We start from the raw sequence: 121,896 nt of genomic DNA on the forward strand, positions 1-121,896 counted from the left end.
CATTGTTTAAAATGGTGCCTGTATTAAAATAGCATGATTTATTGGTAAAATAATACATTTTAACAGTAGCTCCTTTTACTAAGGTGCACTAGCGTTTTTAGCGCATGCAGGAAATTACCGCACACTAAGCTTCTAGAACTAATGCCAGCTCAATACTAGCATTAAGGTCGAGCGCGCACAGCAATGTAGCGTGCGCTATTCTGTGCGTTAAAGCCCTAGCGCACCTTAGTAAAAGGAGCCCTCAGTAACTTAATTAAATTACACAAATGAAAACCACCAGAAAAATCATCAAGCTGAACTGAAATGCAGCATAGTGGAAGTGCATACCTATAGTTTTCCATAGACATCCTTGCTTATGGTCTCTTGTGGTCGTGCCTCATGGATGCATATTCTTTATCCTATTCTCTAAGAATTCCCACAGACCATTCTCGTGGATGGATATTTTGTATCTGGTTCTTTTCAAAGGTCTCTTACAGTAACACCCAATGGAATTGTTAGGACTGAATTGGCCCCCCTATGACACCATCTCTCCCAAGGTGGTGGAGACTGGGGGAAGGGGAGGGAGGGGTGAGATGAGATCCCCTTTCAGAACTCCAGTAAACAAACCCTGCAAAAAGCAGACACATTCCAAGCCTACATACAAAGCTTGTCACAGTAATAGAAACTGAAACTAAAGTGCAAGATATTAAAGATAATGCACATTTCCCAAAACAAATACATTACAATTAATAATTTCAGAAATACAAAAGACATTTTTTCTACTTTTGTTGTCTGAGCATCTCCTTTCTGCATTTCTCTGTTTTCAAATTCTTATTCCAGGGTCTCCTGTCTTTTTGACATTTCTTTTCTCTCTATGTCCAATATTCTCTTTTCTTCTGCATCCCTGTCCATCATGTCCAGTGTCTCCCCTCTGTTCCCCTGTTCCTATCCTCCCCCTTATGTTCTCAGTGTCTCTCCATATTCAGCATCTGCCCTCTGTATCCTTATCGTACTCTGTCCAGCATCCTTTTATGTCTGTATTGGGTGTTTTTTTAATCTGATTATTCTACAATAAAGGCTTTACAAAAACCCTTCACTGTATCTGCTTCTTTGTCATCAATACTTTCCATATATATTCAGTTCTGCTATTTATCTGAAATTTAGGTATTTTTATGCCACAATTGGCATTTTAAAAGAATGCTTGCTGCCAGGTTTGAATATTGACCCATGAATTTCTAGCTCATACCTGTTGAGGATTTTTCAGTTCAAAAGCTTGTGAAAATACATTATAAAGAAGATGCTACTCTTCCTGCCAGGAGTGTGAACTCCTCCCCCTGCAGTCCATTGGAGAGATCAATCTGCCTGCTTTTAAATAGCAGCAGTGGAGATCAACTGCTTTTACACCTAAGCAGCAACGAGACCAGCCACAACCACCGAGAGCACACAGACCCGATCCTACCAAGAGTGTGAACTCTTCCCCCCATGCAATCCGCTAAGAAGATCGACTGTCGGATCCAGGCGGCTTTCCCGCAGAGGAGAGAATCGTGCATTCACCGTGGGCCTCATCTGGGGCAGCCTCCTTGGAGCGGCTGGGGCACGGGCAGTGTGTCTGGGAGGGAATGCATGGATGGGAGAACATCGCAGGGGAGGAGACATAGGCATCCTGGGACTGTCTGCCAAGTCTCTTCCCTGAAGAAGCCCTTTCTGGAAACGTCAATCGCTCCTCCTAAACTTACTTGCTCCACTTCATCACTGACGCTGAAACCGTGGATTGAAGACAAAGTTTTATTTTATTTTTCTTTCCAGCTTATGATTTATCTTTAATCTTATCTATTGTCTTGCCTTTTGTCTTTGTTTTGTTCTATTTCTATCATTTAAATTTCTCCAGAATTCTACTGTTCAACGGCTCCCCCTTCTGCTTCTATTCCTTTCTCTCCTCTCTTCTACCTTCCAAAGTATTTAGATCAATGCTGTCTTGTTAAAATGTTTATTTTATTTTTATTTTTCCTCTAACTCTACTTTTCACTTCTCTATTACCCTCCAGGTACTTTAGTTAGATTGTGAGCCTTCGGGACAGTAAGGGAATTTTTCAAGTACCTTTCTTATTTCTAATCTTAATGTATATTTTCTGTAAACCGCTTAGAACCTAACGGAAATAAATTACATTACATAAGTACAAAAAAAAAAAAAAAAAGAAGATGCTACTCAAAATGCATGAAATTAATTTTCTTTTTGTACTTATAAGTTTTATTTTCTCCATTAGTGCCCCAAATGCAAAAGCTTTGTGAAATGTACAGACATAATGAATCTGAGTGTGCTCTGCATCATCTGTACAGGACAAGAAGGGAAACCATTTGAGTTCTGTTGGCAGTGTCTGCATCCCTGAAAAGTCCGAAGTCATCTATGAAATGTGGGAACCCGGGCTATAAACATAAAAGACTCAACATTTTACAAAATTGCAAACTAATAGATCTCCCCACAAGTGAAATCCGAAGCTGCCCTTCTATCCAAGCTTGCACAACCTGTGAGGTCTTGATCGAGCATAAGGAAATGTGCAAGTACATTATCTGCCAGCAGTGCCAGACTGAATTCTGTTTTGCTTGCCTTGAAATTGCTCAAGTATGTAAAGCAAGCAAAGCGCTGTCCAGTTTCAAGACATGTGCTAAACCTGTAGCTCCCAGGCAAACTGCAATCCCTTAGCTAAGCTATACAAACCAGAGTATCCCAGTGGCACTTACAACTCAGCTAGAACATTGTCCTCTTCTGTTTGGCACTAAACCCAGCACTGGGCACCAGCCAGAATATCTAATACAATCTGAAGGTTCATTCTTCCAACTACATCAATCTGTTCCTCTGTCTCCATATTGACGAAGTGTTGTGAGTCTTTTAGGCATGATAAGCAGAAGATGGAAGTTGAAAGTTAAGCCTGAGTGATTGATTGAACTGAATGGTAAAAGATATGAACAAGGTAGATTTCCATAGTATTGTATGGGGCGGAATAGGGCAGCGGGAAAATAGGATGGTGTAGTGTAAGAATGAAACTAATCTACCTTCATGTCACATCTAGGCTCATGTTGTGGAGTCAAAGGCCAATTTGGCTGTAATTAATAATTAAAACTGGATATAATCTTGATGTTTGGAATAGAGAGTTGCGCAGGGACAGAAAACCCACCCATCCCTGCCAAAATCCCACCCGTCCCCACCTGTCCCTGTGAGGAATCCCACCCGTCTCCGCAAGGAATCCCACCCGTCCCCACCTGTCCCCGCGAAGAATCCCACCGTCCCCACCCGTCCCCACGAGGAATCCCCTCCATCCCCACCCGTCCCCGCGAGGAATCCCCTCCATCCCTGCCCGTCCCTATAAACTTCAGAAATAGTTATTTCATTTAATTATGCTACTGAATTAAAGGCTGTGGTAGAGACCCATTTACAAATAAGCAAAGAGACTTTATTAATTTGGAAATATTAATTGGGAAGAATATATACTTTGTAAACGGGTTTCTACCAGATCCTCTAATGTAAATATAAAATATAAATACTCAGCTGATGAGAACCCCCAAGCTGTCAGCTGAGGACTTCCTTTGCAGTTGGCCGGGGGTCCCTTTTGCCAAGCTTGGCAGGCAGCAGTAGTGTCCCTGAGTCACAGATGCTGGCACCTCAGTGGCTTATGGATGCTGCCAGTGACTGCTGTGCTTGGTGGAGGGGAGTTTTGGCCGTCTCTAGAGGAGGTCCTCTGCTGGCGGTGCTTGGGGATCCTCACCAGTCACAGCAAGGGTCATCAAGTACTTCAACACTGTAGAAATGAAACCAGAAATGCATTTCCTTTTCATTTGAACACAATACAAAGACATCTGCTATATACATTTCCCAAAGCTAACATATTTTAGTCAATAAATTCCATTTTTTACCTTTGTTGTCTGGAGACTTATTTTTCCATAAAGTTGGTCCCAGTTTCTTTTTTCCGCTTTCCCATCTTCTGTAAATTCTTCTGTTGCTGTCCATTGGTTCCTCCTACCATGGTCCAGCATTTATCCCTTTCTCATCTTTTGTGCCTGCCCACCAGCCCCATGCCCAACATTTCTCCTTCTATCACCCGTCTCCAGCACCATGCCACATCTCTCCCTCCATTCCCTTCACCACTATGTCCAACATTCCTCCCTCTTGAATCCATTTCAATCTGTCACACTGTTCCCTTTCCACCACAATATTTCTCCCTCTCATCTGTACCTCACTCCCTCCCTATGACCAAAAATTCTCATTTCTTCCATTCCCGTGTACACAACCATCTCTTTCCCTCCCTTCCTCTCTCCCAAGTTCATGCCTTTTGTGTCCAAAATGCATTCCCTCCCCCACCTTAGCATCTCTTTCCCTCCCTTCCTCTTTCCCAAGTTCATGTCTTGTGTTCAAAAATGCATTCCCTCCCCCACCTCAGCATCTCTTTCCCTCCCTTCCTCCATCCTCTTTCCCAAGTTCATGCCTTGTGTCCAAAAACGCACTCCTTCCCCCCTTTTGTATTTCGAGTCCCAGCCCTCTTCTGCAAGCAAATTACCAGCAAAATGGAGCTCGAGCCGTGAGGCTCGTCTTCTATTTCCTGCCTGCCCTGCCCCAGCACACATAGCCGACCGGAAGTCTTCCCCGATGTTAGCGCTGACGTCGGAGGGTCTGCATTGCTTAAACCCTCCCTCTGACATCAGCGCTGACATGGGGGAAGACTTCCGGTCAGCTATGTGAGCAGGTAGGAAAAAGAAGACGAGCCCGCGGCTTAAGTTGCATCGAACCACACAGGATCCACGCAACCCTAGGAGGCATCCCCACGCAGTGGCATACTAAGGGGTGGGCGGGAGGGGCGGTCCGCCCCAGGTGCCAGCCATGAGGGGGTGTTCCCGGCCTTGCCATTCATTCCCCCCACCACCACCCCGAAGGACCACTCGCCCCACTGACCTTCCTGCACCACCTGTGAAGCAGCCCGCAGCAGGATCGCGACTTCAGCGATACCTGAGCTGCTTGGGTGCTGCTTCCTGCACCGCGGTCCGGCCCCTCCTCTGATGTCAGAGGAGGGGCGGGAACGCGGCGCAGGAAGCAGCGCCTAAGCAGCGCAGAGATCGCTGACGTCGGGATCCTGCTGCGGCTGCTTCATAGGTGGTGCAGGAAGGACAGTGGGGCGAGCGGTCCTTCGGGGGTTGTGGGGGGGGACTGAATGGCAAGGCCGGGAGCATAGGTAGTGCTGCTTCATAGTGGTGCGGGGAGGCCAGGGGCGAGCGGTCCTTCGGGGTGGGGCGGGCGAGCAGGCAGGCAGGCTTTCAAGGAGGAGGGGGGTGACAGACAGGCAGGAAGGCCTTCAAGGGGGGACAGGCCTTCAAGGGGGGGGACAGGCAGGCCTTCAAGGGGGGAACAGGCCTTTGGGGGTGTGTACAGACCTTCAAGGGGGAGGGACAGGCCTTCAAGGGGAGGCAGGCAGGCCTTCAAGGGGGGACAGGTCTACAAGGGGGTGGGACAAGCCTACAAGGGGGTGGGACAGGCCTTCAAGGGGGTGCAGGCCTTTGGGGGGGTTCAGGCCTTTGGGGGGGTGCAGACCTTCAAGGGGGGACAGGCCTTCAGGGGGGTGCAGGCCTTCGGGGGGGTGTAGACCTTCAAGGGGGGGGACAGGCCTTCAAGGGGGGGACAGGCCTACAAGGGGGGGAGGACAGGCCTTCGGGGGGGTGCAGGCCTTCGGGGGGGTGCAGACCTTCAAGGGGGGGACAGGCCTTCAAGGGGGGGACAGGCAGGCAGGTCTTCAAGGGGGGGACAGGCCTACAAGGGGGGGGGACAGGCCTTCAAGGAGGTGGGACAGGCCTTCAAGGGGGGTGCAGGCCTTCAAGGGGGGACAGGCAGACCTTTAAGGGGGGACAGGCCTTTGGGGGGACCCTGGTTTAGAAGTACATGGAGGGAAGGGGGTGTTCAAAGAGACGTGCATATGCCAAACTTTGGGGGGGAGGAAGAAATAATGGGTCTGAAAATAGAGGAGAGGGAGAGAGATGATGGACCATGGGATTTAGGGAGGGAAGGAACAGAAAGGGAGAGAAATTGGACACAAGGGATGGTGTGGAGGAGGGATAGAGATACTGGATAGGAGGGTAATTGGGAAAAGAAAGGGAGAGATGGTGGACTCGGGTGGTGGGGAAGGAGGGAGAGATGCCGGATGAAAGGGTAGTTAAGAAAAGGTGGATCTGTGGAGGGAGATGAAAAAATGGAAAGATACCAGACTTCCTGGGGAGGGAAGGGAAATGGAAAGGGATGACAGAGTTGGCAGATGGATGGTTAGCATGCAGAAAGAAGAAAGAAGGAGACCCCAAGTTATCAGAAGAAAACCAGAGCCTTGGACCAACAAGATTTGAAATATAACCAGACAACAAAAGGTAGAAAAATTAATTTTATTTTCTGTTTTGTGATTATAATATGTCAGATTTGAAATGTGTATCCTGCCAGAGCTGGTGTTGGACTGCAAACGTGAGCTAGGATTTAACAGAGAGAGGAAAAGTCCTTTTTGTTTCTTTATTTTATTTACACCACAGCGCCAGTGTGATTAGGAGAAGCCAAAGGGGGTGAAAAAGCTATAAAACCCACCATGAGTTTTGAAAAAAATCACCCAACTGGGCAGGAAAATCGAATTGAAAAACCAATTCAATAGGCTGAATCGAATCAAAATTTTTTTTCCTGAATCTGGCAGCATTAGTTTGCGCTACTGTCTTAGACTTTAGGACCTGGGATTGGGGAGAGATGGCATTCCCAGTACTTTATAATGCAAGTGAAACGAGGATTTGGTCAGACTTTTGAAGGGTCTGCAGAAAAAAAATATTGTATAGGCCGGGGACATGAGACAGCAAGAAATGGGAACTTTTCTTCCTTCTATGTTTGTGAATGGAAAGTCTGAGGATGTCAGAGAGTTCAGTTAAAATATGTGCTTTATAAGAAAATATAATAATGTGTTTTATAAAGTTTATAGCATAGCTGGCCTACCCAGTGAGGTGTTCCTAGTGGTGGTGGTGGCAGCGTGTCAATGTGTTTAGAGGAAGAGGTGGTCTGGGAAATTCTGCTGAGCAAACTCCGGGCCCATTTCCACCCCCCAGTTAGTCCACTCCACTCAACTGGTTCACACACTGAGTGGGTCTTTGGGTGTTGTTTTGGGATCTCTTCCAGTGGTTTATCAGTATCTCCTTCTGGTCCAAGGAAGGAAACTTTGTTATCCTTAGCATTGACCTACAGAATATGTTTGTAACAGCGCTGCTTGTGTGGCATTAGGCTATGTAGTGATCGAAAGAAAAAAACAGACCTTTGCACATTTTTGCACTATATGGTGGGTGTATGAGGAGATTCACATTTCCTGCACAGCTAAGTCCATGTGAAGTTACCTTGTGCTGTATTTGACATCTAGCAAGGTCTCTGTTTGAAAGGAAAGATCTAAACTTAAAAATGAAGTGGCCAGAAGTTATGGTAAAAGCAGATAGTGTAGCTGGTTTTAAGAAAGATTTGGACAAATTCCTGGAGTAAAAGTCCATAATCTGTTATTAAGACATGGGGGAAGTGTCTGCTTGCCCTGGATCGGTAGCATGGAATGTTGCTACTCTTTGGGTTTTGACCAGGTATTAGTGTCCTGGATTGGCTACCATGAGAATGGGCTACTGGGCATGATGGACATTGGTCTGACCCAGTTAGGCTATTCTTATGTTATGTTCTCATCTGTAGGGGCCTTTGTTTTCACTTCTTATTTTAATGTATTTTTTTTCTGGGAACTTATCAGTGTTTTTTATAATGGGAACAAAAATGGAAGAGAATTAATGTGTGTGGGATGAGGGGGTAACTAATTTCTTCAGCTAAATAATTCAATCCACCTCAACCAGACATAGGAGAACTCACGCACCATTCACACACCCTCCAACCAAAAACGTCAAAAGAAAAAACTGTTCGACAACCTCCTAGCCATTCGAGCTGCAACACTCGACCCCCAACTCTACAACCAATTGACATCGACCACAGACTGCAAAACCTTCAAAAAGAAATAAAAACCTTTCTATTCAAAAAACACATAAAACCGAACTAACACAATCAGAACTGTCCCAAGCATCACCTGCAACTACTCCATATGTACAGATTCCTGAGGGAAAAGGGGATCGTGGGGTACTGAGGGAGGTGCTGGGGTGTTGCATAAATATAGACAGCTCACCAGGTCGTGCAGGTGCAAGGCCGGAGGGTTAGGACATTGATGGGAAGATAGGACTTCGATGAGAAACCTAGGGGGCAAGGGGGCCCCTTCTGGTGATTAAGGCAGGTCATGACCTGTTGGGCCGCCGCGGGGGCGGACTGCTGGGTGGGATGGACCTCTGGGCTGACCCGGCAGAGGCACTACTTATGTTCTTATGTTCTTATGTTACTTCTGATGTCATGACAATTCAGACATAATTTATGTTATGTTATGTTTGGAATATAAGAAAATTTTCACTGCCTGTTTCTATTCTGACCATTTATTCCGTTTCATGGTCATTACAAAAAAATATTTTTTTACATGGGGGGGTGTCAAAAAATGATGGGCCCCGGGTGCCACATACCCTAGGTACGCCACTGTCCCCACGGTATCCCTGCGACCCTAGGAGGCATCCCCACAGGATCCCCACAACCCTAGGGGGCGTCCCTACGGGATCCCCGTGACCCAAAGGGGGAACCTGCGGGATCCTCATGGGTCCCGTGGGATTCCCGTCGTCCCCATTCAGCTCTCTAGTATGGAATACAGAGTTGCGCAGGGACAGAAATCCCACCCATCCCCAACAGTATCTCATCTTTCCCCACCCGTCCCCGCCAGAATCCCCTCCATCCCCACGAGGAATCCCCTCTGTCCCTACCTGTCCCTGTGAAGAATCCCCTCCGTCCCCGCTCAACCATGCTAGGAATTTCCTGTCCCCGCCCATCCCCCCCTAAAAGTTACCTGTCCCCATAAAAAGCAGCAATTACTTCTGACAGTTTTGATTTTTTTTTAAGTCTTAGTTTATGTAAACCAACAATAAAATACAATATAAACAAATAACAGTGAACAGAAATGTGAGATGCATACCTCACCAGAAAGAATTAGAATAGACAGGTCATGTGACTGTAGGATCAACCATTTCTTGTTAAAAGAAATAAAAGAGTTGGATTTTTTGGCAATATAAAGCTCATATCTGTAGAGCAAACAAATCTGGTTCCACCATCTGGCATAGGTAGGTCCTTCCAATATCCACAAATGTTTTGGGGTTTTTTAAAATGTAAATCATATTTATTAAATTTTCAAATACAAACAAAATAGTAAAAAATCATTTCAAATACAAGAAGAAAAACAAAATGGTTTTTAATGCAACAATGAGTAAAGAATTAAACAATACAGCATCGAAATCATTTAAAGCAGAATTGAGAGAGGCACTTTTCAGGACAATGGTTGCATAAGAAAAATATGGCAAAACTGAACTGGAAACCCCAAAACAAACTCAGCAAGTACTTCATTTTATACTAAACGCAATTGGTGGCATAACCATTAGAGGGGGCTGGGCCTCCCACTTTGAGCTTTTCCCCCCTCAAAATGAACATCTCCCTTGCTGTAGCTGGTGGGACATTTTGTTTTTCCATCATCTTGGTTCCAGTTTCTGATTTTGTCTATCTTCTACTAATTCTACGGTTCCATCCCCACGGGAGTCCCGTAATCCCCGTTCCTGTGCAGATCTCTAGTTTGAAAGCAATAAAGATAGAAGTTAGGCAGAGAGATCACTTACACAAAATAGTCCCACAGTTGCAGGAAACCATGTGGATTGTCAGTTTCTGTAGTAGGAAAGAATGAGATGTAAACAAGCCCAATTTGGATTTGAAATGAATTTGGAGAACTAGAATTGGGTATTTGGAAGTGAAATGAACAGATCGTTGTAACTGATTTAAAAAAAAAAACAACAACATGTAATAACAGGCAGGTTGAAAGGTCAAATTAATGAGGAAAAGTGAATGCTGCCATCTATAGGGATTAATGTGTAAAGACAAGTGCAAAACTTTAGAACTATATAAGATTAACATAGTGCCTAAGTATGAAGTGCCTAAGTCATTAGTAAAGTAGATCTAGAAGTTTAATACTAAGGGTCTCATAATAATAAAAAAAAACAACCCGTCTAAAAAGTGGCCGTAATCAAAGCTGGTTTTAGACGTATCTAAAACCAGCTTAGGCCTTTCCCCTGCCTCTAAACGCATAGAGCGAAAAGAGGCGTTTTTATAGGAGGGAAAGGGAGGGCGGTGGGCGGGCCAACCTACACCTAGACGTACAGCAGGTATAACCAAAAGTTTAGGCAGATTGTCTAGTCGGCACTTATACATTTTGACTTAGACCAAGTCAAAATAGGTATAAGTGCAGAAAAAGCCCCAGCAACCTGCCTACCGCCTACTGCAACTATCGCTGCAGGAGAGATCGCTGCAGGAAATATCGCTGCAGGAGAGACCGCTGCAGAAAAGCATCACGGCGATCCTCACCCCAAAGTGCCGCAGTTTGGAGGGGGATGAGCGATCACTATCGCGGCAGGAAAGATGAGCCATCTCTCCTGCAGCAATCAGCCCTCCACCGTGACTCAATTTGGGCAAGAGGGAGCCCAAACCCTCCTGCCCCGCAGCACTCCCCCAGCTGATTATGATTGGGCAAGAGGGAGCCTAAGCCCTCCTGCCCACTACCCCCCACCCCAGGCCCTCCTGCCATTGATTCACCCCCTCCAATGAACGCCCCCCTGAACCTCCAATCGGCTCCCCGCCGACCCACGAGATCCTCCCACCGCCGACCCCCCACTCCAATCCCCCTCCCCATACCTTAAAATCGTTGGGCGGACGGACAGGTGCCAAGCCTGTCTGTCCAGCAGGCCAGCCATCCCAGGAATGGCTGGCCTTAGGCCCAGATTGGACCAGGTGGCTCAAACCCTGCCCACAGGTGGGGACTGAGGTGCCTGGGCCAACCAGAATCGGCCCAGTAGCCTTAGGCCCCTCCTGTGGGCTCAAACACCACTCACAGGAGGGGCCTAAGGCTACTGGGTCAATTCCAGTTGGCCCAGGTGCCTCACGCCCTACCTGTGGTTGGGGTTTGAGCCATCTGGGCCAATCAGGTCATAAGGCCAGCCATTCCTGGGATGGCTAGCCTGCCGGACAGACAGACTTGGCACCCATCCGTCCGGCCAATGATTTTAAGGTACAGGGAGGGGGATTGTGGGGGGGGTCACGGGGTCAGCGGGGGGATCTCGTGGGTCGGCGGGGGGGGACGATCAGGGGTTTAGGGAGCATTCGTGGGACGGGGTGCATCGAGACCAAGAGGGCCTGGGATCCCTCCTGCCCGTATCTTAGTGGGGGGTAGGGGGTTCGCCTGGGCAGGAGGGCTTGGGCTCCCTCCTGCCCAATCGTAATCAGTGGGGGGGGAGTGCCGCGGGGCAGGAGGAATTGGTCGGGGGTTTGGGGTGTCACTGGTTCGGGGTGTCGCTGGGGCAAGAGGGCTTGGGCTCCCTCTTGCCCCAATCATAGTCAAGGGTTTGGGGTGCCACGGGGCAGGAGTGTTTGGGCTCTCTCTTGCCCGGATCGTTGTAGGGGGGGTGGATTCTGTAACCAGTGTTGTTTTTGACAGACACCGGTTACACAATCCAGCTTTTAGGCGAAGGACTGGCTCTTCCTTCGCCTAAAAGTTCTTGCTTTGGGCGTATGGGAGTTAGGCTTTTTTTAGGTTGATTATATGTTGTTAGTGTAGACGTAGTGGTGGTCTGGGCGTTTAAACAGCTGAACATAGAGGCAGGCCATTATAAAAAAAAAACCTCCTTTTGGACTTTTTTTGATAGTGGACATTTTTCCTGTTTCTACTTTCAACGTTTAAGGCCTTAGGCCAAAAGGGGACTTAGACGTTTTTTTTTTTTTATTATGCCCCTCTAAATGGTTTAAGTACTATATAAGATCAATATCCTAATAAAGAGATGTATTAATATGTAGGCATTGCAGTGCTATGAAAGTGTTATGAAAAATAGAGATTGTTAAGCTAAGGTGAAATTCTGAATTGTTGAAAACAAATGTCAATCCTAAATATGCGGAAACCAATACAATGACTTTTTTATGTGCAGGAGTAAAATTGTGGAACACCTTTGTAGGGCAAATTACATTACATTAGTGATTTCTATTCCGCCATTACCTTGCGGTTCAAGGTGGATTACATAAGGAGTTATTTGGACATTTAGGAATACATAAGGAGTTATCTGGACATTTCCCATGGTATTATGGAGTGGAGAGGGTTGCTATTGGGGATTGAGATGATTCTTACTGTGTTAGTTTGTCTTTAAAGGATTTCTTGAATAGCAGGATTTTTATTTCTTTTCTGAAGGTTTTGTAGTCTGGGGTCGTGATCAGTAAATTGGAGAATTGGTAGTCTAGTTTTGCTGCTTGAGTGGCCAGGAGACCATCGTACATTTTTTTTTGTTTGACGTTTCTGATTGGAGGGTGCATGAATGGAGTGTGGGTTCTCCTATGTCTGGTTATGGTTGTTTGGATTAGTCGGTTGTTCAAGTAGGCTGGGCAGTCTCCGTGTATGGTCTTAAATAGTAAACAGTAGAATTTGAATAGTATTCTTTCTTGTATTGGGAGCCAGTGTGAATCGAGGTAAGCCGCTGTGATGTGGTCGTGCTTCCTCAGTGAGTAGATAAGTCTCAGAGCTGTGTTATGTACTGTTTGTAATTGTTTTATCATGGTTGTGGGGCAGGGGAGATAGAGGATGTTGCAGTAGTCTAGAAGACCCAGGACTAGGGACTGCACCATGAGCTAGCATTGTTTTCTGTCGAAGAATTTTCGAATTTGCCTTAGATTTCTCATGACTGCGAATGATTTCTATATTGCTTTGTTGATTTGTGGCTGCATGGTACAGCCTCTGTCTATCATTATTCCCAGAAGTTTTAGAGTGGGTTGAATGGGGTATGTGATTGAGTTTATTACTAGGTTTGTTATGGTTGGGATTTGTTATTTTTGAGGAGGATGAATTTTGTTTTGTCAGGATTCAGTTTCAGTTTGTGCTACTGTTTCTAGTGTTCTGTGTAGTGTGTCTGTCATGAAGGGCGCTGGTTGATCAAAAGGAAGGAGAATAAGAACATAAGAAAATAAGAATTTGCCTCCGCTGGGTCAGACCAGAGGTCCATCACGCCCAGCAGTCTGCTCCCGCGGCAGCCCATCGGGTCACCCCTCGATCCCTTTTTAAAGATAGGCGTGACATTCGCTAGCTTCCAGTCCTCCGGTACCTTCCCAGTGCTTAAGGATAGATTACAGATTTGTTGGAGTATGTCCGCTATTTCCGTCCTCAGTTCCTTTAGTACCCTTGGGTGGATTCCGTCCGGACCCAGTGATTTGTCACTTTTCAATCTGTCTATCTGTTGGAGGACATCCTCATAGCTTACCTCTAAGGTCTCCAGTTTTTCATCCTGATCCCTACTTATGGTCTCCTCGGGTTCCGGTACATTGGAGGTGTCCTCACTTGTGAAGACCGACGAGAAGAACCGGTTTAGCCTATCGGCTACCTCTTTTTCCTCTTTAATCACTCCCTTTCTGTCTCCATCGTCTAATGGACCCACCTCCTCCCTCGCTGGTTGCTTCCCTTTCACGTATCTGAAGAACGCTTTGAAGTCCCTTGCTTCCCCAGCAAGCTTTTCTTCGTATTGTCTCTTAGCTTTTCTAACCAATCGGTGACATTCCTTTTGGTGTTTTTTGTGTTCCTTCCGGTTTTCCTCAGTTTGGTCCTTTTTCCATTTTCGGAAGGACACTTTCTTGTCACCTATCGCCTTCTTTACTTCTTTTGTTATCCATACCGAGTCTTTTGTTTGATTTTTTCTGCACCCCTTCCTAAACCTGGGGATGTACAGGTTTTGTGCTTCTTACACCGTGTCCCTGAGTAGGGACCATGCTTCCTCTATGGTCCCCATCTTTCTAGAGCTATTGCTGAGTTTCTTTTTCACCATTTTTCTCATAGCATCATAGTTCCCTTTCTTAAAGTTGAGTGCTGTCGATGTGGTTCTCTTCACCCTTGAGGTTCCTACTTCTAATTTATACCGGATCATGTTGTGATCACTGTTGCCTAGTGGCCCTACTACTTCCACCTCCTTTGCAGGTCCCCCTATTCCGTTGAGGATTAGGTCGAGAGTGGCATCCCCTCGCGTTGGTTCTTTGACTAGCTGTTCCATTAAGCAGTCCCTCACAGCCTCTAGGAATTCCCCTTCCCTTGCGCAGTTGGAGTGACCAATGCTTCAGTCGATCCCCGGGTAGTTGAAGTCTCCCATCACCATCACAATTCCGCTTTTGCATTCCCGTCTCAATTCTGCTTCCAGGTCATGGAGGTTTGCTTTTGGTTTTCCAGGTGGGCGATAGTACAGTCCCACTTTTATGTCAGCTCCATTTTTCCCTGTTAATTTGACCCATAGTGATTCCAGTCCTTCAGCCTTTGCTGCCATATCCATCCTGGCCGAGTGGATAGAGTCCCTTACATATAGTGCTATTCCTCCACCCTTCTTGCAAGTCCTGTCTCTCCTGTAGAGTTTGTACCCTGGCAGTACCACGTCCCATTTGTTGTCCTCTGTCCACCATGTTTCTGTGATTCCAATTATGTCTAGATCCTCTCTTTTGGCCATGATCTCCAGTTCTCCCATTTTGGTCCTTAGGCTTCTTGCAATGGCGTATAGGCAATTTAAGTCCCGGTTCTTTTTTACTCCTGTTACTTTTTCTTGTGATATGTTATTTTTGCTGTCCCCCTCATGGGCTGCCATCCCCTGAAATTTGCTTTGATCCTCCTCTCCTTGTGGTGCGTCTTTTTTGTCCTGTAGTTGGCTTTCAGGTTCTTCCCAACATTTTTCAAGCTCCTGCTGTTTCCTCTTCTTTTTGATCTCTAGTTTCACTTGGTCCCTTGTAGTTGGGACCGCGGGAAAGGAAAGGGGGTAGAGGAAACGCTAATGCTGCTGCACAGGGAACTGGTGTGGGGGGAGGGAATGCTGCTTTGGACAGACAGACAGAGGGAGGAAGGGAGACAGAAAGAAAAGCGCTATTTTAAAATATTCGGTCCAGCAATTCTCACACTTGTCAGTGAAAGTTTAAAACAAAGCTACATGCCAACACTCTGGAAAAATTCAACTATCCGTCCTATCATTAAAGATCAAAAAGTCAGTATTAATGACATGTCAAATTACAGACCAATATCCAATATTTCATTTCTGTCTAAAATAACTGAGAAAGTAGTTTTTAATCAATTATCAGACTTCATTGAAAATACTAACGTCTTACATCCAAACCAGACAGGCTTTAGGCAACACCACTCGACAGAACACTCATTAATAGGAATGACCACTTCCATACAATACTTCTTAGATCACCACCAATCAGTTCTATTAATTTCATTAGATCTTTCAGCTGCTTTTGATACGATCGATCATGAGCTCTTACTAAACAGGCTTCAGTCTATTGGAGTCACAGACCAGGTACTTTCTTGGTTCCAATCCTATCTATCCGATCGTACATCACATGTGTTATTCAATAATGAAACCTCTAATAATTTTTCTTCTACATTCGGTGTTCCGCAAGGTTCTATTTTGTTTCCACTCCTTTTTAACATTTTTCTTGCTCCACTCCTTACTCTATGTCAATCCATCGGCTTTAATGTTTTCGCCTACGCCGATGACATTCAATTATTACATCCTATTGATCCCACCAATCCTGCTGATTTCTTAACAATTAACACGAAACTTGAAAAAATATCTCAATGGCTAAATAACAATTGCTTAGCATTGAATATTAACAAATCAAACATATTACTCTTCCCCTGGAAAGACAACTTAAATCTTAACTTTCCAATCACTATCAAAGGTCACTCACTGCAAGAAGTTAAAAACATAAAAATCTTAGGAATCTTTTTTTAGGCTCAGACAAATTCGTTCTATTTCCCAATTTCTCTGCGCTAAGTCTCTTAAAATCCTCATTCACTCTCTTGTTATATCTAAGATAGACTATTGTAACGCTCTGTATAATGGTATTGCTCAAAAGGAAATCAAACGACTTCAGATTATTCAGAATACATCTATTAAATTAATTACTAAAGCAAAGAAGTTCGACCATGTTACACCACTACTTAGGGATGCTCATTGGCTACCAGTTACACATCGGGTAATTTATAAAATTTGTTTGCTTACATTTAAGACTCTTTTCTTCAAAACTCCTGCATTTATCTATAAATATTTGATTCCATACTCCACCAACCGTACATTAAGATCCACAGAACAACATTTATTATCAATCCCATCTCTAAAAATCATAAGCACCCGTCGGCAGGTAATTTTCTCTGTATCAGCTCCCCAACTTTGGAATTCTCTCCCTATCTATTTAAGGGAAGAATCCAATATAGAAAAATTCAAAGGTAAACTAAAGAGTTTTCTCTTTAACGATGTTTTTGCTAATTAACCATCTAATTTTTATCACAGTATATTATTTATTCATAAGCTTCATTGAAGCTTTAAGTCTTTCCCTTTCCCCTTTTGTGCTTCCCTTACTTGTTTCTTACTCTTTAAACATATTGTAACTCTTCCCCATATTTTTCCTCACGTATCTTGTTTGTTAATGTATTGTCTGTCTTTTAATGTATTTTTCCCTCAAATTTGTAATTTTAGTAATTTGTAAATCGCTTAGAATTTGGATTAAGCGTTTAATCAAAATACAATAAACTTGAAACTTGAAAGACACAGGGGCAGGGAGATACACAGAAAGACAGACAAAGGGGGCCAGAGACAGAGACAGACAGAAAGAAAGACAGCGGGAGTCGCGTCAGGAGGGGTGCGGAATGCGGCAGAGGGAACTTTTCCAACGGGTGCAACTGGGCGGCTGTCGGGAACCTCTGATCAGGGGCAGAGCAAGGTAAATGGGATAAGAAGGAGGAGGGGGGGAGAAAAAGGAAGGGACGCCTACTGCTGGACAGGGGGAGAAGGAAAGAAGTGCTGATGGACAGGGAGGTGAAGAAAAAGGAACGGAGGCCTAATGTTGGACAGGGGGAGAAGGAAAGAGGTGCTGCTGGACAGGGGGGAGGTAAAACAAAGGGAGAAGGGCTGCTGCTGCATAAGGAAAGCAGTGAAGGGGTGGTGGTGGACACAGGGGAGGTAAAAGGAAGGGACAATGGACAGGGGGAGCAGGCAAGGGACTTTGACCTCTTCCCCGCATTTTTCCTGTTCAGTATCTTTATTGGATACTCTTGTCCGAAGCGTAAACATCAGGTCAGCTGTCGGCTTTCCCCTTCTCCTCAGTTTAAAGCCTTCTCTATTTCTCTCTCGACGTTGTTTGCCAGCAGTCTTGTCCCTGCTGCGCTCAGGTGTAGTCCGTCCCTCCTGTAGAGCTTGCTCTTTCCCCAGAAGGTTGTCCAGTTTCTTATGAAGTGGAAGCCTTCCTCTTCGCACCATCTCCTCAGCCATGCATTTATTGCTTGTAGCTCGGCCTGCCTCTTTGCATCCACCCTCGGTACTGGCAGGATCTCTGAGAAAGCTATCTTCCGCGTCCTCAGCTTCAGTTTCCTTCCCAGGATCCTGAACTGGTCAGTTAGTGCAGTCCTGCTGTAGTGTCTTCTGTTGAATCATTGGTCCCAATGTGGATTATCACCGCTGTCTCTTCTGTCTCAGCTCCATCCAGGATCCTCTCGATTCTGTCGGTGATGTCCTTCGTTCTTGCCCCTGGGAGACATGTCACCAGCCGGTCCTCTCTTCCTCCTGCCACATGACTGTCCACTTCTCTCAGGATTGAGTCTCCTACTACGATAGCAGAATTTCCCTTCTTCAACTTCCTTTTCGGTCTCAGGTCTGTGTCCTCAGTGTGGTACGTCACTTCTCCCTCAGGGTTCTGGTGAGTCTTTGCCCCCTCTGTATTCTCGGTTTCTTCGTAAGGTCCTACTCCCCCGGTGTCTGGTGATTTCTGTCCTCCATCTGTTGGTTCCTGTCTGTGTTGCTGTTGATCCTGTATCTCCACCATCCTGCAGGCCTCCTCGATGAATTTCTCGAGCTCCCTAACTTGTTCATCAAAGTGGCTCTCTCTTGCGGTGTCCTCAGTGGCCCAGCACGGTTCTTCTGAGATGCGGAGTCCCTCCAGCTCCTGGACCCTGTCCTGCAGTCTACCGACCTCTTTCTTCAGGCTGTCATCTGCATAGCTATAGGAGGTTAGGACTAATTTGTCTAGGCAGATGCCGAGGGATGCAATGTAGAGGTTGAAGAGTGTGGGGGATAAAGGTGATCCTTGGAGTACACCGCAGGAGTTGGACCATGGTTCTGATTTTTCTTTGTTTGACTTTACTCTGTAAGTCCTGGATTGTAGGAATCCTTGAAACCATGTGTGTGTACCTTACCTGTGATTCCTATTGAATCTAGTATTTGTAGTAGGATGTCATGGTCTACCAGGTCAAAAGCTGTGGTAAGATCAAGTTATATAATCAGCATTTTTCTGCCTGTGCTGAGGTGTTATCTAACTGTGTCCAGGAGGATCCCAGTAGTGTCTCTGTGCTGTAATTGGTTCTGAAACCAGTCTGTGTAGTATGCAGTAAGTTGTGGTTTTCTAGGTAGTTGGTGAGGAGTTTAGCTATGAGGCCTTCTATTATCTTGACACAAAGTTGTATTGAGGCTATGGGTCTGTAGTTGGATGGTTGATCTGTTGCTCCTTTGGAGTCTTTTAGGATCAGGGTGACGATGATTTTGCTGAGGTCTTGCGGGAAAAGACCGTCTGTGAGCAAGGTTTGTATCCATTGTAAGAGGAGGGCACGGAATAAAGTACTGGAAGTTTTTAACAGGTATGGTGGGCAGTGATTGAGGTCACAGGCTGCGTGGCTGTATTTTTTATAGAGTTTGTTAAGGTCCTGTCTGCTGCAACTGATTCTTTTTCGGGGGGGGAGGGGAGCAATGTGATCTCTTCTAGGTGAGTAGGGATTCCAGTGAAGGTAGTCCTGGCAGTTGTGATTTTGTTTTTGCAGTATTCAGTGATAGGAGTGCATTCAGAAAATTGTTAAAAACACAACTATTTGTTGATACATTTATTTGAACATTGATTTTAGTGTTGTAAGAATTGAATCCTTCTGTTTCTATTTGCCCTGATCTGTTTTAACATTTTATGTATGTAATCATTTTATAAACCGTTTTGGTATAAAATGGTATATAAATTTTTTAAATAAATAAATAATGTGAACAAATGTATGCTTAAAAACTGTAATTGTGCTGGGTTCATAAGAAAAAATATTGAAAGTATTTTTCTAATATTCAGCTCTTAGCAAATACCATGTGATCCAAAAAATGCTATAAATGTAATGAGTTGAATACTGGACTTTGGAGTATAAGGACAGGAGGGAAACGGCTACTTATACACTGGGACACAAATGCTGTTACCAGGTGCGCTACGCATTTTAGTGCACGCTAAATATATGCATGTGCTAAACGCTAATGTACCCATAGACTTATAATGGGCGCATTAGCATTTAGCGTGCGCTACAACTCGTAGCGCGCCTTTGTAAAAGGACCCCTAAATCTTTGTGTCTAATTAATTTGTAACTGCAGCCTGAGTATCTTCTCCCTTTGGAAGGGACTCTCAGCCTGGATAGATTCCTCCCGTCTCCATTGACCAGGTTTTGCAGTGACCTTGTCAATATACACTTCTACACCTACCCACTCATAAACCTAAGAGAGTGATACCCCACTGTGCATGTCCCTATTTAATTTTTTTTACAAATTAAACTGCTTTATAAAAGGAAAATTAAAGCTAATGCTAAGGAATTTGCCACTGCAGACCTCCCCCCAGTGGCATACCAAGAGGGGGAGCGGGGGGGGGGAAATCCGCCCCGGGTGCATGGCCCAAGGGGGTGCATAGCTGGTCACTCACCGGGGAATAGGCTGCCACCGGGGAAAGGCTGCCATTGCCGTCATCAGAAAGAAGCCGGCGCCAGTTCTCCCTCCCTGCTTCTCTTTCCCGCGAGCCGACCAACTCTAGCCATCCGACATCAATTCTGACGTCGGAGTGGACGTTCTGGGCCAGCCAATCTCTGCCTGGCTGGCCCGGAACGTCCTCTGACGTTAGAATTGATAACGGGCAGCGAGAGTTGGTCGGCCGCGGGGAAGAGAAGCAGGGCGAACTCGGCACCAGCCTGTTTCCAATGGCCAGTGGCAGCCTTTCCCCGGAGACGGTGGCAGCAGCATGTTTCCAAATGGCGGTGGCATGGGGGAGGGCAGGGAAAAAGGAAAAAGGGGGGGACAGGGAGCCAGAAAGAAAGAAAGGGGGCAGGGTGAAAGAAAGAAAAAAAAGGGGCATGGGGAGAGAGAGAGAAAGACAGACATAGAGAAAGAAAGGGGGCATGGAGAGAGAAAGAAAGAAGGGGGCAGGGTGAAAGAAAGAAAGAAATGGGGCACTGAGAGAGAGAGAAAGACAGAAAGAAAGGGGGCATGGAGAGAGAAAGAAAGAAGGGGGCAGGATGAAACAAAGAAAAAGTTGGAGGAGGAAATGAGGTCTGGAGGAGAGGAAGCATACAGGAAGCTGAAAGAAGGGAAGAAATATTGGATGCACAGTCAGAAGAAGCAGAGACTGATGAAATTACCAAACAAAGATAGGAAAAATGATTTTATTTTCAATTTAGTGATCAAAATGTGTCAGTTTTGAGAATTTATATATGCTCTCTATATTTTGCACTATGGCCCACTTTTACTAAACCGCAATAGCAATTTTTAGCGCAGGGAGCCTATGAGCATCGAGAGCAGCGTGGGGTAATCAGCGCAGCTCCCTGCGCTAAAAAATGCTATCGCAGTTTAGTAAAACGGGAGGGGGTATATTTGTCTATTTTTGTATAGTTGTTGCATTAAGTCATCTGCCTTGACCACTTTGAAAACCTGCGGAATATAAATGATAATTAACATTTTCTCTGTGTACAGTGTGTTTTGTGTTATTAAAATTTCTTTGTTGGTAAATCATTTTGACTTGGCCATGAAGGTAAGGGGGAGGGAGGGAGGGGAGCTGCTGAAAGACATCTAGTAATCCTTGCAGGCTTGACTATGCAGGAAATTATTTTTGTAAAATCATGTTTTGTTATGTGACTTGCATTATTTAGATTTTAATTTCTATGAATGAATAGAATGAAAATAATATAAAACTACTTGCTTGTTTTTATGTGCGTACGCTGAAGGAAAGTGGAGAGAGAGTGGGCTGAGGACGCTGAAGGGAAATGGGGAAGAGATAGTGGGGAGAAGATGCTGATTTATAAATTGACAATTGTACAGAATATTGTTTCTTTTTATACTTTAATATAATAAGTTCAATGTGTGGAAGGAATCAGGTGGTTTGTGGGGATGAGAACCGAGCCTACGGGGATTAATCCAATAAAATTGTATTTTCTTATTTCTCATTGTTTATTTTATTTTTATTTGTTAATTTGTAAAGTAGTGATTGTTATGTATCAATTTTTTCAAATTTACTTCTACTGTCTTTATATTTTGAACATGTATTACTGTTTTTGTGGTATTGTGGTGTTGCATTGTATGCAGAGTCTGGTTTCTTGGCAGTTCAGTTTAACTTTTGTCTACATATTTCTATTTTTAGTTTGTGATTATTCCATATTGGGCGAGGGTGTATCTGTCTATGTGTATGAAAGGGACATGGCTTTCTGATAGCATCGACTGTACAGGCTCAATTGACTGTGCAGGATCTGGTTTGTTTAGTTTTACAATGTATGTGTTGGTGTTCTAGTACTCACTGCAGTGTTTAAGATGCTGCCTTTTCCTAGGTACACTCTTGTTGTGCGATATGTAGATTGTTACTAAAAATCATATTTTTCATATAGATGGGGGGTGTCATAAAATGATGAGCCCCGGGTGTCACATATGCTAGGTATGCCACTGCCTCCCCCTCCCCACAAACACTTGATGACTGCCACTACTATCATCCACCACCACCACATCCCCCCTGCCCCCCACCCCAGTATTGATACTTACTGTTCTGGTGCACAATGAAGATGATCCCAATACTCTGTTCTGAGCTGGTACAGGGCCTTAAACATCTTTGCATGCTGAAGGTTGCCGGCTCCTGCCAGCTCCAAGAATCCCATAGAGGGTAAGAGTTATCAGGCCTTAAGCATGTATAGATGCTCAAGGCCCTGCACCAACCTAGAACAGAGTATTGGCATCAGCTTTGTCGAGCGCCAGAACAGTAAGAATCAATGCTGGGAGTGGAGGATAGTAGTAGCAGACATTAGGGGGGAGGGTAACAATAGTAATTGGAGAGGTTGAGTTGAGTGCAGCAGAGCAGCAATGGTTATCGGGGGTGATGAGAGTGCAGGAGAGCAGGGAAGATATTTGGTAGACTTGAATATATATCAAGACCCCTGTTTTAGGCCATTTTTTGACCCTAAAATCTCAGTTTATATTCAAATATAAACAGTAACTGGATAAGTGATCATAGCCTCTACATTAAAGTTATATTCAATGCCAGTACATTGGCAAGACCCAGCATTAAATATCCTGGCATAACACCAATCGCAGCCAAAAAAGTACTGACTGCTGCCAGCTGAAGATTTACCTCTAAGTTTGTAACTTAGTCAATGAAATGTTAAGTGATTTTCTCAACATCACAAGGAACCACAGTGAGATCTAAAATGAGCGGACTTCCGGTTTGGATTTGATCAAGATGGTCGCGTGAACTGCTTGCTCCCACCCACCTCCAAGCTAATCTTTCAGATTTTTCCTGTTTTTTCTGTTTTCTTTTATTTCTTTTTTCAACTAAGCCTTGTTAATAGCTTATCTATCCCTTAACATAACATGGCTAGTAAAAAATCTAAAACCGACACACTTCCAGCAAGTAAACGTCTCAAGTCGGCTCCCCCCTCTCCTGAGAAGCATGGCTCTGCTGCAGACCTCGTGGAGGAGACAGACCCGATCCTCACAGAATTGCAAAACATAAAATCTCTAATGAAATCGCACATGGAGATATCACAGGATATGCGAGGGGAATTAGAGTTGATCCACACACAGATGGCTGCATCTCAACAACGTTTTGATTCACTTTCTGATCGAGTCACTGCGGTGGAAAAAGATCTTCCGACTATAAGCGCCCATTCGGCGGCCATTTCTAAATTAACCACTGACCTCGAAGATATGGCGAATCGCAGCCGTAGATCCAATTTACGGATCCTTGGAATGCCAGAAGGGGCCGAGGGCAATGATACCCTTGCATTCCTGACTTCATGGCTCCCGAAGTTCTTAGACATCGATTTCTCCCCGATCCTGGAGCTCGAGCGCGCTCATCGCTCCCCTTCTGCCCTGCAGCCTGGAAACAAGCACCCACGCCCGCTGGTGGTTAAAGTACTCCGATTCCAGCATACCCTGCAAATCTTAACTACCGCGAAGGGTAAGGCGTCCATGCTTCATCAAGGACGGAAAATCATAATTGTGCCTGACCTGGCTCCTGCCACTGTAGCGCGAAGAAAATCCTTTCTCTCTATGCGACAGGACCTAAAAGACCTCGGCGCGCAATATGGACTCTTTTATCCTGCTAGGTTCAGAGTGACCTACCGTAACAAGACAGACAACTACAGCGATCCGGAGGTTCTTCGTGCGTGGCTCCAACAGACGAAGATGGGGTAATCGCTACTTGATTGTCCTGCCTGCAGCTTTCTACACTCGTCCCGGCGCCATACTCCCCAAGTGTCTTACTACCATGAGCTAACTGACTCCCTGCAGCGGTCTTATCGCCGAATCGCCAAACTGCCTTCTAACTTTTGGGACATCTTACCTCCTTTTATCCTACATTCAACCCGCTGCTGCCTTCTGATTGCTTTACCATTGACTCTTTTCATTTGATTTGACTGTATAATTTTTCTACACGCTTTCTGGTTCCCAGCACTGGACTTTCTACCATGTTGTCTACAGCCTCATGGACTTTTTATTTTGTTTTGCCTTGAATCATTTTTGTATACCTTACTCTTATTGTCCGTATTCAAAATTCTCCCTTTACTGTTTTCTTCTCATTATTATATGCGACCCTGATTTACTTTATTCTTTCTCTTTCACTCTTTCACCTCCCGCCATTTTGTGTTTTTCACCCTCGGTTCCTTACGATTTTTCCTTCTTCCCCTCTCCCTCCCCTCAATATCGGTTATATTTTCTTTATCCGAAGCTTTAATTTTCTCTTGTTTTAATTTTATTGCCCCTGTTTTTTTTTTGTTTTTTTTTTTTTTATATACAGTTCTATTTTTATTGTGCCTGTGGTTCACGCCCGGTCTGCTCATATACTTTCATCGCCGTTTTCACACGTGCTCTCTCATCTAGAACTATAGTATCACACTTTATGTCATCCTCCTCTCTCATCTTCTGTCTCCGTATAATAACTGAATTACTATTCAATTTTTTCTGTACTTTATATTTTTTTCATTTCTTCGATTAACATCATGGTAACCTTTCCCTCTGTTGCTGTTCTTTTTATAACTCCTTTTTACTTGCCTTACTTTGTACATTATTGTCTTATCTGACCAATCTTTATTACCCATTATATCCTATGATTACCTCCTGATGAATTTTAAACCATTTTTTAACCTGCCTTCACGTTAGATATTTTCTTTACGTATAGTTCTGCTATATTAACTGCTGAATGAATTCATATTTATATATTATTCAGATGTTTTCTTTTACTCCCTCTGCTGATGAACTTCTTATAACTCTCTCTTCCTCATTTCAATCCATGAATTATTAATAATTTGATTTGTACTTCTTATTGGTTAATTTTATTACATGATATAACTTGTCATATCCCCCTGAGGAATTTTAACTCCTTTTTAGATTGCTTTCATGATAATTAACTTTCCTATGTACTGCTCTACTTTATTAACTGATTGATGAATTCACATTTTCTTGCTAGTTTATATATTATTTATGTTTTTTCTCTAGCACCCTATGAGATGAATTCCTTATAACTTTTTTTACCTATCTCTATCTATGAATAATGTTAGTATTGTTTTATAAAACTCCTTATTGGATTATTTTCTCTATTATATATAACCCGTGACACCCCCCTGATGAATTTTACCCATTTTTATATTAGCCTTTTCATTAGCTATCTCTCTTATGTACAGCCCTACTTTATTAACTAATAGATGAATTTTTATTTCAGTGCCAATTTGTATATTACCTATGTTTTTGTTTTTTTGTTTTTCTTTTATTTATTCTTCTTGCTGATGAATTCTTAATGTCCTTCTCCTCTTTATTGTGATATGTGAATCATAGCTGAATTATTTTTATTGTCCAAAGATTTTATTATCCAGTATAATATGTGATATCCCCCTTTGATTAATTTTCAATTATCTTTATCCTAGCCTTATGGTATTTGTCCTTCCTATATATAGCTTTAATTTATCAACTGATAGATGAATTCATGGTTGCATATAGATGTATATATTATTCATAATATTATTCATATTACTTTATTAACTAATAGATGAATTCCTATTCCAGTGCCAATTTATATATTACCTAGGGTTTTTCTTTTATTCCTCTTGCTGATGAATTCATAATGTCCTTCTATTATTTATTGTGTTTGGTGAATCATTCCTAAATTATTCCATGTTTTTTTTTATTGCTCAATTATCTTTAACCTAGCTTTATGATATTTGTCCTTTCTACATATAGCTCCAATTTATTAACTGATAGATGAATTCATGTTTACATACAGATGTATATATACTTCATATTATTTTAATTATTCCTACCTTATACTATTTAATTTGATATAATCCCCTCACATTAATTTGTTACTGTCGCTCCCCTATACTGTTATCTGGTTTTCTCACTACACGCCTTTGATGAGGTCCCAACATTTTTCTATCCCAACTCTCTCATTTTTCTATCCCATTTCCATCTTTGCGCTTCAAGTAAGCCTTGGGTACCTGGTCATATATCCAGGAGCATATCTCTCCCAGATGCCTTATTAATTTTAGATATGCCTCTTGGATAGTCTAAATGTTATCTTCAATCAGCCCTGTGATGTACCCGCTCCTGGACGCAGTGTAGATGCAAATGTTGCAGTTAATATTCTCTTTTGTTCTATTACCTTGGCATATTTTCTCAGCTTTATTGCCTGTTTATCAATGTTGATTAATCTATATTATAGAAAGTTACCCTGGCGTCATATGCAACCTCTAACTGATCTTCCTTTTAATACTATGCACAAGCTATGCTGTTGACATTTACCATTGTTGGTATTTGAACAAAATGGTTTTTTTTTTTTAATATATATCTTTATATATCTTGTTTTACCTCTAGCATCATATACATTTTTTCTCATACTTTGTGTATTACATTATGTGCAGTACTCAACTTATATTCTGTATTCACTGATTCAGGCCCACATAGATTCACATTATACACTATATTGTTGCTGGACTTGGAAAATATATCTATTTGTCACTTACCATGGTTGGTACCCAAAGAGATCATATGATTTTTAGTCTGGGTGGTTTGGTGACCTCCACCCACTTGATCATCAAACTGACGCTCTCTCCCCTCTTTTTTCTCTCCTGGAGAGGACTTCTTTTTCTTTCTCATATTTGTGACTTTTCCCTCATCTTCATGTCTAATATCCTACTGTGCGGGACGGACGTTCCATGTCATATCTCTTTTGATTTCAGCTTTTTCTTCTATTCGCATGTCTTCTCTTAAACTAGTATCATGGAATGTCAACGATATTAACCAAAATCTCAAATGTAAGAAAATTATAGATTATCTTAAAGTTAAAGATTATGATATTCTCTTGCTATAGGAGACTCATCTGAATCCTATAGACTGCTCCAAGCTTCATATTCCTGGATTTACTACCCACGTATTCTCCCCTGCTTTTCATAAAAAAAGAGGAGTGTCCATTCTTGTGAAGACTTCGTTACATGCTCGCGTCCTACATCAAGTGTTGGATTCTCAAGGTCGATGGACGGCAATTTCAGTTCAGATTGGTGACTTATTCTTTTCTATTGTCAACATTTATGCTCCAAACATTGATTTACTACCCATCATGGAAGCTTTGAGGAACGTACTGTTAGACTTAGCTGACTATCCCTTAATACTTGGCGGGGACTTTAATCTCCCGCTAGATACAAATCTAGATAGGCATTCCCACTCACAGTTCCGTCCTTCCAAAATGCGTTCTGAACTTCACAACATTATTCAAGACCTTGGTCTTTGCAATCCGTGGAGATTACTACACCCAACTGAAAGATCCTTCACGTTCTACTCGGCCCCGCATCGCTCCTATTCTAGGCTTGATTTCTTTCTTATTTCCAAATCTCTTCTCCCTATGATTCGTGCGGCCACCATCCATCCTATCATTCTTTCGGACCACGCTCCCATAGGTTTGCATGTGGAACTACAAAACATACATCCAAATCGAATTTGGAGGCTTAATACATCAGTTCTCCTGGACTCTACCTTCCAAGATAAAATCCGAAGCTTTATTACAGACTTTTTCACCCATAATGTTTCTTCCATTGACTCTTATACCAACATCTGGGAAGCTTTCAAAGCGACTCTCAGAGGTGAAGTCATCACCTTCTCTGCTTGGAAGCGTAAATCGGATCGTTTACTATGGACGCTTTGGAGAAGGATATCTCTTTATTGGAACGCCAACAGATCATGAATAATCCCACTCAAATGTCCCCGGATTTAGTTCAGAAAAAAATTGAATATAATATATTATCACGGACTAGAGCTCAAAAGGACTTTTTAATCTCCAAAACTGGTACCTACATGTCTGCCAACAAGGCTGGTCATTCAATGGCTCATTACCTGGCTAATCATAAATAAAGGACTAGAATAGCTGCACTAGTGAGAGAAGATGGTACCTCTGTTACAGATGACAATTCCATATCTCAACTCTTCACCACCTTTTATAGTGCTTTATATTCTTCATCCATCAATTCCTCCTCTCTTTCTAGCTCTGTCTTCTTTCAGGATATTTCCCATCCCTCTTTGGATTGCCTTCAGGCCTCATGTCTTGGTGCTCCTATTGTAGAGGCAGAGATTCTTGAGGCTATAAAATCACTCTCCTCACATAAATCACCAGGGCCCGACGGACTTCCGATGGAATTCTATAAAACATTCTCTACTGATATTATTCCATGGCTGAAACATCTTTTTGACTATCTTTTTTCCAATCCCAATGATCAAGGAAGTTTCGCGGAAGCGCACATTATTGTTTTACCCAAAGCAGGAAGGGATGAAACACGGGTAGCCAACTATCGACCTATTTCTTTACTCAACACTGACTGTAAGATCCTGGCTAAAGTTCTAGCCTCTCGTTTGGATAAGATTTTGGGCAACCTTATTCATCCTGACCAAGTAGGCTTTATGAAAACCCGTTTCATTGGTGATAATGCACGCACTTTCCATTCGGTTTTAGACATTGCACATTCCACAACCGAACCAATGATAGCTATTTCCTTGGATGCCGAGAAGGCCTTCGACATGGTGGAATGGAACCATTTATTTGCCGCCCTCCAATGGTTTGGTTGTGGCTCGGACTTCATACAATGGATCAAAATATTATACAATAAACCTTGTTCCAGACTACGGATCAACGATTCTTTATCTACCTCCATCTCTCTCCATAGAGGCACCCGACAGGGTTGCCCCTTGTCTCCCCTTTTATTCAACTTAGCTCTTGAACCATTGCTCTTGGCAATCCGTCAACATCCGCTTATATTCGGTATTCCTACGGGCTCTTCTCAAATTAAAACTTTAGCCTACGCTGATGATCTACTGGTGTTTCTTTCAAATCCGATATCTTCCATTCCTGTTCTTCTCCAAATAGTATCTGACTTTTCACGCTGTTCCGGCTACCGTATAAATTGGGAAAAATCCGAGGTTATGCCTCTCAATGACTCTACATCGCTGGCTGATTGTGGCCCTATCTCATTTCGCTGGGCCAGTTCATCTTTAAAGTATCTTGGTATTCTTTTCCACCATGATACTGATACCATGATGTCAATTAATTTAGCCGCTCTAACATCCAAGATTGATGCATTGGTGAAGAGGTGGTCCCCTCTTTCTTTGCTATGGTGGGGACGTCTTGAGGCCATCAAGATGACTATCACGCCGATCGCCAATTATTATCTATCCATGCTTCCTAAACTAGCCCCCAGAGAGTTTTATAAAAGTATTGAAGCAAAGCTTTCAGCTTTTCTCTGGTGTAAGAAAACACCCCGTATTTCCCTGAAAATTCTTAAATCCTCTAAAGAAAATGGGGGTATGGGATTTCCGGATTTTTTTCTCTATCATATCGCCTCGCTTCTTCGTTATAGTTCATATTGGAACCTGGATCCCAGTCTTTCCGATGAACTGGCTGCCTGGTATCGAATTGAACAACATCTTGTCCGTCCGATCCCTCTATCTAATTTATCTTTCCTTTCCACTTCTTCTTTACCTTGTAACTCTACTGCCATAAAGGCCACTCTCCAAGCGATTCAACATTTCGATCTCATCTCTGGATCCGATAGACGCAAAACGACCGCTTCCATGCTCTGGTATAGTCCATCCTTTTGTATTGATAACCGTCCTATTCACTGGAAATCCTGGACAGACAAAGGGATATGGACCTTAAATCAGGTTATGGATAATGACAAGCTCCTCTCCTTTGCTCAGCTCATGGACAAGTTTAACCTACCTACCACAGAATGTTTTAAGAACATAAGAACATAAGAAATGCCTCCGCTGGGTCAGACCTAAGGTCCATCGTGCCCAGCAGTCCGCTCACGCGGCGGCCCATCAGGTCCAGGACCTGTGCAGTAATCTTTTATCTATACCCCTCTATCCCCTTTTCCAGCAGGAAATTGTCCAATCCTTTCTTAAACCCCAGTACCGTTCGCTGCCCTATAACGTCCTCTGGAAGCGCATTCCAGGTGTCCACCACACGTTGGGTAAAGAAGAACTTCCTAGCATTCGTTTTGAATCTGTCCCCTTTCAACTTTTCCGAATGCCCTCTTGTTTTTTTATGTTCTGAAAGTTTGAAGAATCTGTCCCTCTCTACTCTCTCTATGCCCTTCATGATCTTGTAAGTCTCTATCATATCCCCTCTAAGTCTTCTCTTCTCCAGGGAAAAGAGACCCAGTTTCTCCAATCTCTCAGCGTATGAAAGGCTTTCCATCCCCTTAATCAGTCGTGTCGCTCTCCTCTGAACTCTCTCGAGTAACACCATATCCTTCTTAAGGTATGGTGACCAATACTGGACGCAGTACTCAAGATGCGGACGCACCATTGCCCGGTACAGCGGCAGGATAACTTCTTCGTTCTTGTTGTAATACCCTTCTTGATTATCCCCAGCATTTTATTCGCTCTCTTGGCGGCCGCTGCGCACTGTGCCGTCAGCTTCATTGTCATGTCCACCATTACCCCCAAGTCCCTTTCTTGGGTACTCTCATTCAATAACATCCCTCCCATTGTATAGCTGTGCCTCGGGTTTCTGATTCCCACATGCAATACTTTACATTTCTCAACATTGAACTTCATCTGCCATCTCTCTGCCCATTCTCCCAATTTGTCCAAGTCCCTTTGCAATTTTTCACAGTCCTCCTTTGTCCGTGCTCCACTAAATAGTTTGGTGTCGTCCGCAAATTTTATTATCTCACTCTTTGTTCCTGTTTCTAGATCATTTATGAATATATTAAATAGCAGCAGCCCGAGCACTGAGCCCTGCGGAACACCACTCGTGACCTTCCTCCAGTCTGAGTAGTGTCCCTTCACCCCTACCCTCTGTTTCCTACCCACTAACCAGTTTCTGATCCATCTATGCACGTCTCCGTCCACCCCATGGTTCTTCAGTTTCCGGAGAAGACGTTCATGAGGCACCTTGTCAAAGGCTTTCTGGAAATCTAGGTATATGATGTCTATGGGGTCACCTTTGTCCATCTGTTTGTTAATTCCCTCGAAGAAGTGCAATAAGTTGGTCAGACACGATCTCCCCCTGCAGAAACCATGTTGGCTGGTTATCAGAAGTTCGTGTTTTTCAAAATGTTCATCAATTTTTTCTTTTATTAGTGCTTCCGCCATTTTCCCCGGAACAGAGGTCAGGCTCACCGGTCTGTAGTTTCCCGGGTCTCCTCTTGATCCTTTTTTAAAGATGGGCGTAACGTTGGCTATCTTCCAATCCTCCGGAATCACACCTGTTTTCAGAGATAGGTTGCAAATTTGCTGTAGAAGTTCCGCTATTTCCTCCTTTAGTTCCTTCAGCACCCTTGGATGGATTCCATCCGGACCCGGGGATTTGTCAGTTTTTAGTTTTTCTATCTGTCTGCGCACATCATCAAGGCTCACTTCTATGGATGTTAACTTTTGTGCTTGATTTCCATTGAAGAATTGCTCAGGTTCCGGTATGTTGGTTGTGTCTTCGTTTGTGAATACAGATGAAAAGAACATGTTAAGTCTTTCTGCGACCTCTTTCTCTTCCTTCACCGCTCCCTTCCTGTCTCCGTCATCCAGTGGTCCCACCTCTTCCCTAGCCGGCTGTTTCCCTTTAACATATCTAAAGAACGGTTTGAAATTTCGTGCTTCCCTGGCTAGTCTCTCTTCATACTCTCTTTTGGCTTTTCGAACCACACGGTGACATTCTTTTTGATACTTCCTGTGCTCTCTCCAGTTTTCCTCAGTTTTGTCCCTTTTCCATTTTCTGAATGAATTTTTCTTATTGCTTATCGCTTCCTTCACTATTTTAGTTATCCACGCCGGGTCTTTTATTCGACTCTTGTTGCACCCTTTTCTGAATCTGGGGATATATAGATTTTGCGCCTCGCTCACCGTGTCCTTGAAAAAGGACCAGGCATGTTCTACCGTCTGCCATTTTTGGGAAGTGTTCCTAAGTTTCTTCTTTACCATTCCCCTCATTGCTTCGTAGTTACCCTTCCTGAAGTTAAAAGTTGTCGCTATGGTTCTCTTTCCTTTCAGTATTCCTACTTCCATCTTGAACTTGATCATATTATGATCGCTGTTTCCCAACGGTCCCACTACTTCCACTTCCTTTGCAGGTCCCCTTAGCCCATTTAGGATTAGATCCAGAGTGGCATTTCCTCTTGTCGGTTCTCTAACAAGCTGTTCCATGAAGCAATCTTGTACAGCCTTCAGAAATTCTGTCTCCCTAGCGCATCTTGAGCTTCCGAGACTCCAGTCTATCCCAGGGTAGTTGAAGTCTCCCATAATAACCGTGTTACCGCCTTTGCATTCTCGCTTCATCTCGGCTTCCATTTCTTCATCGATGTCTCCGGTTTGTCCGGGTGGACGATAGTATAGGCCTATCTTTATTTCAGGCCCTTTCCTTCCTGGTATTTTAACCCATAGTGATTCTAGCTTGTTGGCCGTCTCCGCTGTGTCCATTCTTGTCGCTTGTATGCTTTCTTTTATGTATAGTGCTATTCCACCGCCTTTCTGTCCTGACCTGTCCTGGCAATAGAGCTTGTACCCCGGCAGTGCTGTATCCCATTTGCTTTCCTCATTCCACCATGTTTCAGAGATTCCAATGATGTCTATGTCCTCCGCAATGATCATGGCTTCTAATTCCCCCATTTTGTTTCTTAGGCTCCTTGCATTAGTATATATGCAATTTAGCTCCTGGAATTTTGCTGCCTTTAATTCCTTTCCCTGTGCTTCGGTCTTTAGATACTTCTCTTTGGCTACAATCTTTCTAACATTCTCTTCTTGGTTAGTCGACTCCTGTAATTTGTCCATTGTTTCTTCCCAGCCTTTTTTCCCCTCAGTATCTTCACGGGATACCTTTTTCCGAAACATCGACGCTTGGTCGACTGTCGGCTTTCCCCTTCTTCTTAGTTTAAAGCCTGTTCTATTCCTCTCTTGACATTGTTTGCTAGAAGTCTAGTTCCCGCTGTGCTCAGATGCAATCCATCTCTCCTGTAGAGCTTGCTCTTGCCCCAGAACGTCGTCCAGTTCCTCACGAAGTGGAATCCTTCTTCCTCACACCATCTCCTCATCCACGCATTTATTGATTGTAGTTCATCCTGCCTTTTCACATCTGCCCTCGGTACCGGTAGGATCTCTGAGAATGCTATCTTCTGGGTCCTCATCTTCAGCTTCCTTCCCAGAATCTTGAACTGTTCTATCAGCGAACTTCTTTTGTAGTCTCTCCTGCTGACATCATTCGTCCCAATGTGGATCATTACTGCGGTCTCTTCCGTCTCCGCACCTTCCAGGATCTTTCCAATTTTGTCCACGATGTCCTTGGTTCTCGCTCCTGGGAGGCAGGTCACCAGTCGGTCCTCCCTCCCTCTTGCTATGTGGCTGTCCACATGCCTCAGGATCGAGTCCCCCACTAGGATCGCTGATTTTCCCTTCTTCAATGTTCGCTTCGGTCTCAGGTCAATGTCCTCGGTGTGCTTCGCTCTCTCTTCTTCTGGGCATCGGCTGGTCAATTTCTCTTTGTGGGTGTCTTCTTTTTTTTTTTTTTTAAGTTCAAATATTTTTATTGATTATGGTAAGAAGAAATACAAAATTTTATGAAAAGATGTACAAATAATCACAGTTATCTCTCCAACAACTCAGACATGCACATGAACGCATTTGTGTACAATTTATATCCTGCTCACATTAAATTTTCTAAGTACATATATCCTATGAAATATACATATGGTAAAGACACAAAAAGGTCAATCAGAACAGTAATCAAGTAATGGTTTCCATATATCATAATATTTAGACATTAGATGAGATTTTTCAGCGTAGATTTTTTCATATTTACCAGTGTTACAAAGAGTATTCCACCACATGTGGAACTCAACTTTAGTGAGATCCTTCCAGCAATATAAAATTGTTTGTAAGGCTAGCGCCAACATAATGGTAAGTAAACATTCTGAGGGTTTAGATATGGGGGTGGATAATGACTGACTCATACCAATGAATATGGCAGGTGACCTTGTTTCTTGTATCTGAAGAACTGCACAAACAGTTTCCCAAACTCTATCCCAAAATATTTGGACGTGTGAACAGGAGAAAAGTAAATGTTCCAAGGAGCCCTCATCTGAGTTGCAAGACCAGCAGAGAGGAGATATTTTTTTGTCAATTTTATGGGACAATTGTGGGGACCATACGGCTCTGTGAATCACAAAGTAAATAGATTGCAATAGGGAAGCTGAGCGAATGGATTTGAAGAAGATCTTCCAGAGCTCTTCCCAATCAATAGCATCGGATGGGAGATTGAGTTTGTAAGTCCATTTCTGTTCTAGTTCCGTAGATCCAGGGAAAGCTGTCATCTGCAGTATTTTATACCATATTGATGCGGTAAGTATCTGTCCGTTGTTCTTATGTAGAAAACTTCGTAGACCAGAGTCAACATTGGAGGTGAGTATCTTAGGTATGGCATTTCGAATGCAATGCAGAAGTTGTAGCCATCTGAAATGTTGAGTAGCAGGAATTCCTTTGTTCTCAACAAGTAGTTGAAACGGGGTCCAATCAGCTGCAGTCATTAAATCTTGCACAGTCCAAATGTCACAACCCTGCCATTCTTTCCAGGATACAATTGAGTTTTGGATTTTAAAGCGATCATTCCTCCAAATAGGAATCAGGGTCGATGTTTCCCATTTATCCTTAAAAGTTAAGTCAAGATTATGGATGGCTGATTTATATGCTTGAAGAATAGGATCAGTGGCATCTATTTTAGGCAGTAATGCACCCGCCAATAGTTGAAGTCTATGTTCCCCATATAGCTCACGTTCAATCAGTATCCATGTTGGAGGATCAGGATCTCTATTCATAAGGTAATGCCCCAGCGACCATTGTCTCATGATGAATGCATTATGGTAGTGAGTAAATGACGGAAAGTTAACCCCTCCAGATTTACGTGGAGCCTTCAATTTGTTTAACGCAATGCGTGGTTGTTTAGAGTTCCATAAAAACTTCGTGAGTATGGAATCAACTTGTTTGTAAAAATGAGAGGGCAACTGAAATGGAAGCATGTAAAGTATATAGTTGATTTTAGGGGTCAACATCATCTTGATGGTCTCAAGTCTTCCCCACCAGGTCAGCGTCAGGGGAGACCATTTAGTTACTGTCGATTTAAGAATTTCCAGGAGATGAGCACAATTTAGTTGTATAGATTCAGCTATGGTAGGACCAAAGAGCACTCCTAAGTATTTCATAGAGGAAGAAGACCATTTAACCCCATGTGATGTTATGTCAAATTCAGCAGCCGGGCAAGTGATCGACATCACCTCTGTCTTGCCCGTATTCAATTTATAACCTGATACCGCAGCATATTCCTTGATGGTTTCCAGCAGGTGAGGGAATGAAGCAGGGGTCATGTACAGCAGAACATCATCTGCGTACGCCGATAGTTTGAGTTCATGACTTTCCATCTTTAGACCGGTAATCCTCGTATCGTGACGTATATTTTGTAACAAGGGCTCGAGTGCCAGATTAAAGAGGAGTGGCGAAAGGGGGCACCCCTGTCTAGTTCCTCTAGTTGGATGAAAAGGTGTTGATAGGCGACCATTGACATATGTTCTGGTGGAAGGCTTGAAATATAAAATCTTAACTTTGGTAATGTAATGCTCAGAGAAACCATACCAGCGCATTGTTTGGAAGAGGAAAGGCCATTCAATACGGTCAAATGCCTTCTCAGCATCTAGCCCTACTGCGAGAATGTCCTGATGCTGGGCATGTGCATGTGTAAGAACGTGAGAGAAGGTACGTGTATTCTCACAGGAGTATCGACCATTAATGAATCCAGTTTGGTCTGCTGATATAAGTTTAGTGATGACTTTTTGCAACCGTGTAGATAATAATTTGGCGTAGATCTTCGCGTCTACATTAATTAATGACAATGGTCTGTAGTTGGATATGATTTTCTTATCCTTATCCGGTTTGGGGAGGACAATAATTGTCGCCTCTGTGAATGATCCAGCAGCTTCACCAGTTTCCATGAGGTGTTCAATAAATTGTAAGAAATATGGAGCCAGAACATCCTGGAACTCTCGGTAGTATTCCACCGTCAGTCCGTCTGGTCCTGGAGTTTTCTTGAGTGCCATAGATTTTATTACTGATGAAATTTCTGCAAGGGTTATTGGTTCATCCAATATGTCATTGTCGTCTGAGGAAAGACAATTGTGCGGAATATGTTCTAAGAATTCCTTAGTTCTGTGTGGTGATTGGATTTCTGATGTATAAAGAGTGCGATAGTATTCCATGAAGGCTTGGGATATGTCTGTTGGATCAGTGATGTCGTCGCCTGTATTCGCTTTAATGGCCGCAATAGTGGATTTTTCTCTGCGTCCTTTAAGATATTTGGCCAGTAGTGACCCACATTTATTGTTCCCTGCAAAATATGATGCTGATTGCTGCATTATCTCCTGCGACGCTCTGTGGCTCAATAGAGAATTATAGCGAAATCTCGCTTTATTTAGTTGAATCAATATGGAAACATCAGTAGGTGTGTTCTGATGGTTGTTCTCCAAAGTTAATATCTCACGTTCTAGGAGACTGGTCTTCTCTTTCAGTTGTTTATGTTTATGTGCTGTGTAGGTAATGGTAATACCTCTGATATATGCCTTGAAGGCATCCCACCAACATATCCAGGTAGTGTGTTCAGGTTTATTATGTTGAAAGTATTCTTCTATCCTGGATTTCATCAGGGTGCAAAAGTGTGAATCCAGTAGCAACGAGTTGTTAAAGCGCCATTGTTTAGGTAAAGGTGAAGTCAAACAACATTTGAGTGAGATAGTAATGGCTGCATGATCTGAGACACAGATAGGAGAGATATCAGATTTAACAACTGAATTTGTGAGAGAGGCACTGATCAGAAACATATCAATACGTGAATATGATGAATGTGGGGGGGAGAAAAATGTGTAAGAATTGTCATTAGTATGCATCTGTCTCCAGATGTCAAGGAGTGAGGAATCAGTGATTAGATCTTGTAATGCGTACCAAGCTTTGGTTTTTTTGTAGGCACAGTTAGATTTTCTGTCTCTTAGTGGGTTCAGTACCATATTAAAGTCTCCCGCTAGTATCACACGTGAGTCTATGTCTTCTAGTATTGTTGCTTTCAGTTCATGAAAAAATTCAGGTTTATCAATATTGGGGCCGTAGATGTTCAACAGGCAATAAGTCTCACCTGCTATATTAAATTTAACTTTGACCCATCTTCCATTAAGGTCTGTAGCTGAAGAAATTATTGTGAGGTCTGGTCTGTTGCGGATTAAGGTGATTACCCCTCCCTTACGGTCATAAGCAGGAGAGTAAAAAGGATTCAAAGACCATGAGAAATGAACTTTCGATGAGAGTTCCTTATTAAGATGAGTTTCCTGAAGCATAACTATATCAGGATTAAATGTGTCTATATATGTCTGGATTTTTTTCATTTTCACTTTATTATTGAGACCCTTTGTGTTCAATGAAATGATATTAAAAGACATTGTAATGTTGTGGTATAATAACATATACAAGCAGGCATTCACATATGCATATTAATGATGGAGAAAATGTCACAGAGCTGGTATCAAACCATACCATTATACATGTTCTGAGCAGTTCATGAGAGAGCCATAACAATTCTATCTGTAAGGTGTACATCTGGTAAGCTATGGTGCAGAAGAGTGCACCTCTATAACACAGCGTGAGTACAGCTAAGTTAACAGAGAGGCAGAGAGAGAAAACCAAAACTCCCAATCTTGTCAGTATTTTTAACAAGCAAACGTAACTTATCACATCTCTATATAAGCATGAGCAATGCAAATAGTGGAGTGAGCAGACACCACATAATCTATGGTGAAAGCAAAATCCATAAACAAATACAAAGCAGCAGCTAAACAGTTAAATGAGATTCTATGAGACACTGAGGCATACCAGAAAAATCATGGGGCCATTCAAACCTGATTAATCGGTGTTGGTGAATGGAGTTCAATGTATGTAGCCAGCTCTTCCGGGACAGTAAAATCTTTAGTTTGGTTGTTTAATGTCACTCTTAGTCGTGCTGGATACATCATGCCGAATCTAGCATTCAAAGCTTTGAGTTGTGGCCTGTAGGAGAGGAGCTGTTTGCGTTTAGAGGCTGTGGCCTTGCTCAGGTCAGGGAAAAACAGTATTGTGGCTCCCTCATGCTGAATCGGAGATTTTATCTTTGCTTTTTGAAGGATATCCAGCACATGTTGGTATCTCAGCAATTTGAGTACAATTGGTCTGGGCCGGCGGTCAGCAGGCATACGGGAAGAGGGTACTCGGTGAGCTCTTTCTATTTCAAAATCACGTTGAAAGGTGATGTCAAGCAGTTTGGGCAGCAATGTTTCAAGGTGCTTTATTAGATCACAGTCACGCACATTTTCTGGAATACCTAATATGCGCAGGTTACAGCGTCTGGAGCGGTTATTACTATCTTCCAGCTCTTGTTCTAGCAGATTTATTCTGTTAGTTTGTCTGCGGAGCTCAGTGATTTGTACAGAGGACGCCTCCATCTTGGATTCGAGTGTGGAGACACGTGTTTGCATGTGGGTAAAATCGGCAGTTAAAGCAGACAGTTTTTCATTTATTTCGTCTGTGCTCGTTTTAGTGTCTGCTGCCAATTCTTTTAATTCTCTTAACTCGTTTAAAATCTCGCGATTTGTGTCCTCCGATGTGGCAGGAAGTGGTGTCTTAGACGGGGACACGGGGTCTGGCTTGTGCCGTTTACCCACCTTTTTATCTGCCATCGCTGATGTTTGGAGCTTGCAATGTTGGTTTTAATTATACCCCACAACTTTATGATCAAGTGCGATCGTTCGATTCTTGAATTGCTCAGATTATTTCGCCGTTTGCTTCGTTTTAAGGCAGGAGATTAAGGGAGCTGTGGTCTTATGCTGCCATCTCGTGTGGGCTCAGCAGCGCCCCCCCGTGGGTGTCTTCTTTGAGGTCTTCTGCTTCTTGTTCTCCCTTCGATGTAGGTGTAGCTTCTTCTATCATCTGAAGCTCGTTCTCTTCCACCCTCCTCTTGTATGCTTCTTCAATGAATTTCTCAAGTTCCCTGACTTCCTCCTCGATGTGTCTCTCGCTCGTGAAATCTTCAGCTGTCCTGACTGGGTCTTCCGTGGTGTAAAGTCCTTCTAGTTCCTGTATCTTGTCCTCTAGTAGCTTGACTTCCTTCTTCAGGCTTTCCAGTTCCTGACACCGACCACATACATATGACTGTCTCACCGAGGGGAGGTAGTCATACATATGACAGCCAGTGCAGAACACTGGAAAGCTCATCTTCTGGTTTCCCTCTGCTTCCATAGTCGTTCCTACTTTAAGATAACACTTAAGATTACGTGCTCCTTGTGTGCCTGCTTTCTTCAGCGCTTTCTTCTTGTGTGTGCTGCCTTCGCTCTACCTTACTATACTTTGTTTGTGTTTGTTCTTTGTGTGCCTGCTTCTTGCCTTCTTCTTGTGTGTACTGCCTTTGCTCTACCTTACCTTACCGTTGTTTGTGTGTGTCGTCCCTTCTGCGCCTGCTTCTTCCGTACCTTTCAGTCTTTCCCTGGTGTTCTTGGGTGTAGCCTTTGCCGCGCGCCTTTGCCGGGCGCCGAATGGCTGGGCGCCGTTAGCTCCTCCCCCTTTAAGGGTTAGTCCGGCGCTGCCTCTGACGCGGGGGGGGGGGGGCGGAGCGAACTCTCGCCGCTTCCCCGAGCCTGGTTCCTGCTGTTACTGCCTCCTTTCTTCGGTGCTCGGCACCGACGCTGTCTTCCTCCCCACTGAGCAGTGAAACGCTGCCTTTCTCCTCACTGCTCCTCTTCTCCTCTCTTCGGCACCGCGTGTGCCGCGCTGGCTCCTCCCCCTTTAAGGGTTAGTCCGGCGCTACCTCTGACGCGGGGGGGGGGCGGAGCGAACTCTCGCCGCTTCCCCGAGCCTGGTTCCTGCTGTTACTGCCTCCTTTCTTCGGTGGATTCAACTTTCACACTGCCTACTAAAAAGCTCACCATCCATTTTTTCCTATACCCAAACCTCTCCTCTCATGACATTTTCAAAATTAGCTCTAGAATTCGGTCACTCCACGTCTCTTTTCTATAAAGAACTTCGGTCACATTTATACCCCAGATCCAAGAGATCTACAGATATCTGGTTATCTTACTCCTCCTGGCTAGGTTCTGACCAAGACTGGGATTACTATTTTAGCAAAATAATTCGCCCAACAGCGTCCGCCAGTCTATCTCAATCGCTCTACTTCCTTGTCTACAAAGCCTTTTGGACACCTAACAAGATGTATTTGGCTGGTCTTAGAGATTCCAATAGGTGTTGGCATTGTGCCTCGGATTTAGGGGATCTTCATCATATGATATATGCATGTCCCATTCTTCAGGACTTCTGGACACAAATATGGCGCATTATTCAACGTATTCTCCCTATCTCCTCAGGGTTCTCCTTTGAGGTCTTGCTTTATAGAGCCTTAGCTGTGTCAGATCCCCTTTCCACCAGTCAACAATCCCTTCTTAATATTTTAATTGCTTTAACAATCCAAATGATTCTCCACAATTGGAAATCTGCTGATTTGCTTAATGTTGTTTTCTGGTGGAACACTGTTCTTATGATTCATTCCTACGAACTGAAAGCTGCCGAATTTGTGAATCGTCTGCGGCGCGTCTCCAAGATATGGGAACCAATTCAATACTACTCTCCTTAACTGTTGTCATTCCTCTAATATCTTTGGATCTCGACCGTAACCAAACATTTTCCTCTATTTTCTTTCCTCTTATTACTCCTAGTTTGGCATGGGATGTCCGTCCCGTAACCTTTATCCACTCATCATTCTCTCTTTTTTCTCTTCCGTCATCAGTCTTTCTCTTCCACCTTCCTCCCCTCTTCTTTCTTTTCCCCTATTTTGCCTCTCTCCTCTCCAGGCTATGTAGTGGGTTCTTTTGAACCTCCAGGTTTTCCTTGTGTTTCATTTTGTATTGAAATCACCTTACATATCATATTAAATGTAACTTGTATTATGTACTGTCTGGATCTCTGGTTGGTTCTTTTGAACCTCCTTGTTCACTTGTTCAATATTCCTTTTGTTCTTTATGTATCTCTGTTTTTGTTCTGAAAACTCAATAAATATATTTGAAATCAGAGATCTAAAATGAGCTTCCCTGGTTCTTAGTCTGCTGCTTTATCCATTAGGCTACTGATTGGGTCACAGAAACAAGGCTGCTGCCTCTCATTCCCTACCTCTTCTTTAACCTATGTAGTCAATAGCAGTTAGTGTCAGCATGTGAGTAAGTGGATATTCATAGTTCCTGCTTCTTCCTATGTTTGCTTGTTCTTACACACTGGAGATCTATGCAGAGTACTGGTGTTGACTGCTGCTACTGTTATCACCACTTCTGACATTGTTTTCATGCTTTGGAGAAGTGAAGAGGCCTACTATTTTGCTTTCATGAATTTTTAAATGTAAAAGCAGGTCCATATTGGATAAAAGTTTGAGAAGGCCTGCTATTATTCTTCCTGCACATTGCCCATGTTCTGAGCCTTACCCTGGTTGTGTCAGTAATTTCACAAAACTTTATTGCCGTAGCTACTTCTTGCCAGAATATATGAGCTAGGCATTGTGGGCAATGTAGTCTCACACATGCTGTAGCTGCTTCTGCTAACCTGTACAAGCTGTTTCTAGTGGTCTCTCTCTTGCAAGACCTCCCCTTTCTTCTAAACTAAGCTTGTACTCCTTTGTTTCACTTCTCACTTCCTGGTCATTTCTATACCTTTGCCCTGACAAGGTCAGCAAGTTGAGACCTTTCATCTGCTACCTGGTACTAAGTTCTGTTCCTATTGGCTATTGCACCCACTCCCCTTGTCTTGGGGTGCTCCTCTCTGTTCTTTTGTTCAAGGTCACTGATGCTCCTTCCTATATCAGCTACACATGGCTGACACTCCCTCCCCCCCCCCTTTGATTAGAAGACCATGTATTCACCATACATATTCTATAAGCATCATATTTCATGCAAAAATAACTCTGTACTTCTTTTCTGGCACCTAGAATACATTCCTGCTCTTCAAACCTCCACCTATTTCTACATTAGATTGAAACCAAGAAGCCTGTGCCCAGAGGCTGCCAACCTCTGAGAAACCTGCTAATTATGAGTACATGCACTATATTTATACAATAAAGCATAATTCAGAAAATTATAAGGACTTGTATGTGTGTTAGCATGCTGAGGTTTAGCTTTCTGATTAGTATATTCTTACATCTGGGACATGGCTATACGAGATCAGTAAAAGCACATGCTCCCCCATGACTTCTATGCTCATTGACCAATCATTGTCTCTATATACCCTCAGTACATCAATCTAGGTTAGACTTGACTAGGAAATCTGCCTTTTATTATGCTGTTCCTGTTCTGTGGAATGCCCTATTATCAACCATATATCTTGAAAATTAATTTCCAAAGTTTAAAGCTGGATTTAAAACTCATTTGTTTCATGAGGCATTTGTGACAGGCTGAGGACCTAATAGCCGTTGTGACCTGGCATAGACCAAAGTATGGATTAAAGTAAGATTGGGATGTAACTAGATATATGTCTATTATTATGCTTGAATGCAGGTGTCTTTCTATTCTTCTATATGCTCTGCTTTTACTATTGATATTTGGCATTCTTTTCATTTTCCATATTGATTTTATATACTGCCTTGTTATTTTGTAAGGTAAAGTGATGTGGAAGGGCATTTTCAATATGTCGTCCAAATCTGAGTTTGGATGTTCTGTGGAACATGCACAAAAATCCAGTAGCGAACATGACCATTTTCAGAAAATGTCATGTTATGTGTAATTTTATATCCTGCTGAATCCTCATTAATTAGAGTTTTAGGCAGGTTACGAGCAGCAATATTGCTACATAGACTTCTGTATAGGGTTAAATATGTTACAAAGAGTTATACATGCTATAAAAAATTATATACATTTATCATTTTATTTTGAAAATGTCCTTTTCTCAAATGTGTTTGTTCTGTGTCTCTATCATTTGTTAACTATTTTTTTTTTTAAAAAACACATCCAAAAGAAAATTGCACAAAACAAGCCATTGGGATATAGAAGGGACCAGAAGTTATAGTAGACTGGCCACACAGATATCCCAACAGAGCAGTGGGGCAGTGAACACCACATAAAATGTCCCAGGTATACATCTCACCATAGCCTAGCGTTACCAGACGGCTGGGGAAAACCCAGACATCTCTTCTTTTTAGAGGACTGTCTGGGTGTCCGGATGGATTTTTAAAACATGGAAGTTTGTCCAGGTTTTGGAAGGCCCCAAGCTTGGGGCTGTGTCTAGAGAGCCTCTGAGCATGCTTAGATACAACGTTGTCATGCACATTTGTGTGATATCATTGTGTCACACCTGACCATGCTCAGAGGTCCTCCAGACGTGGACCGGACTCAGGGAATGAGAAGAGACAAGGTTTGTGTAGGGGTGGGGCTGGAGCTGAACAGGGTGGGGCCACTTGTCCTCTTTTATTCTACAACAAATCTGATTACTTTACCATAGTCCCCTTATAGTGTATGGTGAGCTCTCCAAAGTCTACCCAAAACCTAATGGACCCAACTGTATACCACCCCAATAACCCTTATGCCTGCAGGGGTCACCTATATGTAGGTACAGTGGGATTTGGATGGATCACATATTCAAACATAAGTGTAGTATTTAGAGAGGGATATAAGCCTGAGTTCCCATCTCTATAGTTTATTAAACACACACTAGGCTACTCCATGAACCTGCTTGCTGCTGTAATAGGACTGGTCATAACATCTGAAGTTGTCATAAAGGCAGGTATGTTCTGTTTCATTCACATCTTTGGTTGCTGGGAATGATTCAGTGACTACTGGGGGAGTGTGGAAGTTCATGCCTTTATCACCCCAGTGGTCATTTGATCAGCACCTTTTGGCACTTATTCGTTATTGAAACAGGTCTAGCTCTAAATGTCCAGATTATGCCCTGGACATATCCTAAAATGTTCAATTATTGAAGAAAAATGTCCAGATCGTAAGCCTACCCTAGTCCTGCCCAAACTACGCCTCCAACATGCTCCCTTGAGATTTAGATGCACTGCGGATAAATAGCATAAAAATCTGCCTATAAACTAGGGTTTTCAAAATAGTGAATTGGAAGGGTTTAGCAAGGAAAATATCCATCAGTCCCTTTATGCCACTTTTTCGAAAATGAGCTCCATAGTAAATCAAATAGACCACCTTGGGTGGTTATCTTCATTACGGCAGTTAATAATTTCCAATAAATAAATAAAACCATAAATCATGAATCATCATAGAATTTCCTTGAAATACAGATGATTTCACTATTCAATAAAATGCCAATTCAGGCTATTTTTACAAGTGCATGCTAGCTGTTCCTTTTGATAAGATGCACTACAAACAATTGTGTGGTCATCTTGCTAGATTGAGCCATTTTCTCCTAATATTTTGAGATACATTGGGTCCGATATTGAGAATAATTTAACTTGACAGGAGAAGCTTCTACCTGGCTAAATCATGCTGATCAGTCCTAGAGCCAGGGTGGCTCAAGGTATGGACCAAGTGAGGCATCAGCGCTGGGTGCCAAGCCTTAAAGATAACAAAAAACAGTTTTTCTGGCCCCTAGACAGCAGCCAACTCTCTACTCACAGCAGTAACTCCCAACCCCTACCTGTCCAGCATCTCATCTCTCTCTCTCACCTTCACCTCCTGGTCTAGCATTCCCCCTCTCTCTCTCTCTCTCAACCTTGCCCATACTCTGCCAGCTCCCCCTTCTTGCAAACCTCCCTCCACCTCATCTATCTTTAAACGCACCTTTCTCTCCTCTAGAAGTGGCAGCAGGATTTGCAATTCACATGACTACCTGCACCAAACCCAGGATCTCTTCTCTCGTCACATTCAATCCTTGATAAACAGAAAGTTACAAGGGGTGGGGAGGCACAGAAATGGAAAACTGAGGGAATAGCACAGGCAGCAACATGTGAATCACTATCACTGCCACCTCTAGAGGGGAGAAAGACACATTTAAAGGTAGATAGGGGAGGGCAGGTTTCAGAGAGGAGGAAATGCTAGACTCAGAGGCAGAGTGGAGGGAAGAGAAATGTTGGAGCTGGGGACAAATTTGAGGGACAAAAGGAAGATGCTGGACAAGGGGGAATATAGGGTGTTTTTCATGGGAGTAGATTTCTTGTATGAAGCTCCCATTGTGCATTGCTGTATCCTCAGTGGGCTGGAGCCATCCCCCATCCCCATCTGCTTCTCTTATGTGTGCAGATCAGATTCCATTTTATAGTTGCACATGGCCATAAGAAAGCAATGTTCCCATTTAGTTTCATCTTTGAATTTGCTAGTCTAAATACTGCTTACCGTAGTTAGTTAAGTTTGGAGCATAATATTTTCCTCCACAGAGTATGTGAAATACACTGCTGGCCATTCCTATCTCTGGGATGCACTGGTAGAGTATAGATTTTGTAGAAGGAGAAAACCTTTGAGATCAACTGATCTGTGAGTTTATTTATATCTTTGTTTTAAGTTTGTATTAAAGGAGTTTACTTAAGGAATGCAGAGTCCAGTCTGTTAATATTATAGACTACAAATTCAATGAGTTTAATTTACGGACGATCTTCAAAGCCAGAGTGAGAAGTCAAGATCATCCCCCCATCCCTTAGATCACTAGACAGTCTTTGGAACTTCAGGAAAGTCATGAAAACCTTTCTCTTTACAAACCCAGCTCCGTAACAACCCGCATCTGCACCCCGGACAGATGGATCTCAAAGGCACCGCCAAATACACCAAATGACATCTCTAAACTCGCAGGCCACCGCAAACATAACCTGAATTACCACCACATACTCCGACAAAAAAGACACACCCATCGCTAGGAAAGATATGTTACCTCCATGTCATACCTACACTGTAAACGCTGCAATTTAATCCACCCTATGCCTACTAAGTCTGTATTTTAAGTCTGTATGCTATGGGACTCATAATAAAAAAAAAAAAAAAAACGTCTAAAAAGTGGCCAAAATGAGTACTTGGATGATCAAAAAGCCTGATCATCCAAGTACCCATAATCAAAGCTGGTTTTAGATGTATCTAAAACCAGCTTAGGCCTTTCCCCTGCCTCTAGATGCATAGAGCCAAAAGAGGCGTTTTTAGAGGAGGGGAAAGGGCGGGCGGTGGGCTGACCCATGGGTCGGCGGGGGGGGGTTGCGGGTCAGCAGGGGGGGCAATCAGGGGTTTTGGGGGGGCCCTTGCGTCGAGGGCAGGAGGGCTTGGGCTCCCTCCTGCCGATCGTGTCGGGGGGTTCGAGGGTACCGGGGCAGGAGGGCTTGGACTCCCTCATGCCCCAATAGTGTCGGGGGGTTTCGGAGTTCGCCTGGGCAGGAGGGCTTGGGCTCCCTCCTGCCCAGATAGTGTTGGGGGGTTCAGAGGTGCCGCAGGGCAAGAGGGCTTGGGCTCCCTCCTGCCCGGATCATTGTAGGGGGGGATTCTATAACCGGTGTTGTTTTTGACAGACACCGGTTACAGAATCCAGCTTTTAGGTGAAGGACTGGCTCCTCCTTCGCCTAAAAGCTCTTGTTTTGGGCATTTGGGAGTTAGGCTTTTTTTAGGTTGATTATATGGTGTTAGTGTAGACGTAGTGGTGGTCTGGGTTTTTAAACAGCTGAACGTAGAGGCAGGTCATTATTTTTTTTAAAAACTCCTTTTGGACGTTATTTTGATAATGGACATTTTCCCTGCTTCTACTTTCAACGTTTAAGGCCTTAGGCCAAGAGGGGACTTAGATTTTTTTTTTTTATTATGCCCTTCCACATCTTTACTGTAAATGCTGTAACCTAAACCCCCTTGTCTATACTGTAAATACTGTAAAGTCTGTATTTCTCACAAAAGTTTGTCCTGCCCTTACTATGAATGTACTCCTGTAACCCGTTCTGGGCTCCTTTGGGAGGACGAGCTAAATAAATAAATAAAGATATAAGAAGACCAAAGAGAGATATTGGAAATGGAAGTGAAGGAGACTCAAATGCACCCAATACTGGATTGGGGGGATTATATGGGTTGATATTGGACATAATGAGGATATAGTGAGATGGAGAAAAGATGTTGGATACAGAAAGATAAATAAGAAAAAGCTAGACATGGGAAAAGATGGAAAAAGAATGCAAATGCTGAATATGGGAGGAAGCAGATGGTGGACATATGGAAGGTGCAAATTAGGAAACAGAGAGGAGATTTTGGGCATAGAATGATATAGGAAGATGGAATGAAGTTACTGGACATGGAAGGCATATGAAGCTGGAGTAGAGAAACTGGACATGAGGTGAGATAAGATTTTGAACAGAGGCAAAGGAGACAGGGATACATAGAGAGACGAAGAAGAGATGCTGGATAATGGAAAACATATGATAGAGGGACACAGACAGGATATGGAGGGAAAATGAACATAGGAGCATAGAAAAATGGACAGGAGATGCTGGACATTGGGAAGGATATGGAAATAAAGTTCAGATGCTGGGCATGGTATGTAGGAATTGAGAGATAAGAGAAGATGTTGGATGAGAGGCATAGGGAAAAGGAGGGCAAATGCTGGACACAGGAAGAGAGAGGAGAAGAAGATTCTGAGCAAAAGGAGGAGACGGAGACAGGGGAGAGATGCTAGACATGAAGGGAGTAGCAAAAGAAAGAGATGCTAGACACCTAAATAAGATAGGGATAAAAAGAGAGAAAAATGCTTGATGTAGGGAGGAAAGAAAAATAAAGAGATGCTGGACACAGAGGAGAGAGATAAACACAGAGAGGAGAGAGAGAGAGAATCTAGACAGGGATGAGAGAGAAAGAAATAGATAATAGAAACAGGGAAGCGATGGAGACAAGGAAGATAAATAGAAATACTGGACAGAGAGGTCAAGAGAGGGAAGATGCTAGATGAAGATCAGTGATGGGGAGATAATGGACGGAGTGGGAGAGATGCTATAGGGAGGGGGAAGTTGCTATAGGCAGGGGGAGAGATGCTATAGGCAGGGGGAGGTTGCTGAAAAGAGAGAGATGGGTAATTGTGGCTAGGATGAGGGAAACTATATAGCTGAATAAGACTTCTCAGTGCAAGAATAAATAAGCAAACTGTATGTCTGGCTTATGAGATAAATAATTTAAATATTCACCTACACTCTGAATTGTGAGATTTGACTAAGAGCAGTAGCTCCTATAGACATACCCACCGCCCCATCACTGTGTATGACTTGTTTTAGAAAGCTTGAGGTGAACGTGCTATCCAAACACTAAAACTAATTTTCAATGGCAAAAAAAGAGGAAAAGAATTTCCACTTAGCTTTCAAATGTTTCAACAGGTCCCGACAGGGACCATGTTTCGAAGTTCTTTCTCAAGGAACCCAAAAGGTAGTGTAAATTGCTCAAATGCCAAAGAACTAATAGTGATGTGATTCAGGCAAGAAATCTTGTGATCATATATATAATGTAAGTTTTCTTCACTGCTTCATTCGTGTAGCAGCTAAAAGTGTATGTGAATATTTAAATTATCTCATAAGCCAGATATACATTTTGCTTATTTATTCTTCCACTGAGAAGTCTTATTCAGCTATATAGTATTCAATTACTTTGACCTCCTAGCCTTCCAAGTTACGATAGAACATACTCCTCCACTTAACCTATAAGTGTGACTTAGGATGAGGGAAAGACATAAAAAGCTACAGGTTCATGCAGTAAAAAGAGATTGAAGAGTGGATGATGAGAAGGATTGAAATCTTAATGGACAGAGAGGAAATTAAACGGAAGCAAGCTGAGAAGTAAAGATCAATGTCAAAGATGGCTATAGGAGAGAAAGTAAATATTTTTCTGCATGAGCAGAGGACCTACTTAACATGAGCGACAAAATGTCCATTATATTACCTTGTGATAATCACACAGAATATATTTAACTAGTTTTTTAGCCCGTTACATTAACGGGTGCTAGAATAGATGTGCAGACTTAGGCATTTCTTTCTTTCTTTCTGTTTCTCTCCCTGCCCCCTTTCTTTCTTTCTGTCTGTCTTTCTTTCTGTCTCTTTCCCTGGCCCCCTATCTGTCTTTCTTTCTGTCGCTCTCCCTACCCCCTGTCTGTCTTTCTTTCTTTGTCTCTCTCCCCCTGTCTGTCCTTCTTTCTGTCTCTCTCCCTGGCCCCCTGTCTGTTTTTCTTTCTGTCTCTCTCCCTGTCCACTGTCTGTCTTTCTTTCTCTCTCCCTGCCCCCTTTCTTTCTTTCTGTATTTCTGCCTGTCTGTCTTTCTTCGGTGGCAGAAGATATTTCCCTGTCCCCAGAAGTCTTAGTATCAGGATTTACTTCACTGATATGCATTGCCACACTTCATAGGGGAATAATACTAAGAGAGAATTCTATAAGGAGCCATTCCATCTATAAATTTATTTGTTACTTAATATACCACAATTCCTTTGGTTAAAGCAGTTTACCTACTAAAATCAGAAAGTTAGAAAAGAGCTCCATTTGTTGTAACTTACACACATTCAAGAAGAGTAAAGTATAACGTGCTCGCTGTGTAGGACCTGCAGATCATCCCCACAGGAGTTAATTAAAGGCCTGCTCAAATAAATATATTTTTAAGGCCTTCTGGGGAGGGCTGATATTCTTCTAACTGACTGGTGTAAAGCATTCCAAAGCTTAGGCATGGAACACTGGCGGCAGAAGCAAGAATCAACATCTTGTTTTAATCTAAGTGATTTTCTCGAAGGGATCCAAAGGGAACCACTCTGTTCAAGGTATAAGCCAAACTGATTTTGAAGCCCTAACAGAAAAAGAAAATAGTCCTCCTCTATCTCACCAGATTGATATCTTTCATGCAAAACGGAGCTGGCACTTGAGTACAGTGATGATTTCTACAAAGATCTTTTACAATTTCAGTCTCTGCTGTGTTTCTTCTCTGGCTTATTCTCCTGACAGAATCTAGTGGCAAAAAATCAGGAGAATAAGCCAGAGAAGAAACACAGCAGAGACTGAAATTGTAAAAGATCTTTGTAGAAATCACCACTGTACTCTTAATGCAGCTCAAGAAGTGAAAGGTCATTCCCCAGAAAAGTAAAAGGCAGGAGGTTGACTGACGTGCCTGAAAACTACACCAGTGGGAAAAGCAAACAGCAGCACTGAAAAACATAAACCAGCCAGAGGAAAATAAGTTGTATTTCAGCAATATTATGTAACTCAAAAAAACGAGGGTAATCAAATTATCAAAGGTGATATGTAATATATGCACTATCATTGATCACCTAAAAATATTTTATAAGTCTCAAAATATGTTTGTATAAGTCATATTCATGAATTGAACATATTTTGAGACTTATAAAATATTTTTAGGTGATCAATGATAGAGCAATATTATGTAGCCATTTTTTAATTTCATTTTTTTTTTGTTTTGTTTTTTTTGTTTATTTTTTCAACCTGCAGAAAAAAAATAAACATACCATAGCCAGTAATGGGGCTGCATGCATGAGAATTCCTGGCATGAATAATTGCTGAAGCTGGTTACAACATATTCTTTCTAATACCACAGCAGCTTTATTTTGCAAGAAAAAAAGAGATTTGGTTCTTAACTTGATATCTTTTCCAGTAGATAGAGATGGTATGCTGAACCATAGGGTTATCCATCTGTGCTTGTGAGCATACTGCAGAAGATGTCAATCACAGCTTTTCAACTCCTCCTCTTTCTCCATGGTTTCTGCTGCCCCCTTCAGTTCATACCAAAGCTGGTGACAGCCCTACAGAAGAAGACAGGAATATTTAATTAAATATAAAGGAATAAATTATTACTCAGATAATTGTACCATCATTTCCTGAGTTTTACTTAAAGTTTCTTCTATTGCCTTCAGAGGTGATAGGACGAGGTTAGTTTTTGTTTTGTTTTTTTAAGTACTTCACTCTTATTTAGGGCAGTGTTTCCCAACTTCTTCAAGCTAAGTACCCTCTAAGTCTAACAAATCAGCTGAGTTCCCCAGACCTGCCCAGACTCTACCCCTGACCCCATCCCCATAATAATAGTACTAATTATAATGCAATTTCTTCCATCCATTTTATTATATACACACAATATAATCTTAAAAACACATCTAAAAACCTGCCCAAGAAGGCACTTGTCCGACCTAAAAGACAGGTCGTCCAAGTGCTGATAACCAAGCCAATTTTCTGGACATATCGAGGGACTTTAGGCCTCTGAAGTCCATTGTGCGCCCAGAGCTATAAGGGGCATATTTGCAGGAGTGGTTAGGCAAGATGTGAGTGGGATGTGGGCTGACCTAGATTTATTTGTCCTGCAGGGATAATCAAAGATTTTATTAGACATCCTAGAGAAAACTTAAATGTTGTGAGTTATAGGATGTAAAAGCAGGTATAAGTGCTAAAAAGATATCCAAAGTGACCAGATAACCCCAGCAGAGACAAAGTAAAGGCACACACACACTCCCCCAGTGTTCACTGACACCATCACACACCCATAAAGATCAGAATAAAAACGTACATACCTGTCTCCAGAACATCAGCACCTAGTAGGAAAGCCTAGTAGAGCTGTACACGTGTCTAAATTAGCCTGGTGGGTGGGTTAGTGAACCATAGAGAGGAGAACCCAGGCCCATAATCCACTCTAACCACTACATTTATGATGGAATATGTGTGTCCAACCCCCTCCCCCTAATCCTACTCCACTGCCATATAGGTGCCACCTGCAGCCATAAGGGCTATTGGGGTTGTAGACATGTGGGTATAGTGGGTTTTTGGGGGGTTGAGGACTCAGTATAACCTATTAGGGAGTTCTGGTGAGATGTTTATGTGGCACCCTTTTTGTGAAGTTAACAGCATTGCCCTGTAAGGTGCCCCACTGCTCTGTTGCCATATCTGGGTGGCCAGTGCATTACAAGATTGGCCCCTCCTACGTCTAAATCAGGGGTGCCCACATTTTTCTGGCTTGCGAGCTACATTTAAAATGACCAAATCAAAATGATCTACCAACAATAAAATTTTAAAAAACACAAAGCACACTGTATACAGAGAAAATGTTAATTATAATTTATATTCGGGTTTTTTTTCAAAGAGGTCAAGGCAGATGACTTTAAAATATGCATTGTCACCTCAGTAGCAACTATACAAAAATAGACAAATATACCCCCTCCCCTTTTACTAAACCGCGATAGTGGTTTTTAGCGCAGGGAGCTGAGCTGAATGCCCCACGCTGCTTCCGACGCTCATAGGCTCCCTGTGCTAAAAACCGCTATTGCAGTTTAGTAAAAGGGGGCCATAGTGTAAAATATAGACAGCAGATATAAATTCTCAAGACGGACACTAAATTGAAAATAAAATCATTTTTCCTATCTTTGTTGTCTGGTGATTTCATGAGTCTCTGGTTGCACTTCCTTCTGACTGTATCCAAAAATTTCTTTCTTTCTTTCTTCCTCCTGCATGCTTCCTATCCTCCAGACCTCATTCCATTCCCCAACCAACATCTCTCTCTGTCCCTCCATGAGTCCTTTTCTTTCTCTCTCCCTGCCTCCCTCCCCTTTCTTTCTCTCTCCCTGCCCACCTTTCTTTCTTTCTCTCTCCCAGCCCCCACAGATTTCTCCCTGCTTCCCCGGCGCCGCAAAAGTCTGTCGCGGATGCCCTCCTGATTGACAAGAACAGGTTGAGGGGGCAGGGGCTGGGGTGTGATGTGGGCATAATGGGGTGGACCTGGGGTGGGGATATGGGTCCAAATTTTATTTTACTAAAATCTGGTAACCCTACCCACCTGCCTGATTTTCCCCATAGGCTTAGTGTCACAGCCTGTACACAGACCAGGTGCTGGGGAAATGATGCTGCAGTATGCATCAGCTCCCTTAAGTTGTAGCTGGATCTGGAGGGGTTCTCTGCCTTAAGCTATCAGTCAGCTGCCATGCCGAGATCTTCGGGCAGCCAGTCAAACCTTAGTCAGATTGATCCTCTACCTCACCCCCAAACCATGACACAAAGCAGAAAAAAGAGGGGAGATGAAGCCATTGTCAGCACTCTGAGCACCCCAAAGGATATTATTGATGCCTAACAGCCTGTGTTCCAACTCCTGATCAAGTCAAGGAAACAAACATGTGCTGAGCTCCCCAAATTTTCAGCAGGCTGGCTGTACAGGTCCCCAAAAGATACACCTGCTAGCTGAAGCCTTAAATGTCTACTCCTTTCCAAGCAAGCAAAGCAATCCCTTGAAACCATGCAAAAAAATCCATGAACAAGTCAAAAAAACCGTAAAAGACACCTCAAAACAATATAGAAATAATTGGAGCAAATCTAACGTGACCATTTATTTTTTCATCAAAATGAGACATCTATTAATATTCAGTCCTGCCCCCAATCCCGCCCTAGCCCCACCCCAATCCCACCCTAGCCCTGCCCCCAATTTCTTCCATTCATTTTTCATGTACACACAATATCTTATTATTTCATAATGGTAACCATAAAATTTTTTAAAAACCACAAAGCACCCTATACACAGAGAAAATGTTAATTATTTATATTTGGAGGGTTTTCAACGATGTCACCTCAGTAACTATAGAAAAAATAGACAAATATAGTGCAAAATATAGACAGCAGATATAAATTCTCAAAACTGACACATTTTTATCACTAAATTGAAAATAAAATCATTTTTCCTACCTTTGCTGTCTGGTGATTTCATGAGTCTCTGGTTGAGTTTCCTTTTGACTGTGCATTCTATCTTTCATTTCTTTCTGCACTCAGGCCCAACAATTGTCCCTTTCTATTCCCTTTCTCCTTCCTTCCTATGTCCTTAGTGCCCCCAGTACCTTCCTATGTCCTTAGTGTCCCCAGCGCCTCCTTCTTATGTCCTTAGTGTCCCCAGCGCCTCCTTCCTATGTCCATAGTGCCCCCAGTGCCTCCTTCCTATGTCCTTAGTGCCCCCAATGCCTCCTTCCTATGTCCTTAGTGCCCCCAGATCCAGTGTCAGTTCTCCTTTGTACCTTTGATCCAGGTCTCCCTCTCTCTCTCTCCCTCCTCGTTATGATCTTGCCTCTCTCTGCTCTTCCTCAGGGGCTCTCCCCCTCTGTCTGCACCTCCCAAAGTCCTGCTTCTGCCTCCTGTCTTTCCCCTTTGGTCCAGGCCTTTATCTCTCTAGTCTTTCTTCTACTTACAACCCCCCCCCCTTCTCTGCCGTTTTCTCTCCTTCCTTCATCCCTCCTTCCTATGTCCCCTCACTGCCTTCCAGCCTTTGTCCCACCCCCTCCCAAAAAGCCTGTCAGCCTACCTCCCCAAAGCCAGCCTTCCCCAAAACCAGTCTGCCTGTCTACCTACCCCAGAGCCAGCCTGTCTGCCTACCTCCCCCTGAGCCATCCTGCCTGCCTCCCCCAGAGCCAGCCTGCCTGGCTTCCCCAATGCCAGCCTGCCTGCCTCCCCCAAAGCCAGCCTGCCTGTTTGCCCCAAAGTCAGCCAGTCTGCCTGCCTACCTCCCCCAGAGCAAGCCTGTCTATTTGCCCCAAAGTCAGCCAGTCTGCTTGCCTACCTCCCCCAGAGCCAGCCAGCCTACCTGCCTCCCCCAGAGCATACCTGCCTGCTACCTCCCCCAGAGCCAGCCAGCCTACCTCCCTCCCCCAGAGCCAGCCAGCCTACCTCCCTCCCCCAGAGCCAGCCTGCCTGCCTGCCTACCTACCCCAGAGCCTGCCTGCCTGCCTACCTCCCCCAAAGCCTGCCTACCTACCTACCTTCCCCAGAGCCAGCCTGCCTGCCTGCCTACCTCCCCCAAAGCCTGCCTACCTACCTCCCTCCCTCCCCCAGAGTCAGCCAGCCTGCCTACCTCCTCTCCCCCCTACCGCGGAAAACAAAAGCCTTCTTCCCGACGTCAATTCTGACGTCAGAGAGAACGTTCCAGGCCAGCCAGGCAGTAATTGGCTGGCCCGGAACATCCTGTCCAACGTCAGAATTGACGTCGGGAAGAAGGCTTCCAGGTTCAAGTAGTGGCAGCAGAGGAGCAGCAGCGGTGGACCTAAATCGGGCCTGGAAGGAGGCTTTTTTTTTTTTGGTGCGGCAGGGGAGGGACAGGAAGCAATCGCCTGTCCCGTTGTCCCCGCGCACAGCTTCGGGACGCTGTCCCTGTAAACAGGACATTTTGGCGTCCCGAAGCTATGTGTGGGGACAACGGGACAAGGGATCCGAAAACGGGACTGTCCCTTTCAAAACGGGATGTATGGTCACCTTAAGCAAATCAGAAAGACACCTGCATGCTTGCCTGCATAAGGAAGTGCTGAAGGGGGCAGCAGAGACCATGTAAAAGGAGGAAGAATTGAAAGGTTGTGATTGACATCTTCTGCACCAGTATAGTCAGGGCCTAAATTCAGATCAGTATTGTCAGGGCCTTCAGGGGGTTCAGAGACTCCCCAGCCCAAGAACTCTCCTTTTTTTGGGGGGGGGGGGAGTTACTTTTTATTTGATGCAGTTTGACTGGTTGAGAAGGCTGCTTACTCAACAAATCAAACTGCATCAAGCAAAAAGTAAAAAAAAGCAGCACTGCAGAGCTGGGGATTCACTAAATTCCCTGAAAGCCCTACCGTACGCCACTGTTCTGCACTATGCTCATGAGCACAGATGGATAACCCTATGGTTCAGCATACCATCCCTATTGCACTGGACCACAGTAAAATAAAGGTCCACTTACCTCAGCTACTGTGAAACTTCAGTGCAGGAAGTGAAAATTAATTATACATTTGTCAGACCGCAGACTGACACCCATAGCATTCTAAAAGAGAGGGACATAGGATACATCCTAAAGTATGCCAAAGCAGAGCGGCTCTTTGAAATCACAAAAAGTATGAGTGACACCTTAGAGGCAACATAGGATACAAGGGAAGAGAAGAAGTATCAGATAGATTAAAGACTCTGTAAAGAGAGTTAAGAGAAAACAGAGAAAAGCAGAAACCAAAGACTGAGACCGTCACCAACATGATTAGAAAAATAAAATAGGGAATAGCAAGGGTGTGGGCTGTTTTATAGACTAAACTAGGGGAAGAAGCAGAGGGGAGGAGGAGATTTGATTCTCTTTGGGCTAGATTCACTAAGCTCACCGATCGTGTCCTGACCAATTTGGGAGCATTCCCCGACCCCAACCCAGACCCGATTCATTAACCTCCTGGCCGATCAACCTCCCACCCGATCCGATCCGCCCATGCAAATGAGGGGAAATGGCATGCAAAGTAGGAAGGCAGCAATTCACTAAACAGAAGAAGGAACACCAATTGGGCTGGCTGATCCAAACAGAAACGACTGCTGAGGACCAGTCGCTGCCGACTCTCCTGCTCTCTGCTGCCCTGTCTATGTAGTGCAAGCCCGTAGTTTTAACCTGCAGGTTAAAAGCGTATTCTGGCTGCAGCATGTTCTGGCTGCTGCGTGTTCTGTTCCATATCTGGCTAAAGCGTGTTCTATTCCATTAAAGTCCACTCAAAACTGCAGCCACCCTCCCCCCTTTGTTTTGACCCCGTTTGTACGGTCTGCACATGCGTCTGGATCGCTCTGCAGCGATCTGTGGGGTCGCTGTGGGGTGTGCCTCTGATCACATTAATTTTCATGAGGACTCGTAGTGAATCAGTCGCCCAGCAAGACTCGGCCACGGATCACCCATGGATCGCCCAACAAAGGTGAGCTTAGTGAATCTAGCCCTTTGTTAGGAGGAGGAGTGTAGGGGAAGAGGCTTTATTGGAGAGATGGGAACAAGTCTGTGTACTATGTTTATGGACTATTATTTGTTAGTTGTTGATAATTGATGTTATCTGTTTTGCATAAAATGTCAATGAAAAAAACCCCAATAAGAATAACTAGGCTATAAATGGTTACCTGCCTTTTTCTCTGAATTTTCAAGTGGTTTCTGGGTTGAAAACATTAGGTATCTTCTGAAACATTCCATTTGTTTGGCTTTGCTTTTTCAAGTGACACTGTCACTTTAAATTAGAAGTTTTTCCAGCCCAGGAAAGGAATCAAATACACCCTCCTGAACCAATAAACTTAAGGCAATACCTCAGGAAAATGAAAGTTAAAGCAGTTGTTGCAAGAGGTCAGCAGTCAAACCTGTACTTTGGTTGATTGCTCTGTGTTTTTTCTCACATACCTAAACACAGTATCAGCCCCACCATGTCTGGCTCTACTGAAAGCTTCGAGGATATCTACACAGCTGAAGAAATTCCAAGTAATTCTTATTTCATTCCCACTTAGGAGACTTTTTAAAATGTTTAGTAAAACTGCAACCAAAGCATCTGTTTCAGATGTTGCTAACAGTTTTCATTTCTGAAATTGTCTCTTTGTTTAGACCCTGACCAGAGCCAGAATGTTAAAGTCTTGAAAAAACAATGGGACACCATCTCCAAATCCTCTGGAATCACAGGTATGGTTTCTTTAACTAAGCAACATAGTAATGTGGATGTCATGTTGAGTCGCAAGAGCTAACAGCAGCCATGCAGGGAGCGGCGTGGGACCAGGCGGGAGCGTGAAAATCTCGCACCTGCCTTGTACGCCGCTCAGCCGGAAGTGAGGACAGCCGTCCAGCGAGGAAGGGGCAGGAGCGCAAAAAACTCCTGCTGATATAATGCTGGACAAAAGGAAGTTTTTTTTTAAAAAGGTATGGGGGGGGGGGGCCTGCCTACCACTAGACCAGCCCGGGGGGAGTTCTGCCTAATTCAACCAGTAGCCTTAAGAACTATATACCACAACACCACAAAAACAGTGACACATGTCCCCTAATACTGTGCAAAATATAAAAACAGTAGATATAAATTTGAAAAAACTGATACATAACAATCACCACTTTACAAATTAACAAATAAAAATAAAACAAATAATGAGAAATAAGAAAATACCATTTTATTGGACTAATCCATTTTTCAATTAGCTTTCAGAGGCCAAATCTTTGTTCAGAACAGTACAGTATACTGCTGTTATGGTATCCTGTCCTGACCTGAGGAAAAGGGTTTAGTCCAAAAAATTGCCTTATTTCCATTTCCTATTTATAAACTTTTATAAATACAGTTACAATACTACTTGTCATTTTTGCTTTTAATCATCTTCTCTTTGCTCTCTTCTTTCTATACATTTGTCCTCTCTCCCTTCCATGCATCTGCCCTCTCTTTGCCCCTTCCCCCCAGCTTCTGCCCTCTCTCTCTATCCCTTCAATCTACTGCCCACACACTCTCTGCCCCTTCCATCTATTGTCCACTCTCTCTTTCTTCCATATGGCATCTTCCCTCTTTCTATGTCCCTTCAATAAACTGTATATCCTGTGTCCCTTCTCTCTTTGCGCATGATTCATTTCAGCTTCACCCCCTCTCCATTTTTCTGTCTCCACCCCCTCCCTTATGCTTTGGCATCTCTTTCTTTCTCTTCTCCTTTCCTTTCTTCCTTCCCACTCCACACCATGGTCTGGTATCTCTATCTCCTTCCCTTCCCTCCCCCATGCCATGGCATCTTTTCCTCCCCCTCCATAGTCTGATATCTCCTTTCCTTTTTTTCCTTTACCTCCCTCCTATGGACTTGGCATCTCTGGTTTCTCTCCCTTGTCTTACTTCTCCCTCCTTCCCTCTCTCTCCCCAATTGGGTGCTGCAGCAGCAGCATTTCTCTCCCCCTTCCTTCCCTGTGCAGCAGCAGCATTTCTCTCCCCCCTTGCCTGTGCAGCATTTCTACCCCCTTCCCTGTGCAGCAGCAGCATTTCTCCCCCCCCTTGCCTGTGTAGCATTTCTCCCCCCTTGCCTGTGCAGCATTTCTACCCCCTCCCCCTTCCCTGTGCAACAACAACATTTATCTTCCCTGTCCAGCATGCTGCAGCCGGTTTTCTATTCAAAGCCAAGGGCATCTACACCTCACGCGACCTGCGGCTGCATCGGAAGCCTTCTCTCTGACATCATGACATCAGAGGGAACGCTTCCGACACAGCTGTGGATCGCACGAGGAGCCGACATCCACGGCTTTGAGCAGGGGAGCAGGCCAGAAGCTGAACAACCACTGGACACCCCTGTTTACAGTTTACTACTGCTGCTGCTGGTTAAGGAAAGCAGCAGTGGCAGAATAGGGAAGGTGGCCGGCTGTGCACCCCCTTGGGGCATGCACTGGGGGCAGACCACCCTCCCTCTTGGTAGGCCACTACATTGATTAGCAATTCTATTCTATCTACTTTCGTTTCACTATCGTTACAATTACCCATGCATAGCTTAAAGAACTTTAAATAACTCTCAAATTTGGTTTTGCAATTTTATAATATCAATTATAATGTACCATGAAAAACATTTGCTCCATGAGAGACACCTTAAAGAATTAAACTAAAGTTGTAGTATATATGGTAGTAATGGTGGGAAGATCTTGAGGGGAGGGGGCCCCTTCTTAATTTCTGCCCTGGACCCCACAATGTCTAAAATGACCCTGACTCCATCCCCCCCCCCCCAGCATATCCCTGTCTCTTTTCACTTACATCTTGCCCCCCTTTCTCCATGGTCCAGTATTTCTCCCTCTCTCTTCCCTCCTTCCCATTGTCTAGCATCTCTCTTTCGATCTTTTCTGCCCCTGGATTTCCAACATTTCCTTCTTTCTCCCCTCTCCTTCCTGTGCATCTCTCCTAAACCACTTTGAATTGATGGCCCGGTCATTACAAGCGGTATAAAAATTTTCAATAAATATAAATATAAACATCTCTCTCTCTGTTCCCTCCACTGCTATATCCAACACCCCTCCCTCTATCTTCCTTCTTTTCATGCATCCTAGTTCCAACATTTCCTCCCCCCCCCATGTAGCATCTTTCCTTCTGTACCTTCCACTGCCTATCCCAACATTTCTACCTTTCTTGCCTGTCTCCCCCCCATGCAGCATCTCTCCCTCTCTTGACCTTCTCTCCCCCCCCCCCCCATGCAGCAGCTTTCTCTCTCTTGTGACTTCCTATGTCCAAGAATCCTTTCCTTTCTCCTGTTTTCCAGTTTTCCCTTAGCACCTCTGGTCTAGATCCCACATCCCATCCCTCCTCACCTTACCTTACCAGCTTCTCCAAAGGCTCAGGCCCACCCAGCAGTGGTGCCCACCTGACAGCCAGCATAAGGTCTACTTCAGAGCCATCCCTGGTGGTGATTCCTATAATTAACCCACACTAGCCCTGTAGACTGCCCTTGATGATATCACGTCCTGTTTCTTAACTGGTGGGGTCACAGTACAAAGAAGCCTGTAGCACCAATGCAGGTTGCCTTCAGGAATTGCTGCCAGGATTGGCTGTGAGGTAGACCAGGGACAAGAGGTTTGAGAGACAGATGGGCAGATGCCAGGCTACTGCTCCCCTGGCTTTTCAATGAGCAGATGCCAATTTGGGGCAAATGAGAGGATAAAGATGAAGATGTAAGTAGGGACAAAGTGAATGGAAGTGAAAGGAAAAAGAGAGGGAGAGGTAGATGCAGAGGTGAAGGGGAAGGTTAAAAAAACAACTATCTATGTATGGAAGTGAGGTGGGAAGGAAAAGATAGGCCTAGGCCAAGGGTCTCAAAGTCCCTCCTCGAGGGCCGCAATCCAGTCGGGTTTTCAGGATTTCCCCAATGAGTATGCATGAGATCTATGTGCATGCACTGCTTTCAATGCATATTCATTGGGGAAATCCTGAAAACCCGACTGGATTGCGGCCCTCGAGGAGGGACTTTGAGATCCCTGGCCTAGGCCCATCCAGGTTAAATCTGGGCCCACCCAAAATGGCAGGTCTAGCTATGCCCCTGTTTCATAGTGCTCTTCTAATCACAAATGACAACATTGCAATTAATCCAGAGTAAATATGCATAATTGTTACTGCATATTGCTTCTTATTGTCTTTTGACAGAGGCTCAATATCATCTATCTGCAAGATTTCATGGGCTTCTGTATCTTGATTATTATACAGTGATAAAAATATTTAGCATAAACACAAAAAAAACCTTTACCTTTCCAATACTATAATTACATTAATTATGTATTTTTTATGGGAGGAAAAGACTTCAGATGTCATTTATGGAGCTTCAGTTCTCAAAAGCATAACTGAAAAACCATCACAAGCTGAAAAACCTCCTCATTCAAGTATCTATGAGTGACAACCAATAAATTTAAATTTAAAGAAGAATAGAAACACTTAGCTGAAATGGCATATGTTAAATTGAGTCCTCCATCTCACAATAAGAGGCTCATTTTTCAAAAAAGAAAAATGTCCAAAAAGTGGCATAAAGGGACAGAGAGATATTTTTCTTGTCAAACCTTTCTATAAGAACATAAGCAATGCCTCTGCTGGGTCAGACCTGAGGTCCTTCGTACCCAGCAGTCCGCTCACGCGGCGGCCCAACAGGTCCAGGACCTGTGCAGTAATCCTCTATCTATACCCCTCTATCCCCTTTTCCAGCAGGAAATTGTCCAATCCTTTCTTGAACCCCAGTACCGTACTCTGCCCTTTTACACTCTCTGGAAGTGCATTCCAGGTGTCCACCACACGTTGGGTAAAGAAGAACTTCCTAGCATTTGTTTTGAATCTGTCCCCTTTCAACTTTTCTGAATGCCCTCTTGTTCTTTTATTATTCGAAAGTTTGAAGAATCTGTCCCTCTCTACTCTCTCTATGCCCTTCATGATCTTGTAAGTCTTTATCATATCCCCTCTAAGTCTCCTCTTCTCCAGGGAAAAGTGACCCAGTTTCTCCAATCTCTCAGCGTATGAAAGGTTTTCCATTCCCTTCATCAGACACGTCGCTCTCCTCTGAACCCTCTCGAGTAACGCCATATCCTTCTTAAGGTACGGCGTCCAATATTGGACGCAGTACTCCAGATGCGGATGCACCATCGCCCGATACAATGGCAGGATAACTTCTTTCGTTCTGGTTGTAATACCCTTCTTGATTATGCCTAGCATTCTGTTTGCCTTCTTAGCGGCCGCTGCGTACTGCTCATTGTGCTATTTTTAAAACTTATTTTGTAGACAGATATCTATGCTGTTGGTCAGTAGTTTGTCTAAATCTCAAGGGGACGTGTTAGAGATTTGATATGGGCAGAACTAGGGCAGGCTTATGACGTGGATGTTTTTCTGCCATAATCAAACATTTAAGAATAAGTCCAGGGCACACTTTAGACATCTGTGATTAGACCTATTTTAATAATGAATAAGTGTTAAAAAGATGCCCAAACTGACCAGATGACCACTGGGGGGATGAAAACATGAACCCCCATACTCCTCCAGTGGTCATTGAACCACTCCCATCTCCAAAGATGTTATGACCTGTTCTAGTAGAGCAGCGAGCAGGTTCCTAGAATAGCCTAGTGAGTGGTTTAGTGAACTCTAGAGATAGGGACTCCAGCCCTTATCCCATTCTAGCTACTACACTTGTGGTAGAGAGTGTAAGCCCACCAATACCCACCAAAAATCTGCTATACCCACATATAGGTGATACCTCCAGACATAAGGGCTATTGTTGTGGTGTACAGATGGGTCCAGGAGGTTTTGGAGGGCTCATCATAAGGGGGTTATGGTGAAATGTGTATCTGGAACCTTTTATGTGATGTTCACTGTAGTGTCCCCCAAAGGTACCCCTCTGCTCTGCTGGGATGTCTGTGTGGCTAGTCTACTAAAAATTGTGGCCCCTTCTACATCCCAATGGCTTGTTCTGTGCATTTTTCATTTGGACATGTTGGGGGGTTTGTAATGGTTTAAAAAGACAGATGCACAGAGCATAATCACACCCATTTTTGTTAAAAAAAAAAAAAAAATAAGACATTTTGCAGTTTTGAAAATGGTCATGTTTGGTATTGGATTTTTGTGTGTTTTCCTGCAAAATGTCTAAACTTGGATTTAGATGTCATGTCGAAAATGGCCCTCCACAGCTTCCTCAGGAGCAGCCACTCAGAAAACACTATCCTGCAATGGATATTGCCACCTGCAGAACAAACCACAGATTACGTGGAAGGGTATTTTTAATATGAGGTCTAAATCTGAGTTTAGATGTTTTGCAGAAAACATCCAAAAATGGCTATTTCTTAGATGTTATTGTGCTCAGTGCGTATAGGTTTCAGAACCATTAAAAAAAAAGTCTAAATGAAAAATGCACAAAGATTAAAAAATAACACTAGGATGTAGGCAGGGCCAGCGTTCTTAGTAGACTGGACACACACATATTCCAGCAGAGCAGTGAAGCACCTTAGGGAGCACTGCATTGAACGTCATATAAAATTCCCAGGTAACATCTCACCATAACCCCTTATATTGAATGGTGAACCCTCCAAAATCCACCCAAAACCTACTGTACCTACATATAGGTGACACCTGAGGACATAAGAGCTATTGTTGAGGTGTACAATTGGGTACAATAGGTTTTAGGTGGGTTATGAAGGGCTTGCATTTTCCATCACAAGTATACTAGTTAGAGTGGAATATCGGCCTGGATTGAACACTAGACTAGTACTCCAGGAACTTGTTTGTTGCTCTGATAGAACTGGTCATAAATCTGAAGCTGTCTTTCAGGATGCTATGTACTGTTTCTTTCACATATTTTGAGATGGGAGGGGGTCAGTGACCACTGGAGCATTAAGGTGGGGTTATGCCTTAATCTCTCTAGTAGTCATCTGGTCAGTTTTAATAACTTTTGCCACTAATTCATTATTGAAACATTTCTAGCCTCAAACATCCTATTTTTGCTCTAGACATTTTCTACAATGGTCCATTATTGCAGAAAAATGGCCAAATAATAAGCCCTTCCATTTTCTCCCTGGTATCTCTCTCAACCCTCCCCCTTTGCTCTCCCACCCTCAGCATCTCTGCACCTCCCTTCCCCCTCACCTTTATTCCAGGTCGCTCTCTTTCTCTTTCTCTCTCTCTCTCTCTCTCTCTCGCTCTCACTTCCCTCTGCTTCCCTCCCACTCCTCCACCCCCAATCTGGCATCTCTCCAACCCTCTTCCTCTATGTCACATGTATGCTTAGAAACTGGATCTGAAAGAACAGCGATGACAATGACTAATGAAAACAGTATATTAATATCAGCAGCCACTTTTACTTTCACTGCTAAATAACATCACCTGTAGATTTTGGGTTTCTTTAAACTCTGTAGCAGAAAACACAGACACCTAATTCTATAACAGGTCACCTAAATAGAAATTCTATTTATGCATTTATATTTAAAGAATGCTGCCATCCACACTAATCTCCACTTTATTCTGTGCATGTGAAGATGGCTTAGTGTGTGGGTGGGGCACAGGCAGGGCCATGTTACATGCATAATTTACAGAATATTATAACCTATGCATGTAAATGCTGTATTTAGGTACTCACATTTACACCAACCATTGACTTGTCGTGAATGCACACATCTAAATATAGGTACATTGTTACGAGTTTATGCTAGTACTCATGTTTTATGGTCCATTAATGACTCAATTGGTGCTATCAGGTCCTAAGTCCATTCAACTTGAAACATCTAGGCATAGTACCTTTTATTTCTTAGCACATTTTACCTGGCATAATCTTCCATGAAGTATTTGTAGGGAAACATTGTTATTCTATTAAGCTTTTAATAATGTTTAGGACTGTAGTTCTTACCTGATTGTACACTGCACAATTCTGTGAGTTAGCATATGAGTAGGGTTACCAGATTTTTGTCTGGAGAAACCAGGACACATGGCCCCACTCTGTTCCGCCCCCCCTAGCCATGCCCTGTTCTACCTCCAGTCCCACCCCATTCTGCCTCTAGCTCCCCCCTCACAAAGCCTTGTCTTTGAGGTTTTTAACTCCAGGCCGCAACTTGAGAGTCTTCAAGCATGCATAGATGCATGTGACATCATCCGTGCATGCTCAGAGGCCCTCCAGATGCAGCCGGGAAGTTGGGGCTTTCCAAAACCTGGACAAATTACCGGGTTTTAGAAAGTCTATCCGGGCACCCAGACAGTCCTCTAAAAAGAGGACATGTCCAGGTTTTCCCGAGCGCCTGGTAACCCTACTTGTAAGACATAACAAATTCTAATAAACTATAAACTATTGGATCTCTAAGGGAGAGGATGGGATAGTAGATTGCATGGAAGGCAGACTGGATAGGGCATATGATCTTTATCTGCCTTAATTTTTCTGTTACCTTGAGAGAGATGGTATGATAGGAGGTCCATTTTTCATTTTTCTACCCAGGGCTCATTCAGTACTAGTTACACCACTAAAGGTGAGCCGTATAAGGGTCTGTATTCAAATCCCACATCTGTCATTGACAGTTCTAGTGATTTATGTCAATGTTATTGATTATATCCAATAATTTCCCACTTCTATGAAAAAGTGCAATATCTAAAGATATATGTACAAAGGGAAAGGCCTCAGTAATGGAGCCTACGCACAGTCGTATTCACAGACTGAGTTTGTCGGAGTAGATATTCCGCTCCTTGCTCCAATCATTGGCCATAAACATGTGTATTTTAACATTATTTAACATACCATTTATCCCCTTATTTAGTTTATTCAAGACTTACTTATAAATATTTACTTAAAAAACTTTTAATAGTAACTAGTTTTGTGCTCTCATACTTTTATACCATTTTTAAAAGGATTTTCTTTCTTTTTAATTTAAAATCTTTCTATAACTAGTGTATGTATTTTCAATTTAGAACCAATTTTCATTCTTCTTTTAATTCTTATGCACTATTTCATCCAACTGAAAAAGTAACTACAAAAAGTACTTAGCTTTGAACCATGCTTGTATGTTCAAAAAATGCACTTTTTCATAGAAGTAGGAAATTATTGGATATAATTTGTAATTTTGATTACTATTTTTTCACCACTAGGGATAGGCCAGAGCACGCTACAGGGGTTCAAGGAGGGTCTAGATAGGTTCCTGAAAGAAAAGGGGATTGAGGGGTACAGATAGAAGTGGAGGTAGGTTACAGGAATAGTCAGAAACCACTTCACAGGTCGTGGACCTGATGGGCCGCCGCGGGAGCGGACCACTGGGCACAATGGACCTCTGGTCTGACCCAGTGGAGGCAACTTCTTATGTTCTTATGTTCTTTAATGTTATTGATGTCATGTCTGTCTGTCCAAGTTAGATTGTAAGTTCTGAGCAGGGACTGTCTATAAATGTCAAAATGTACAGCACTGCATATGCCTTTCAGCGCTATATAAGTAATAAGTAGTAGTAGTAGTAGTTATACCTTATGTTATTTAAATGTAGCTATATTTGTATAGGTAAATGTATGATGCAGGTGGTAGTTCTGGGGTCATAACTTATATATGCTACAATGATGATATCGTCACTATATTTTGGGGGGTGAGGGAGCTGGTGTAGCTTCCAGCCTTGCCACCTTAGGTGGCCATAGCTGATGGCTGACAGACATTTACTTTTTTTAATATGTGTGCCAACTATGTGCTCACTATATCGTCTCCTAGTGCAGAGCTGGTAGACTGGGGTGTATCAGAGCCTGTCCAACCCAGACAATGTCTTTTTGAGGTAGAGATCTGATACTGGGTGGCAGAGACTTCCCCAGGTGTATGTCTAATCATTAACTCTCTAATTGGCATCCCTTGCCTATCATAAACCTAGCAAGGGATGGGTTCACAACCATGGGTACACATATTGAGGCTTTGCCAGGGCCATAGAGATTTTGAGCTTGCCTTTTGCCACTTGGCCAGTACAGTCATAAGAACATAAGAATAGCCTTACTGGGTCAGACCAAAGGTCCATCAAGCCCAATAGCTTGTTCTCATGGTGGCCAATCCAGGTCACTAGTGCCTGGCCAAAACCCAAGCAATCTTTCCTCATTGGCCATACATGACTGCTAGGAGGTTGCTCATTGACTAGGAGAATTTGTATTTCTTCCAGACACCATGTTGCTTATGTAAGGCTTGCTAGAGGCTGCTATGTTGTGTGGGAACAGAAACATGTCATTGAGAATTCCTATGAGTGTCGGAGCATTTAGCACTTCAAGCAAAGGTAGAGTATGGCGCAGTGGTTAAAGCTAAAGCCTCAGCACCCTGAGGTTGTGGGTTCAAATCCATGCTGCTGCTTGTGACATTGGGAAAGTCACTTAATCTGCCCATTACATTAGATAGATTGTGAGCCCACTGGTACAGACAGGGAAACATGCTTGAGTACCTGAATAAATTCATGTAAACAATTCTCGGAGAATAAAAAATTGGCTTTGTAAAAGAGAGCCTGAGTTTGGTTGAATTTATAGCTAAGGAATAAATTAACAGGAAACAATGTCCTGCAGGTAATCAAACTTGTGCACTTGATATCCTTAGATCTAGTTTGGCAGAAACATCAGGGCAGGATTAATTCTTCGAGGGCCCCTAGGCACACAAGTACACTGGGCCCCCTAGCCCTGCACCGCCCATGTCCCCTGCCCATCTCTTTACTTCTTTATTTCCACTTGCATTTCTTTTTTTTTTTTTAATTCAAAACAAACAAAGACTAGTATATCAGTGCACAGTGCAACCCCCAAACATCTCTGAACAAATCCCCCTTCCTTCCCTTCCCACTTACTTACCCAGGAATTTAACTCTGAACCATTTCTATGCATATATGAAAGTGTTCAAATATTTGTAAAGCAGTAATACTATCCGAAATATGTCTATATTAATAACCAAGTTTACAACGCCTCTCAACTGCCTCACTCTACATCAACCAACTATAACCCATATGTATGTATAAACAACCAAATCTGTAACTCCTCTAGTACGTTCCACTCCATGTATAGTAATTTGCAACAAAACAAGGCAAGCAGTCCACCAAAGAATCCAACGTGAAACAAAAGAAGATTGGCAGAAAATAAGGAGATTCAAATCAGATTAATTCAAGGTGCTCCCAAGAACCATGCCTGATGCATTTCGCCAAACAAGGCTAGTCAACACTAACAAAAAACCATGTCTTTCATACAAACAGAACACAGAAAACACCTTTGCCTAGTATGGAATAACTAATCACAAACTAACCTCTCTCCCCCCCCCCCCCTTTTACAAAGCTGTTGTATGGTTTTTAGCCACAGACAGCGCTAAAAAAATGCTCTACAGTTTTGTAAAAGGGGGGATAAAATAAAAATACATAGACAAAGGTTAAATAAAACCAACAAGATGCTGGACTCTGCATACAGTGCAACACCAGAGAAACAGCAATGCATGTCCCCTAAAGCAAAAAATATATATATATAAATTTTTTTTCTACCTTTGTCTTGTCTGGTTTCAGTTCTCCTCATCTTCTTGTCACTCTCTTACTTTCATTTTCTGTCCTTCTGAGCCACTTCCAGAAATTGTATGCCGCCCCCTTCCATTTTTCCCTTCACTCCCATTGGTCTGGAATCCATCTTCTTCCATTCCCTCCTCCAATAGTCTGGCATCTCTCTCCTCTCCTCTCCTCTCTTCTTCCCTTCCCTTCCCTTCCCTCTCCCACACCCACACCCCCATAGTCTGGAATTTCACTCTCTCCTCTCCCTTCCCTCCACTTCCATCAGCATCAGCCCCTTTTCTTTCCTTCCAACCCAATTACATCCAGTATCCTTCCCCCTTATGTTTTCCCCCTTTCCCTGCACACCAATTCCATCAGCATCTGCCCCCTTTCTTTCCCTCCAACCCAATTCCATCCAGTATCCTTCCCCCTTTCCCTGCACCAAAAATCCCTTTCTCTCCTTCCACCACCCTTCTAGGTCAGAGGGGGCCCGTTGAAGAAACAGAGGACCCGGTGTTTTTTTTCCTTGGCAACGCAGGCCTCCCGGGAAAGATTGGTAGTGCTGGGACACCCACCTGGAAAGATCAGCAACGCTGGGGCCCCCTGGAAAGATCAGCAGTGCTGGGCCCCCCCTGGAAATATCTGCAGCGCTGCCCTCCCCCCACCCCCCTGGGAGATAGACAACACCGCCCTCCCCTGGCATCGCCATCAACCAACCTGAATAAGTGACGTTTGAAGGGGTGGACTGGCAGATGCAAAAAGTTGCTGCAAAGTCCCGTGAAGACTGCGTCTGCCAGTCCAATCCCTCCGACGTCACTTACCTCTTCCCTAAGCAGAGCCGGCAGACACAGTCATCATGGGACCTTGCAGCAACTCTTTGCATCTGCTAGGCCACCCCCTCTGATGTCACTTATTCAGGTTGGTTGATTGCGATGCCGGGGGAGGGCGGTGTTTTCGATCTCCTGGGGGGGGGGGGGCAGCGCTGCCGATCTTTCCGGGGAGGGCCCAGCGTTGCCAATCTTTCCCGGGGGGCCCGTGTTGCCAAGGGAAAAAAACCCAAAACGAGTCCTCTATTTTATCGGGCCCTCCTGACAACTTCGGGTCCTAGGTACGAGCCTAGTTGGCCTATTGGTTAATCCTGCCCTGGGCAGATTAGATAGTCAGTGATTCTTCTCTGTCAGCTTCTGTGATGTTGCTCTGTATGTTTCTGTTCTTATAGAATCCAAGCCGATTCAGAGTCCCTCCTCATCTGAACAGAAGCTAGAAGCTAACAGAACTGTTGAAATCCAAGGTAACATATTTTATTAAGTTATTTTCACAAAGGAGGCAATTCTAATGAGTTGCCAAAATATAGGTACCTAATTTCTACTGCTTATTGCATGACATTTATATAAGTGCTCTTATGAAATACTAGTTTAAACCTGTAACATCATGCCTATTTTTAAGTGTGCACTTTTACAATAGATTGATGGTTTGTGTAATTACAAGTTCCTAAATGCAGCATTAGCGTGAATAAAGACCAGTATTCTATAAACTAAGCATGTAGATGTCAGCCCCATCTGTGCCCCACCGCCTATGCTCCTCCTCTGTGAATGCAACCTTTCAATTTCACACAAAGCTATTTCATGCATATATTATATAATAGTGCTCAGCATGTAGTTGCCATTTACAAGTACAACTACACTTATCCATGTGGATGGCAGTTTTCTATAAATTTAAGATCACATATAGCGCTTATATTTAGATGACCTGTTATAGAATTAGGGGGGATCTGTTTTTCTACTACAGAGTTTAAAGGAAACCACAATCTGCAGGTGGTGGAATTCAGGCAGTTAAGGTCAAAGCAGCTGCTAATACCAATATACTGTATTTTTTAATCTAGTCGGCATTGTCATTGCTTTCTTTCAGATTCTGATTCTAAGCAGACATGTGACCAAATTAAAAAAAAACTTGAGGCCCTCTATGGACCTGACAGAATCACAGGTAATAATTATTTATTACTTACAATACCTATGCCTCCTTTTAGAAACTGCGATAGCCACGCTGAATGGCCCGCGCTGCTCCCGACGCTCATTGAGTTCTTATGAGCATCGGGAGCAGCGCGGGTCATTCAGCGCGGCTCCCTGCGATAGAAACTGCTATCGCAGTTTTGTAAAAGAGGGAGCTAGTGTTTTACATGAACAAAAGCCCTTTTTTGTACCATGCAAAAATTCAGTAGTACATGCAATAAATAGCAATAATTGCACTAGAATAACTAGAAATGTATACAAGGGACTGCTGAAAGTTCTCAGCCCATCCAACAAAACTGGGGCAGTCTCTATTGAGAGCTATACACTTAGGGGATGATTCTGTATAGGATGCCGGTCTCGGCGGCCGCTTAAGAAGTGACTGAGAATAGCACACCAGTGTCCTATACCGAATTTCATTTGTCTTAACGAATAGATTCCTTACTGCCCCGATTTTCTTTTTTTTTTGTAGTTCAGAAAATTTTATTGATTTTATTAGAACAAGAACATAATACAAACAGTGGAAATGCTTCCAAAAGGGAAGCAGATGATAACAAGTATTAACACATGCCAAGTATTTGATAGCATACCACACCGCAGGTTGCTGAGCAAGATGAGTTCTATAGGATTGGGCGACACATTGATGAAATGGGTTGGGAACTGGCTTGGAGGTAGGCTTCAGAGGGTAGTGGTGAATGGCACCCCCTACGAAATGACGGACGTAATCAGTGGCGTGCCGCAGGGCTCAGTCCTGGGCCCGATCCTATTCAACATCTTTATAAGAGACTTGGCAGAAGGGCTGCGAGGTAAAATAACATTATTCGCCGATGACGCCAAACTAAGCAATGTAGTGGGCAAAAGCACAACAGACATAAATTCAATGTCCGACAACATAATGCACGACCTACTCCTACTGGAGCGCTGGTCTAGGTCCTGGCAACTCAGCTTTAATGCAAAAAAATACAAAGTCATGCACTTGGGCAGCCAAAATCCATGCAAGACTACACCCTTAATGGCGAGATCCTAACAAGAACTGAAGCAGAACGAGATTTAGGGGTGATCGTCAGTGAGAACATGAAGACTGCCAATCAAGTGGAGCAAGCTTCATCCAAGGCAAGGCAAATCATAGGTTGCATACGCAGGAGTTTTGTCAGCCGTAAGCCTGAAGTCATTATGCCATTGTATAGATCCATGGTGAGGCCCCACCTGGAATACTGTGTGCAATTCTGGAGGCCGCATTACCGTAAGGATGTGCTGAGACTGGAGTCGGTCCAGAGAATGGCCACCCGGATGTTCTCGGGACTCAAGGATCTCCCGTACGAGGAACGGCTGGATAAGTTGCAGCTGTACTCACTCGAGGAACGCAGAGAGAGGGGTGACATGATCGAGACATTCAAGTATCTGATGGGCCGCATCGAGGTGGAAGAAGATATCTTCTTTTTCAAGGGTCCCGCGGCAACAAGGGGGCATCCGTGGAAAATCAGGGACGGGAAACTGCACGGGGACACCAGGAAATTCTTTTTCACTGAAAGGGTGGTTGATCACTGGAATAGTCTTCCACTTCAGGTTATTGAGGCCAGCAGCGTGCCTGATTTTAAGGCCAAATGGTATAGACAAGTGGGATCTATTCAAAGAGAAAGGTAGGGGAGGGTCATTGGGGTGGGCAGACTAGATGGGCCGTGCCCCTTATCTGCCATCTATTTCTATGTTTCTAAGTATATCGAATTGCTTAATAAGAAGTATAAAGTACATATGCAAAGATATAATAGGTGTAGCAATCATCCGTACAATAACAGTAGTATAAGTTCTGAAATGTGAAATGTATACCATAAGAATGAAGGATAGGTTTATACAATACAATCATAGGTGTAGGGTTAGATGAAAGAGGAGAACATCAAAAGTCCAGTTTACAATATTCGAGTAGTTGGGACCAGGTTTTGGTATATGATAATATCGAATTATGGCGTTCAGCAATGTGACATTCAAATTTAATATGCAAACAAACAAAGTTCCACCAGTGATTAAAATCTAGTTTTGAGAAGTCTTTCCAGTTTTGGAGGATAACCTTAATAGCAATAAACAACAAGGATATCAAGAGACGATCATGATGCATGTGTAGTGGGGAGGATAGTGCCAATGAACCAGTAATTAAAATATCAAAAGAGAAAGGATCAGATATATGAAATATTATGATAACCATTGACCAAACTGCCCTCCAAAAAAACAAAAAACATGGGGACAAGCATATGGTAAAGTGAGCCATCATGTGATCTGCATGTCCAACAACAGCCATCATTTGATCTAGCTAGTTTGGCTGATTTGTTAGGGGTCCCAAATGCCCTATGATAAAGAAATAGGGCTGCTTGCAAATGTGAGGCTGAGCGTAAAGATTTTAAGAGTCTGGGCCAAATGGCTGACCATGTATGTTCAGTGAATGACATTTGTAATATCGTGTTCCATTTGGTTATGGAGTCTGATAGGGGATGATAGCATTTGGATTGTATAAATTTATACCATTTGGATGATTGACCTTTAGAAAGGGAAAAAGAAAGAGTCATGGAGGGTAGGTCAGGTGATTTGTACAGGGATGAGGGGAAAGAAAAAGCAGATTTAAGATGGTGGTGCAGCTGTACCCATTTGAAGTATTGTGAGGGGGGATTTGGAATTTGGCCATAATATCAGAGAATGAGATCCATTTATCTTCCTTAAGCAAGTATTCGAGGTTCCATACGCCCAGTCGTTGCTAGTTTCCAAGCAACTACTTCTTTATTAATTTTTATTCTTAGATTGTTCCAAATTGGAGCTGAGATAGAGTCTGCCCATTTTTTTAAATCAGAAATGGAATCTATATGACAAATAGCTTGCCAGGTACTAAATATGATGGGGTTTGTTTTTGTGGGTAAAGGAAGGGTTATGATTGGAGCATACTGAAGGTAAAGTGAGTCAGTGATAGCGTGTTCTAAATGTAGCCATATGCCAAGGATTGGGTAACAAGAACATAATCTATAAGGGACCACATTGAATGAGAACGGGAGAGATGCGTGTAATATCTTTCAGTTGGATGTAACAATCTCCAAGGATCTACCATATCCAATGTAGAACATGAATAAGGAATCCCCTTATGTGGAACAGAAGGCTGCTGACTGGGGAAGACCTATCAAGAGAAGGATCAAGCACTTGATTCAAATTCCCTGCCAAAATCAGGGGAGAAGCTTCATGCCCCAAGACCTTCTTAACCAAGGATTGGAAAAATGTATGTTCATAGTTAGTGGGAGCATATACCACTAAAAGATTAAAACTGAATGTACTTAGGGTCACCTGTATAAACACAAAACAAGAAGAGTACAAGATCTCACCCACCCAACCAGTTTTAAGTTTCAGATGTTCTGTATCAGACAATTTAGTCTTTGCAAATAAGCAATATCTATTTCCTGACGATGCAGGTAAGAAAGCAATTTAGTCCGTTTAATAGGAATTCAGGCAGTTAAGGCCAAAGCAGCTACTAATACTGTATACTGTATTTTTTTTTAATCTAGTTGACATTGTCATTGCTTTCTTTCAGATTCTGTTTCTAAACAGTTACGTGACCAAATGAAAAAACAACTGGAGTCTCTCTATGGACCTGATGGAATCACAGGTAATAATTCTTTATTACATATAATTCCAGGTGTTTTACATGAACACAAGCCCTTTTGTGTACCATGCAGAAATTCAGCATAGTAACATAGTTCAAGTTCAAGTTCAAGTTCAATTTTATTTGATGTATCGCCTATAACAATTTCTAAGCGATGTACAATAAAATATCATAAATGATAACAAATAGTGTTAAAACAAAACTTCTTAAATGACGGCAGTTAAAGACCTGAATGGTCCATCCAGTCTTCCCAGTAACATGCATTATAAATTTATGTTTAAATTGTCTTATATTTTTGGGCCATAGACCGTAGAAGTCTGCCCAGTATAGTCCTTAGATTCCAACTACTGGAGTTGCTGTTGAAGCTCACTCCAGCCTAACTAAACCATTCCAAATTACTGAAATTCCAAAAGCCTTCCCATTCCATTCCAAATCTATTAACCATATACAGGACACAAACCATCTAAATCTGCCCAGTTCCAGCTCTAGTTCTTCAATTTATACATTGTACTTTCTGATTAGAGATCCTCTGTGTTCTCCAATGCTTTTTTTTTTAATTCTGTCGCCCTTTTGCTCTCCATCATCTCTCTAGGGAGGGTATTCTAGGCATCAACACCTTTTCTGTCAAAAAGAATTTCCTAACATTATTCTTAAGTCTACCACCCTGCAATCTCAATTCATGCCCTCTAGTTTTCCCCTTATTCCTTCTCTGGAAAAGATTTAGTTCTGTATTAATACCTTTCATGTATTTAAATGTCTATATCATATCTGCTCTGTTCCTCCTGTCTTCAAGAGTATACAGTACATATTTAGATCTTCCAATTTCTTCTTGTATGCGTTTTAGCTCAAGCCCCTTACCATTTTTGTCGCCTTTCTCTGGATTGCTTCAAATCTTCTTATATCCTTCACTATATACAGTCTCCAAAATTGAACACAGTACTCCAAGTGGGGCCTCACCAACTACCTGTATGTGGATATCAACACCTCCTTTCTTCTGCTGGTTACACGTCTCTCTATACAGCCCAGCATCCTTCTGACTACAGCCACTGTCTTGTCACGCTGTATCTTCATCTTCAGATCCTCAGACACTATAACCCCAAGGTCCCTCTCCCATCTATGCATGTCAGCCTCTCACCTCCCAAAACATACAGCTCCCTCAGATTTCTACTCCCTAAATACATCACTCTGCACTTCTTTGCATTGAAATTTAATTGTCAGACATTAGACAATTCTTCTAACTTTTGCAGATCTTTTTTCATATTTTCCACTCCTTCTGGAGTGTCCACTTTGTTACAAATCTTGGTATCATCCGCAAAAAGGCAAACCTAACCATCTAAACCTTCAGCAATATCACTCACAAATACAATATATTGAACAGAATCAGCCCCAGCACCGATTCCTGAGGCACTCCACTACTCACCTTTCCTTCCATTGAATGAATTCCATTAACTACCACCCTCTGGCATCTGTTATCAACCAGCTTCTAATCCAGTTAACCTCTTTGGCCCTAACTTCAGCTCATCAAGTTTATTCAAGAGCCTCCTATGTGGAACTGTGTCAAAGGCTTTGCTGAAATCTAAATATAAGAATATTTATGAGTACATGCAATAAATAGCAATAATTGCCCTAGAATAACTAGAAATGTATACCTGAGTGTTTGATCTGATTGGTCTAGTTTGGCCATGATGTCACAAATTGCATTTTTCACATTATGTGAACCAATCAGATCCTATTTCATATAAGGTCATTTCTGGTATTGTTGCTTGTATGGCTGCTATGAGATACAGAGGAAATTGCACAAGCAGCTGAAAATCTTTCAGAAATAACTTAGCAGTATCCTTTCTAATCAATAGATGAGTTCTGTTTAATGTGATGTATATTTCTGAAATATTAGCCAGGACCTAGTAAAAAAGTCAAAGTAAACAGATGTGGAGGGGAATTGTTGATATGGGCATTTGCAGAAGACACACAAAAACCCAGCAGCGAACATGATCATTTTTGAAACAGAAAAATGTATTTTTGTTTTAAAAAAATACCCATTTCTTAGATGTGCTTGTCCTCAGTGCATCTATCTTTTTTTTTTTTCTAATAAAAGTTTTTATTTAGACGACATCAACAGCAAAATCACAGAACATCATAGAGGAAGTATCAGAGGCACTACCAGCATAATATACAATAGCAATATTCCAAACTATACAAGCAAAAGCTATAGAACCACCCACAACACAGCAAAATCCTCCCCCCCCCCCACCCCACAGGGACGAAGCACAGAACCCAAACCACAAAGAAGGATAAAAGGGTCTCCAGGCACCAACTAAATGTAAGGAAGGGGAATAAGAACACCCAGACTCAAAGCCCCCCAGGTCCCAAGCTCATTTCCCAACTCCAACCCCACAAGCAGCCCTCACAAAATAGACTCCCGGAAGCTGCGCCAAACACGAGCATAGCCATGCCGTTTACCATGCTGCATAGCCGTCAGCTGATACAGAAGCTGCCAGTTAAGCAATCGCTGCTCCACCAAATGCCACGTGGGAGCCTGCACTTGATTCCAAGAGGAGGCCAAGACCAGCCGGGCTGCAGTGAAAGCTAACTTACAAAACAGGGAGTCCCCCCAATCAAGATCTAATTGGTGCCAATACAGACGAGCATGCTGCCACTCCACCGGTACCTGTGTACCAAGAATTCGCGAGACCCAAGCAAAAACCTCCACCCAAAAACCTTTCACACTCCCACACTTCCACCACATATGGAGATAAGTACCCACCTCCCCGCAGCCCCTCTCTGCCCCTCTCCATCGAGCCAAAACCTGAGGGGTATAGTACCATCGGAAGAGAACCTTATACCCATTTTCAACCAAGAAGGCTGCAATACCCGCCGATGATACCTCTCTCCAAATGTCCTTCCACGTGTCCAAAGAGATAGCAGACTCCCAATCCCCCTCCCAAGCTGTCATGTATGGGAGGGGGGCATCCCCCCGAACATTAAGGCACCGATACAGAGCAGACAGGGTACCACTCCAAAGCACCGGGCCCAACAACAACTCAAAGGGAGTCTTGCCACCCCGCAAGTCCCCCACCACTCCCGAGGTCTGGAGATAATGAAGGACCTGTAAATAGGGGAAAAAATCACTAGCGAGTAAACCATGATGGCCCTGTAATTCCGCAAAGGGCCGTATCCGACCCAAAACCGGATCCCACAATTGTCCCACACACACCAGTCCTCGGGTCTCCCAACCAGCAAACACTCCATTTCCCCGTCCAGGTACAAAGTCCGGATTATAACACAACGGAGTGTACCAAGAATGACGCCTACCCGACAATAAGCCCCTCCGGACCACATTCCAAACCCGCAAGGAGGTATCCACTGAGGTCAAAACTCCCTCAGTCTTCGCTCTCCCAGGCACCCAAGGCCGATGCAAGAACGGCACCCCGACAGAGGGGCTCTGCTCAATCACCACCCATGGTTTCAGATCCTGCGTCTGCCACTCCAAAAGAGCACGCAGCTGAGCGGCCTGATAATACTTCACCACATTAGGGACCGCCAGCCCCCCGACACTCCGACCCAAATAGAGGACCTTCCTACTCACCCTAGGTCTACGTCCTGCCCAAATAAAAGCAAAAATATGCCGTTGCACCTCCTTCAACTTCCGTCTACTCACCCAAAGTGGCAAAACTTGAAATAGGAACAAAAGACGAGGCAATATCATCATTTTAACTATCTCCACCCTGCCCAGCCAGGAGAAATAGTGATCCCTCCAGCTGTCCAAGTCCTGCCGAATACGACGAAATAGCAGGGGAAAGTTAATGTCATAGATATCAACTCCCGGCGGGCCAAAATAAACCCCAAGATATCGCAAAGAGTTCTGAACCCAGCGGAACGAAAAAAGTCCCCGAAGAAAATCCACCCTGTCAGGAGGCAAGTTGATATTAAGGGGCTCGTATTTCCCAACATTTATGCGAAACCCCGACACCGCCCCAAAAGCGTCCAACTCCCGCAAAATAGCTGGCAGAGAACCCTCAGGATCCTCAACCGTAAAAAGAAGATCATTCGCAAAGAGAGTCAACTTACATTCCCCCCCCGGCACAGAAACCCTCCTAATGTCCCGATTCGCCCGAACCCGCTGTGCAAAGGGTTCCACCGTCAGGGCAAAGAGAAGCGGGGATAGAGGGCACCCCTGGCGCGTGCCCCACACGAGGGAGAAAATATCAGAATATCCCCCATTCGCCTTAATACAGCCGATAGGACAAGTATAGAGAATTCGAATCCATTCCCGCAGACACGGACCCACACCAATAGAGTCCAGAACCTGAAACAGAAAAGGCCAGGAGACCCTATCAAAGGCCTTCTCAGCGTCGATGGACAAAAAGACCGTCTCCCGCACCCAGCTCCTGGCCCTTTCAAACAGGTTATAAACCCGACGGGTATTGTCGCCCACCTGCCGGCCCACCACAAAGCCCGATTGGTCAGGATGTATCAACCGGGGAATCCAACTCATCAGCCTATCCGCCAATATCCACGTGAATATTTTAGTATCTACCCCCAACAAAGAGATCAGTCGATAAGAAGCACACTGTAAAGGGTCCTTCCTTTCCTTAGCCAAGACCCCCGTCAATCGCATAAAATACGGAAGCATGCTGTTCCCCTCCAGAGAATTGAGGAATCGCAACAGAGGAGGCAGCAACCAATCCTGAAAACACTTATAATACCGGACGGTAAAGCCATCGAGCCCAGGGGACTTTCCAAGTTTCATAGAGCACGGAGCCCCACGAGCTTCAATCAGCGTGAGAGGGCGATCCAACCGATCAACATCCTCAGCAGCGATCCTAGGCATCTCTGCCGATGTTAAATAGCTATCCAGGTCCAATGGGGACCCTTCCGCTTCCGGAGTGTATAGATGGGAGTAAAACTCCACAAAGCGTGCTCGTATGTCATCATCCTTCCTCAAGAGCTCTCCAGAAGCCGCCCAGACCGAGAGAATCTGATTGCATGTTTGACGTACTTTCAAATGATGGGCCACCAATCTACTAGCCTTATTGGAAAACTGAAAATATCTTTGTTGCAATAGCTGCAAATTAAAGCGCAAGCGCTCCAAGTCCAAAGCCTGTAGATCACGTCTAGCCTGATGCAACCTCCTACTCAACTCCATATCCCAAGGCTGGCATTTATGTAGCCCCTCTAACCGGCCTAACCGATGTAATAATGCAGCAATGGCTTCCCGACGTTGACGCTGCCGAGCAGAGGCCAGAGCAATTAATCTACCCCCCTTAGGGTAGCCTTCAACCCCTCCCATACAGCTTCCGACGAAGCACCACACTCCAAGTTCAGATCTAAATACTCCTGCAACCACCCTTCTATCTGAACGACCACCTCCGGATCATCCAGGAGACTATCATTAAAGCGCCAGAATTTCCGGCCCGAATCACCTCCCTCACCCATAAGCCGCACCCAAACAGGAGCATGGTCCGACCACGTAATCAGTTCAATCCCCGCCAACTCTACCAGGCGAAGCAACCCACGCTCAACAAATACATAATCAATTCGAGAGTAGGAGGGATGCGTTCTAGAAAAATATGTATAGTCCCTGTCTAACAGATGCAACCAACGCCAGCTATCAACAACATTCAAAGCAGAAAGCGCCTCCCGCAACAGCTTACGATCCCGCCTCCCATACCGATCTGCCCTCCCCGAATTGTCTAGATGAGGGGACACAGTAAGATTAAAATCCCCACTCAAAATTAAAGCACCCCCCTTAAACTGAAGGATCCGAGGCACCAACTCACGATAGAACGTCCCCTGTCCCTCATTAGGGGCATATATGTTGACCAGGGAGTGCAGACACCCCTCTATCAGAGCCTCAAGCATAAGATACTGACCCTGAGGGTCCCTGACCACCCTATGACCTCACAATGGATCCCTTTACTTATAAGAATCCCCACCCCACCCCTCTTGGAGGTACCCACCCTGGAGGCCCAAAAGGCCTGGGGAAATCGAGAATCTTTGACAAGGTGCTCATGGGACTGTACCAAATGTGTTTCCTGCACAAAGCAAATAGCAGCTCTCAACCTAAGCAGCTCCCGATAAAATGCCCTCCGCTTATTAGAGGAGTTGAGACCCCGGATGTTATAGGAAACCAACTTAAACCCCCCCATAACCCAGAAAAAACACTGTAGGAGATGACCCCATCCACACTAACATGTCCCCATGACCCCCTCCCTCCCCCACCAACCCCCCTCTACCCCCCTTCCCCCAAAGTGAGAGCCCGCAGACCTCTCACAAACATACAAGGAAGTGAACAATCCCCCATGCCCGTGACTCAAACACTCACAACCAAATGCCAACCATCACTACCACAAACACAACATCCCCAGAACCAAATCCCCCCAAGCCCAGAACCCACCAAAACTGAACCCTGTTCCAACCCACAACCAGACACCCACACAAACCCCATACACATCCCCAAGCACCCCCCACCCCACTCTCAAGATCCAGTCCAAGGAGTGCCACCCCCAGTACTCCAAACAGAGTCAAAAGCTCACAGTCACAAGGGGGCAGAATGAAGACACCCCATCAGGAAGAAAAGCAATCAAAAATTAGTGGGGCAAATAGGTAGCACAGAAGCAGACACCATCCAGGAGCCATCAGGGAAGACCATTCGAAGAGGATGCTGTCGCAAGTGGGGGGTCCCCCCTCACGGCCTCCTCACCCGCCTTGGGCACCCCGCTCCACTCGTTGCCACCAGAAAGAGGCCGGATTCCCTCCACGGCGTGAAGCATCCCCCACTGGCTGGTCAGGAGCATCCGGAATCTCGATCCCCGCTTTTTGCAGCAAGAGACGGGCCTCACGAACAGTAGTGACTTTGGTATGGACACCATTGATGGATATTATCACCCCGAATGGATAGGTCCAGCGGTAGCGCAGAGCCTTGGTCACCTCTCGGAACGCACGCCGCTTCTGTAATGTGCTGGCAGCTAGGTCCTGATAGAACTCCAACTGGTGGCCCTCCCAGGTTACTGTACCCAGCTCCCTGGCTCTGTGCAAGATCTGTTCCTTAAGCATGAAACTCTGGAGGCACAGTACAATGTCCTTAGGTTGATCAGTAACACGGGGCCCCAAAGCCCTATGGGCCCTCTCAAGGCCCGGCTCAAGAGTGTCATTTTGAAGTAACCAACGGATCAAAGTAGTAGTGGTGGCACGAACATCTTTATATTCCGGCAGATCAGGCAGGCCCCGCACCAGCAAGTTATTACGCCGGGTGCAGTTCTCCAAATCCTCCATCTTATCCAAGAGCAGTTGGTAATCCACTGAGACACTCTCCAGAGACCATTGGACTCCAGTCACATTCTCCTCACAACTGCCCAGGCGCGTCTCCACCATCTCCACGCGCGTGCCTACCTCCACCAGGTACGTGCGGAGCTCCTGCACCGCCACAGCTGAAATCTCGGACTTTACCTCCGAAATCCACTGCTGCATATCAGCTTTCATCAGTGGTTCAGGCAGAGATCTTTCCGGTGCCGGATCGCTCAGCATATCAGCCACCACAGCGATGTTACCTCCCAAATGTTCAGCCTCACTGCCGCTAGACTCCGACATAGGAGTGACGCGTGCGCTGCGACCCAACGCCTGTTCCAGCGTGCGCTGGCCGGTTTTGTCACCCGGGAGCTTCCGGCGCATCGCCATGCGGTCCCCGCACCCTTCACACACCACGAGACGGCAAGGAGGGATAAAGGCAGCCCAATTGCTCAGCGAAAAGCCCAATAGTGCTCAGGGCCCGAACGGAACTTACCGATTAAGCTTCCATTCAGAACGGTGACGTCACTTCCTCTTCGCATCTATCTTTTTGAACCATTTTTGAAAAAATAAAACCATATCTTAAAGAAAAATACACAAAACAAGTCATTGGGATATAGGAGGGGCCAGCATTTTTAGTAGATTGGCCACTCAGATATCGCAGCAGAGCAGTGGGGCACCCTAGGGGCACCCTAGGGGCACTGCAGTGAACTTCATATAAAAAGTACCAGGTAAAAGAAGCCCTATGTTGCTGACCTTTAAAACAAAAATTGCTGGCCAGCCAGAATTCAACAGGCTATTATTGATCCCTCACACCACCCATTGTACTTTACGCTCCTCAAATCAAAACTTATTGTCTATCCCATCACTACGATACATTAACACTATGTGAACTAGTATTTTTTCTGTTATAGTCCCTACAATCTGGAATTCGGCACCGAATCATATAAGAGAAATTACATCCTTCAATAAATTTAAAAGCAGTTTAAAGGCCTTTCTTTTTAAAGATGCTTACGATGTATGATATTCCTTTTAAGGACAGTAATAGAAGTCTGTTCCCTTCCATTAGCCTTGTATTTTCAGATAATTTGCCTGTTTCCCCTTCCATCTGTTTTACCCCCTCCCCATTCTTTTCTGTTAACCTTAAATATGTCCACCGTCTTGCTTCGTTGTGTGTCCTGTGGCTTCTCACATGAGGCTGATCTATCCTTCTTGATTTTTTATATTATTATAAAGGCAATTACACCAAAATAATGTCTCATTTAAAACGTGGATTTAATTGACTGACAGTGATTGTGGTGTGAAAATTTGAATGACTGAAATTTGAAAAGTGGAACTATATGTGCACTCAGAGATTTGCCATGTTTGCTCCACTGAAGAGCTATGTGGGTATGTTCACAAGCACACAGATTAGAGAGAACACTGATACCAATACTGAGTTGCTAATATTCTTGAATACTGGGTATTCAGATGGTAGGGGTACCCAGATGCTGTTATAAAATAGGCTGTCACTGCATAGCATAGGAGTACCTAAAAGGAGGCACTCAGTTTTAGAATTGCTTCCATAATAACAAAGAGAAAGGGATAGCAAGTGGTGAACGAACAAACATACATATCAAAAAGAAGCACAAAGGCCTGAAGAAAAGAGACCAAAGGTACTTTTTATTAGTTGACGTAGGCTCTATAGCGATTAACTTGTTCTATTGATCACTCTCTCCTCAAAAATGGATTTTCTGTCCTATTGACCCTCTTTCTTCCTCCCCTCTTAAAGTCAATCAATTTGTACTTTTGCTTAATCTTTGTAAACCGCATAGAATTTCAAGGTATTGCGGTATATAAGCTGTTATTATTATTATTATTATTATTATTCATGCTGAAACATGGGCCATGTCAGGTCAACTAGTAAAAAATACCCAGGGTTCCCTGCTCATCAGGCTTCTGTGCTTCTTTTTTATATGAGAATTGCTTCCATAATATTTTCATCCACCATTGCTCCATCTTCATAGCACATCCCTTTTTCAGACAGATAAATTATCTCATTCTGCAATAGAATGGCCAAATTTATTCATGGAATCATGGTGGATTTTTTTAACACATTTATGTGGTGAGCACTATCACTGACCATAAGTGTTTTTGAATATTAACCTCCTTGTCTTTGGGTGTTATAAGAAGGGCTAACAGTTGTTAAGGGAATGTAACAGATCTTTCATTTTAGGTGATCAATTGGAAGCTTGTCCCAAAATCCTTATGTCATGTGGCCATGCAGTGGAACCCACAAACCTGACTGAATATTGCCAACAAAAGATAGAAAATGTAAGTGTGCTTTGCTTTTCAATCACCCAGCAAGTCTGACTTTAAAGATGAGTTTTAGCTAAAGAAGAAAAGATCCCATTCATCTTTCCAAATCAACTAGAACTTTGAAGTATTTGTTCTATGTATAGATGGGAAAAAGATGAAAAGAAAAAGGTATATTTTGGAAAAAAATGGTCATGGTCTAAAATGAGGTCTAGGCTTCTCCAGCAGGTTAATTGCTAGATATATTTTCAGAGAGTGAACACAGCTATTGTGGAAGGTGCATCTCTGCCTGTCTGCTCATCCAGACATATGTAAGGTTATGAAACCACAGACAAATTTTATTGTATTTAGTGAAAGGTATGCATTCACTACTACAGTACATAGCCTCTGTCAAATGGCTTCTCAAGCCACTTCCAAGGCAGCACAGGACCCAAGAATAGAAAGGAAAGAGTAGCCGGAGTCTGTGCCACTGGTGCGCCCAATATCTTCTGACCCAACATACAATAACTTGTAAGGATGGGAGAGGTGATTTAAGAAAAATATGTCTGTGCAATGTTTGTGACATTCACTTTCACCTTGTAATATTGTTGCTTGAGTGCAAGAAAGAGCTTACACTGTTTTAAAGTGTCATTAAATAGCCTTGATTAACTGCTAGAAGATGGCCACAATGAGAAAATATGTGGAGGGGCATAATCGAAAGAAACGTCTAAGTCTGTTTTCACCTAAGTCGCAAGTCATCCAAAGTCAGACACTGCTTAAAACACATTTTCGAAAAATACGTCCAAATTTTTTTTTTTCCGAAAATCGTCTAACTATACGTCCAGCTGTCTGATTGTCCAAGCTGCTAAATCGTCCATCTTTATACCACATTTTCATCCAAATATTTGTCCAAGTCAAAAATGCCTAGAATAAGCCCTGTTGGATGTGGGAGGGGTCAGCAAAGTGATGGACTGGACACCCAGACATGGCACCTGAATAGTGGGGTACTTTACAGGGCACTGCTGTGAACTTCACAAAAAGGTGCCCCATAAACATCTCACTACAGTTCCCTTATAGGTCATGGTGAGCCCCCTAAAACAGCCCCAAAACGTACTATACCCACTGAAAAGGATCTGGTCCTAATACTGCCTCACATGCTCTGTCGTTTGTAAGTCAGATACATCTGGGGACAGTCTCTTAGAAAGAACAGACGCTTATTATTCCCAAGAGATGTCCGGTTTATTATCAGTCCTACAACCATTTTTATAGCATTATACATGGGTAGGAAAGACCATTCTTGGTAACAGGATACACAAAGGCAACATAACTGTAGGAAAAACCATATTTTGTAACATTAGAAAGAGGTAGCAACATAAGGGGGGGGAGGGTTTAGAGGGAAATTTCCATCTAAAGTCTAGCAATGTTTCTTATCTCTCTAAAGAACAAGGTGTAATACACAGAGCTCAGAACATAAAAAGAAAATGATATTGGCACATACAAACTGTTTTCAGCAGTTCAAGCAGGAATAGAAAACTTACGAGGGATATATACAAGGAATATATGCCCTTTCACCCACCTGTCTACAACCCCAATAGCCCTTATGGTACAGGAACCACTTATATGGCAGTACAAAAGGGTTTTGGGGGGAGTGCACATGTTTCATCATGAATGCAGTGAATACAGTGGCTTATGGGCCTGGGTCCTCCTCTCCATGTATCCCTAATCCACCCCCAAGACAACTTAAGCCGCCTCTGTACAGCTCTACTAAGCTTTCCTAAGGTAGGCTGCCAGGTGCTGATGTTTTGGAGGCAGATATTTAAAGTTGTGATTATGATTTTTAGGGGGGGTGTCGGTGATCACTGGGGTAGTGTGTGGGAGTCTGTACTATGTGTTTGCAGTGCTTATCTGGTCACTTTATATAGGTTTTTGTGACTTAGACCGTGTTTTAAATGGCCTAAGTCACAACGTCCAAGTTTCATCTAGAATGTGTTGTAAAATTTTTGGTTATACATTCAGTACGACTAAGTCTAGCACGGCACACATCCCGCCCAAATCCTGCCCTCGACACTCCTCCTGAAATGTCCTGTTTAGCTTTGGTCGTTCAGCGGCACTGAGAAGGCCTAAGTCATTTGCAAACACGTCCAAAACCCATTTCGATTATCGGCAATTGGACGTCTTTCATTTATGATTGTCCAAGTGCCGACTTAGGCCGGTTTTTGATGTTTTTTCTCTTTCAGTTATGAGTTCCATAGTCTTTCACTCTCACAAACTTAGCTTTTTTTGAAACTGTTCTTTTACAATATGTGTAATTACAGATATCTTTTTGGACAGAGACTGCTAAGCCTGTTAAACCTGCAGGATGGGTGACCTTCAGTGGTCCATAAGCTGATCCTTTTGCTAGTTATAGAGCTTTGATTTCCTTTTTTTCTGCTTCTTTTGGGATGCTGGGTGAGCCTACTGGTAGATCTTTAGGGTGCAGAACAAAATGAGCAAGAATTTACTCCCACTATACCAAGGGTCTCAAAGTCCCTCCTTGAGGGCCGCAATCAAGTCGGGGTTTCAGAATTTCCCCAATGAATATGCATGAGATCTATGTGCATGCACTGCTTTCAATACATATTCATTGGGGAAATCCTGAAAACCCGACTGGATTGCGTCCCTCAAGGAGGGACTTTGAGATCCCTGCCTATACTATACATGCTACTTATCTGTGCAGCTTGGAGTCATCTGCATGCTTTCTGGGCCATAATGCTGCTTAGAAATTAGTAGAGGCTAAAGATCACAGCCTCACCCACAACTCAGAAAACAGCAGTAGTATAGCCAAGAGACTGGTACTCTGGTGAGGAGAAAAGCCAGAACCAATACTGTATCCCTTTTTACTGTAGTGCAACAACCACAAGTTTAGAGGGGACATTACTCAAATTTTACTGATTGTTGGTGGGTGGATTTCAAACCCTAAAGTGGTTATTAGGTTCTACAACAAGGGTTAAGCATATGTTATAGTGGATCAGACCCAAAATGAATCCACACTGGAGAAGAGTGAATTTTCCCTCCTTCTGTGGCTTGAAAATGCTCCTATTGGGCCAACCTCTTACAGATAATTATCTGTTTCTTCTTTCACCTCACTCAGATTAAGATGTCTGCTCAAACTCTCTAGAAAAATTCAGATCTAAACTCAAAACTTTTCTTTTTAAAAAGATGCTTATAATCTCTAACCTCAGCTCTTTCAATCATTCTCATACAGCTTTTTGAAGTATTCTGGAAAAAACTAAAACATTTCTTTTGAAGCGAGCCCTATCATAATGTATCTTCCCTTCCTTCTCTCTCCTCCCTTTTATTTTTATTAGAGAATGACACGGTGACGGTTTACCCGCGGCCACCGCATTTAAGCCGCGGGTCACCGCCGAAAACGGGGAAGAAAACTAGCAGTCGCTGCGGTGACGGGGACAAGGCCATTCACCGACCGCGGAAACGGTGAACAGGTTTGTCCCCGCGGGCCAATGTACCCCCTTCTAGGAACCGCTATTTACCGCCCGACGCCCGATTCACCCCCCCAGCAGGACCGCTCGCACCCCCACCCCGAACGACCGCTCGCACGCGCTCCCACCCGCACCCGCGATCGGAGCAAGAGGGAGCCCAAGCCCTCTTGCCCGGCCGACTCCCCGACGTCCGATACATCCCCCCCCCGGCAGGACCACTCGCACCCCCACCCCGAAGGACCGCCGACTTCCCGACAATATCGGGCCAGAAGGGAGCCCAAACCCTCCTGGCCACGGCGACCCCCTAACCCCACCCCGCACTACATTACGGGCAGGAGGGATCCCAGGCCCTCCTGCCCTCGACGCAAACCCCCCTCCCCCACAACGACCGCCCCCCCCAAGAACCTCCGACCGCCCCCCCAGCCGACCCGCGACCCCCCTGGCGACCCCCACGACCCCCCCACCCCCCTTCCCCGTACCTTTGGTAGTTGGCCGGACAGACGGGAGCCAAACCCGCCTGTCCGGCAGGCAGCCAACGAAGGAATGAGGCCGGATTGGCCCATCCATCCTAAAGCTCCGCCTACTGGTGGGGCCTAAGGCGCGTGGGCCAATCAGAATAGGCCCTGGAGCCTTAGGTCCCACCTGGGGGCGCGGCCTGAGGCACATGGGCCCAACCCGACCATGTGCCTTAGGCCGCGCCCCCAGGTGGGACCTAAGGCTCCAGGGCCTATTCTGATTGGCCCACGCGCCTTAGGCCCCACCAGTAGGCGGAGCTTTAGGATGGATGGGCCAATCCGACCTCATTCCTTCGTGTTGGCTGCCTGCCGGACAGGCGGTTTTGGCTCCCGTCTGTCCGGCCAACTACCAAAGGTACGGGGAAGGGGGGTGGGGGGGTCGTGGGGGTCGCCAGGGGGGTCGCGGGTCGGCTGGGGGGGGCGGTCGTTGGGGGGAGGGGGGTTTGCGTCGAGGGCAGGAGGGCTGCAGTGCAGAACATAAGCCTTTCATTAAGACAATCCTGGTTCGCTTTTCCAAGTTAAAACAATTAGAAAAATATTTCTGGAGTGCTGTAATAAATTAAAATTAATAGTGCTCAGAACCCCCAAGGTAACTTCAGGCATCATTTTGAAGCGGGGGGGGGGCGGTCGTTGGGGGGAGGGGGGTTTGCGTCGAGGGCAGGAGGGCCTGGGATCCCTCCTGCCCGTAATGTAGTGCGGGGTGGGGTTAGGGGGTCGCCGTGGCCAGGAGGATTTGGGCTCCCTCCTGGCCCGATATTGTTGGGGAGTCGGCGGTCCTTCGGGGGGAGGGATGTATCGGACGTCGGGGGGGGGCATCAGGCTTTCAGGATGGGGACAGACCTTCAAGGGGGGACAGTGCAGGGAAGTCAGGGAATTTATATTAATTAATTTTTTCTCTGCGTGTTTTGTTTTTGTATAGTTATTAACTAATATTTAACTAAGTTTTAAAGTTTTAAAGAATGTTTCCTTTATACGTAAATAAAGAAAAGTGAATGGGATTGCAGTGGCGGTGACGGGGCGGTGAATGGGGTGGCAGTGGCGGTGACGGGGCGGTGAAGAGGATGGTGAGACGGGGACGGGGCGGTGACGGGGATGGTGAGACGGGGACGGGGCGGTGACGGGGATGGTGAGACGGGGACGGGGCGGTGACGGGGACCAATTTTTTCACCGTGTCATTCTCTAATTTTTATCTCAATGTATTTACTAACTTACCTTCACCTCTCCCCTCTTGTTTCGTGTATGTTGGTCCATCTAATCTCCCTTTTTATTTATTTTTTATTGTATTTTTAACTATTGATATATTATATCTTTCATTTTATTTCTTTTCTTTTAAATTCCATTTTATTGTAAACTATTTAGATACCTATTTGATAAACGATATATCAAAAATAAAGAAACTTGAAACTTGGTATGTAGCTCGCGTTGTTTAGCAGCACAGCTTGATAAAAAAAGTGTTGGGGGGGGGGACCCTGCTGAATTTACATTGGAGTCAATATGGACAGCATTGGACTCCCTACATAAACTTTGTGCTGGAACCCTTCCCCAGGTTAATATTCAGGCTCAGAGACTTGACAAACTTGAAGAGGAAGTAAAAACTCAGGGAGAAAAAGTTGATTACTTGGACCAGCGGGTCCAGGGGTTACAATCTTCTCAGTCATCTATAATCCAGGATAGATTGCTTTATGTAAGGAAACTGGAGAATTCTAAGAACTATACTAAGTCGTTGAACCTTAGGATTCAGAATTTTCCTAAAATGTTGACAATCTCCTCCAAAGATTTATTCTAAAAGTTTCTGAAGAAAGTATTTAAATACCCTGAGAATAGACTTCCTCTGTTTCATAAAATATATTTTCTGTCAATATAAAAAAAACCAGTCCTCTCCTTCAGGGATTCAACCTGAGTCTTTAAATCCTTTGAATATTACAAATATTCTAGAAACCTCAGAGGATGAGGTTATTAGTCGTTCGACTCTTCTGGTGACGTTTGCTTTTCATTAAGATAAGGAGGCCCTCACAAGACTATTTTTTAGGCTTACTTCCTAGGAAGTAAGACTTCTATGTTCCCAGACATTTTGAAAACAACTCAGTCCAGGAGAAAGAGATTCCTTGAATTAAAGCAATATGCGATTACACTGAGAGTAAAATTTCAACTTAGATATCCCTGTAAATGTATGATCCTTTTGGATCAGAATTCTTATGTATTTTTTTAACCCTTCCAGTTGCTATTTTTCCTTGAAGGAAAGGGGGTATCAATGTTTAGTGCTTTGGTGTGAGGCAATCCTTATTGATCCCAAGTAGAAAGGTCCATGTAAATAATTTGAAGAAGTAACACTATGAATTTGATTTTCATTAGTATTTTTATTTTTATAATTCTCTCGAAGATGTGAATTGTCTCCCTCCCATATGTGAGCTATTATAAGAGTTTTGAGTAATGTTAAATTTTGAGGTCTTTTAGACCTGAATTTTATATTTCCTTTTGAGTAACTAGGGCCTAGATTCACTAAAAGATAGCGATTCAATCGGTGTTGGCCAATTCCTGGCTGATTTTAAAACAGCGATTGATTCACTATCTTGTTTGCATGCAAATTCCGACTCAAAACCGATTGAGTCGGGGCAGAGCCCTGACAATACTGACAGGAGAAGCAGGCTCCTGTCACTGATGTTAGGGCTTCTGCCGGCATTTTTTAAATTTTTTTTTTAATCGGGCAGATATTTTGCATATTTTACACACGCAAAATATCAATCTGATTTTTATTAAAAAAAACTTTTAAGCCCCCAAACCCTCTCCCCACAAGTGCCCCTTCCCTCCTCCCTCCCTGAACAAAAAAAAAGTGCCCCCCCTCTGCCGCTGCTCAATGCGTTTTAAAATTATGGCAGGAGGGTTCCCACTGCCTCCTACCATCATTCCCACTCCCGACTTCCCTCCCCCCAAAACAAATGGCAGGAGGGATGCCGACTCCCTCCTGCCATCCATCCTGCTCCCTCCCTGTTCCCGGCCCCCTCCCCGTACCTGTAATGGAGCAGGAGGGGTGCTCAATCCCTCCTGCTCCAATGCCTCCCACAATGCTTCTGAGGCCTTAGGCCCTGCCGGTTACATCATGTGATGCGCGGGGAGGGTCCTAAGGCCCTGATTGGCTCAAGCGCCTCGGGCTCCTCCCTTGGGAGGGGCCTGAAATACCTGAGCCAATCAGGGACTTTATTAGATAAGGATCCAGGTTAGAGCAAACAGAGATAGAAGTAATCCCACAGCTGGAGCATTTCCTCTCAGCCTGTACTACAGAGATATCAATGCTTCTATCCCATCCCCCACTCTAGGTAACAGCCACAGCAAGCTTTCACAGTACCCAAACAGTAGCCATTTCACTTTTAAAGCTGAAATAAAAACCCATTTACAGTTTCTTTAGTTCCCAACCCTTTTGCTTGGCCATCAGCACCTCCTTAGCTATTTCCTCTCCAACCCCATTCTGGGGATTACTTGTCCACTCGGGAGTAACTTCCATAGGCTGGAGCTGTTCTAATGAGGACTCCCCATTGCTCTCAGCAGCATCCAGCATTTCTATGTCTGCCTTCTCCTGAAGGCTGGAGCTCTTCTCCAAGTCCTCTCTCTTGCAAGCCTGCTGCTTGTGTTTGGGTTCCTCTCTCCTCTCTCTCTCTTCATTTCTCTCCCCCCTGTGTAGCAGGGCACACCCTTATAAGGCTTGTTTTTCCTCACATGTGCTTCATCTGTGTATTTAGCATGGTCATTAATCTCTAGGGATTTTAGTGTTGCTCTCTTTTCCTTCCCCTGGGAAACTGCAACCCAAAGTCTGATAATTTGAGTTTTTACTTTTACCCACATCCCTGCCATTCTCATGGGTTTGGGATGCCCTGGCACCTTCTGGGCAAGGAATATAAGTCCCTTTTTGGGTCTGCTTAGGGCGCATGGGCATTTTGGAAGGTGCAGTGCTACCGTGCCCGTGACAGTATATAAATGGATAAAGAATTTTTAAAAAGGGGAGGAGGTAAGGGCTTAATGTCTTTTAGTAAAGGGGCCCCTAAATAAGCTACATATAAAAATCTGCTGTTCCTAGAGATGTGTCTGTTATTTCAGTAGGGAAATATCACCTAACAATTTCCTGCTGTTCCAGGGGAACTTTACGTTTACTTGCCCTTATTTAAATGATGGAGAGGAATGCAATAAAGAGTGGTCTTATGAAGAAATACGAAGGAATGCTTTCCTCAGTGCCAAGCTGAGAGAAAAGTTTGAAGAAGCTATTGCTTTGAAGACTATGAATAAGATCTTTCATGTTAAACAGGTAAATAAAGGGTAGAATTTCAAAAAGTTTAGTAAAGATATCTATATGTAATTTCTAGAATTATATTTTCAAAAGCTACATATATCTTTGTACACTTCTCCCTCCGTATTCACAGTTTCAGCATTCGCGGTTTCGAATATTCACGGGTTTTAGCTTGCCCCCCCCCAAAAAAAAAATTTATGTCAGCTTGCATAGAGAAATCACTGATTCCATGCATTTATATAGAAAATCGCTGATTCCTAGCACTTTCTTCACTGTGTTTTGCCTCTCCTTCAGGAACAGGCCAGGTCTCCCACCATGTTATTCGCGGTTTCACCACATTCACAATGGTTTTTAATAGAAAACAGTGAATAACATATGAAAAAATTATTTGTGGTTTTTCTGTATTTGCAGTTCTGTTAATCCCCTATCACAGCGAATTTGGAGGGAGAAGTGTATCTCACACAGCAGATTTAAAAAAAACTACAGAGTCAATATTAAGCCAGTAGTGCTCAGCATTTTGCTGACCATCGACCTCATTATGCCCTGTAAATTCACTGCCAGACCATGTTTGGGCTCTGGCATTGAATTTCTGGGTTTACAGATCTGGCTAAACCATAGCTGGTTAAATGCAGTATTCAGCACTTAACCAGCTGTGACACACCGCAGAAAGGGCCCCTTTTACAAAGCCGAGGTCATGATTCTCCTGTGTAAAATTAGAAATTGAATGGGCGCATTTGCCATGCAGAAATCTCTACCACAGCTTTGTAAAAGGGGCCCAAAGATAGGACTGGCTCTTATACTGAATATCGCCATTTAACCAGCTAAATGCTAACTCCAACCCCAGAACACCCCTAAAATAGCCAGTTTTTTTTTTTTGTTAGACACTAAACCAGACATTTTTCAGGAGCACTAACCCATTAAGTGCTGCTGAAAATGAGCGGTTAGCTTTGAACAAGCAATTGAACTGGCCAGGAACCACTTTTGGCCAGTTAAATTGCTTTGAAAATTGACTCCTTACATATGTGTACTTTATATTATACAATTTTATAACATATTTCTACATATAAAGCATATTTTACTCGCATATAATGGCTCTTATAAAATTGTACTGGTGTCAGGGAATACCATATACCTTTTTAAATTTTCAAAACTGCCTGTGTATATTATATGAGTGCATTTAGGTGAACTAATGGCCTCTTTTACAAAGCCGCACTAGCAGCTGCTCTGCGCTAATGGCCCCAAAGGCCATAGAGAATTAAAGGGCTTCGGGGCTGTTTCCGCGCAGCAGCCGCTAGTGCGGCTTTGTAAGAGGCCATAAATGTTGTTATAACCATATCTGGGTATTTTTAATCATATAAATTTAAGCAATTTTTGTGACTGGCAATCCAACAAAAGTTGTCAGGCTAAAATTATCTGGGTATCCTACTTACTTAGCTTGTTTTTATAGATTTTTCCATAAATCATTAGAAATCCAATTTGCTGTGTGTGGTAATGTGAGTAAACGTGGGTTTGGAGCCACACAACAGTTTAATGAATAGAAATAATATTTATTGAAAATGTCAAGTGGGAGTCCTATTCTTTTCACCATTGAGGGGAAAAAAGTAAACACAATACTAGATCAGTGATTTTCAACCTTTTTCATCTTGTGGCACACCGACAAAGCACAAAAATTGTCAACATAGTAAATGGCAGCAGATAATGACATGAACAGTCCATCTAGTCTGCCCACCAGTCACATGCTTTTTCATGATTAAATTGTCTTTCTATGACATTTCTTGGATGAAGACCATAGAAGTGCACTTGGTACTGATCTTAGGTTCCAGCTACTGTAGCTGCTATTGAAGCTCACTCCAGCCTATTCAAAATATCTTGTCATTTGTGAGCAAGGCCGCCATCAGAAATTTCTGGGCCCCTTACTGGGCAATCCTATTGGGCCCCCCACGCACCCCTTCCCCCCCCCCTCCGACCCCCTCTTCTTCCATGGGCCGAATACACACATACTTTTCTCTGTCGCCGTACTCTTTGACCAAAAGATTTGTAAGCCTGCAACCACGTCAAGGTAGACTCTTTCAGCAGCTCCCCTCCCTCCCCCTTACCTTTGTGGCCAAGTCAAAATGATCTACCAACAATAAAATTTTAAAAACACAAAGCACGCTATACGCAGAGAAAATGTTAATTATCATTTATATTCCGCGGGTTTTCAAAGAGGTCAAGGCAGATGACTTTATGCAATGTCACCTCAGTAACAACTATACAAAAATAGACAAATATTCCCCTCCCTTTTTACTAAACCGCGATAGCGGTTTTTAGTGCAGGGACCTGCGCTGAATGCCCCATGCTGCTCTTGAAGCTCATAGGCTCCCTGCGCTAAAAAACGCTATTGCAGTTTAGTAAAAGGGGGCCATAGTGCAAAATATAGACAGCATATATAAATTCTCAAAACGGACACATTTTGATCACTAAATTGAAAATAAAATCATTTTCCTACCTTTGGTAATTTCATCAGTCTCTGGTTGCACTTTATTCTTTTTTTAAATACTTAAAGGGTATTAACGTAGAACAAAATCTTTTCCAGAGAAAGGAAAATGGTAAAACCAGAGGACATAATTTGAGGTTGAGGGGTGGTAGATTCAAAGGCAATGTTAGGAAATTCTACTTTACGGAGAGGGTGGTGGATGCCTGGAATGCACTCCCGAGAGAGGTGGTGGAGAGTAAAACTGTGACTGAGTTCAAAGAAGCGTGGGATGAACACAGAAGATTTAGAATCAGAAAATAATATTAAAGATTGAACTAGGCCAGTTAATGGGCAGACTTGTACGGTCTGCGTCTATGTATGGCCGTTTGAAGGAGGATGGGCAGGGGAGGGCTTCAATGGCTGGGAGGGTGTAGATGGGCTGGAGTAAGTCTTAACAGAGATTTCGGCAGTTGGAACCCAAGCACAGTACCGGGTAAAGCTTATTCTTCTGACTGTGCATCCAATATTTCTTCCCTTCTTTCAGCCTCCTGTATGCTTCCTCTCCTCCAGACCTCATTCCCTCCCCAAACTTTTTCTTTGTTTCACCCTGCCCCCTTCTTTCTTTTTCTCTCTCTCCATAACCCCTTTCATTCTGTATGTCTGTCTTTCTCTCTCTCTCCATGCCCCATTTTTCTTTGTTTCACCCAGCCCCCTTTCTTTTTTTTTTTTCTGGCTCCCTGTCCCCCCCTTTCTTTCTTTCTCCTTGCCCTCCCCTATGCCACCACCATTGGGAAAATGCTGCCACTGCCACTGGGGAATAGGCTGCCACTGCCGCTATCAGGAACAGGCCGGCGCTGAGTTCACCCTGCTTCTCTTCCCCGCGGAGCCGACCAACTCTCGCCACTCGACGTCAATTCTAACGTCAGAGAGGACGTTCTGGGCCAGCCAGGCAGCGATTGGCTGACCCAGAACGTCCTCTCCGACGTCAGAATTGATGTGGGTGGCGAGAGTTGGTCGGCCACACAGGGAAAAGTAGGGAGAACTTGGCACCGGCCTGTTCCCAATGGCGGCGGTGGCACTCAAGTGGCTAAAGAGACGCAGTTTGCCAGCCTAGGGAGAACACTGGAGGGTGGCCAGCTGTGCACCCCCTTGGGGCGTAAACCCGGGGCATACCGCCCCCACCCCCACCTTGGTATGCCACTGTCTTTATCCATCTGGGAACAAATGACCTGGCCAACAACTCCACACTTGCAGCACAGAAAGCTTTTCGGGAGCTTGGTGAGGGCGTGAAACCTTTTGTAAAGACTTTAGCTTTTTCTGAAATACTGCCTGCATATGGAAAAGGAGAGCAAAGAGTGAAAAACACAGAGGACTTTAATAGATGGCTAAGAGCCTGGTGTCATCAAGAAGGCTTCAGGTACATAGGAGGATGGGGAAATACATGGAAGGACAAGAAGCTATATTGCACTGATGGGCTACATATTACTACAGCAGGAAAAAGAAACCTTGCAGAGAAATTTAGACAATATTTTTCTAGGCATTTAAACTAGAAGGTGGGGGTGGTGTATGTACGAAGGACAATTATAGGTGCCACCCCCGGCAAAAGAAAAGATGTGATAGTAGTAAAGGCTGCAACATAAGCAATATCAGCAACTCATTTCTTAGTATTGCAACGGAAAGTGAAATGACACAAAAATCCATACGAAAAAGGAGATTATCGCTGAAAAATAGCTGGAAAGCGATGACCACAAATGCTCGCAGTCTAAGCAACAAAGTTCATGATCTGCAAGCCCTGATATTAGAGGCAGATCTAGATATTGTTGCTATCACAGAGACATGGTTCAGTGAATCACATGGATGGGATGCAAACATACCGGGATATAATCTTTTTAGGAAGGACAGAGATGGTCATAAAGGTGGAGGAGTAGCTCTCTATGTAAAGATCAATATCCAAGCAACCGAAATGCAAGGGACCTGGGGAGAGGAAGAAGCGATATGGATTGCTCTGAAAAGAGAAGATGGAACTTCTATCTACGTGGGTGTAGTCTACAGACCTCCGACTCAATCGCAGCAAATTGATAAGGATCTGATTGTGGATATCCAAAAGTTTGGAAGGAAAGAGGAGGTTCTGCTGTTGGGAGATTTCAACCTGCCGGATGCGGACTGGAATGTTCCGTCTGCGGAATCGGAAAGAAGTAGGGAGATTGTGGATGCCTTTCAAGAGGCTCTGCTCAGACAAATGGTGACGGAACCCACAAGGGAAAAAGCGATATTGGATCTGGTCCTCACAAATGGAGAGAGTATCTCTAATGTTCGAGTGGGTGCTCACCTGGGTAGTAGCGATCATCAAACGGTTTGGTTTGATATAACGGCTAAAGTGGAGAGCGGCCGCACGATACTTAAAGTCCTAGATTTCAAACGTATGGACTTTAATGCAATGGGAAAGTACCTGAAGACTCGAGCAGGAGGGATTTGCCCTGCCCTGCTGACTCCGCGAGCCTGCTTCTTCCAGCCCTTCCGAGGGCTGCTAAAGGCCAGCGTGACCCGGCCTCTCTCCAGCCCACTGCGGGCCGACGAAAGTTTTTTTTTACATTTCCCGATCCAGCGCCTCCAAGGCAGAGGAAGGAGGAAGCCTCCTCCATCTTGTTCCTCCTTCCGACGCCACTCGAGCAGGAGGGATTTGCCCTGCCCTGCTGACTCCGCGAGCCTGCTTCTTCCAGCCCTTCCGAGGGCTGCTAAAGGCCAGCGTGACCCGGCCTCTCTCCAGCCCACTGCGGGCCGACGAAAGTTTTTTACATTTCCCGATCCAGCGCCTCCAAGGCAGAGGAAGGAGGAAGCCTCCTCCATCTTGTTCCTCCTTCCTCCACCCGACGCCACTCGAGCAGGAGGGATTTGCCCTGCCCTGCTGACTCCGCGAGCCTGCTTCTTCCAGCCCTTCCGAGGGCTGCTAAAGGCCAGCGTGACCCGGCCTCTCTCCAGCCCACTGCGGGCCGACGAAAGTTTCATCTCTTTCCCCGATCCAGCGCCCCCAAGGCAGAGGAAGGAGGAAGCTTCCTCCACCTTGTTCCTCCTTCCTCCACCCGACGCCACTCCTGCAGGAGCGTGCGGACCTGCTCTTCACTAGCAACTTTGCCCCACAGCCCACCCAAGAGCCGCCGAAGCCCCTGCAAGACTGTACTAGCACGCTCGGGCTCCTCTCTGTCTCACCCCACCGCCCTCCCCCTCCTTGGCCTATCAAGGTCCACTGAAGGCCTCCAGACTCTCAACTCCCCTTACCCAACCCGGATTCTGCCCGTTGTCAAAGTTTACCATTGTTTATACCCCTGTTTTCTGTACCATATTTTACCATTGTATTTGCTTCTGTTTTGATGTTCAAATTTTTACCTGTTTTTTTGCTCAGTCTCTGCACCACACTGTACTCTCTGCCAAAGGTTTGTTACCAGTCTCTCACTTCAGTTGCCCCGTTCCCCTAGCACATCACTGTGCAATCCCCCTATTACCCACTTATTACCCCAAGTCTCTTCCGCTCTAGGCACCACACGGAAAGCGCTTAGCCACAAATCGTCCCCACTAGCCCCTTTAGCCCAAAAAAAAAAAAAAAAAAAGGCTCTCCTCCCCTCTCTCGGCCCCGTACTTAGTAAGCTCAATTCAAGTTCCCCTGCTCCTTCCTCAACCAACTCTACTCCCCCTTGCTGCAGACTCTCACACACCAACCACCCCACCATGAATCCATCCTTCTGGATCCTTCTCCTCCTACTCTGCTCACCTCTCTATCCTTCCCTCTGTCTGAAACCTCCCTCCCCCAACCTTCTCGACCCCGCTAACTCCAATACCATCTGCCCCGGACTCAGAATCCCCACATTGATACGCACCAGAATTTCCCCTCCCAAGAAAAACCCCCGAAAAGTCAACCAAGACTCCCTAAAGCCCCTACCCCCTGCCAATCCTCCCAACACTGCCCCAGACTCTCTCACCCCAGTCCCTACACTTTATTGCAACGCCAGATCCGCGTGCAACAAGACCCAAATCTTGAAAGACCTTCTAGACGAGCTCGACCCTGGATTCCTGTGCATCACAGAATCATGGATCGCCAAAGACGACCTATTCACGCAAAACGAACTCCTCCCCCACGGTTACCAAGGCCTCTTTTCCCCCAGACCCAATCGAAAAGGAGGTGGCCTGGCACTCCTCTACAAATCTTTCTTCGACGTCCAGCTCCTCGAGACGGGCACCCATCCTTCTCTAGAATATTTGCTTGCTTCAGTCAATGACGAACTCCGCACCCACCCATTGGGCATCCTATTACTATACCGGCCTGAGACCATAACAAATGCCTTCCTTAAATTCCAAAGACTTCTGATTGTTGGTGATATCAATCTCCACCTCGACGACACAAACAACAATGATACATCCGAATTCAACAACTTCCTTACCTCTCTTGGCTTTCCCTCACCCACCCCATCCCCAACCCACGAAAAAGGGCATACTCTAGACTTCACCACCTTCATCGATCTTACCACCTTCAAAACCTCAACCGACGACACTCGCTGGGAACAAGTCCCCTGGTCAGACCACTTCTTAGGGACTACCTGTCTCCCCGTCTTCATGTCACACCTTGACTCCCCACCCCACTCCTCCCATTCCATAACCTTCCGCAAAAAAACCTCGAGCAACCTATTCTGGCCCAAATTTCTCAACAAACTCTCCTCCAACCCTAGACCTATAGACCCCGAATCACATTGGCACAACTGGACTGCCCTCTCCGAGTCCACCTACCACTCCCTTGCTCCACTAACCACCAAAACCATCACCTACCCCCGAAAGGCCCCCTGGTACCTACCTCTTCACAGAGAATTAAAACAGAAGTGTCGCGCTTTGGAGCGCAAATGGAAAAAATCCAAATCCCCCTCCGATAGACAGACCTGGAGGGCTAACATTAAATTTTACAATTCAACATTAAAAAAAGCCAGGAAAAACTTCTTTGGAGACAAGATCTCCAGATCCAACAACCAGATCAGTGCGCTGTTCAACATCTGGCGCTCCCTAACTACAAAAAAAGACCCGTCGTTGCTTCCACCATCTCTATCAGCCAAGGCCCTTGCAAATTTCTTTAATGAAAAGATTTCCACCCTAAGACGCTCCTTCCCCCCCACAGTCTCCTACAATCCCCTGACCTCTATTGTTCCCAACTCTACCTTACCTGTATCCATTCCTGCCGACAGATCCTGGACCGCCTTCGAGCTTGTCTCTGAACCGCAAGTCTCCAAACTCTGCCTCAAATTAAAAACTTGCAAGTGCATTTTGGATCCTTTCCCCTCCTACCTATACGAGAATATCCCTACACAGGCCATCACTTCCCTCACCGAACTTATAAACTCTGCCCTAACATCAGGCCTTTTCTCCCCCGACATGGGACACATTTCACTGTCCCCTCTACTGAAAAAGGCCGATCTCGATCCCTCCATTCCATCAAATTACCGTCCTATAGCAAATATCCCTCTCCTAACCAAACTATTAGAATCCATCATATCCACCCAACTCTCATCCTACCTAGAACGATTCTCTATCCTCCTACCCCACCAATTCGGCTTCAGACCCAACTTCAGCACCGAATCCCTCTTGGCCTCACTAATCTCTAAGGTGCAACAACTCCATTCTCGCAACAAATTTGCTGTTCTTCTTCAATTCGACCTCTCCGCAGCCTTCGATGTCGTTCACCACGACATCCTAATCTTCCAACTCTCCGAAATAGGCATAAGCTCCACAGTCCTGGATTGGTTCTCGAAATTCCTACGCTCACGCTCCTACACCGTTAACACAAACGGTACCTCATCCCCCGCCTGGAAGCCAAAATGTGGAGTCCCGCAAGGCTCACCCCTCTCCCCTATCCTTTTCAACATCTACATGTCCTCTCTGAAACTCCTTCATTTATCCCCCCTAGAAACTCTCTACTCCTACGCTGATGACATCCTCATCCTCCTCGAAACCGACTCGAACCTCTCGAACCTCGCTGAGAACATCTCCACATGTATTACGAACCTCCAATCCTGGGCCCAATCTGTACAAATGAAACTGAATGAGTCCAAAACCAAACTACTTTGGCTCGGCCCAATCTCAGACCATTTACCCACCTCCATCCCTCTACCCTCCGGCCCCACTCTTCAGCTTGAGTTTTCAAGCAAAGTCCTAGGCATCATCTTAGATTCCTCTCTCTCCTTCAACGATCACCTCAACTCCCTGGTAAAAAAATGCTTCTTTAGCCTCCATATGTTGAGGAAAGTAAGATCCTGCTTTCATCATTCTCATTTCGCCATCCTCGTCCAATCCACCATCCTCTCTAGACTGGACTACTGCAACTCCATCTATATAAGCCTAACTAAGAAAAACCTCCATAGACTTCAACTAATTCAGAACGCCGCAGCCAAGCTTATTTTCGCAAAAGGCAAGTTCGACCACGTTTCCCCACTCCTCTTCAAGCTTCATTGGCTCCCAGTATACTCTAGAGTCCTCTATAAATGTGCCTGCATAGCCTTCAAGATTCTACATGGCGTCCTCCCTCCCATTATGTAATGTAATGTAATGTAATTTATTTCTTATATACCGCTACATCCGTTAGGTTCTAAGCGGTTTACAGAAAATATACATTAAGATTAGAAATAAGAAAGGTACTTGAAAAATTCCCTTACTGTCCCGAAGGCTCACAATCTAACTAAAGTACCTGGAGGGTAATAGAGAAGTGAAAAGTAGAGTTAGAGGAAAAATAAAAAATAAAATAAACATTTTAACAAGACAGCATTGATCTAAATACTTTGGAAGGTAGAAGAGAGGAGAGAAAGCAATAGAAGCAGAAGGGGGAGCCGTTGAACAGTAGAAGATCTTGCCAAACGAACCTACTGTACTTCTTCGAGGGGATAAACAAACAATTGGACAATGGTGACCCCGTAGACATCATATATCTGGACTTCCAAAAAGCCTTCGACAAGGTACCCCATGAGCGCCTGCTAAGAAAACTGGAACCACGGAGTGGAAGGAGACGTGCACAGATGGATCTGTAATTGGCTGGCGGACAGGAGGCAGAGGATGGGAGTAAAGGGACACTACTCGGAATGGGAAGCAGTTACGAGCGGTGTCCCGCAGGGGTCAGTGCTGGGACCACTGCTGTTCAATATATTCGTTAATGACCTGGAAGTGGGGACGAAGTGCGAAGTTATAAAATTTGCAGACGACACAAAACTCTCCAGTAGGGTTAGAACTGTTGAAGAATGTAAAGAACTACAAAGGGACTTGAACAAACTGAGTGAATGGGCAAATAAATGGCAAATGTGCTTCAATGTAGAGAAATGCAAAGTCTTGCACATAGGGAAAGGAAACCTGATGTTCAACTACAAGATGGGGGGGATGGTATTGGGGAAGAGCAACCTAGAAAGGGACTTGGAGGTCTTAGTGGACCAATCAATGAAGTCGGGAGCACAATGCGCAGCGGCCTCCAAGAAGGCGAACAGAATGTTGGGCATTATTAAAAAAAGGAATCACTACCAGAACCAAATAAGTTATCCTGCCGCTATATCGGGTGATGGTACGCCCGCATCTGGAATACTGCGTTCAATACTGGTCGCCGTACCTTAAGAAGGATATGACGACACTCGAGCGGGTCCAAAGAAGAGCAACAAAAATGATAAAGCATGGAAGACCTCTCATATGCTGAGAGGCTGGAGAAACTGGGGCTCTTTTCCCTGGAAAAACGGAGACTTAGAGGGGACATGATAGAAACTTACAAGATCATAAAGGGTATAGAGAAGGTAGAGAGGGCAGATTGTTCAGACTGGCGGGGAAAACAAAAACAAGAGGGCACTCAAAAAAATTGTAGGGAGACAGATTCAGAACAAATGCTAGGAAGTTCTTCTTCACTCAGAGGGTGGTGGATACCTGGAATGCGCCATTATCCCACTCTTCTGGAATTCCTCAAACCCGCTCTCGACTAGATCCTCCCAAAAACTGAAACTATCTTTCCCTTCTATAAAAGGTATATCCCGCGCAGGAAAACTTGGAACATCCCTCCCCTTTAGAACCATAGAACTCTGGAACAATCTTTCATCCCCGCTCAGAAATTCTAGCTCCTTCCAATCCTTCCGCAAACACTTGAAAACTTGGCTCTTTTCAAAAATCTAATCACCTCCCGTGCTCTAGTATCCTGTCCCCCTCTATCTCCTCAGTCCCTCTCCTATATCCTTTCTTTGTAGTTCCTTTCCTTTCAAACTCTGTAAACCGTGCCGAGCTCTGCGCACGCGGAGATGGTGCGGTATACAAACCTAAGGTTTAGTTTAGTTTAGTTTAGCTGTTAGGATGGGAGGACATAAGAGAAGTGGAAAGACAGTGGTCTAAGCTGAAAGGAGCGATAAAAATGGCTACGGACCTTTATGTGAAGAAAATCAATAAAAACAAGAGAAAAAGGAAGCCGATATGGTTCTCCAACCTAGTGGCTGAGAAAATAAAGGCGAAAGAGTTGGCGTTCATGAAATATAAAAAAACCCAAGAAGAGGAGAGCAGAAAGGACTACAGGGTGAAACTGAAAGAAGCCAAGAGAGAGATACGTTTGGCGAAGGCACAGGCGGAAGAACAAATGGCTAAAAATGTAAAACAGGGAGATAAAAATTTTTTCAGATATATTAGTGAAAGGAGGAAGATAAAAAATGGAATTGCTAGGCTGAAAGATGCTGGGAACAAATATGTGGAGAGTGATGAGGAGAAAGCAAATGTGCTAAACAAATACTTCTGTTCTGTGTTCACAGAAGAAAATCCTGGAGAAGGACCGAGATTGTCTGGCAAAGTTACACAAGAAAATGGAGTAGATTCTGCGCCGTTCACGGAGAAGGGTGTTTATGAGCAACTTGAAAAACTGAAGGTGGACAAAGCGATGGGACCAGACGGGATCCATCCCAGGATACTAAGGGAGCTCAGAGAGGTTCTGGCGAGTCCTATTAAAGACTTGTTCAACAAATCTCTGGAGACGGGAGTGATTCCTGGGGATTGGAGGAGAGCGGATGTGGTCCCTATTCATAAAAGTGGTCACAGGGATGAAGCAGGAAACTACAGGCCGGTCACTTCAGTTGTTGGAAAAATAATGGAAGTGTTGCTAAAAGAAAGGATAGTGTATTTCCTTGAATCTAATGGGTTACAGGATCCGAGGCAACATGGCTTTACAAAAGGTAAATCGTGCCAAACGAACCTGATTGAATTTTTTGATTGGGTGACCAGAGAGCTGGATCGAGGACATATGCTAGATGTAATTTACTTGGATTTCAGCAAAGCCTTTGATACAGTTCCTCATAAGAGGTTGTTGAACAAACTTGAAGGGCTGAAGTTAGGACCCAAAGTGGTGAACTGGGTCAGAAACTGGCTGTCGGACAGACACCAGAGAGTGGTGGTTAATGGAAGTCGCTCGAAGGAAGGAAAGGTGACTAGTGGAGTCCCTCAGGGTTCGGTGCTGGGGCCAATCCTGTTCAATATGTATGTAAGTGACATTGCTGAAGGGTTAGAAGGAAAAGTGTGCCTTTTTGCAGATGATACCAAGATTTGTAACAGAGTAGACACCGAAGAGGGAGTGGAAAATATGAAAAAGGATCTGCAAAAGTTAGAGGAATGGTCTAATGCCTGGCAACTAAAATTCAATGCAAAGAAATGCAGAGTAATGCATTTGGGGATTAATAATAGGAAGGAACCGTATATGCTGGGAGGAGAGAAGCTGATATGCACGGACGGAGAGAGGGACCTTGGGGTGATAGTGTCCGAAGATCTAAAGGCGAAAAAACAGTGTGACAAGGCAGTGGCTGCTGCCAGAAGGATTCTGGGCTGTATAAAGAGAGGCGTAGTCAGTAGAAGGAAGAAGGTGTTGATGCCCCTGTACAGGTCATTGGTGAGGTCCCACTTGGAGTATTGTGTTCAGTTTTGGAGACCGTATCTGGCGAAAGACGTAAGAAGACTTGAGGCGGTCCAGAGGAGGGCGACGAAAATGATAGGAGGCTTGCGCCAGAAGACGTATGAGGAGAGACTGGAAGCCCTGAATATGTATACCCTAGAGGAAAGGAGAGACAGGGGAGATATGATTCAGACGTTCAAATACTTAAAGGGTATTAACGTAGAACAAAATCTTTTCCAGAGAAAGGAAAATGGTAAAACCAGAGGACATAATTTGAGGTTGAGGGGTGGTAGATTCAGGGGCAATGTTAGGAAATTCTACTTTACGGAGAGGGTGGTGGATGCCTGGAATGCGCTCCCGAGAGAGGTGGTGGAGAGTAAAACTGTGACTGAGTTCAAAGAAGCGTGGGATGAACACAGAAGATTTAGAATCAGAAAATAATATTAAAGATTGAACTAGGCCAGTTACTGGGCAGACTTGTACGGTCTGTGTCTGTGCATGGCCGTTTGGAGGAGGATGGGCAGGGGAGGACTTCAATGGCTGGAAGGGTGTAGATGGGCTGGAGTAAGTCTTAACAGAGATTTCGGCAGTTGGAACCCAAGCACAGTACCGGGTAAAGCTTTGGATTCTCGCCCAGAAATAGCTAAGAAGAAAAAAAAATAATAATAATAATTTAAATTGAATCAGGTTGGGCAGACTGGATGAACCATTCGGGTCTTTATCTGCCGTCATCTACTATGTTACTATGTTACCTCACTCCCTCCCTATGACCAAAAATTCTCCTTTCTTCTTTTCCCCGTGTACACAACCATCTCTTTCCCTCCCTTCCTCTCTCCCAAGTCCTTGCCTTCTGTGTCCAAAAATGCATTCCCTCCCCCACCTCAGCATCTCTTTCCCTCCCTTCCTCTCTCCCAAGTCCATGCCTTCTGTGTCCAAAAACCCATTCCCTCCCCCACCTCAGCATCTCTTTCCCTCCCTTCCTCTCTCCCAAGTCCATGCCTTCTGTGTCCAAAAACCCATTCCCTCCCCCACCTCAGCATCTCTTTCCCTCCCTTCCTCTCTCCCAAGTCCATGCCTTCTGTGTCCAAAAACCCATTCCATCCCCCACCTCAGCATCTCTTTCCCTCCTTTCCTCTCTCCCAAGTTCATGCCTTCTGTGTCCAAAAATGCATTCCCTCCCCCACCTCAGCATCTCTTTCCCTCCCTTCCTCTCTCCCAAGTTCATGCCTTCTGTGTCCAAAAATGCATTCCCTCCCCCACCTCAGCATCTCTTTCCCTCCCTTCCTCTCTCCCAAGTTCATGCCTTGTGTCCAAAACGCACTCCCTCCCCCTTTTGTGTTCCCCGTTTGCCTCCCAGCCCATCTTAGCAACTTTCTCAGCAAAATGTAGCTCGAGCCGCGTAGGCTTGTCTTCTATTTCCTGCCTGTCCCACCGCGCACACATAGCCGACCAGAAGTCTTCCCCGACTTCAGCGCTGATGTCGGAGGGCGGGCTTTGCTTAAGCCCTCCCTCCGACATCAGCGCTGACGTCTGGGAAGACGTCCGATCGGCTGTGTGAGCGGCAGGGCAGCGGCTCGAGTTATATTTAACCCCGCAGGTCTCCCATCATTCCCGTTCAGCTCTCTCTCCTGTGCACCCCCTTGGGGCGTGCACCCGGGGCGCAACTTCCCCCCTAGGTACGCTACTGGCCCAGGCCCCCTGTCAGCTCCGGGCCCCTGAATGCAGGACTGGTAGTACTGCGCTGATGGTGGCCCTGTTTGTGAGACACAGACTGTAAAAGTGTGCCCGGCAATGTCCTCATGTTCTAAATTACTGGATTTTCTGTTGAAATCCAATCCAGCCATCTTAAACCAAATTGCCCCATACGGGACACAGACTGTGAAAGTCTTTTCTCTTCGGCTGCCAACTCTAGGCTCCGTCCCTTCTGCCTTGCTGCGCTGTATGGTTGGAACAAGCTACCCGAATCCTTACGGCAGGTAGGCCCAGTGTTCAAGGTCCAGTTAAAAGCCTATCTCTTTGAGAGTTCTTTCTACTCCTAATTCCTCTCACCTTGGGTTCTGCATCCCCATCCCTATATGTCATGTCTGTCTGACCAAGTTAGATTGTAAGCTCTTCCGAGCAGGGACTGTCTATAAATGTCAAAATGTACAGCACTGCGCGCACACTTCAGTGCTATTTAACATAACATTGTATTTCTATACCGTATAACCTTAAATTCAATGCGGTTTACAAAAATTACATAATCTACAAAAAAGGGCCATAGATAACTACTCAGACAAGTACTTAGAGAAAAGATAAGACATCAGTTGTTTCCTAAAGTGGGGAAGAGGTAAAATGCGGACCTCACGGACCTCGCGGATCTAAACCCGCACGTCCTTAAAAATCTGAGGTCCGTGCCACTTGTAGTTAGTTTCTTGCTCTGACAGACCACGGTGACAATTTAGCTCTGATGGATCCGTCTCAGCTTAGGGAGGGAAAAGTATTAGGATCCGTCAGCGCTAAATTGTCATCAAGGTCTGTCAGAGCCAGAGACTACCATTGTGGGGATGGGACACTGGCAGTAATGAATCAGCCCAAACAGTTCTGCGGCTTTTAATTGAAATATCCTCAGACATTGTAGCAGTCACACCTATTTCTGGCAATCTGTCTTCCCATCCCTGAATAACTTACACTGACTGATTACTTATTCTGGCAAGCCTCTGGTTCCTCGGGCACAGGAAAGACATTTTAGCTCTGACAGATCCTAATACTTTTCCCTCCCTATGCTGAGACGGATCTGTCAGAGCTAAATTGTCACTGCGGTCTGTCAGAGCCAGAAACTAACTACAAGTGGCACAGATCTCAGATTTTTAAGGACGTGCGGGTTTAGATCCGCGAGGTCCGTCAGGTCCGTGTTTTACCCCTTCCCCCTAAAGTGTTCATAAGAGTGAGAAGTAAGTAATAGTCAACAAAAGTCTTTGTCATGAAAAGCTGCTTGAAATGAAAGCAGATGATCATAGTATTTCTTGCCTTTGCAACCTTTAACAGAGGGAAATACAAAGTATGTGATTTTCTAATATTCTTATGGGATGCGATTGAAAATCTGTCAGCTAAATAAAGTGGGGCTTGGCCATAGATGACTTTATAACATATGCAACCCAGTTTAAAGATAATGCGTGCCTCCACGGGGATCCAGTGCAGCACACGGTAGAAAGAAGTTACATGATCAAATTTCTTTAGACCATAAATCATTCTTATCGCAGTATTCTGGATCAATTGTAATCTGGTAATATTTTGCTTAGTTGTAGTTAAATAAGCAGTATTGCAATAGTCCAGAAGACTCAGTACTAATGATTGAACCAAAAGTCTAAATGCAGAAGTTTTAAAGTACGATTTAATAGTATGGAGCTTCCATAATGTGTAGTACCCCTTTTGGACTACGGTGTCAATCTGATTTTATATAAGTGATACGTAGTAATAGTAGCGGTAATACTGGTCTTAGTTCTTCACCGCCAGATTTGCCAACTAAGCACTATTCGACACAAACACACATGCAACCATTTAAGTTTTGTTTTTTATATCATTCACTTTCTAATTATAGATCCTCTGTGTTCATTTCAAGCCTTTTTTAATTCCATCACCATTTTCATCTCTACCACCTCCCTCAAGATGGCATTTCAGGCATCAACCACCCTCTCCATGAAAAAGAATTTCCTGACACTACTCCTGTCTGCTACCCCGCAACCTCAATTCATGTCCTCTAGTTTTATCATTTCCCTTCTCTGGAAAATATTTGTTTCTATATTAATATCTTTCAAATATTTCAATGTGTGTATCATATTTCCTCTGTCCTTCCTCTCCTCTAGAGTATACATATGCAGGTCTTCCAGTCTCTTCTTATACATGTTTTAGCACAAACCCCATACCATTTTTGTTGCCTTCCTCTGGACTAGTGCTGCCCGATTCACGATTCGAATCGATTCACCGATTCATTTTAGGTGAATCGGTTCGAATCGATTCAAAAACAAAAAAAAATCGGCCTCCCGATTTGGCAACTGACCCTCCCCCCCCTCGCCCCCTCTAAAGCAAGATCGGCAGCGCTGCCTCTTGCTGGCTGGCCACTGCCACTCCTGCTTTAGAGGGCGAGTGGGGAGTGTCAGTCGGGAAGTGCTTCTGTCCGGTTTCCACCGTGGCCTCCTGGCATCAATTTTCCTAATTTCAGCAGCCTGGATAAGATCACTAGTGCTAGCGATCTTTGCACTAGCAATCTTATCCAGGCTGCTGAAATTAGGTAAATTGATGCCAGGAGGCCAGGGGGAACACTCAGGCCTTCCGTGAGGAGGGGGGGAGGTGCAGTCCTTCGGGGGGAGGTTGTACAGGCCTTCCGGGGGAACACGCAGGCCTTCCAGGGGAGGTGCATTCCTTCGGGGGGGGAGGGGTTGTACAGGCCTTCAGGGGGGACAGGCAGGCCTTCAGGGGTGGGGTGCAGGCCTTCATGGGGGGGGACAAACTTTCAGGGGAATAGGCCCTGGTGTAGAAGTACACGGACCTTTCCTTCACCTTAATACCCTCAAATTCATGTAAGTCTTTGTCTATTGTCTTTTAATGTTCACCCCTCCCCATATATATATAATTATTATTTTACTTTTTATCTTTTTTTTTTTTTTTTTAGCATTGTAAACCGGCCAGATACATGTCATTAAACTCAATAAAACTTGAAATTTGAAACATGCACATGCCAGACTTTGGGGAGAAGAAATAATGGGTCCAAAAATAGAGGAGAGGGAGAGAGATGATGGGCAATGGGATTTATGGAGGGAAAGAACAGAAAGGGAGAGAAGTTGGACACAAGGGATGGTGTGGAGGGGGGATAGAGATACTGTATAGGAGGGTAGTTGGGAAAAGAAAGGGAGAGATGGTGGACCTTGGGGTGGTGGGGAAGGAGGGAGAGATGTTGGATGAAAGGGTAGTTGAGAAAAGGTGGATCTGTAGATGAAGACGAAAAAAAGGAAAGATGCCAGACCTCTGGGGGAGGGAAGGGAAATGGAAAGAGAGGACAGAGATGGCAGATGGATGGTTAGCATGGAGAAAGAAGAAAGAAGGAGAACCTGGCAAGCAAGTTATCAGAAGACAACCAGAGCCTTGGACCAACAAGATTTGAATAATGACCAGACAACAAAAGGTAGAAAAAATCATTTTATTTTCTGTTCTGTGATTACAATATGTCAGATTTGAAATGTGTATCCTGCCAGAGCTGGTGTTAGACCGCAAGTGTGAGCTAGGATTTAACAGAGAGAGGAAAAGTCTTTTTTGTTTGTTTACACCACAGCACCAGTGTAGTTAGGAGAAGGCAAATGGGGTGAAGAGGCTATAAAAGGAGTGAAGAGGTTATAAAATAAACCCATCAGGATGTTTAAAAAAAAACAAAACACCCAATTGGGCAGGAAAATCAAATCGAATCAAAAAATCAATTCAATAGGCTGAATCGAATCGAATCAAAATTTTTTTCCTGAATCGGGCAGCACTACTCTGGACTACTTCAAATCTTTTTACATCCTTAGCCAGATACAACCTCCAAAATTAACACAATATTTTAAGTGGGGCTTCACCAATGACTTGTACAGGGGCATCAATACTTTCTTCTTCTGCTGGTTACGCCTCTCTATACAGCCTAGTATCCTTCTGGCCACTGTCTTGTCACATGGTTTCATTGACTTCAGATCCTCAGACACTTATCACCTCAAAGTCCCTCTTCCCATCTATGCATATCAGCCTTTCATTTTCTAGCAATATAGCTCCCTCAGATTTCTACTCCCCAAGTGCAACACTCTGCATTTAATTGCCAAACATTAGACAATTCTTCTAACTTTTGGAGATCCTTTTTCATATTTTCTACTCCCGCTGGGGTGTCCACTTTATTACAAATCTTAGGGCTCCTTTTACAAAGGTGCGTTAGGATTTTTAGCGCATGCACCGGATTAGCGCGTGCTAGCCGAAAAACTACCGCCTGCTCAAGAGGAGGCAGTAGCGGCTAGTGTACGTGGCATTATAGCGTGCGCTATTCCACGCATTAAGGCCCTAACGCACCTTCGTAAAAGGAGCCCTTAGTATTATCTGCAAAATACAAACCTTACTTTCTAACCATTCAGCAATGTTGCTCACAAATATATTGAACAGAAACAGCCTCAGCATAGATCCTTAAGGCATTTCATTACTCACCTTTCCTTCCTTAAAGTGAATTTCATTAACCACTTCTTTCTGGCATCTGTTCACCAACCAGCTTGTATTCCAGTTCACCACTTTGGGTCCTAACTTCAGCCTGTCAAGTTTATTCAGGATCCTCCTAGGAGGAACTGTGTCAAAAGTCTGACCTCTGTTCCGGGGAAAATGGCGGAAGCACTGATAAAAGAAAACATCGATGAACATTTTGAAAGAAACGAACTTCTGATACCAAGCCAACATGGTTTCTGCAAGGGGAGATCGTGCCTAATAAACTTATTGCACTTCTTCGAAGGAATTAACAAACGAATGGACAAAGACCCCATAGACATCATATATCTAGATTTCCAAAAAGCCTTTGACAAGGTGCCCCATGAACGCCTACTCCGGAAACTGAAGAACCATGGGGTGGAAGGAGAAGTACATAGATGGATCAGAAACTGGTTGGCGGGTAGGAGTGAAGGGCCACTACTCGGACTGGAGGAGGGTCACGAGTGGGGTCCTGCAGGGCTCGGTGCTCGGGCCGCTGCTATTTAATATATTCATAAATGATCTAGAATCAGGGACGAAGTGTGAGATAATAAAATTTGCAGACGACACCAAACTATTTAGTGGAGCTCGGACTATAGAGGACTGCGAAGAATTGCAAAGGGACTTGAACAAATGGTGGACATGCCAATGAAGCCGACGGCACAGTGCACAGTGGCCGCTAAGAGAGCGAATAGAATGCTGGGTATAATCAAGAAGGGTATTACTACCAGAACAAAAGAAGTTATCCTGCTGTTGTATCGGGCAATGGGGCACCCGCATCTGGAGTACTGCATCCAATATTGGTCACCGTACCTTAAGAAAGACATGGAGTTACTTGAGAGGGTTGAGAGGAGAGAGACATGTCTGATAAAAGGGAAGGAAAATCTTTCATACGCTGAAAGATTGGAGAAACTGGGACTCTTTTCCCTGGAGAAGAGGAGACTTAGAGGGGATATGATAGTGACTTACAAGATCTTGAAAGGCATAGAGAAAGTAGAGAGGGACAGATTCTTCAAACTTTCGAAAAATAAAAGAACAAGAGGGCATTCGGAGAAGTTGAAAGGGGACAGATTCAAAACAAATGCTAGGAAGTTCTTCTTTACCCAACGTGTGGTAGACACCTGGAAAGCGCTTCCAGAGGACGTAATAGGGCAGAGTACGGTACTGGGGTTCAAGAAAAGATTGGACAATTTCCTACTGGAAAAGGGGATAGAACGGTATAGATAGAAGATTACTGTGCAGGTCCTGGACCTGTTGGGCCGCCGCGTGAGCGGACTGTTGGGCGCGATGGACCTCGGGTCTGACCCAGTGGAGGCAATGCTTATGTTCTTATGTTCTTAAAAGCTTTGCTGAAATCTAAATAAATTACCTCTAGTGCACATCCTCGATCCAATTTTTAGCCATCCTCTTTTCACTAATTTAGTATACCTGAAAAAAAAATAATTGTCTCCCCACTTTACATTTCTAGTCATTTGCTCTTCCACTTATGTTTTTGCCAGATGTATCTTTTGTTTGGATTCTTTCAGTTTCATCTGATATTTCTTTCTGTGTTTCTCTTCTTGAGTTTTTTTTGTATATTATGAGCACCAACACCAACGAATGCTGTTTTTTTAAAGATATATATTTTATCATTTAAAAAACGAGTATTAAGATTGTGTTTAAAGTTCTTACATTTTTAATCATTGTGTTATCTTTATAGATGAGTATTTTTATTGAAGACACAAGTTGTCAAAAGGGAAACAATATACTTCAAAGATAAAAAAAAGTAGCCACAGATAACAAGCATAGCCACGGGGAACCTCGAAGGCATAGGCTCCCCCACTTTGGGCTCAAGCCCCCTTCAATAGTGTGGCTCAATTCCTGCCAGCCAAAGATTTCACAGCCAGAGTACAACCCTCACTGCCTGAGCAGCAGAAAGTTGGCAGGGTGCTCTGGCAGCTTATGTGGCACTCTCGCATATCCTCAGTTCCTGTATTTGAACTGAGCACACATGGAAGTGCTGGCATCAGAGCCTGTAGAGCGGGCTGGGCTCTAGCAAGGAAACTCTTCAGCTGGCAGGGCTTGAGCATCCCCACCAGCAAAGATATGATCGGAGGGAGATGCAAGAACAGCAGCAAAAGGAGGTGAAGGCAGTAGCGTACAAAGGGGGGGGGGGGCGGTGGGAGGTCCGCCCCGGGTGTCAGCCCTGAGGGGGGTGCTCCCGGCCTTGCCATTCAGTTCCCCCACCCCCGAAGGACCGCTCGCCCCCCTGGCCTCCCTGCACCACCTATGAAGCAGCCCGCAGCGGGATCACGATGTCAGCGATCCCTGAGCTGCTTCGGCGCTGCTTCCTGCGCCGCGGTCCCGCCCCCTCCCCTCCTCTGAGGTCAGAGAAGGGGCGGGACCGTGGCGGAGGAAGCAGCTCCAAAGCAGCGAAGGGATCACTGACATCGCGATCCCGCTGCGGGCATATTCAGGTGGTGCAGGGAGGCCAGGGGGGCGAGCGGTCCTTCGGAGAGGGGGGGACTGAACTCAAGGCCGGGAGCACCCCCTGAGGGCCTGATTCAGGTGGTGCAGCGAGGCCAGGGGGGGCGAGCGGTCCTTCGGGGTGGGGCGGACAGGTAGGCCGGCAGGCAGGCCTTCAAGGGGGAGGGAGGGGTAACAGGCAGGCAGGCCTTCAAGGGGGGGACAGGCAGGCCTTCAAAGGGGGGACAGGCCTTCAAGGGGGGGAGAGGCAGGCAGGCCTTCAAGAGGGGGGACAGGCCTTCAAGGGGGGATAGGCCTTCAAGGGGATCAGGCAGGTAGGCCTTCAGGGGGGACAGGCAGACAGGCAGGCCTTCAAGGGGGTGCAGGCCTTCGGAGGGGGGTGCAGGCCTTCGAGGGGGGAGTGCAGGCCTTCAGGGGTGGGATGCAGATCTTTAAGGGAGGGACAGGCCTTCAGGGAGGGGGGCCCTGGTGTAGAAATACACAGAGGGAATGAGGGGGTTCAAAGAGACGCGTATATGCCGGACTTTGGGTGGGAAGAAATAATGGGTCTGAAAATAGAGAAGAGGGAGAGATGATGGACCATAGTTTTTAGAGAGGGAAGGAACAGAAAGGGAGAGAAGTGGATGATGTGGAGGGGAGGATAGAGATACTGGATAGGAGGGTAGTTGGGAAAAGAAAGGGAGAGATGGTGGACCCTGGGGTGGTGGGGAAGGAGGGAGAGATGCTGGATGAAAGGGTAGTTAAGAAAAGATGGATCTGTGGAGGGAGACGAAAAAAGGATAGATGCCAGACTTCCTGGGGAGGGGAGGGAAGGGAAACGGGGAGGACAGAGATGGCAGATGGATGGTTAGCATGCAGAAAGAAGGAAGAAGGAGACCCTGGCAAGCAAGTTATCAGAAGACAACTAGAGCCTTGGACTAACAAGATTTGAAAAATAACCAGACAACAAAAGGTAGAAAAACTAATTTTATTTTATGTTTTGTGATTACAATATGTCAGATTTGAAATGTGTATCCTGCCAGAGTTGGTGTTAGACCGCAAACGTGAGCTAGGATCTAACAGAGAGGAAAAGTCCTTTTTGTTTCTTTATTTTATTTACACCACAGCGCCAGTGTGGTTAGGAAAAGCCAAAGGGGGGTGAAAAAGCTATAAAATAAACCCACCAGGATGTTTAAAAAAAAAAAAAAACCCCAATTGGGCAGGAAAGTTGAATCGAAAAACCAATTCAATAAGCTGAATCGAATCAAAATTTTTTTTTTTTCTTGAATCGGGCAGCACTAGTTTGCACTACTGTCTTAGACTTTAGGACCTGGGATTGGAGAGAGATGGCATCCTCAGTACTTTATAATGCAAGTGAAACGAGGATTTGGTCAGACTTTTGAAGGGTCTGCAGAAGAAAAATATTGTATAGGTCGGGGACATGAGACAGCAGGAAACGGGAACTTTTTTTCCTTCTATTTTTGTGAATGACAAGGCTGAGGATGTCAGAGAGTTCAATTAAAATATGTGCTTTATAAGAAAATATAATAATGTGTTTTATAAAGTTTATAAGCATTGCTGGCCTACCCATTGATGTGTTCCTAATGGTGGTGGTGGTGGCGGCAGCGTGTCAATGTGTTGAGAGGAAGAGGTGGTCTGGGAAATTCTGCTGAGCAAACTCTGGGCCCATTTCCACCCCCCAGTTAGTCCACTCCACTCACCTGTTTCACACACTGAGTGGGTCTTTGGGTGTTGTGCCTGGGTAGTTGTTTTGGGATCTCTTCTAGTGGTTTGTCAGTATCTCCTTGTGGTCCAAGGAAGGAAACTTTGTTAACCTTAGCATTGACCTTCAGAATATGTTTGTAACAGCGCTGCTTGTGTGGCATTAGACTATGTAGTGATTGAAAGAAAAAAACAGATCTTTGCACATTTTTGCACTATATGTTGGGTGTATGAGGAGAGTCACACTTCCTGCACAGCTAAGTCCTTGTGAAGTTACCTTGTTCTTTCTGTATTTGACATCTAGCAAGGTCTCTGTTTGGAAGGAAAGAACTAAGCTTAAAAATGAAGTGGCCAGAAGTTATGGTAAAAGCAGATAGCATTGCTGATTTTAAGAAAGGTTTGGACAAATTCCTGGAGGAAAAGTCCATAGTCTGTTATTAAGACATGGGGGAAGTGTCTGCTTGCCCTGGATCGGTGGCATGGAATGATGCTACTCTTTGGGTTTTGACCAGGTACTAATGACCTGGATTGGTTACCATGAGAATGGACTACTGGGCATGATGGACCATTGGTCTGACCCAGTTAGGCTATTCTTATGTTATGTTCTCATCTGTAGGGGCCTTTGTTTTCACTTCTTATTTTAATGTATTTTTTTTCTGGGAACTTATCAGTGTTTTTAGAATGGGAACAAAAATGGAAAAGAATTAATGTGTGTGGAATGGGGGGGGGTTACTAATTTCTTCAGCTAAATAATTAAATCCACCTCAACCAGACATAGGAGAACTCACGCACCATTCACACACCCTCCAACCAAAATCGTCAAAAGAAAAAAAACTGTTCGACAACCTCCTAACACTCGACCCCCAACTCTACAACCTATTGACCTCGACCACAGATTACAAAACCTTCAAAAAAGAAATAAAAACCCTTCTATTCAAAAACACATAAAACCGAACTAACACAATCAGAACTGTCCCAAGCATCACCTGCAACTACTCCATATGTACTTCTGATGTCATGACAATTCAGACATAATTTATGTTATGTTTGGATTAATGGTTACATATATGAGGGTCAATAAAAGAAAATTTTCAGTGCCTGTTTCTATTATGACCATTTATTTTTCATGGTTATTACAAAAAATATTTTTTTACATGGTGGGGGTGTATAAAAATGATGGGCCCCGGGTGCCACATTCCCTAGGTACGCCACTGGGTGAAGGAGCATTGAAAGGAAATGCTTGGTTCCCCCAGTCCACCTTCATCCCTCCCCCCCCCCCCCCAATCAATTTCTGGCTATGCCCTTGATTCAAAAACAACAATTTTAAAGTAAATAACCCCATTGCCCACCACAGTGCTGGTGATGATCATATCCCAAACCAAAACATCAAGGTGAAGACTGTAGGTAAACCCTGGGAGGGGTTTGCAACCACAAGTCTTGTAACACTGGAATCTATAGCAACAGCTCTTGGCTGGTACTGGAAAGGCTGAGGCAGGAGAAAAGGACAAGAGAGCAGTGGAGAATATCCAGCATGCACCCTTGCCTAATGATTTTCTTCATCTACTTTATCACAGATAAGTCTTCAATATTTTCAACATTCTTTGTCAAAAACAAAACTTATAACTTTGGAATCCATATGAGAAGCACTTATTAATATGGAGAAGTATAGCTGGACAGAATACTTTACTACATCAGCAATCTGTATCTGCTAAAACAGAACATTTAGAAAAAATTTGGGCCTTTTAGATAACAGAATTCAGCAAATGGAAAAGGATTACCAATCTGTTTTGGAAAAAGAGAAAACATGTATTCAGGACCTTCTGAGTCTTCGCAGAAAGACTGAAGATTTAAGCAAAGGAAACACATTGAGATCCATACATTTTCCTAAATCCTCATTATTTCAGTCAGTTGATTATGTTGAAGAAATATTTCTTTGAAATATTCATGTTTCTAGAAGTAGCTCAGACCATGTCACAAATTTATTATCTGCCTCTCTTTAAAAAAATTCAAAAGGTTGGTGAAGCTGCTTCAAATGTTTCCTTAGACTCACTCCCCCCATTTTATGAAGCCGTATTAGGCTTTTTTATCACCGGCCACAGCAGTAAAAGCTTTGACACTCATAGAATTCCTATGAGCTTCGTAGCTAATACTTGCTTCCCTATTACCTTTTAGGGGAGGGGTGGGGGGAAGTAGAGGGTAAGGAATGGGTTGGGGGGCTCCATTGGCAGGAAGGAGTGGGCTTCTCTCCTGCCAATTTTATTTTGCAGGGGGGGAGTTGGCAAGGCAGGAGGAAGCAGGCATTCCTCTTGTCATTTTCACTGCCGAGGGGAGTGGGGGTGGGGGTAAAATTCAAGGTGCTGGTTCATGGGGAGGGCCATCATTGGCAGGGAGGGTGCTTTTTCTTTATTTTTTTTTAATGAGGCATATATTGTGCATGTGTAACACGCACAGCATCTGTGCCCATTTTTTAAAAAAAGTTTTCCTGCCGCAAACAGCTGAGTGGCAGGAGGCTATTTTTGAGGCTTCCCCTGCCTCTCAGCTGTTGGGCTTTCCTTATCGGCTCTGTGCATGTGTGAGAGTCACTCTCACAGCAATTAATCGGAGGCCGAGTTGGGGATTATGATGAACATCTACGTGAATCATTTGCATGCAAACTTTGTAGTGCATCAATAGCTTTTAAATCAGCCCAAAAATTGGATCAGTGCAGACCCACACGGTCTTACCGATTGTCTTAGTATATCTAGGCCACGGTTGCTAAGACACTGTCTCTGTATCTATTGTTTCTGCCTCCCCCTCCCCTGCAGTCCATTGGCATGAAATTCCTAAAGGACCTTAGCCAACCAATAGACTACAGAGAAAACTAACCCCCTCTTCTACGAAACTGCGCTAGCATTTTATAGCGCAGAGAGCTTGCTCCCAACACTCATAGGAACTCTATGAGCATCGGGAGCAGTGCGGGCCATTCAGCACGGCTCTCACGCTAGAAACTGTTAGCACAGTTTCGTAGAAGAGGCCCTAAAACACTGTCACTGTAGCTATTGCTCCAGCATCCCCCTCTCCTGCAGCTCATTAGTGAGACATTCCTAAAGCAGTGTTTTTCAACCGCTGTTCCGCGGCACACTAGTGTGCCGCGAGATGTTGCCTGGTGTGCCGTACGGTGCAGACACTGATTAGGCCTCAGGCCGGGTCCCGCACGCGCTCCCATGAGACTCCCCCGGTCCCCGCTGCTGTTCAGTTTCGATCTTCTGCTCTGACGCAACCGGAAACAGGAAGTTGCAGCAGAGCAGAAGATTGAACACTGAGCAGCCGCGCGTGCGCGGCTCTTTGGGAAAGTGTGCATGTCGCCGAAAAACAAAACCTACAAACTAAGGTGAGGCGAAGGGAGAGAGCTGGCTAAACAGTAGGATCGATTGGGCAGGCGAGTGGTGGCTGCGGGGACCGTGCGATCGCTCGTGTTCCCGGCTCAAATTGGAAGGAGGGAGTGAAAGGGAAAAGGATTCTGGGCCAAGGGGATGAAGATGGAAAGAAAAACCCACAGCAGGAAAGAAAGGGAAGGACAGGCAGGTGAGCCAGATGCTAGAAGCAGGGGGGGGGGGAAGAAAGAGGGAAAAAAGCTAAATGGGGTTGAAAAGAAGAGACACACTGGTATGGAAGAGGAAGATAGGGGAAATCTGGACACAGGAAGGTAACAGAAAGAGGGGAAATTATGTGCATGGGGCATAGGGACAGAGACATAAAGGGGACATGCCATGGGGATGGTATATGGACACAGGGGGGGACAATGACAGATACATAGGGGAGATATTAGAAATGGAGAAAATAGGAGCACAGAAGCGAGATGGTTTGTGGGGATGGGACAGGGACCGAGCTCGCAGGCTCCAGTGGCTTGCACAAATTACATTGTAACGTGCCATGAAAATAAGAGGGAGGAAGGTAGATAGATAAGCCACGTGTGAGGAGCTGAAGGGTAGTAGAAAGGAACAGATGGTAAAGGAGGGAGGGAAGGGTGGTGGTGGAAAGGAATAGGACAGACATTGAAGGAGGGTGGAGAGGAACAGACCCCGAAGGGAAATGTGGAAGACAGAGTGGGAAGAAGACAGATGCCAGACTATGGGGGAGCGGAGGGAAGAAGATGGGTGCTAGACCAATTGGGGGGGGGGTGAAGGGAGAGGCACAGTAACAGCAAATGGAAGATGTAGAGAGAAGACACACAGTGGATGGAAGGAATTGAATGAGAAGATGTGGAAAGCAGAAACCAGACAACAAAGGTAGAAAAAAAAATTATATTTATTTATTTATTTTTTGCTTTAGGATAAAATAGTATATTAGTTGTGTTGATAAAAATTTATAAACAAAGCCCTGCCAGCTGAACATCTCTTTCTCTAGTTCAGCAGCAGGAACTTTGATTTATAAGAAAGGAATAAGCTAAATATTACAGTACTAAGGCTTATATGGATGCAGCGGGGACGGTGACGGAGCGGTGAATGGGATGGCGGTGACAGTGACGGGGCGGTGAAGGGAACGGCTGTTGACGAAGAGCTACGTGTGTGTCTTTCTTCGATTCCAGCCAGAATATCAGCTTTGTGTTCAGCCAAACAGGCCCAGGTTTCGCACTGAATAAAGTATTTTATAATTTTTCACTATTCTGTTTACTTAATATTTCATAATAAAGTAATTATAAAATACTTTCTTTGTGTTTATTTGATTCCTATTCAAGAGAATTACTTTATATATAGTCAATATAGGCACAGAGTTAAATTTTTTAACATTTTCTAATGGTGGTGTGCCTCGTGATTTTTTTCATGAAACAAGTGTGCCTTTGCCCAAAAAAGGTTGAAAAACACTGTCCTAAAGAATTCAAACTGCTAAGGGGCTGATAGAGGGTTCTCAGAACAGAGAATCAGCTTCGACGAAAGAAATACTAAGGGGTCAGGAAAACGATATAAGTGGGAAGAGGTGAAACTATTTTCATTTTCAAATTTAGGACACTTCCTTCCTGCAACTGAGTGAGCCCAAGAATCACTGGGTGGGAATGTGCACTCCAACATCTACACAAGATAAACCAAACAACAACCCCATCATAACCATTCGCCCACTTTCTCAAACAAAGCTTGGTCTTCCAGGTACTTATTTTAAAAATAAGGAAGAGTTATATTATAGTCAAAAACTTAGAACTTTCCTGATGTGGCTAGAACCACTCAGGAAAGAAGGAAAAAAAACATTCTGGAAATGAAATCTCAGTTACTTGTTTTGGGAGCAACCTTTTTTTTTCTAAAATTGACACATAAATGTCTTTTTACATCAATTCATTGCATTTGGAGAGATTTATTATAGGGAAAGATTCCTCTGGCAATTGAATTATGGTAGTTAGGTGAATGAACATATTTATAGCATTATATACAGTATACTGAAGAATTTGTTTCTATTATATATTTTTTCTTATATTTGTACACTGTGCTCCCCTTAATGTGGGTTTGCTATATATTATATTCTTTCCTTGTATTTGTTTTAAAGTGATTGATTATTTCTGGAAATTACTCTGTTTTTATGTTGTTAAAAGCAGGGATTCAAACAGGGATTCAAACAGGGATTGGACGGATTCCTGAGGGATAAAGGGATCGTGGGATACTGAGAGAGGTGCTGGGATGTAACACAGGTATAGAAAGCCAACAGGTCGTGCATGTGCAAGACCGGAGGGTTAGGACTACGATGGGAAGATAGGACTTAAATGAGAAACCAAGGTGGCAAGGGAGCCCCTTCTGGTGATGCAGACAGGTCGTGACCTGTTTGGGCCGCTGCGGGAGCGGACTGCCGGGCAGGATGGACCTATGGTCTGACCCGGCGGAGGCACTGCTTATGTTCTTATGTTCTTATGAAGAATATAAACCCAGCCATACTGAGTCAAGGTCCATCTAGCCCAGTATCATGTTTCCACAGTGGCCAATCCAGGTCACAAGTAACTAGCAGAAACCCAAATGCTCCTGATCTGCCCATGCCCCTCCCACTTCTACACCCTGTTCCCTCCCAGCAGTTGCACACTAAAGGAATTATGTGCTAAGGTTATAGAATAATATATAGGTCATATAACTGCAAATTAGTGTCAATTAGTACCAATTAGCTCCAAATATAGCTAATTGATTGTTTATGCCAATTAACACCTAATTTAACAATTAAGCATGAAAATTGGCACACAAAATTATAGATTTACAGGGATAATGGTTTCTGTGTTTGCCTGGGCGTCCTTGCGTTTACTGTGAGGCATAACTCTCCGAAGATAATATTTTCAGCAGAAAACAAGGAGGTAAAACAAGGTAAGATGGAACTCCGGCGCTGAGTGCTTTCACGCCACCGCCATATTTGTTTCCCCCTTGATAATGGTTTCTAACCTGTAGATAATAGAGACTTAAAGGTCCTGGCTTTGCCCAAAAAAAATGCTTAATATTGTGTCATGGCTAAAAAATTGAAAGCTCTTATTTTTGTACCTATGATTTTATGTAATGTATAGAGTGGTCTTTTTCTAAATATTGGTATGCCATGTGCTTTTTATTTCAGTGTCCTCAGTGTTATACGTTTGTGGAAAGAAAAAACCCAAATGATCTCAGTGTAAAGTGTATAATATGCTCAGCTGTCAATGAACAGGAGTACTTTTTCTGCTGGCAATGTCTGCAGGAATGGAAAGGACCCTTTGCTCTACAAGACAGGTGTGGGAATAAAAACTGCAGGAATCAAGACTTGGAGATACTCAAGAGCTGTCCACTTATAGCCTTGCTTGACACAAAGATTGCAAACTGCCCATCCATTCGAGCCTGTCCCACCTGTGGCAAACTTGTGTCACATAATCAGAAAGGTTGTAAGAATGTAACATGTGATGGTTGCAAAGTGGAATTTTGTTTTGCTTGTCTAGAGCTGACGTCAGTTTGCCAAGCTAAGAAACCAAAGTCGTGGTTTGACTTTTGTGACAAACCAATTGCTCCCAGGCAAACTTCTATTCCAAAATGGAATTAAGTAATTAACGTAAATGTGCAGTCAGATATGCAGAGAAGTCAGTTATGGTTATGCACATAGTGGTCTGGTGTTCATGGCATTATGTAACTGTAAATGATATAATACAAAAAAAAAAAAAAAATGCTATTACTAGCAGATCACTTACTACTTCTGCTGTTATGTACTTCGCATTGCAATCAAAAGTTCTTGTTTAATTGCTAAATATAATTTTTTTATTTTTCAATGCAAGTAAAACTATTGTCTAATACTCAGATATCCATTCATATTTCCGATGCACGTATCTCAAACATAGACACCATTAAAGTTTCTCCTTCACTCCAGCTCAAGTTATGACAACTCCATGACTGCTTCAGGAGCAGTTTGTCTAGGAAAAATACACAGTTGACAGAATATTCTGATTTAGTACAGTATTACCAAGTTTTTTTTTGCAGATCTGGGACTCCTATATTCAATCGCTTTCCCCTAGGGCCAGAAGTCTGGTCTTAAATTTGTTCTAGGCGATGAT

General features: G+C 44.2%; 1 protein-coding gene across 4 annotated transcripts; it reads left to right on the forward strand.

The window, feature by feature from the left end:
- The first annotated feature begins 56,900 nt into the window (after positions 1–56,900).
- On the forward strand, positions 56,901–121,638 carry LOC117367043 (probable E3 ubiquitin-protein ligase RNF217). Of its 4 annotated transcripts, XM_033959247.1 has the most exons (9): positions 56,901–57,181; positions 57,302–57,376; positions 69,369–69,440; positions 70,058–70,132; positions 73,718–73,792; positions 83,292–83,389; positions 91,471–91,638; positions 119,371–119,509; positions 120,939–121,129. In XM_033959247.1, exons 1-9 carry the CDS (start codon positions 57,127–57,129, stop codon positions 120,980–120,982), a joined length of 801 nt encoding a protein of 266 aa, XP_033815138.1. In that variant the 5' UTR covers positions 56,901–57,126; the 3' UTR covers positions 120,983–121,129. The 4 variants fall into 4 exon arrangements, with proteins under 4 accessions (XP_033815138.1, XP_033815135.1, XP_033815137.1 ...); XM_033959244.1 differs by lacking the exon at positions 119,371–119,509 and having other exon boundaries at positions 56,919–57,181; positions 120,939–121,638; XM_033959245.1 differs by lacking the exons at positions 70,058–70,132; positions 119,371–119,509 and having other exon boundaries at positions 56,921–57,181; positions 120,939–121,638.
- The last annotated feature ends 258 nt before the right edge of the window (positions 121,639–121,896 follow it).

This window comes from Geotrypetes seraphini, chromosome 9, assembly GCF_902459505.1.
Source record: "Geotrypetes seraphini chromosome 9, aGeoSer1.1, whole genome shotgun sequence".
Classification (NCBI taxonomy): domain Eukaryota; kingdom Metazoa; phylum Chordata; class Amphibia; order Gymnophiona; family Dermophiidae; genus Geotrypetes; species Geotrypetes seraphini.

What these genes read in the sequence shown, in the direction of transcription:
- LOC117367043 (XM_033959244.1), top strand. Translation starts at nt 57,127, where the DNA reads ATGTCTGGCTCTACTGAAAGCTTCGAGGATATCTACACAGCTGAAGAA. An exon ending in TGGACCTGATGGAATCACAG is followed by an intron (nt 73,793 to 83,291) that starts GTAATAATTCTT and finishes CTTTCATTTTAG; the next exon opens with GTGATCAATTGGAAGCTTGT. An exon ending in GCCAACAAAAGATAGAAAAT is followed by an intron (nt 83,390 to 91,470) that starts GTAAGTGTGCTT and finishes CTGCTGTTCCAG; the next exon opens with GGGAACTTTACGTTTACTTG.